Genomic DNA, 144179 nt, shown 5'->3' on the forward strand with positions numbered 1-144179 from the left:
CTATTCTAGGATCTCCATTCCTTAACTTGGTTTTGTAATTAAATGGTGTTCTTCTTGTTGATCCAGTCAAGTAGAAGAGGGGAAAGGGGAAAATCAATAGCGAGAAAACAAACATCAGAGGTATATATAACCTTCTCTGAGGGAAAAACTTATCATGCTCTCAATAAGTCGGTATCCCTCTTCTATCCCAGTGAAATAAATAAGTGCTTAAGAAAACTTCTATAAATAAATAAATAAAGGGTGAAAGAAGAGAAATGATTCCTTCGTAGAGAGGTGAAGGAAGTAATTATGCCAAGGTATTGTTTAGGCTTATTGGAAACGAAGCAATGCTTGTGTTTCTGTAGTGACTCTTCCAGGGTACTGTATAGGCCTATTGGTAGCAGAGAAACACCAGAGATGAAAAATAAGACTCTAATTATCTTAAACTCGTGATTTTATATTACCCTTCTCCGAAATCAAAACAGTTGTGATTGGGAAAACTTTGTCAATGTGTTTAGTTGAGAAAAGGAATAGAGGGTACTATATGCATAACTGGGTCAAATGGCAAAGCTAAGGTAATCCATGCAATGAATCAATACTTCCTGAAAGACTGAGACCTTGCACTTAAAGATAAAACCCTAATAGAGAAATTGGAGTTCTACCAGTGTGTCGCTAAATGTTGATGTTGTGATCAACACCCTCCAAAAATTTTCCTACACATGAATTTTGGAGCCTACTAAGGATCTAACAATCTATCATCCCATATTCACTTCATGATCGATTAATGTTACACTAAGCTTTTAAGTCTTCTTCTTGGTTTCTAAGTGTCGAAGTCACTTGCTCACACATGTTCAGTCTGTAATAATTTCATGAGCACATTCTTTTACAAAAGCTTGAACATGCATAGCACAATTCATCAAGATAGTGCATGTGCAATGTTCAACCTATGTCAATAGTGAATGCACACTTTCATTAACAATCCCTCACTTTTGGTTGTGATTGTACTTTTATTTCGATGAGTTTTTCCAACTCTCACTTTTTGTTCACCTTCACATTCGCAAGTGTCTCTTTCATGTTTACGACTATGGATTTTGATTGTTTTCACTTTAATAAGTGTTGTTTTCATGTTGTATTCATTTTGGCATGTGTCGCTTTCAATGTCATTCACATTTGTAAGTGTCATTTGCACCTTTCTCTTACTGTCACAAGTGTCATCTCTGGGGCATGGGAAGTGTCGCAAAATGTAAAAGCACAATCATGGTTCATTTCAAGAGGAAAATTTGGTACCAATGGGTCTTATCTATCATAAATACATGTATTAGACTCATTCCCAAAGTTTTGTGCACTTTTGCACTAGTTTCACCACTTTTGTCGCAAAGTACATCCTAAGTCTTGCACTTGGAGGAGGTTCATTGTATTGCCATCGCATTGAGGGGATCATGTTGTTTGTGTGTACTAAGTGATCAATATTGTGTTAGCGATTGTTTTGAGTGTGTGATCATGTCCAAGTTTTATCCTCACTCACTTTTACCTCATTGATCCCACACTTAGTCAAATTCTGGAAAGTTCCTGCCCATTCAACTTGACTTCACTCAGCCTCCTGGAACTGCGCATTGCGCAGTAGTAAGGCTCAAGCTCCCCCATTGCCTCTTGGAACTACGCAATGTGAAACTCTTGCCTCCAAGGACTACACATTACATGGTCTTAGTGCTCAACATTGATACCTTGACCTCCACAACTACGCAGTTTACCCTTCTAGTCATTATCCTTTTGTGCACTGTGTAGTGGAAAGCCTTTGGTTGTCTCCTTGTCTCCGTGAGTTGCACAATTCCTTGGTCCCTCTCTCTCATGTGGTGTGCATTGAAAAACTTCAAGGCTCAACATTGCCTCACTAAGCTCCTCAATTGCGCAGTCTCCCTGACCAGGTGTTATCACTAAAAAATGATCACCTAAGCATTTCTAACTAGATGGATCGAAATACACCATGTAGATTTGATTTTACCATAGTAAAATCACTTTCACTGTGGAAAATAATTTAGTAAACCACTTTTATTAAATTATTTTATGACTTCAGTAAAAACACCCCATGAGAACAATTAGATAAATCATTATTTATTTAATTTTCTCTAGGAATTATTAGTAAATCATTATTTAATAATTATTCCTTGTCACATTTGACTAAATCCCTTAGGAATATTTATATAAATCATTATTTATTTGAATTTCCTTACTTCTGTTATTACAATAATTATTAAATCACTATTTAATAATTATTTTGATTTCACACGTTTCTTGTTTCTCGAGAAATAAATAATAAATCATTTTATTTGTTAATTATTTCTAAATAAAGGTATTTAGCCATTTTAAATTCCTTTTCCCCCTCCAATAAATATAATAAAGTATTCCAGTAGTTAGATCTGAATTTTTGTTAATAATATCTTATTATTCTCCATTTTGAGATTAACTACATACTTTGCTTTATAGAGGGTTTCTCATTCAATCTTCACCATGGTCATTATCATTGTCAACATTATCGTCATTTTTCTTGAGCTCCCATTTTGAGTTCTTCACTTTTGTTTGGGTTTTCCACATTGAGAAAGAGATTCAATTTTCTCAAGCGTCAAGGATACCAAAGGACCCATCCCACGAAGGGGGACTTATAGACTAATCTATAGATCTCCTTCACCAGGTGTTATCAATAAAATATTAATTCATTTAAAAAATTGTCTTTCCAATTAGGTTATTATATTGGATTCTTTATATTGTTGCTTTTTGTTTTGGGTTATATCTTCTTTTACTCCAGGTTTTCTATTTGTGTTTCAGATCCAAGACTACAACAGTCATCAACTTGTTGTCAGGGTCACTTGTCACCTAGTGACTTAAGTGAAGTATTTTTGGTACACCTTCCAAGAATTTTCACACTAACAAATGGCGACTCCACTGATTTAATAACAATGTTCTTGGGTGACTGAAGTTTCATGAAATTTTAGGGTTTTTCATCTATTTTTTCTCTCAATTTCTATTTATAATATTAAACCTTATTTTGTCAAATTTTTAGATTTTGTTGGGTTTATGGTCTTTTCCGTAGGTCACAAGTACCAGCCGAGCAAGAGACGGAAAAATCTGTGCGAGATCTGCTGACCAAGACTCCCAGGAACATAGTGCACTTTTTTCCCGGTAAGTGAGTTGCAGAGCACACTTTTTGGCTCAAAACCTGTGTTTTCCTCAATTCCAGGTTAGTGCCTGCATTCTGGAAATTTTCTAAAAATATTTCAAGATTTTTATGGTTTTGCCGAGAGTGTTGTCTGCAAACTAGTTTGGGTTATTCATTTATGTCTGTCTGTCTCCCTTAGGCATGGATCCACTTTATTTGTCTCTTTGAGGAAGGAAATATCCCCCTAGGGTTTAGAGTACACCTCCACATTGTTAGGAAGAGATTTGTTGAGTGAGGAGTCTAGGGTTTTTCAACATTTTCAGTTATTGTTTTTTCAGATCTCTTGGATAGGTTTAATTCACCTTTTCTCCCTTTAGAGTTTGGGTTTGCCTTTTCCCCCTTAGGATCCCCTTGAGCATCTTGGGTCTTTGAGCTTCACACCTATCCTTTACAACAATTTTCACCTCTGATTTTTTGTTGTTTCCTGCACCATTTTCAGTAGCTTAGAGACTTTAGATCCAAGTCCCTTGACATCAAATCTTTTTGGCCTCTTTATGTGTCTTTGAGTAGCTTGTTTTCCTTCTCTTGTTTAGTTGCTTAGTGGCCCTTGTGGGTGGGGTTGTGTGTGCTTGATTGGCTGTTTATTTTTCTGTCATTTCATATTTATTTACAGTATTTCAGCATTTTACTTTCAGCAGCATATGGCATCATGAAACATGCTTAATTAACTCATCCACTTGACACATCATTTTCACACACTCACACCTTAAGCAAATGTGAGCTTGGTTAACACTGCCAAGCCAAGACTTGAAACACTACACCTTAATAAATCAACACACATAGATTAAGCCCACTTGGGCATCAAGGCCAAACAATCTTTGTAGTGTAGGTGTAGGGTCAGTGGGATAGGCTTCTAGTAACACCCATCGATCACTTTTCATTTATACATAGAAGTTGACATATTAGGGAGCTTAAAATCATTCACCATCCCACGGTCAAAGACAGAGTGTGTCAGAAACCTGATTGAGAGGAGGTTAGCTAGGTCATTGTGCAAGCAGTTCTCCTCGGGGCTACCTAACATGTGGAAGGGCATTCCGTGCGGTGGCTGACTACTAAGAAGCTCAAGACTTGACCACCCCCGTGGGACGAAGGCAACCGTAGTGACCAATCTTCGGAAAATGCCTTATAGGGTTGGTTGTGGGAAGCAATTGGTCCTCTAACCCACCTTCTCTAGATAACTCTGCTTGTGGGGATGAGATTCCGTCAAGTAAGAAGTTCATTGGAAGGCTATTTGAAACAATAGATCTAAGATTGTTTGAGTATTTAGATCATGTATAGGCTAGAGGTATTTTTATTTCATAGGATGTGTTAGCTTGTATTAGAGTAACGTCATTAACATAGTCAGTTTAGACTTGGCACCACTGCACCAGGTGTTTTCTTTAGTCTATACACCATTGCACCTCCAAGGTCTTTGTCACATCGAATTTGAAGGCTTCACCCTCAATTCTCGTTAGGCCATATTACTCCTCCTCGTTGAGTTCAAGTTCATCCTCCTAGTCCTCCATCGAGTCATCATTTTGATTCTGATTCTGATTCTGCTGATTCATCTCATTCATCCTCTAATTTTGCGTCTTCTCAACCCCATATCACCATCATGTCATACACCAATGCGGGTGTAGGAACCCAGGGCAGTAACCCAGGTGCTAACCAAGGTACCCCCACTAGCGGAACCCCAACTGGTGTGGTCACTCCTACTCCCTTACTTCCTTTTGTTGCTAGTTTAAGTCTCTCAAATTTCAACTAGCTTATCAATGATCCTCTTCTCCATGATCCCGCATGGCCAACAATGCCCATTAAACTCCCTTCAGACATCCCAAAGTTTGAAGTTAATCCTGGAGAAGCTCTGACTAATCGTGTTCGCTCCTTCCACATGTGGTTTTCATCCAATTCTATTACCAAAGACTTCATTCATCTTCGGTTGTTCCAATGCACACTCACTGGAGCTACTACGAAGTGGTATGTAGACCAACCCATGGCAACTCATTCCACTTTAGCGACTCTTGCCACATCCTTTCTTTCATAATTTCAGTTATCTCTCCGTTATGATACCAGTACCAAACTTTTGACCTCATTTCGTCAAACTTCTGCCACCTACCTTTCCGACCATGTTCAGGAATGGCGTAGAAGGAGGAGTATTTGTAGAGCTCCTAACTTCGAAGGTCGAGTCTACATGGATTGGTTTCTTAGATCGTTGTTGGCCCCCATTGCAAAATATGTCGCATCACACTTTCCTCAATCTGAGGAAGAAGCACTCCAAATAGCTCTCAAATTTGATCTGATTTACGCCCAATCAAGTTATGTTTACATTGTCATCCCCGATTTGCCTCAGACTGGTGTTGTTAACGCATTGGGGGCAGCATATCATGTTGCAGATGGCATAGTTAGAACCATATCACACCCTCATCCATATGTTCCACCTCAGATGAGTTATGGTCAACCTCAGGGAGGGACCAGTTCCATGTACAATTATCCCTCCCCCAATCCTCCTTAGGGCAATCCTTATCCAGGTCCTAACACACCATATGCATATCCTCCTTCACATCAACAGATGCATAGGTCAATTGTTTCTCCTCCTACTTATATGAATGTTTCCCCATCTCCCTATTATCTGTATGCACAACCTAGTGCTCCAGACCCTTCGCCACCAGCGCCTCATCCTCCCATGCTTGCTCACCCTCAGCCGTAGAAACCACCTCCTCCACAAGGACAAGTGTATGCTCAGTAGAGCGGAACCAATTCCCCTAATATAAAGAAAAGGAACGAGGGGAAGGGTAATAGGAACCAGCAACTGCAAGGTAATCAAGGCAACCACGGTCCTCCACCCAATGCCCCTTAGGGTACTCAACCTAATCCCGCAACCCAGCAATAGGGCGGTCATCCCAAGCAGAACAAGAATCTTCATACAAACAAACCTTATGCTTGTTGCAGAGTCTATGGTAATTATACCCATGAGTGTCCTCTTTTACCTCAAATGCGATAAGCATGGGAAGCTCAAGCAACTTCTCGAGGATCACTGCCCACCGCTTCTCCTCCTCCTCCTTCTTTATCCCAACTGGTAGTGCTTACTAATCCTTTTCCTCAATAAGGATACATGGTTGTTCAACCTACACAAGGTCAAGCATCTCAACCAACTCCACCACTTGGTCAATGTGATTATAAGATTCTCATCATGAATTCTAATGAGGTAAATACCGAACAAGTCAACCTCTAGACTCAATCACGCCAATATGACAAGCCACCTTTTAAGTCTGCGACTAAGTCCCGACCCAAAGGGTCTTCTGATCCTCTATATTCACCCAACGGTACCTTACAAATCCATCAACCTAAGTTTAAGGTCATACCCAAGATCCCCAAAGGTTTGTTACATCGAAATGTTGCTTCTGCCAAAGCCGCCCATATATATAGCATAGTATATGACTTCGCGTAGTCTCCTGCTTCCATGTCAACGCTCGAAGTTCTCCAGATGTTCCCATCACAATGAAAATATCTACTATTTCCTCTAGGTGTCGTGGATCCTCAAGATGATCAGATGATTATCTTTCAAGTTGACAATTCAGATAACCCTCCCTTACCTTCATCTGCTATCTTTCCAAACTCTAGTCTCCATTCGAAACGCCATTGTCCAGAGGTGTATCATTGATGAAGGTGCATCCACTTATGTGATGTACACCAGTGTTTGGAAACAACTTGGATCAGCTGACCTATCATAGTCCACCATCACTTTGTGTGCATGGGACAATCATCCTTCACAGCCCCTTGGCTTATACCGTATTTGCCTAGTCATAGTTGCTAGCAAGACCGTCTGTATTGACATCGAAGTCATTGATTATCCCCTCAACTATAACATCCTTTTGGGTCATAGTTATACTTATGCCATGTTAGTTTTCGCATCTGCGGTTCACTGTAAGATGTGCTTTCCCCACAATGGAAAGATCGTCACCATCGATCAATTGACGTATTATGATCCAACAACCCAGACTTCACCTCAGACCAACATTTCTTCCATGGCTGACAATAAGACTGTCTCGTCTATTTCTCCATGACTCTATAAAGGTTCCTCTTTACTTTGTGCTTACTATGGCCCCTTGCCTAATACTTTTGAGCCTATCATCGAGTGTTTGCATGCTCCTAGCATCACGGGCCACCCATAAATGGGCCACTATACCTTCACAACAATCTGCGCCTTCCCAACTTGTTGTGCTTTATTTAACTCCGCCTATAGGTAAAAATCCTCAAGGATCACTTCCTTCTCCTATTATCTCTCCTAATCTATTTTCACCCGGAACCGTTCCCCCGGGCCTTAACCATTATGGAGCAGTTCCTCTAGGCCACTCTCCTTTTAGTCAGATACCCTTTTTATTTCCACCTCCTGGAGTCTATTCTACATCTATCATGGCTACATTGAGTCTACCCAATATTACCTTAGGGATCCCATTCTAGTACATTATTCCCCTGCAAACACTCCACCTAATCAATTAAAACCTTACACCACTTTGAGCCTGGTCCAACTGATTGTTCCTACCCCTGCCTTTGCTTCAGTTCCTCAGCAACCTCAACAGGAGCCTACTCCCATTGCGAAATCATCTAGCGAGGGAGGCAAAGCCTGAAATAAGGGAACCCAAGAGAAGGCTCCCCCTACAACTCCAGCTCCTCCTAGCTACCGAAGCCTCTTCCTCCTTGTGCTTTGTGTGATGTTGTTGGTCACACCACCAATAATTGTCCTGAACTCTCTCATATTAAGGATGTGGTCACTAATACCTTCCCTCATTCCAATCTTCCCAAGGTCCATGTCACCTTACCCGAGTCAGCTAAGAAGATTCGAGCATTATGCACAAACCACCCTTGCGCTTTGTGTGATAACTATGGCCATTATTCCCATCATTGTCCTCGTCTCGAAGATTTTCATGATACACTTCAAGTGCTTCACGAATTAGATGTTGCTCATGATGAGTCCACTTCTACTTTACCTGCAGATTCTGGTCCCACTTCTACACCAAAACAGGAGGTCTCTACAACACCCATCGTGATCCCTCCCCCTGATGTCAAGATGACGGATAATTCTACTCCTATTCTCTACCTATCGACATTCATGAGATCATTACCTTGAAACTCCCCAGATGTTTCTTTTCGTGCTTCTATTGAACCTCCCTCATCAAGCACATCTGTATATATTCCATCTACTAGTCATATGTCTCATAATTTTGACAATGTGTATGTGAACCTCATCTTTGATGAAGAGGCTTTAGGTAGCTCTTTGCAAACATGTGGTCTTTCTTCCTCCAGTCCGCCCATCTTCCATTTTGATGAATAAATTATGGAAGCTATGAGCACCCCTGATTATCCTTCGGATGATATGCACCATCGTGCCTACTTCCTTCCATAGCAAACCCATGACCAATATGTTGTGGGCATGGGGGCATACCTCCTAGAGGATCTAGAAGGAGAAATCCTTCCCAATCCTCAGAATGCGCTCTACCTCAAGAAATTTTACCCATAGAATTTCCGATAGAAATGTGTGTATATATTTATTTCTTCTTGCATTTATGTAGCTTGCATCCCCCACATTCTTACACATTGTCTTGTTGCGTCTTTCAGATGGATCCATCATCCACACCTTATATCAGTTTTGATGATGGTGTGAGTCGCTTCACCAGGAATATTGCCTTAGCAGCATGGGCCATTTTCACCTCCTTGCATTTGTTTGCATTGGACCTGCCACCAATAATCAGGCCGAATATGATGTTGTGATAGGTTTGTTAGCCGATGCCCTTGACCGTCGCATCCTTCACCTTCATGTTTGCCTAGATTCCTTACTACTTGTCATGTAGTTGAATGGCATTTATCATGTGCATAATCATATCCTATTTAGAAAATATCTAAGAGTGAAGCTTTTGATGCATGAATTTGAATCCATTTCATTTAGTCATGTGCCTGGAGCCCAAAATCACTATGTAGATACCATTTCTAATAACATTCTAAATTGGCATTTATCGCATGTAAGAAGACATCCATAAAACAAATGGTGAACCACAATCATCGCAAACAAAAAGATGCATATATATATCGTCATACAGTGTTTTAAGCCCATTACTCTAAATACATCTAACATGCCCACTAGCATGTTGTCATCAAATAAAAAATGGGGACCTACATGTCCCTATGTCCAATCACTATCATCTAGAGATTCCCGAGCCAACGACTCCATTCTCCCAACCTGTAGATATCGTATGCCTTGAATGGCCATCGCCATGCGCCGCATGATTCCTCGCCACTCCAGGGGAAGACCCATACACTCATCAATATACTGATCTTATAGCTCATGCCATCCACGCTCTGTCACCCCAGTCAGTAATATGTCACATCTATGTCGCAGATCCTCTAGTAGAGCACCATCATCTAGTCTTTGTCGTGATGAGGTACCCCCATGCTTTGCAACCCCAAGCGTTGTAGCTCGTCCTACATATCATGCCGGCCTCACTGGTGCAATATTTTCATACCACAAAGTTTAGAAATCAGTACCATATACACATATTTATTAAACTATAAATGCACCAAATATATAGCAACTTTCACTTACCATCTGGGCCCCATGCTCGTCCTAGTGGAAGTGGTAAGTCAAGATCCCCTTGATAGTTCATGCCGCTATGTAGATAGTCATCTATGTATAGCGGCATCTGGTCCCAAAGAGCAAAAAACTTAGGTTGGAATACTCATCTAACTCCCCTTCCACCTCCTCGTCTCGGTAACTGCCCCCAACGGTGCATCTTAGGCTCCTGTGGGCCCCCATCACAAATCTGAACATGAGGTTGTATAGTGGGGATCTTCTGAAAGAAAAGCGAGCATAGGACTGTCTCAAATGAAAAGTTGTCATTGGTCCCCCCATCTGCATAATTTCAAATGTCGTTGCAACAATGGCAACAACATCTGGGCCCACCCATAGTAGATCCCTCCCAAAACACTCTCCACCAGCATCATCTGCCCTCTAGTGTTATGGTGGAAGGCATGGATACCACATATACATAGCACCACTGGAGATATAGCTCATGTCTCAAGCCTCTCCAAGTCATCAACCCAGATGGTCATGCCCTTTTCACAGCTACCCTGTACATAATGACGCTCAACAAACTCATCGATATGCCTCCCACGAGGCAGCACTGGGTGTATCTCCCTTACCAACCCCAAGGGGGGAAATCTTGTTAGAAAATATATGTCTTGGATTGTGAGCTTGATCTAGTGCCCTTGCACTACAAAGGCCTCCTGGTTCGGATCCTAGTAACTCACTATCCTCGACAGCAAGGGCTCACCATCCCTCATCAAAGGGTTCTCTAAGAACTTCAGCATGCCACATCATGCCAGTATCCCTCTCACTTATTGATCCCCCTAAATCTCATCACGAAGGGCCCCAAAATCTCGTTATCACCATAATATCTTTAAATCTTCCATACCTAAAAGACACCATTATGTTTTGGAAATCAAGAGTATACAACAAATTCATGACAGAACTCAAACTTCCAGCAGACCACCAATCTTGCTCATCTTCTAACTCCATAACGCAGTTTTTTTGTTCAAAACTGCATTGAACGCACTTGTGAGCCCCATTTCTATGCTCCATAATGCAGATCAGGCCCCAAAAAGTGTGTTGTGACCATGAAGATGAGTAGGGGTCCCCAACAGGAAACTAAGGCCCTAATCTAAAAATCTAAACCACTGAAATTGATGAGTATGGTTAGGCCACCTACCTCCAACTTGTAGATCCTTATTCTGACATTTGATTTGTCTACTACAATCTCCACCAGATTATTACCTTCTCCTCCTTTCCAAATTCTCCACAGCTCACTATGCAAATGAATTGGATTTGGAGGTAAAAAGCCTTTTTATAGGAAAAATCCTAGTTTTTTGTGTCACCCATTGCGACCAAACCGTTGCTCCATTTGACAAATTGTCAGCACCGTTGGAAAGCTCTCACTGAGTTCTATAATGGGTCACCATTTATTTTTGGTAATTTGAAACTTCACCCAAAAGCCATTTTTTCCATGAGGTCTCACTTTACCGCCTCTTAAAACCGAATCTCTTCATCTGAGCCATCCATACTCTGGTACCACTTTACCTTTGCATTGGTTGACTCACGTGTCAATTTTTGTCATGAGTAACCATCATTTACTCATGTTTTCATGGTCCCCACCAGGCCTCTTCCATGTGGTAACATCATCGAGTCACCCTTGTTCAGAGCATCCGAGATGTGTCACCCTTTAACTGATGGAGTTTGTTCTGAGTCCCCACTGCATCTCATTACAATGATTCATTCATCGTCATGCCACATTTCTTCCATTTTATTCCTATTTGGCCTCCAGTCCTTCTAATCCATCTTTGTCGAACCCCCGTTTGAGTCATCGACCATCCCCTCTGGAATCTAGTCAATTGCAGCCAGGTCAACCACTTTTTATTATGCTCTGACAAGGAAAGTCGTCAGTCTTCCATGCATATTGTTTCCTTCCATCATTATCCCTAGTGTTAGTCCATCAGTCACTCTACCATATTCCCTCATACCTTTGTTGAGGCCTCCTCATTGCCTTAACTCTGGCGAGCTCTCTTTTGTCGACCTCAACACATTTATTCCAAAAGAGTAGTCTAGAGGGTAGTGTACCTTGGTTCCATATTCCATATTTGTTCGATGCCTCAGACCAGGAAAAGGGACTCATTATTGCCCTTTGACTTGGTTGTTTCTCACGTACTCGACATCAGCTCTTTATCGCATGATTGAGATTCGTACGCTTGACGGTTTGATGATCCAAATGATTATCCCAGTGATTCCCAGATGTGTGTGAGATGTTTCAAACCTCATGAAGGGTTGGACCTTCAGGTATCCCCCCACATGCTCGGATGGCCACACATATTGATCCATCCTTTGGTGCAGTTTCATAGATTTGATGGATTCAGTTTCCGCCGCTTGCAGTGCCCATAACATGCATGTCTTTTCTAGATGATCCATTCAGATCTTCAGAGCCCTTTCTTGTTCAACAAGGCTTCCTTGGTTGTGATCCCCCCTCCCAATGTTAGCTTGAGGGGCATTATATCTCATGTACTCAGATGTTATTGTATTTAGTCCTGGCCTATATTTTCCCCAGGCGCATTATGTATATGGGATCCGTTGTATTATTTTCTGGCCCATTGATTCCAGTGTATCATGTATCTTGTATCATGTACTTTATAACTCAATACCACATTGTTGGGCTCACCATTATTCTTTGTACTTAGTTATCTCGGCGGGTATGGGTATGCCTCCCCCGCCTCATTTGAGATCATGTACTACCACATAAAAGGATACTTCTATCAGTATTGTAGGTCTCGACCTCTCCAGTATTTGTCCATCCTTGACTTACGTTAGATCTCCCTCTCTCTCTCTTTGACTCCCCTTTTGGCATCTCATGAAAGTGTAATTTACAACGTATTTCGGTCATATGATTTGCTCCTAACACTCATTCATGTGTGGGCAATCTGTTATCACTAAAAAATGATCGCCTAGCCATTTCTAACTAGGAGGATCGAAATACATCATATAGATTTAATTTTACCACAGTAAAATCACTTTCTGTGGAAAATAATTTTGTAAACCACTTTTATTAAATTATTTTTTGATTTAAATAAAAACACCCCATGAGAATAATTAGATAAATCATTATTTATTTATTTTTTCTAGGAATTATTATTAAATCTTTATTTAGTAATTATTCCTTGTCACATTTGACTAAATCCCTCAGGAATATTTATATAAATCATTATTTATTTGAATTTCCTTATTTCTGTTATTAGAATAATTATTAAATCACTATTTAATAATTATTTTGATTTCACACCTTTCTTGTTTCTCGCGAAATAATTAATAAATCATTTTATTTGTTAATTATTTTTAAATAAAGGTATTTAACCATTTCAAATTCCTTTTCCCTCTCCAATACATATAATAAAGTATTCCAAGTAGTTAGATCTGAATTTGGTTAATAATATTTTATTATTCTCCATTTTCGAGATTAACTACTTTGTTATATAAATGAGGGTTTTTCATTCATTCTTCACCATGGTCATTATCATCGTCAACATTATCGTCATTTTTTTTAGCTCTCATTTTGATTTATTCACTTTTGTTTTGGTTTTTCACATTGAGAGAGAGAATCGATTTTCTAAAGTGTCAAGGATATTAAAGGACTCGTCCCATGGAGGGGGACTTACAGACCTATCTGTAGATCTCCTTCACCAGGTGTTATCAATAAAAGATTAATTCATTTAAAAATTTGTCTTTCCAATTGGGTTATTATACTAGATTCTTTATATTCCTGCTTTCTATTTTGGGTTATATCTTCTTTTACTGCAGGTTTTTTATTTGTGTTTCAGATCCAAGATGACAACAACCATCAACTTGTTGTTAGGGTCACTTGTCACCTATTGACTTAAGTGAATAATTTTTGGTACACCTTCCAAGAATTTTCACACTAACACTAGGCCTCCAAAACTATGCATTGTGCAGCCTCACACTTTAGTCCATCACTCTTGGCCCCTAGAACTTTGTACTGCATAATCCCTAAGTCTTCCTCCCTATCCAGTTCCCAATCCCGTCTCAATCAGTCATTTTCAAGAAGAAAGCTAGACTAGGATATTTCCAGACTGATGTCGTCTTGTCATGAGTGGATTCCACTTGCAGGTACTACATCTTGACATGATAGGATGATTCTCAGAGAGGAAGAGAAGGATATCATATGAGAAGACACTTGTGAATCTAGAACCATGAATAATGCGTCAAGCAAGAAGATGAAGGGACACTAGCTTACCACATAAGATCAAAGATCTAGATCACATAAAGACTCCATATCAAACAACCCCTTGGAGGATGAATACAAAGCACATGCAAGATCCATCATGAAGATGCAAAGAAAGCAACAAAAGGAGCACCATGGAAATGCCACATCATCATGAAATCCGATGTCATCATTTTCAAGAGTCATCTCAAGAGTCACATGTGTCATAATGTCTTGCAGCATCATTTGTTGAATGTAATGGTGTTGTTAGAAATTAATTAACGAAGAAATGAAATACATAAAATATTGCGGAAACATAAGTATAGAAACATAAAACAAGAGATACACAGATATACGTGCTTCACCCAATTTGGGTTACGTCCATGGAGAAACAATGAGTCCTTCCTTTTATATTATCCAACAAAATAAGATACGGCCTACAAAAGATCCGTTCTAATTTCCTCCTCTCTCACACAACCTCCTCCCTCTCTCGCTCAGAATAATAGTATACAGTCACAGTACAATTCCCTCATATAAACTAAGGGTTGCCTTTTAGGGAAAAAAACCCTAAATTAACATAACTTCTACCATCAGATCATTCACCTAAAGAATGACCCAGATTGACTACGAAATTACAATATTTTACAAGGCAATTTTTAATTTATTTTTAGCTTCGGTGATGTCAATTAAACAGGTGGCATTGTCGCCCCATTAGGAACAGGGATCCAATGCGGCTGAAATAAAAAAACCTCTGAACAATCAGGAAGATAATTAGGTCCCACACCCAACAATATTCCACTTGGAGATTGATTAGATAAACTTTATCGTTGCTTCACTTGCTGAACAATGACTCCACTTGGACTTGATTGTTTCTCATCTTCAACATCATGCTTGAAGACCAATTGAAACTGAGCAAAATCTCAATTTTCCCCTGGTTAGAAATTTTGTTAACATATTTGCAGGATTCTGGCTAGTGTGTATCTTTTCCAGCTTCAGTTGTCCATATTCCAACACTTACCATATGAAATGGTACCTGAGTTGTATATGTTTAGTCTTGGAATGAAATGTTCAGTTCTTTGGAAGATGAATGGTACTTTGGTTGTCACTATATAACCAGCCCATATCCCGCTTCCTCCCAATTCATCCATAAACCTTTGTAACCAAACAATTCCTTTACTAGCCTTTGTAACAGCAACATACTCTACTTCCACTATTGAAAGTGCAACAATGTTTTGAAATTTTGAAACCCAACTAACAGTTGTTCCACCTATAGTAAACAGTGGTGCTCCTCTTGTTATCTCTATCACTTGTCATATCTGCATCAACATATCCCTGTAGAGCAATGTTTGAACCACCAAAGCATAACGCTTGATTTGTGGTACCTCTCAAATACCTAAGAATCCACTTCATTTCCATCCAATGCTCTTTTCATGGATTGTTCATATACTTGCTTACAACTCCCACTGCATGTGCAATATCAGGTCTTGTGCATACCATTGCATACATTAAGCTTCCGATCGTTGATGCATATGGAACTTTACACATATAATACATCTCTTCTTGAGTCTTGGGACACATCTCTTTACTTAGTTTGAAATGGCTAGAAAAAGGTGCACTAACTGGTTTTTCATATGGCATATTAAATATTTCCAATACCTTTTCTATGTACTCACTCTGAGACAATATTAATTTGTGATTTTTCTCGTCTCTAGTTATTCTCATACCAAAGATTTGTTTTACAGCACCCAAATCCTTCATTGAAAGTGAATTTTCCAATTTTCCTTTGAGCACATTTATTTCCTCCATGTTAGACCCTACAACAGCATGTCATCTACATACAATAAAAGTATAATATAGTTGTCATCATTATGCTTTTTAAGATAAACACAAAGGTTAGAGTGACATCTAGTATAACCTTGTTCATACATAAACCTGTCAAATTTTAGATACCACTACCTTGGAGCCTATTTTAAGCCATACAAGCTCTTCTTCAATTTTCACACTAATTTCTCCTTCCCTTTGACCTCATACCCTTGTGGTTGCTACATATATATTTCTTCCTCCAAATCCCCATGGAGAAAGGTTGTCTTTACATCTAACTGCTCAAGATGCAAATCTTCTATTGCCACTAGACTTAAAATAGTTCTGATTAAAGTCATTTTAACAATAGGAGAAAAAAAAATCATCACAATCTATACTTTTCTTTTGTGCAAACCCCTACTCCACAAGTCTAACCTTATACCTATGTTTACTTCCATCTTCTTCCTTCAACCTATAAACCCATTTATTCTGAAATGTTGTTTTACCTGCAGGAAACTTGAGTAAGTCCTAATTCTACTTATGCATCAAGGAGTCCATCTCTTCTTCCATGGCTTGCTCCCACTTCTTCCTAGTTTCTACCTGCATTGCTTCTTCATATCTTTCAATTTCACTAGAATAAGTCAATAATACATACTATAGTGAAGGAGAGTATTGTTAAGGAGGTCTATTTATCCTGGTAGATCTTCAAACACCAATTTTAGGTGTTTAAGGTGTCAATTGTTGTTGTGGTTTTTGTTGTTGTTGTGGCTGCTAATCATTATGATTTTCAAGCACCTTTACTTTTTCTGTGGTCTCATCAAGCAATGTGTATTCTTTATTTTCCTTTTCCCATTTCTTTACTTGCATCTGATCCTTATAAAAGACCTTTTCATTGAATATGACATCTCTTCTCCTAATGATTTTGTGATTTTCATAATCATATAAGCGATAACCAAAATCATTAACACCATATCCAATAAAGGTACATTTCTTTAATTTGCCTCAATCTTTGTTCTAGTTTCTTTATTTATGTGGACAAAGGCTTCACAACCGAAAGTATTTAAAAATGAGTAATTTACCTTTTTAGTTGTCCACGCCTCCTCTGGAATACCACCATCCAAGGAACTTGAAGACCCTCTATTTATTAGATAAACAACAATATCTACAACATCTGCCAAAAATTGTAAGGATAATCTTGCATTCAATCTCATGCACCTTGCATGCTCCATGATTGTCTTGTTCATCATTTCCGACACACCATTTTCCTATGGTGTTCATGGAACTATCTTCTCTCTGTGAATTCCATGCTCTGAACAGTAGTTATCAAACTCTTTGTTGCAGTATTAACCTCCATTGTTTGATATGAGATACTTCAACTTCCTTCTTGTCTCATTCTCAACCAAAGCTTTCCATTTCTTGAAAGTATCAAATACATCATATTTATTTCAAATACAATAAATCCAGGTTTTGCTAGTTTCATCATCAATAAAATTAACATAATAGCGAGAGCCACCGAGAGATGATACATGAGTAGGTACCCATACATTTGTCTACACAAGCTCTAATTTTTCACTCTTCTTTTCTTTCCCAACTCTGATAAATATAACTCTCTTTTGTTTTCCATATATATTAAGGTCACCCAAGATATCAAAAGACTTTGACAAAGGTGAAGAAGTTCTACTATTGGTCGAATTTGAAGAAGGAAGTAGCAAAGTTTGTTGCTAGATGCTTGGACTGTTAGCAGATGAAAGTTAAGTGTAAGAACCTAGTTAGTTTGTTACATCCTATTCTAAGTATGGAGTGGAAATGGGAGGTCATTTCCATGGATTTCATTACAGGTTTGTTGAGGACATCAAAGAAACATGATTCCTTCATGGTTGTGGTTGAAAGGTTGAGCAAGGTAGCTCAATTCATGCCAGTGAAGACTATTTATTCAACTAGTGAGGTAACACAAGTCTTCATAAGGGAGATAATGAGATTGCATGGTATTCCTAAGAATATTGTATCAGATAGAGATGTCAAGTTCACTTAAAGTTTTTGGAAGGAGATGTTCGCAGGTTTGGGTATAAAGTTGTCCTTCAGTACAACTGATCATCCACAGACAGATAGACATACAAAGAGGGTGGACATGATTTTGGAGGACATGTTGAGGATGTATGTTATGCACCAACGAAGAAGGTGGGAGGAGTATATTCCACTGGTTGAGTTTGCTTACAACAATGGTTATCAAGATTCACTAAAAATGAGTTTGTTTGAGGCACTGTATGGGTGGAGTTGTAATACTCCCATCAATTGGAGTGATCCAGTGAACAAGGTACGTATAGGACCGAACATGTTAGTAGAGATGGAACATGAAATGTAGGTTATTAAGAAGAATATAAAGGAAGCCCGAGATAGGCAGAAAATTAATGTAGATCAGCATAGGGAATTTAAGGAGTTTTAGGTTGGGGAACATGTGTACTTATGCATCTAGCCCAAGAAGAGCTCCTTGAGGATTGGGTCATGATACAGATTTAAACAGGAATGGAACAAATTACATATATACCCATAAATACAGAGATGCAACAGAAATAAGACTTCATGTCATTATATCAAACACTGAAATATTCCTACAAACATAATGGAAATAAGACTAGCTTGGGCGATGGTTGCTTATCTTTGAGAAGAGATGTGGCGGCTACATCCCTGTGAACTGTGTTACAATGAGGCTCAAAGGCCTATTTATTCTTGAGAAACAATGGAAAACCCTAAACATCCAAAAACCTAACCCTAGGAGATGAAGTGCCAAACTATGGGCCCCATTTGGGTAAATTGGTACATCAACTTCCCGGGGTTGTAACTTTGGCCTACGATCTTCGTTTGACACGCACAATACCTCATTAGAAAGATGTATCCGAGGACTACAATTTTTGAGTGGCCAAAATTGGTCCAACACCCATGTTGGCCCCCATTTTCTCAGAAAAACATCGTTTAGGGCCACAAAACAACTTTGAAAGTTTAGGACCTGAAAAACTACCAAAAATAGTAAACTATGCTACAATTTAGGAAACTGAAAAACTGAAACAAACAATGGTGGGGGTCCAAGTGGAATAGGCAGGTGGCCATGAATATCCACCTGGATCAGGTCATGTGTGAAGTTGGCACCTTCGTATTGTGGGCCTTTCGATATTATTGAGAGGATTGGACCAATGGCTTACATAATTGCACTACCTCTGAGAATGAAATTCCACGATGTTTTCCATGTTTCATTGCTTAAAAGATATGCGAAAGATGTTGATCATGTGATTGATTGGTATATACTGCAGGTGGAGATAGAAGGACAATTCCAGCCGAAACCTCAGTGCATATTGCAACGGGAACAACTCATGCTCTGGATTAGAGCAATCGAAAAAGTTAAAGTGCAATGGAAGCACTTTGGGCTCGATGAAGCTACATGGGAGATAGCTGATTAGATGTGGGCTATGGAACCTTCATTACTTTTCAGTGAAGGAAAATGAGTTTTTGGTATATGTACATATTTATGTATGGTTGTTATTGTAAATATCACAATGAGTTGTGTTATAAAGCTCCAATAAGAAGTATGGTTGTTATGTTGTCATGTTTGTCACGATGGTTTTGCTTTTGAGCAGGATGTTCATTGTAAATATTGCATTGAGCTAAGTTATAAAGCTCCATAAGCAATATATTTTGGTTTTTAGTAGCCTTGTTGGTTATATATGTCAGTGAACACTGAGGACGGTGTTCCCCTAAAGGGGAGGGGTCTGTAACAACCCTAGGTTAAAAGTTCACGTAATAAAGTTAATAAAGGAAAAATAAGACCAAGGTCATGGGACACTTATTCCAAGCTAAATGTTTGGCAAAAACATCCTAGTTGGCATCACTTGTTGTTTATTATGGCCAAGGAAATTGGTAAAGGCTTTGAAAAGGCAAAAGGGAATTATTAGCATTTTGTTCATGGAAATAAAGGAAATTGAGAGAAAATGGAGGTGAAAGGTCACAGGTTGCATGTGAGGAGGAAATGGAAGGAAAATGGAGGGAAAATGGAGGAAAAATGAAGAAATTAGAGGCATCAATAATAAAAAGGCATCAGAGCATCAATTTGGGGCCTTTTGTTAGTTTAATTTTGGAATTGGCTTTAGAGAGGAGAAGAGTACCAAGAGGAGAAATCAAACAAGCAAGCAAAGGAGGTACAAGGAAAGAAAAGGAAGGACAAGAAAGCAAAGGAAAGCAAGGATCAAGCAAGGAAGAGTTGGATCAAGCGGCTTCGACAGGAATACTTGTAGGTAGCAAGTTGCATGTATGATTTCCTAGCTAGTTTTGGCATGCATGCTACATGCATGTGTGTATTTGGTTCATTTGTTGTCATTGGCATTGGTTTTGTCATGTTTGACAGCGGTTTCAACCTTGCCTTGTCATTTCTGGATAGCCATGGTGTGATGGGATTCATTCTTGATTGAGCTTTGGATTGTCGGAAGTTTTTGGATCTGGGTGAGGTGGTCTAAGTAAAATCCCAATGGTTGGGGGTGGAGATGGTCTTCTCCAGAAAGCCCTCAACATGTGGGTGGAGACAGGAAAATTCCTGAAGGGATGGTGAAGGAATTATGAGGCACCCAATCTTGGTTTGGTTATGTGATCTTGCAATTGTTTTAGGTCAGATCGCGGTATTGTGAGGGTGGAGGTGGTTTAACCTCTAGATTCCCTTGGTTGTTTATGAATTGGTTTATCCCATGAGATACATTCATGTTTGGAATATGACATGGGGAGTGATTGGTTGAAAGAAAGATTTGGTTCAGCCCAATCTATGGTCGGTGGTACGTGGAAGTCCCTGACTTGGTTGGATTTTTCATATGTTAATAAGAGCTAAGTTCTTCTTGTATTTTATGAGTAAATGTACTTGTTAAGATGTGGCTTTGATGGTTGTTCTATCATTGTTGTTAATCTCATTATAAGCATGGTTTTATGACATATTCTAATCATGGCTCTTACCATGTTTGTTTGGAAAATTAATGGTTATTGAATGCATGACCTAATAGATGTTATTGCAGCTATTGTGAGAGGGCATTAGACCTTCTTGATGATTCTCAGATAAGTTTTAGATCTCTTTGTTCAAATATGCATTCATGACCTATAGATTTCATGTTCACTATGTGTTTGACAGAATGATTATCATGGTTAGACCTGGTTAGGTTAATTCTTTTGTATAAGTTTTGTGTTAAATGATTTGTCCTTATGTCATTTATCATTTATGAAATTTCTATCAAGTTTTGGGCAGAGGTATGGATCTTAGCCATGAAGAAGTGGCTTAGATCTTGGGGTTGTAAGCACACAACTGGGTAATTTGGACTGTAGCCATTGGGAGGTAGGGTCATCCATGTGATTGGAGAGTTACATTCATTGACTTACATTGTTATGTAAGCAACCGGGAGTCCACATTACAAAAAGGTCTAGCTTGCTCAGGTTTTGGGCACCTGGAGTGGTGGATCAACTCCTGGGGGTCTTGTAGCTCATGAGGAAGGTCAGTAAAGTTTTGGTTGGTCGATTCCACTTCCCTAACTGTACTTAGGGAGTTGCGTCATGTCATAGTAGCCCTCCACTATGTTTACCCCGACAGATTGGTGAAAGTGGGTAAATGTGGGAGGTGGCATTACAAAAAGGGTGGTTGCTCCATGAGTGAAGTGCTTGATTGTGGGCCTTCAACTACTAGAGCAAGGAGGATAGAGAATTATTTGGATAAGAAATGGGTCTTTCCTTTATTAATTACAAGTTGGAAGGGGTTAAATTTCCTACTAAAGTTTTTCTTGATTGTTTGTCGTTGAGTTGGGTTCTCAGATGCAAATTGAGGTGGGACATTTTCCTTGGAATTTGTTGGGTGTGGAGCCTGATTATCTTTTGTATTCAAAGGTATCACCGCATTGGACCCCAGTTCATAATGGGGCGGCAACACCGCCCATAAAATATTCGCTGCAGGGGGAAGCAGCGCCCCCGAAGCTAAAAATAGATGTAAAATTGCCTTGTAAAATGTTGTAATTTCATAGTCAATCTGGGTTGTTCATTAGGCAGAGATCTGACAGTAGAAGTTATGTTTAATTTCGGGATTTTTCCCTAGAAGGAAACCCCTCGCTATATATGAGGGAATTGTATTGTGTCTATGTAGATCTATACTCTGAGTGAGGAAGAGAGAGGAGATTGAGAGCAAAGAGGGAATTACAGTGGATCTGTTGTAGTTTGTATCTCTTCAATTTGTTGAATAATATAAAAGGAAGGACTGGTTGTTTCCCCGTGGACGTAGCCCAAACTGGGTGAACCACGTATATCTGTGTCTCTCTTTTTTTATGTGTTTTCTGTGTTTATATTTCTGCAATATTTTATGTGTTCCATTGCTCTGTAATATATAATTTTCTAACAACTGGTATGAGAGCAGAAGGTCTATTTGGCTGATAAACTCATAGGATAGAAGGGTTCCTAGTTCGAGTGGGAGCAATGGTGGAAGATGGTAGGTTTAGGGTCGAAAAATTTAACGACCAAAACCACCAGTTGTGGAAAATGCAGATGGAAAATTATCTGTATCAAAGAGATCTGTACCAACCATTGAGCAGAAAGGAAAAGAAGTCGACGAGTATGATAGACACATAATGGGATATTCTCTATAGAAAGGCACTTGGAACAATACGGTTGTGCCTAGGAGCGTCGTTAGCGTTTGATATTTCAAAGGAAACAACAACAGAGGGTTTAATATAGACATTGGCCAAACTATATGAAAACCCCTCGACCTCAAATAAGGTATTCCTTATGAAGTGTTTATTTAATATGAAAATGTCAGAAGGTGGATCTGTTGTTGATCATTTAAATGAATTTAATACAGTTACCAGTCAATTAAGTTCTGTAGGGGTAACTTTTGATGATGAAGTTAGGGCTCTCTTATTTCTGTGATCATTGCCAGAAAATTGGAATGATTTAGTTATGGCCATTAGTAACTCTGTCTCTGGATATAGTACTTTAAAGTTTGATAATGTTTTTGGTGCAATCCTTAGCGAGGAAATGTGACGGAAAAGCTCCGATGAGACATCAGGTAATGCTTTGACTGCAGAGACTAGGGGGAGAAAATTGGAAAGAGGAAAGAGCCTAGGATATTGCAGTAAGTTAAGGAAAGGAAGATCCAAGTCTCAGTCGGGGATAGTGTGCTGGAAATGTGGGAAGAAAGGACACCTGAAGAAAGACTGCAAGTCTCGGAAGGGAAAAGAAGGAGACGTGCAACAAGAAAAAAATCATGAAGCAAATGTGACAGGTGATGTGTTGCAAGATGCTTTGATTCTTTCTTTAAAAAATATTACTGATGCCTGGGTGGTAGATTCAGGGGCCTCATTCCATGCCACACCTGATAGGAAACGTTTTCATGATTATGTTCAAGGATATTTTGGACAGGTTCAATTGGGTGATGATAAACCCTGTAAAATCATTGGAATGGGTACAGTTTCATAAAAAAACAAAATGGAAATAAATGGCTATTAAAGGAGGTAAGGCATGTTCCAGATCTAAAGAAAAATATTATTTCAATAAGGCAGTTGGGAGGTGAAGGCTGTGTGACTACTTTTACAGATAAAACCTGGAAGGTCACTAAAGGGTCCATGGTAATAGAAAAAGGAGAAAATGTTGGTACATTGTATTTATACAATGGTATTTCTAATTATGTTAATGCTTTAACCTCTACATGAGAAGATATGGCATTGTGGCGTCATAGGCTTGGGCACATGAGTGAGAATGGGATGCAGATTCTTCACTCAAGAAATTTGTTGCTAGGTTTGAAGCGTGTTGATTTAAAATTCTGTGAGAATTGTGTTTATGGAAAACATATGAGAGTCAGATTCCTCAGAGTTGGGAAAGAAAAGAAGACCGAAAAATTAGAGCTTGTGCATACAGTTGTATGGGGACCTGCTCATGTATTATCTCTTGGTGGCTCTCATTATTATGTTACTTTTATTGATGATGCAACCAGAAAAACCTAGATTTATTGTATTCGAAATAAATCTGATGTATTTGATACTTTCAATAAATGGAAATCTTTGGTTGAAAATGAGACAAGAAAAAGGTTGAAGTGTCTCAGATCAAAGAATGGAGGTGAATATTGCAGCAAAGAGTTTGATAGGTATTGTTTAGAGAATGTAATTTGCAGAGAGAAGGCAATTCTAGGAACACCACAAGAAAATGGTGTGTGAGAAAGGATGAACAAGACAATCATGGAGCATGCAAAGTGCATGAGAATGCATGCAGGATTACCTTTACAATTTGGGCAGATACTGTAGATACTGTTGTTTATATAATAAACAGAGGGCTTTCAAGTTCCTTGGATGGTGGTATTCCATAGGAGGCATGGACAGGTAAAAGGGTAAACTACTCTTTTTTAAAGACTTTTGGTTGTGAAGCCTTTGTCCACATTAATAAAGAAAATAGAACAAAGTTTGAGGCAAAATCAAAGAAATGTACCTTTATTGGAAATGGTGTTAATGATTTTGGTTATTGCTTTTATGATTATGAAAAACACAAAATCATTAGGAGCAGAGATGTCATATTCAATGAAAAGGTTTTGTATAAGGATCAGCTGCAAGAAAAGAAAGAGGGAAAAGAAAACAAAGAATACACAGTGCTTGACGAGATCACAGAAAAATTGATGGTGCCTGAAAATCATAATGATCAACATCCAAAACAACAACCACAATAGCAACAAGCACCTCAAACACCTGAAAGTGGTGTTAGAAGATCTACCAGGATAAGTAGACCCCTTAAACGATACTCTCCTTCATTATATTATGTATTATTGACTGATTTTGGTAAACTAGAATGTTATGAAGAAGTAGTACAGGTAGAAACCAGGAAGAAGTGGGAGCAAGCTGTGAAATAAAAGATGGACTTCTTAGCACATAACCAGACAGGGGACTTAGTCAGGTTTCCTGTAGGTAAAACAACATTGTGGAATAAATGGGTTTACAAGTTGAAGGAAGAAAATGGAGGTAGAAAAATGTATAAAGCTAGACTTGTGGTGAAAGAGTTTGTACACAAAAAGGGTATAGACTTTGATGAGATATTTTCTCCTGTTGTTAAAATGACTTCAATTAGAACTATTTTAAGTCTAGTAGTAGCTGGAGATTTGAATCTTGAGCATTTAGATGTAAAGACAGCTTTTCTCCATGGGGATTTGGAGGAAGAGATATATATGCAGCAGCCACAAGGATATGAGGTAAAAGGGAAGGAGAAACTAGTGTGCAGGTTGAAGAAGAGCTTGTATGGCTTAAAACAGGCTCCAAGGCAGTGGTATCTAAAGTTTGAAAGGTTTAGGTCTGAACAAGGTTATACTAGATGTCACTCTGATCATTGTGTTTATCTCAAAAGGAAAAATGATGGCAGCTATATTATATTGTTATTGTATGTAGATGACATGCTTGTTGCAGGTTCTAACATGCAAGAAATAAATGTGCTCAAAAGAAAATTGGTGAACTCATTTGCAATGAAGGATTTGGGTGCTGCAAAACAAATTCTTGGTATGCGAATAACTAGAGATAGGAAAAATCACAAATTAACATTGTCTCAAAGTGAGTACATAGAAATGGTGTTGAAAAGGTTTAATATGCAGAATGCAAAACCAATTAGTATACCTTTGGCTAGCCATTTCAAATTAAGTAAGGAGGAGTGTCCCAAGACTCAGGAAGAAATGACTCATATGTCTAAAGTTCCATATGCATCAACAGTTGCAAGCTTAATGTGTGCAATGGTCTGCACAAGGCCTGATATAGCACATGGAGTGGGAGTTGTAAGCAGGTACATGAACAATCCAGGAAGAGAACATTGGATGGTGGTGATGTGGATTCTCAGGTATTTGAGAGGTACCACAAATCAAGCATTATGCTTTGGTGGTTCAAACATTGCTCTACAGGGATATGTTGATGCAAATATGGCGGGTGATAGAGATAACAGGAGGAGCACAACAGGGTATGTGTTTAATGTAGGTGGAACAACTGTCAATTGGGTCTCAAAACTGCAAAGTGTTGTTGCACTCTCAACAACAGAAGCATAGTATGTTTCTGCTACTGAGGCTAGTAAACAAATGATTTGGTTACAAAGGTTTCTGGATGAATTGGCTAAGAAGCAGGAGTTGGGCAGGTTATATAGTGACAACCAGAGTGCCATACATCTTGCAAAGAACTCTGCATTTCATTCCAAGACTAAACATATATAGCTCAAGTAAAATTTCATACGGTCAGCATTGGAAGATGGACAGTTGAAGCTGGAAAAGATACACACTAGCCAGAATCCTGTAGATATGTTAACAAAAGTTGTAACCAGGGTGTTATAGACATTTTTGGGCGCTGCAACCCCAATCATAAACGTCCATAAACCAAGGGCTCCTAAGTCCCTAAAAGTGTTGTTCCAACCCCTAAAAGAACAAGGTCAACTAATTACAGCATCTCCCATAAGTTCTCCATGAAAAACTACTGAGAACTGGTCACAACTGGACCATCTCACCTGCTCCATGGTCAAAGTGCGCTGCATCCCACCTAAATGCACACGGGAGGTGCGGTGCATACTGAAAAGCCCTTCTATGGGGTGCGATGGGCGAGAGTGGACAAATGGCTGGGTCAATCTACAAGGTGGAGGATCATGGAATCTTCTAGAAACTTCTCATGTGACACTTGCCTCTCTGCATTCGCCCAGGGATGAGTAAGAGATCATCAATCTCCCAGTGGAATCAAGAACTATCAGAGAGAGGACACTAATCAAATCTCAAAAACTGACTCACCCCCCTTGCAAACATCTATATATGGATCCCTCATCCCAGAGATCCAGAGGCTGGAATTTTGTATCTTGTAAGGAAGTGTTGCTGGTTTCTTGGTGTAACATCATAGTGTTGGGTGATCTAAGCTTTTCATGAGGTGAAGAAGGGCTTTCTTGCTGAGAGGATGACGCTGGGTCAAAACAATTGGTTGTGATCCTATTTGCTATTCTTGATTATTAATAAAGCTATTCGAGTTTTCCTCCACATTCTTGTATGATTGATGATATATGCATTTGTGTGGTCAATATATATCTGGTCCTATATTGTTTATTATAGTAGATCTTTGTTCTTGGATAGTGTTATGCTGCTTTGATTCTATAGGTACTCTTTGAAGCTGGGTAAACGAGGAAGCGAGTGGCAAAGATCTATCAGAAGGGAGAGGAATCAAGCAAGGAACAAAGCGTAAGACAGAGGTTGGTCTCCTTCATTCTCCTCTTATCTACTTCTCATAAAGGAAAACGAAAGTGGTTTTAGTTTGTTTGTTTCTAAGGTAGCTACCAACCTTAGTGGGACTAGCAGCTCTGCATAGACACTAGATTTCCCGATAACAAAATGGCAACTCCACTGGGGAGCGAATAGATTGTTTGTTTGTCTATATTTGTTTGCTTTATAAACTTACAAACGGAGCCTGAAGTCAAGCCAGCTAGCCTTCGAACTGCATTTGCTATGCAAGTGCAAAGTAGATCAATGCTGCTTCAGTCTATCTACGGGTTTTGTTTATGAACTGAACAATCGATTTACAAGCTCTCTAATTGCCCTTGTGGTGGCTCTAGTAACCTCCTTAGATCTACCCCTGTGATTTATTTACTGATTACGACTTGCTCGGCCAAATTCCCTGAACTGTGCTGCAAACTATGATCAAGAACTAGATCAAAAGTCTCGCATTGTACCATCGCACCCTCTCTTCAAGGATCTCAGTATGCATCGCACTTCCTGTGTGCTGTAGGTGGGATGCATACTGGAATCCCAGTGTAACAGGTGCGCTGATCAGAAAGGGCTAATTTTGCCTTCATACTTTGGTTTTTTCACTCTTTTCAGCTCTATTCAGGAGTTTTGCTGTCTGTATTCAGTATACCTCTGTTGGAAACCCCCGTCCTTGGCATTATTCTGCCTCTATTGTGCAAAGAACTGTAAATGTTTTTATGTATTGTGATCCATTTTCAGTTCTCTTTTACAAAGTAGCGTAATTGAACTGTCGTTTCTTGATTTGGAAGTGTCGCAAGTGTCATTTTCAGTCATAGAAGAGAATCTGATTGTTCTTGATAGTCGATTACACTGTTACTCTTGTATTTGATTTGAATTAATAGTTTTTCAAGTGTCGAAAGCAAGTTTTCAATTCCAAATTACAAAGTGTCGTCATTGTCTTCATTTTGTCTTGAAAAGAAACTTGTTAGTAATGTTGTTTTGAAAAATAATTTAGATTTGCGCTTAGCTTTCTTTTTATCATTCACAAATTAAGAAGGTTGAAAACAAATACATGCATGTGCATTTGCATTTAGACTGTTTGTTGGTTTGATTTAGGGCAGTGCATATAGTGTGTGCTCTCTACTCTATGTTGAAAGAATATCGTCTCTCTTTCCTTAATAGCTAGGATTTTCATTGCAAAAAGAAGATTAAACGATTGTTTATCATCTTAGATTGCATTTTAGGAAATTGTATATCTACATCATGCGGTGAACCTGAAAGGAAAATTTCTTAAGCAAGATCAACTGTAAAATAAATTTAATGAATCTAAAAACGCTTTGGAACCTAACGCACAACATTTAGAAGTCTAGGCTAGAGACGTATTCTGGCGTCGTAAAGCCTGGTAACTGTTGCTTTCATTGCTGGTTGGGTGATTCCTCCACTTTGAGACGATAAGTGCTAGTACGGACTTGTGCTCCCACGTACCGTCGAGTATATATTTGGAGACCAAAATAGGCTTTATCCTTTATCCATAGGAAGCCGTGGCTGCCGCCCTATCGATCACAATGCACTGAACACAGCATTCGGGAAGATTGACTGCCGTACCGTAAAAAGTATTCTGCAATTTTGCGATTGGTTTGGTAATCCCTCTATCTAGATTTCCAGAGAAGTCTCTTTCGTTCCGTTTCAAACTCCTTAAAGGAAAAGGTCCATCTGAGCACTTGTCACTTCAGGCTCATTAAAAATCGAAGGCGACTAGAGTCATCTTTTGTTTTTCTCGACTCTTAAAAATTGAAAAAACAAGTTGTGTCAAAGCATCTAAAATTTATTTTAATCGGAATAAACATCACCTTTCCTACGTTGGTCTTAGGTTGAGAAAAATGGATTCTACCAACCAAGGATTTCCCCTTGGAAGAAATCCTAATCCTTTCTCCTCTTAGGGAGATGTTGGTGCACCCCATATGGCCACATTGTCGCTTCCCGTATTGACAATCGGCTTGCCCGTATGGCTCTTCTCGACCTCTGTCATTTAGAACACTGTGATTCCTGAACAATCAAATCAGCAACTAAATGATACTAGAGTTACCCCCCAACCTTCTACTTCGTCCAATTCTCCCTCTCCTCCTTCCTCTTCGCTTGATGAAGCTGGTAAAGCCAAAAATCAAGTAACCGAGAAGAAGAAGGAAAAGAAGAAGAAGAAAGAGAAGAAGAAGAAGGAGCCAAAGGCGAAAAGGGGCAACGAGGCATCATCTAGCGAAAATCCACACACTGCATCGTCCAGGCCTAATTGCCATGTGTCATTTGCAAAGGAGACCAATATCATCGAGATTGTCCTTGCATCCCTCAGATCTTAAGGGACCAGTCTCCTCGTTTGCACAATCCGGTGTCATCAACCTCTGATGATCATGTTGAAAATACACCGTCAACTAGTGAAAGTGAAGCCCCTGGACAAAAAGGAAAATGTAAATTTCCTTGTAAACTGTGTGAAGGCGATCACGCCGTCCACCGTTGTCCCTTCTTAGACGAGGCTAAAAGAGTTTTGGACGACCGTCCGGTTTCACCGTTACGGCTTCCTCCTGGATATAAGAAACTCTTGTCGAGTTTGTCACTAGTTGAAAATCTAGCTGACACGCCATTGTGGTCGGCCGAAGCGTCTATCATTGAAGATAAACCATCTGAATCCACACCAGACGAAAGTCAAAAGGTCGAGGCGGCAGTTGACCCGGTCTTGCCTTTAGAGGATCCATCTTCAGATGATACAGTCACCGGAGAGAACAAGAACGACACCGTTCAAATTCTCTTCGTAAGCACAGACTCCGACGAACATGGGGGCAGTCTACCCGTTCCTTTACCGCAGGAAGGAAGTTCGTCAGAGTCGTATCCGGCCGTCTATTCGGTCCCACCTCCAAGCAACCTAGTTGTTTCCTTCGATTGGAATCTGCTAGGCAGACCTCGTTTACCGGCTAGTGTACCATTTCGAATCATTACTCAAATATATAGAATGGTCATGGCTGGTACCATCATAGATGAAGGGGCTTCTATGAGTATCCTTTCCTCAACTGCTTGGAAAGTGCTTGGTTCACCATCGCTTTTGCCTGAAATGAGAAATCTAACAGGCTTTGACAAAGGAACCAGTCGACCGTTAGGGATCCTTCCCAATGTGTCGATAACATTGAGAAGGAAAACCGTTCACATGAACGTAATGGTAGTCCAAGGACCCCTGGATTATAATCTACTCCTTGGACGCGACTATATTTATTGCATGGGAGCCATTGTCTCCTCACTCTTTAGAGTAATGTGTTTTCTGCATGAAGGAAGAGTGGTCAAGCTCGTAAACCAGCTTTCATTCCTTGGTTCACACATAGCAAATAGTCAAATACCATCCTTGAATGGTATTTTCACGCAAGGAATGTCTCATCAATCCCCAGTCCATCCACCTGATGAGCGTGAGTGATTCAGAGGACATGACTGAAACCCAGGGGCATGCACCCTGGCCTGTTTCGATAGGAAAACCTTGGGTATACGGTAGGTTTCCACGAAGGATATATGACTGGTTTATGAAATTAGATTGGAATAAGATTCCTTCGTCAAAGTTATGTGAGTGGAGCCAGTTGCGCCACTCACCTTTGTTTATTTCGATAGACATCATCGAGGAAGTGTTTTGCCTGAAGTATGGATAGAACAGTCTTTGGTAACCCGGAAATTTTTCGCTATACCCGGGGGCATGCAAACCTTTTGGCGTGCAAGTGAAGAGCAACCATTTATTTTTTAAATTTGTAGGTCCTCTAACCCTTTAAACTCGTAGGATTGGTCGTTTCCTAACTTGCATAAAGAAAGGATGCAGGGCAAAGCTTTGAAAAAATGCCATTTTAAATGAGACATCCTTATTATACGACTGGATCGAGCAGTTTTAACGCGGAATTCAAGTTCGTTAAAAAATAAACATAAGCAATGAGCAAATGTTCCCCCAGAGTTTAAGCTCATTAAAAAATGAACCAATTTCCGGTAAATAACCATCGTGAATGTATTATCATTAGCCTTTGAAGCCTTTGTCATGTTCTCATCATCACCTCCACTCTATTTTGGCCGATCATTCACCTCCATTCGATTGTTTACCCCTTTTGAGGAACAGCTGCGAAGAGTGATCCTGTTAGCCATCCTTGTGACACTATCGTGATTGGAAAATTCCAAACCTTACCTGGAATTAACTGCTACCCAAATTTATCACTCATTCCTCAAAAAACGAGTCTCCTTTAAGCTTTTTTCAACTGACTCGTAAAATATGAAAAGATTGCTGAGCGATTGGCCTCTCCAGCTTGTTAAAGTGACCGGAAGTGCTATCCCTAGATTTTAATCTTTTTGGACCTGAGGGATTATTACACAAAAATATCGAGTGTTTGTTTTGTTCGGATCGTTAAAATTACCGAAAATTCATCCCTTTTGTATTGTTTTATACTTTTTCGGACTCAAGGGATTATATGACGAAAAAGGATTATTGAAGTTTTCTTTACGTCCCTTTTCAGACTCTCTAAAATTGAAAAGGACCGAGTTATCTTTGTTGTTAAACTCGTTAAAACCGAATAGCAACAAACTTGTCCATACAGACAAGAACGAGTTTCACTATCGCTAGGCTCGTTAAAACATAGCAATGGGTTTGTCCGAAGGGTAAATTATAGAACAAGCATATGTTATCCTCCTCAAGCTTGACAAAAATAAAGAGGTACTGGTCAGCAATGACTGGGGAAAAAATTGGGAAGAAAACTTGAAGAAGCTTTATTGGTAGCAAGTTGCTCTTGAACATGACACTTTCACTCCGCATCCGAGTCGGGTTGGGTTGTTCCGTTCACTGGTCATATCACCATTGGTCCGTCACACCATCCACATTTGGGGTTAACGCTACCAATCCATCATGTCAGTGTCGCCAATATGTTCAAGAGAAGTCGCTCAGAGAATTCACCTGTGTCTCATCCACTGCAATACATTTACGCTCCATTATTTCATGATCGCCACCCTGAATCTTATGTCATCAGATCGTTTTCATCTCCATTAAAATCATTTGATCCATTCCGTGTCATTGATGTGGGATTCATTAAGGCCCTCCTATGACGGATCGCTTCTTGTCGACATCAGCTCATTATCCAGGAAGTCGATCTAGGAACAACCCTTTCAGTACTTTGAAGCTTGCATGCCTCAATGGCAAGTTTCTCACTTCCAGCAACAGGTTTACATCAATGGCCTTCGACCAAAAGATTTTGCATGGTGTTCGACGCCAAGTCCCTTATTCACACCACGTGAATTGTACTGTAGTACCTTGAGGGTCATCATCATTATCAGTGATTCCTCTTGCGCCTGTTAACAACTTACATCATTGGCTGGTAATCAGGCGATGTCTTTCCATGTTCGACTCTAGAACATCTCTCACATGGATCGACTTGTACTTTGAGTGAAGATCAAATGATATTGAAGACCTCGGATCTAGTTTCATCCATCCGGGCTGCGATATATATTCAGGAAAATAAAGACATCAAATGTACATCATTGCTGCACAAATAATCATCCAATCCAAGGGATGATGGCTCTACCAGAATCATCAGACTGCACACAGACAATTGTCTGTCTTATGTACATGAAAATTAATTTATAAAGCTGAGCATGGGAATGCCCGCCTCGGCTAGATCATGAAAATATTATGAAAATAATGTATTGTATTGTATCTTATTACAGGTCACCTTCCATCTTGAAAAAACTTCGGATCCTCATGATAAAACATTTCACCTGACATGAAAAGATTAACGACCTCATGCTTTAGGGGGCAACTGTTATAGACATTTTTGGGCACTGCAACCCCAATCATAAATGTCCATAAACTAAGGGCTCCTAAGTCCCTAAAAGTGTTGTTCTAACCCCTAAAAGAACAAGGTCAACTGATTACAGCATCTCCCAGAAGTTCTCCATGAAAAACTACTCAGAACTGGTCAAAACTGGACCATCTCACCTGCTCCATGGTCAAAGTGCGCTGCATCCCACCTAAATGCACACGGGAGGTGCGATGCATACTGGAAAGCCCTTCTATGGGGTGCGATGGGCGAGAGTGGACAAATGGCAGGGTCAATCTGCAAGGTGGAGGATCAAGGAATCTTCTAGAAACTTCTCTTGTGAGACTTGCCTCTCTGCATTCGCCCAAGGATGAGTAAGTGATCATCAATCTCCCAGTGGAATCAAGAACTATCAGAGAGAGGACACTAATCAAATCTCAAAAGCTGACTCACCCCCCTTGCAAACATCTATATATGGATCCCTCATCCCAGAGATCCAGAGGCTGGAATTTTGTATCTTGTAAGGAAGTGCTGCTGGTTTCTTGGTGTAACATCATAGTGTTGGGTGATCTAAGCTTTACATGAGCTGAAGAAGGGCTTTCTTGCTGAGAGGATGACGCTGGGTCATAACAATTGGTTGTAATCCTATTTGCTATTCTTGATTATTAATAAAGCTATTCGAGTTTTCCTCCACATTCTTGTATGATTGATGATATATGCATTTGTGTGGTCAATATATATCTGGTCCTATATTGTTTATGATAGTAGATCTATGTTCTTGGATAGTGTTATGCTGTTTTGATTCTACAGGTACTCTTTGAAGCTGGGTAAACGAGGAAGCGAGTGGCAAAGATCTATCAGAAGGGAGAGGAATCAAGCAAGGAACCAAGTGCAAGACAGAGGTTGGTCTTCTTCATTCTCCTCTTATCTACTTCTCATAAAGGAAAATGAAAGTGGTTTTAGTTTGTTTGTTTCTAAGGTAGCTACCAGCCTTAGTGGGACTAGCAGCTTTGCATAGACACTAGATTTCCCGATAACACAGGGAGAAACTGAGAATCTGCTCAGTTTCAATTGGTCTTCAAGTATGATGAAGAAGATAAGAGGCAGCCAGGTCCAAAGTGGAGTCATTGTCCAAAAAAAGAAGCAGCGGTGGAGTTGCTATGATCAGTCTCCAAGTGGGAGATTGTTGGGTGTGAAGCCTAATTATCTTCTGTATTCAAAGGTATCGCCGCATTGGAACCTAATTCGTAATGGGTCGCTCGTAAAATATTTGCTGCAAGGGGGGTCGAGGGGGGGTGGCTACGACCTTTGAGAGCCCCCCCTGGCGGGGGGATCAGGGATAGCACCCCCAAAGCTAAAAATAGATGTAAAATTACCTTGTAAAATGTTGTAATTTCGTAGTCAATCTGGGTTGTTCATTAGGCAAAGATTTGACGGTAGAAGTTATGTTTAATTTAGGGTTTTTTTCCCTAGAAGGCAACCCCTCGCTATATATGAGGGAATTGTACTGCGTCTATGTAGATCTGTATTCTGAGTGAGGAAGAAAGAGGAGATTGAGAGTAAAGAGGGAATGACAACGGATCTGTTGTAGGTTGTATCTCTTCAGTTTGCTGGATAATATAAAAGGAAGGACTGACTGTTTCTCTGTGGATGTAACCCAAACTGGGTGAACCACGTATATCTATGTCTCTCTTGTTTTATGTGTTTTCTGTGTTTATTTTTCTGCAATATTTTATGTGTTCCATTGCTCTGTAATATATAATTTTCTAAAAGAATCCTTAGTAAAATGGCCATATTCATGGTGAGAATTATATTTAAACCAGATTTGTTTATAATCTAAAGGTTGGAGATGAGTCCAATCATCTAAAGAAATATTTATAGCCTTTGGTAATCCATTCTATAGTATTTGAGCACATGCAAACATCCCTAATTTTAGTTTTTTTGGCATGCAGAGGGCAAACCCGAATTTAGAGTGAAACAACCAACAAAACCTCCCAAACACCGACCCTTTAGACATCACTCCTGAGCAGGTTAAGTCTCAATGGAGGCATCTATGAGGGATTGTAGGAACCTAGATAGTTTTTTCGTGATAAGGAGATGTAGATTTTGAATTCGTCATTAACCTTCATTCAATATCCTAATGTTCAAAACAAAGAGAATTAAGTATACCCCAATTATGTGAAGTAAATTCCTCATATTTAAATGAAATAGAAGCACAAACAGTCAACACATTGTTCGCGGACACAAAAAATCTAAAAATGGATTTTTATTATTATTGTAAAATATTTATTACATTCCAACTGTTGCAACTCACTAACCCAATCGGTCAACTATTACAACATGAAATTAAAACACCAACTACATAATTAGAATCCTCAAGTGTACAGGTCTAACCATCTACTGTATCGCTACTTATTACATTGTGGCTTCATCTATATAGATTTACATTAAGTCATGAAACTGATAAAGAACCTATTGTTACTATGGGTGGTAACTATTACCATGTGCAGAAACCCATGACCTAAGCCTAAAGCCTTTCCTTATTTCTTGCATTCCACGCGTTGACCCTTTGCTAAATTTTTTGCGTCGTTCTCCTCTATGCAAATCCCAAAATATTTTAAAATGTCGCTCCAATAGGCCCCTAACACTCACCTATGGCTCATCCCAAGCCACTCAATCCTTTTGTTATTCCATCCCACTACCCAAAATATTTTAAAATGTCACTCCAATAGGCCCCTAACACTCACCTATGGCTCATCCCATGCCACTCAGTCCTTTTGTTATTCCATCCCACTACCATTGTCACAATAAGTCTGTCTCCGCCTCTCTATGTTGGCTTAAAATTTGGTGCACTACTCCAAATTATTCCATTTCTATTTCTTCCTTTCCTTCAAGGCTGCAAGTATAGGTTTGTTATTCATTGGTTCCAATTCTTTGTGCCTATCTTTTCCCCAAAGATTTGCATGCCACCTCTTAGCGCATGTAGGGTTGAATCCTTATGAATGTTGTAATTCATGCAACTTCAACCATCTCCATGTTGTTTGTCGGTAACGATGCACTACTGCGGGTTAGGCGCAACATCCCCATGAACTCTATCAACTATTTTTGTGCTCAAATTCCTCAATGGTACATATATGTTTAAGAACTCCCATGTAATATATTATCCAGTGCTAGTATCTTTACTAGATTTTCCATAGACTGCATAGGGTTGACCACTGCTCCTGACATCTTAGTTATAGTATTCTTCTCTAATGCTCCTTTCTAGGTGGCTGTCATTTTAACTTTCCACCGATTTCTATCTCTACAACTCTTACCTCAATTATCCTGACTTCCTTATGTTGCTCTTTGCTCTCCATCTCTCTCATACACAATGAACTTGCTCAACTACTTGTCTAGACTTTATAAATCGCTGCCATGTTGCACCATCATTTGGAAATCTATCAAACCTAATCTCATATGTGGTTGTATTTAATTCTCTTGATGTGTATTGCCTCAATGCATGTAATTGGGCCAAGCGACATCGTATTTGCAACCGATCTTGTTAGATTCATTGCTTTTAATAGAACCACGTCATTATGGTTCACTCATTCATCCATTAAATGAGTGTCCTTTCGTTCCTGTCATGGCCATGATGTTAGTTTGGCATGGCTCTTTTCTCGATATTTCTTTCATTTTCGCTTGTTGTTCTTACTCATGCTTGATAGTTGTCTATTCCCTTGGCGCATGACTACCCTGTTCTTCTCTTTCATACTTGTGCATGATTTGTTGCTCGAGCTATTTGAACAAAACATCACCTAACTATGATTATTTATTTATTTTGGTCTCGAAAACAATTTATTTATTGGTGTGTAGAGGGAAATCCTGGGTTTAGAGTGAAGTAGCCAACAAAGCCCCTTAGACACTTGCCCTTTTGGCATCGCCCGCAAGTAGCTGAAGTCTCATTTGAGGCATCTATGAGGGACTATAGGAACCTAGACAATTATGTAGTGAGAAGGAGATGTAGATTACGTAATCGTTATTAGCCTTCGTCCAATGTCTTAGTGTTCAATACTTAAAAAATTAAGTATACCCCAATTGTACGCAGTAACTTCATCATATTTATCCAAAATAGAAACACAGATAGTTAACACATTGTGCGTTGACACAAAAAATACTCAAAACATTTTATTATTATTACTGCAAAATCTCCATTATGTTCCAACTATTGCAACTCACCAGCCTAGTAGGTCAAATGTTATAACGTGAAAACAAAACATAAACTACATAATCAAAATCATCAAGTGTTTAGGTCTAACCATCTACTCTATTGCTACTTACTACATTGTAGCTTCATATATGTATAGATTTACATTAAGGCACAAAGCCGGCAAACAACCTACTTTTACTATGGCTGATAACTATTACCATGGGAAAAAACCCATGACCTAAGCCTAAAGTCTTTCCTTATTTCCTACATTCCACATGCTAACCCTTTGCTAACTTTTATATGTGGAATCCTTATGTGTAGTGCTCCTTTGGGTAGATCCTAAAATCTTTCAAAACACTACTCTAGTAGTCAAATTTGTTAATATTCTTACCTAAGGCACTTTCCATTACTTGTTGAATTTTTTTGTTCTAATAGTGTAAAGGAGATGGAGTAAACACACCCATGCTACGCCAACAAAAGGAATATGATTTCTAGGACCAAAATCTAACATCAATTATTTTGTATACATACCTTGGGGGTGAATAAAGTATGGACCATTTATGAATATTAGATCTTGATCCTCTTTCAACTCCAAAAAAATTGTGTGAAATCCCCTTTCACAAAAGAAATAAGAGAGCTTACCCTTAATGGGGGTAATATACTTCTTTTGTACTTATTGATGCATGGCCTTAGGTGAAGGCTAAAGGCCAAAAGACTGACCCTATTGAGACTCTCTTTCTCAAAGTTAGGACTATGAGACATAGGGCTATTAGTGGTGACTTAACATTTGAAATGGAGTCGAGTCCACCTTCTTAATGAATTGAGTTGGGATTTTGTGAGTTTGAGGATGGCCTTGAGAGGAGAGGACCAAAGGTTTCAAGGCTAAGGATATAATTGGTAGGGAAAGGGAGCAAGATGAGCTTTGACCCTTGAAAATATGGCCATGAGGGTCAAATAGGAACAAGGCAATAATATGTTAACGATTAGGATTTACTTAGAGCTAGAGCAAAAAATGGTATTGTCTCACAAAGAATAAGCATTATGGCATTTAGTCTTATGAATCTTCCTTGTATAAAAAAGCAGGAATGCATGATGGATTCATTGGACTCACATATCACAGACAAAAACATTTCACAAGATTTCAGAGTTTAAGATGGTTTGGGTTTGTTAGTTGTTGAAAGTTTTTACCTAGTGACAAAATGCTTCATATTATCATTATGTCACAAATGCATCCTTCCTTAATATGAGGATATTACAATGCAATGTAGTATGCTTTAAAACGATCCATTTTACCAAGAAGTCATTATTGAGGGTATTAATCCCATCAAAGTCACCCATAACTTGTATCTAGTTCCAATCACTTTGAAATGATAATATATACAAGAAAGATGTTTCAAAAGATTGAAACATGAGTATGAGGCATTTGAAATTTAATGAATACATAAAATACACTTGTTTTACCATTTAACCAAACCCTTGTTAACAAATATAAGTGGATGATTTAGATCCTTGAGGAGTAATATGCATGGAATCTTTGATAATAATGCACACAACTTGTGCACCTTGGGGTTAATCTTTTCAAAGCAGGAAAAGACTTACAAAACTCAAGGCTATTAGCCTAGCCTCTATTGGTACAATCTCAAAACATTAACAAGTAATAACATCATCATATGTAGACAAAACTTAGCCACTTAAAATAACTTAATGGTGGTTTGTAAGGGGGTAGACTTCAGCCCCAAGGGATAGCTCAATGGTCGAGTTTCCGTTTCTAAGTACCTTGCCAATTGGGAGGTCATGGGGTCAAATATCCTCGATGCCCTTGCTGTTAGGCCCGACTAGATAAGCCGACAGGTAGATCCCTTCTGGTGGATCTGCTCGGATTATTACCCGTGGATGTAGCGGCCACTCAGTGACCGTGAACCACAGTTGAAAAAAAAGAAAAGGAGGTATACTTCCACCCATGCGATATGCCATTAGGCAGTGGGCCATTAACCCATTTCCTTTCATTCGAGAAAGACACACTCTTGCTGAATCAAAAATAGTTTAATTCACACTTTGGGACAAAAAAATGGTTTCAACTTAGATTATATATGCGAGAAAGTTAATGTCTTTCATTGCTATCGCTAAAGCTACCTTTAGTAGGTTCATTTACTTTTAACTAACATCTAGTATCAATCTCTGTTGAAAAAAATATTCAGTATCAATCTCATCCCTTGGGTTGAGCTCGAGTGGTGGGGAAAACTATTTGTGATCCTCTATACTTGGGTTCAATTCTTGGGATATGTTGGCCCGTTGTGATAAGGCTCAACAAGTGGGCGATCCCTGGGATAGAGCTCCTTCATGGAGTTCGATACATCTAAGCTCTTGCTAAGTTATAAGTTATTGGTATATCTAGCTAGGAGGTTGGTGTTACAGTGACAACTAAAAGGCTTGATCCAAGAAGTTACCAATTCACTATGGTTTTAAAAAAACATTTAGTTTTATTCTCATACATAAAAACCAAATAGTACCCTAATTAAATTTTAATAATATATTTTCAAATATTTTTTAATATAATTATGGATACACTTTTCTTTCCCTTTTAATTATGCATAATGACTTTTTTTTTGAAAATTTCTTATAACAAAGTTCAATTATTTTAAGTTTTTATCTCTTTTTAGTAAAAATTAGTAATAAAATTCTTGATGACATCATAATTTTTTATTAATATAAATACTTTTTAAATGCATAAATATATTTAAGGCGTAGTCTAACTTATAGACGAAATGACCTTTTTTCACAACTATTCAATTTTAATCCAATCAAAGATTTTTAAAAACTTGAGTTTAAATTGTTTGATGTGAATAATTCGAGTGCCCCATGAGTTTGTGTTAAATTCATCTATGCATTCAAAAATGTATTTTAAACAACAAAAAATCTTGAAATTGTATTGCCAGATTTTAGTGAATTCTGGTGAAAAAGACCTATATTTAATGTCTAACAAATTCTATGTACTTCCTCTTATTCTATATAAATTTAACAACTAAAAATAAACCATTTCAATAATTTCTCACCAAGTTTTAAATAAAACTTCTATGTACTTACTCTTATTCTATATAATTTTAACAACTAAAAATTGACCATTTCAATAATTTCTAAGTTTTTGAATTAAGACTTGTGTGATCCATAATAATTATAACATCATCTTTCAGTAAAAATAACCAGATCCAGGCATTGTAATAAATAGATGTAGAGAGCTGCTAATTAGCCGTTAGCGAATAACAACTAGTTTGACTAAGGGTAGAAATTAGTAAAGGTTTTGACCAAAAAAGTGTAAGAGAATCTAAAAAAATATTATAAAACAAGAAGTTATAATATGCTGATTTAATAGAATAATTAATTAAAACATTTTATAACCCCTTATAAAATTATTAATGAATATTATTATACATAATATTCTAAAAATATTAATATTAAGGTTTAATCCTATTCATATCCCTAAATATTAACTAATATAAAAATAATTATAGAGAGTCATAAACTAAATAATAGGTGGATTAACAAATAATCATATTATAAAAATATAAAAATATAAAAATAATATAATAATATTGTTTAGAGGAATAAAATTAGTAAAGGTTTTGACCAGAAAGGGTAAGAGAATCTAATTAAAGAATTTAAAAATTATTTTGATAAAATAATATTATAATAAAACAAGAAGTTATACTAGGTTGATTTAATTAAATAGTTAATTTTATGAGAGGAGTTTTCGGCGAAAATCACATCATATTTCGTTTTCCAACGCGTTTCGAACCAACGATTGTGGTTCATCGTTAGGACTCGTTGGTTCGAAACGCGTCGCTGAACGAAATATGATGTGATTTTCGCCAAAGACTCCTCTCATAAGCTTGATATGGATTACAGAAGCCTCAATTCTACAAAAATAATTAATTTTTATTAAACTTTTTATAACCCCTTAAACCCTATTAATGAATATTATTATATACAATATTCTAAAAAATATTGATATTAATGGTTTAATCCTATTCATAACCCAAATAATTTTAGAGAGTCATAAACTAAGTAATAGGTGTATTGCAAATAATAATATTATAAAAATATAAATAATATTAAAAAGTAATAATGATATTGTTTAGGGGAATAACGAATATTAGTAACAATATTAAATAGTAAAAAAATAAATTGGGATAAAAAAATCTATTTAGGAAGAAATCGCAAGAATCCAGCATCCACTGATACTCCAACCATCATCTCTATTTAAATTAACAGTCTCTTTTCAATTTCTAAGGCCTCCCTAAATTTATGATGATGAAAATGGTCAATCCTCGCAATGACCCTAGCCTCTTCAATGCAGATGTGATGATTGGTTTTTTCTGCATGCTCTGCCAAAGCGGAGGAGCGAGACCTTCCATGCTTGATGTTGGTAGCATGTTCACAAATCCTTTGGTTTATTGATCGACCGGTCTCACCAATATAAGGAGTTCCACAAGAACAGGGAATGATGTAAACACCCTTTCCATCCTTGGGGTTAACCGGGTTCTTAACAGAATGAAGAGAACTCCGAATAGTGTTAAGGGGCCTAAAAGAAGAATGAACCTTATGTTTCTTCAAGATCCTACAGATTTTGTCTATGGCCCCTTGAATAAAAGGAAAATGAACACCAGAAGACCAATCTTTGGGGTCAATCTTACTCTTAGGACCTTTTTCAACATTTAGAAAAGCCCTAAGACCTTGAGACCTACTATAACAATTCTTATTAAAAACTTTGAGGTGAGTTTTCTCATCTTCAAGGTGATTTTCGTCAAAAACTCGCAACGCCCAAGTGGCTAAGGTGTTGAGAATGCCTAGCTTTTAAGTAGGAAAATGATGGGAACTAGCATGGAGATATTGCTATAAATAAGTTTTCTTCCAAAAAAAACTTGATGAAAAAAAAAACCATCATTCTCCTTTGAAATAAAAATATAAAACATTTAAATTATGTTTTCTCTACGTTTCATACCCATTAAAAAAATTGAAAAATTAAAAAATATTATTTTATCGAAAAGGAAATGAAGAAGAACAGATAAAATTGCAGTAAAACAACAGAACATGAAGCAGTAACCAATAGAAATGTAATACGGTTTTTAGATTCTGTGAGATCCCGTCAAAGTCCCACGTCTCCACATGGACAAAACGATGGAATCGCCACTGGTTGCCACCCCAAAGGTAAGCACATGCACATGGTTTAACTTAGTAAAGAAGACCAAGCTACACAGCCAGCCAACCCTACATGGTTGTCCTTCCTACAGAAGCAAGTCAGAGAACAATTAGCCATTAAAATAGCTCACAGCCAGCCCTACATGGTTGTCCTCATAGAAGCAAGTCAGAGAACAATTAGCCATTAAAATAGCTGGTACAAGGCTTGTTCGCCGGTATTGACTTTTGTCAGATCCTACCTCCAAGCGCTTTTGGAAGAATCCGAATCCCAAGAGGAGAGGAAAACATTTAAGAAAAAGGGGAAAACCCATTTTTTTTCAATAAAATTGGAAGATGTAAGAACTCACCCAACACTATCAGGAGGCAATGAAAAATAGTAAAATATATGGGTTAATGGTGAATACCCACAGGTATTTTAGCTAGAATATCGGGATAAGCATTGGTATTGATGTGGGCACTCACATAGGTGGCCGTGATCAGTTTTGAGATACATCAAGTTGACGGGATCGTCCCTAATGGATCTGGCAATGCCAGGCTTTTGTCATGGAGGTTGGCTGTGCCAATAGTAACATTGGGCCTAAGCTTTTACAGAATTCAGTGATTAGATCTGCAGGGCATAGTACTTTTGGGCATGAAATGAGCTTTTACTGCTCTCGGGGAAGGAGGTCAATGAAGAGGATAGATGGCCCTGAAGAACAATTTTATGCAATTTACAGAAGATGTTTGTTAAGGAAATTTGTTCTTACTTCTCATTTCTTCCTGTGGATCGTTGCAGCTCTTATCAATATGAAGCAGGTGGCAATCATAAGTGATTTGGTCCTGTAGAAAAATAGGAATATAACTATATCTGAGCATATATATATTAAAAATGAGGCGGAGAGCTACAGATTTCAGGCGCCCAGCGCGGAGGCGTCTGTCCAGAGGATTTTGGGCAGCTCTTGGAGGCTTTTTATTCATATTGTTTATGTTTCTTTTCGGTCATGAGAGGCAGCCAAGTCCTGATGTTTTCCATCACGAGGTAAGGTATTTTTGTCACGTTGTGTTTTATCTGGCATGGCGTTGCATTAGGATTAGGATTAGGATTAGGATTAGAATGAATATAACAAATTCACAGTTTGAGTAAATTTTTGTTAATTCTGGTATACACGAGGACATGGAAATTGTCCAAAAAGAATGGTATGAGTGTAAACTAGTGGTCCATGCCGATTCTGCTGGAGAATGTGATATAAGTTGGACTGTGATTTGATTTTGATTTTGACCCGGCCAAGCTTAGGGCTCAAGTGGAACTCCATGTTTGTCAGGCACCCACGTTGCCACTGTGGCTTGGGAGGTCTTTACTAGCGACTTACAAATTCTGGATCAACACATCAGTCTATTTATAATTTTGCTCATGCTGGTCTCCAGTGCCTATCCCAGGGAATAAAATTCATGGACCCTAGGGAATCGAAAAATCATGATCTCCATTCCCCTGCATTATATCCTAGAGATATTCCTTCCATTTCTCATGCGGATGTTGTTCATATTGATATTTGCTCCTCTGTTCTATTTTTTTCCTCCAGGAAAAATCGTAATTTCCAGGATGAAAATTACATGCTATATGATTCATAGATATCAAAGTCAATTACACTGTTGTGACAGTGTTATCTACTGCAATGTTGGTTCATCCTAGGAGATATATACATGTACATACAAAACTGCTAAAAATATTAAAGTCATCCAAAAACCTATACAAATCTGTGGGCGATTAGTGTTGATTCTGTCCGCAAGTGTCCCTGATGAACCAAAAAATACCGAAAATATCAAAAGTCATTCCTCTATGTGCACAGGCGCCTGCACATCATCAATGAAAGGTCCGTGATAGTATTGGAAGTGCTCTGAGTCGTTCTCTTCTGTTACCTGCTAAGTGTCAAACGTCTGCTGCGCGCCTTCTTTGGATAGCTGATCTGCCATATGGTTCCGCTCCTTGTAAATCTGAAGACAAGATATAGCATCAAAACTAGATTTGAGCAGTAGCACCTCATCCAATAAACTTCTGAGAGTGTGTGTGGCATGTGGATTTTAAAGTAAACCAATTGACCACCACTTTGGAATCACGAAACACTTGTAGATGATTGCAATTTTTCTCAAGAGCAAATAACAGTAGAAGTTTCAGGTTGTGTAACTCAGCATAGTTGTTTGTCCCCTGACCCAGGCCTGATTTTATTCTGAAGTGATGTGTTTGAGTAAGATAGAGGACCGTGCCTCCACTGCATCGTCCTTCTTGTGAAGAACCGTCAAAATATGCCCTTGGTGAGGACTGAGGCGTAGTCAATTGCTTCCATGGCTACAGAACGAGGGGCAGGTGGATTTATATTGCTCCTCTGTTGGTTGACACATCTATAGACTTATTTTTATTTCCCGTGCTTCTTGTTGCCTCACTTCCTATTTGGATGTGTTGGTTGTCTTTGTTAATTTGGTGAAGGCACTAAAGATGTGTAGCTACAAAATCCCAATTCTGCATAAAAATACCAATCATTTGAGCTTCTTCAAGTTCTGTATACTGTTCGTCTGAAGATTATATTAATATTAGTGGATTGTGCAGAGCAAGCTCGCTAATTTAGTTCTCCAGACCCACAGTAAAAAAGGCAAATATATGACAAAGCGTTTTTATTAGAAGTATGCTCATAGTTGGTTAAATGAACTTAGGGCTAGCTCACAATCGGGCTTTTGATGATAGTGGTTACATCTTGTTTACATGGTTTCTCTCTAAGTTTTCCAATAAACGTTTTCCAGATATATGAGGTCTTCCATTACAAATTCCAATATGTACTTGTAGAGCATGTGTACACTACAACATAGGCCATGGAATGACAACTTATTTTGCAAATTTATTCAAGGGTTTTTAACATTTGTTTAGACTTTTTTCTTTTGCTTTTTCCCCCTTTGCACAGGTAATAGTGAATTTTAACAGCTAGTATCACTGTTAGGTTGCTTGGTAAAGGTTAATGGATAGGTACTTCTAATTGTGCTGGGATGCACATTCTACAGCCCAGTACGAGGGAGATGTGTAATGTAATGCAATACCGCTGTGGAGCTCAACAACAAAATATTAAAACAAAATGTTAATAATAAAAAATAAAAATAAAAATATTTAAGTTGCCTTCATATATATTACTAATAAACAGACATACACACCAATGGTGTGAACAAAAAATAAAACCCACCCTAGACTCAGATTGTTAAAATTGGCAACTAGGGCCAAACTCCACATGGGTCATCTTATTTATGACAGCTGATATTTTTCTTGGATTCCTCTCTCTGAGAGGTGTAGGATTGATCTAAAGATCATCCGATTCCGACATGTACAAATGAAGTTCTGAATTTATTTTGACTATGGACAAATTGTCAAGGTCGACCAACAAACTTATGTAGGTTCAGAAGCCCAACAGTCATGTCTATTCATCCTCAATGTTTGCTATAAATACATGATGCCTTAGCCTCATTTGGACACACTCACTTCACACATCTCTCTCTCTCTCCTCATTGATTGGGTACGCTTTTCTGGGCAGCATTCTCTCTCACTTGCGAAGGAAAGGAGGACAAAATTTCTGTTTTTGGGCGTTGACTTCGTTGACCAAATTCTGGGACAGTTTGAACATGCGTTGACCTGTTTGACTGCATTTTTGGGTGAGGTATTTCTGTTTGAGCAGGCTGCATTTCTGGGCACAGAAATCAAGGTCAAACGCTGACTTTGACCAGCGTTGACTGCAGCTAGGGCTAATTGCAGGTTGGCTGTTTGACCAGATTTGATTGGGCTGATTTTGGGCTGTTTTGAGGGCTGATTCATCTTGCTGTTTGGAGGCCAAAGTTGACTGAAGTTGATCAATTTATTGAGGGTCAAATCTGCCCTGTTGACTTTTCTTGTTAGGGCTCTTTTGCTGCTGTCATAAATTATCAGATTTGTAAATTGTACTATCTTTCTCTTTGCTCAACTATTGAAGACTATAAGAAAAATTGATCAAGGGTTTACCCACATTGGGGTTTGTCCCTCGCTAGTGCCACATCTTGTGTCCTCTTGTCTTGGCTTGTCTTCTACTATTTATGTTTATGTTCTATCTGCATTTTACTATCATGTTGATGTGATTGCTAATGTGGATATTGATATTGGGCTAATAAAGAAATTGAAGTAAAATTACTCTAAAGCATAGAACATACCATTGTTGCCTAAAATTAACATGGTATCAACGCTGAGGTGAAGACAAAGCCCAAACAAGAGTGAAAGAGAAATCACCAAAGACAGTTGGACAAGGACAAAAGGCTCAATGGGTTCCTCATCCTGCTTCCCGGCTGAAGACAAGCTCCATGATAAATCTGACTATCATGGATGGAAGATGTCTCTTGATTTGACCTTGGAAGAAAAAGCAGTGATGGATTATGTGCAAGGTAAAATCCCTGAGCTTCTTTCAAATGCATCGGCTGCTGTGAAGATCAAGTACAATAGGGCTGACGTCAAAGTGAAGAAGATTATCAGGGATTCCATTGACAAACACCTAGTGGCCTATATCTCTGAATTGAAGACCTCCAAGGAAATCTATGACAGATTGGTTGACATGTTCAAAGTTAGTAATGCTAATCAAATTTTATTTCTCAAGAATACGCTGAAGGATATTAAGATGGGCAAGGACAAGGACATTCAATCCTATTTCTTGAGGATTACTGAGATAAAAAATGATCTACTCTCGATTGGAGAAGTCATTCCTGACAGGGAACTTACTCTCACCACCCTTGGAGGACTCCCACTTGAGTGGTATGTATTTAGAACCACCATACTCAACAATGATCGAATTCCAGGGTTCGAAGAATTGATGTCGAGATGCATTCAAGAAGAAACAAGAATGGTTGAGCAAGAAATGCCTTCTAATAGAAGCAACCCCACGACATTCTCTGCTCTTGTGAAGAGGAAGAACAATGCAGGTTCAAAGAAACAAAGTCAAGGAAGACCGGGATTTAAAAATGGAAGGAAGGGAAGATGCTTTGTTTGCAATAAGTTTGGCCACTATGCAAGGGAGTGTCCAAATAGAAGGGACACATCGCATGATGATGATCACAATCATTCCAGGGGCAACTTCAACAACAACGACCAACGAAATGGCAGGTCCAATGGCAAAGGAAAAAGGAATGCGGGACATCAAGGAAATGGCCGACCCTCCAAGAAATCAAGGAACTCCAAGTATGAAGAATCCAATGTTGTGAACATTAAGCAAAAAGAATACTATCTTATATCGACCCTCTCCATTGCCTCTCCTCTGGACACATTGAGAAATTGGCTGATTGATAGTGGTGCCTCAAGGCACTTCACCGGATACAAGGAAGTCCTCTCTAATCTGATACAAAAGGAGACAAACTTGGAGATCATCCTTGGAGATGATGCCACCTATCCCGTAAAGGGAGTAGGGAATGTTACCCTTCAATTGAATCAAGGCAACACTGTTCATTTGCAAGAAGTACTATATGTACCCGATCTCAAGAAGAACCTGGTGTCCATTTCGGCAATGGAAGACAGAGGATTCAAGGTGGCTTTTATTGATGGGAATGTACATGTTTGGATTTTTTTTTTAAAGATGCTTTTGCTCTTGGGTTTAGGGTTGACATTTTATATCAAGTTGGAGGAAGTCCATTGGGAGCCATGTCTTGCAACACATCTCTACAATCTGAACTATGGCACCGAAGGTTTGCCCATCTTCATTATAAGGCCCTACCCGATATGAGACAGATGGTGATAGGTATGCCTGAGTTCAAAGTAGAGCATGAAGGTGTATGTCTGGGATGTGATGAAGGAAAACTTACAAGGGGACCATTCCCCTCAAGTAATAGCAAGACCACAGATATATTGCAACTGATCCACTTCGACATATCTGGTATGATGCCCGTAAACTCCTTGGGACGATACTTATATTATCTCACCTTTACGGATGATTATTCTTGCAAGACTTGGATCTAATTCTTGAAGAAGAAGGATGAAGTGTTCACTTGGTTCCGACACTTCAAAGCCTTTATCGAAGGCCAATTCGAGAAGAAAGTCAAGATATTGAGGACTGATAATGGACTGAGTACAAATCCAATTAATTCCAAGATTATTGCAGAGACGCTGGCATTAAGAGGGAGACTACAATGCCATACACTCCTCAACAGAATGGTGTGGCTGAAAGGAAGAATCACTCTATTGTAGAAGTTGTTTGTTCCATGCTTCATGATTAAGGCCTTCCGAAGTTTCTATGGGCTGAAGCTGCAAATACCGCCGTGTATGTTCAAAACCGATGCCCTCATCAAGCATTGGACGCCAAGACTCCTAAAGAAATGTTCATTGGTAAGAACCTCGATGCCTCTCATTTTAGAATTTTTGGAAGCCCCATATATTTTCATGTGCCGAAAGGGAAAAGAAGCAAATTGGGTGCATCTGGGAAGAAAGGAATCTTTGTGGGCTATAGTGAAATTTCTAAGGGATATAGAATCTATGTGGCTGGTCAAAAGGAAGTTGAGATAAGTCGTGGTGTCACCTTCGATGAAGATATGACCCTCAGGAAGATCAACAACCTTCCTATCCTAAGGAAGGATAAAGAAGATGACATCGGAAATTAGGGTGAAAAAGAGGACGAAATGATGCTTGGTGTTGATGAACCCATGGGTCCGATTGATCCTCCTCCTCATGAGCCCTCCTCCTCCAAAAGGAGACCCTCATGGGTTAGGGAGACTCTCGAGATGCTGAGAGACACATTGCACCAAGGGGGACTTTCTGTGAAAGCAACAAGCTGAATAGGTATCAAGGATATTTGACCGTCATGAGCACTATCATTCAAAATGAGCCTTCATCAATAGAAGAAGTCGTGAAGCAACACGTATGGAAGGATGCTATGAATGAAGAGTACGCGTCAATTATGAAGAATGGTGTCTGGGATGTGGTCCCTAGACCCTAGGACAAATCGGTTGTCACCTCCAAGTGGCTCTTCAAATTCAAGCATGGAGTTGATGGTAGTGCAGAAAAGTTCAAGGGTTGCTTTGTTGCTTGAGGCTTCTCTCAAAAGGAAGGCAATGAGATATTTGCACCTGTTGCCCGATACACCACCATCCGCTTGATCATAGCCCTTGCTGCCTCGCAAGGATGGAACCTACATCAGATGGATGTCAAGACCGCTTTCTTGCATGGTTCAATCAAAGAGGAAGTCTATGTGGAACAACCTGAGGGGTTTGAGGTTCATGATCGGGAATCTCATGTATGCAGGTTGAAGAAAGCTCTCTACGAATTGAAGCAAGCACCCGAGCTTGGTATGAGAGGATCGATAGCTATTTGATGAAGCTGAGATTCACTAGAAGTGAAGCTGATCTAAACCTTGGTTGAAAATGATAAACCTCTCATTCTGGTACTTTATGTGGATGACCTCTTTCTGACAGGTGCAGACCCTCTCATTCACAAATGTAAGAGGGAGTTGGCTTCTGAATTTGAGATGAAGGACCTAGGACCGATGCACTACTTCCTAGGGTTGGAGGTCTGGCAAAATCCAGGTGAAATTTTCCTATCTCAAGGAAAATATGTTGTGAAGATATTGGAAAGATTTGGGATGGTGGACTGCAAGCCTGTGACTACCCCGATGGAACTTAACTTTAAGAAGTTATGTGGTAGTGCTGCTGGACCTGAATTGGGAAATGCTTCTAAGTATTGTCAACTCATAGGAGCATTGATGTTCTTGGTGAACTCCTGTCCAAACATATGTTTTGCAGTTAACACATTGAGCCAATACATGGTTGAGCCTCATCATATACATTGGATTGCTGCCAAGAATCTTTTGAGATATCTTCAGGGCACAATCACTCATGGATTGAGATACACTGCTGAAAATGTGAGGCTGCATGGTTATTTTGATGCTGATTGGGTTGATAGTGTGGTGGATCGCAAGAGCACTTCTAGATGTTGTTTTTCCTTGGGTTCTGCCTCGATATCCTGGATGAACAGGAAGCAGAAATTGGTTGCTTTGAGCACCGCCGAGGCTGAATACATAGCTACTAGTATGACCTCTAGTGAAGTTGTCTGGTTGAGGAAGCTCTTCAGTGAGATGTTTGGACATGTGCTGGATACCACCGTGATCCTCTGTGACAACTAGAGTGGGATCCGATTATCAGAGAATCTCGTGTTTCATGATTGCTTCAAGCATATAGATATCAGGTACTACTTTATCCGGGACATGATACAACTTGGAGCAATAAGGCTCCATCACATTGGACTGATGAGCAGGTCGCCGATATTTTGACGAAGCCCCTGGGGAAGGTCAAGTTCTTGGCCTTCCGAGAATGACTTGGAGTCGTGAAGACACCCTCTTATGAGGTTCCTGTGTGAGATGGACATTGAGCTCTGGGAGCTCGGGGGGCTTGGGGTACTTTTTGGAGTGATGAGAAACAATAGGGTGAGTGGTTCAGCCTTCCCCTAGTGGTCTGCTGTGTACAGGGTGAGTGGTTCAGCCTTCCCTTGTGATACCCCTTGGCAACATGTAGGCAGGATGAGTGGTTCATCTGGCCAATGAGTAGGGAAATGAGGATAGGGACCATAGTACTACCGATGGACGCATTGTGTACTACCGTACTCCCTATGCTAGGATGACTGATATTGCTCTGGGATCAATGGGAACTGACTTTGGGTCAGTAAGAGTGGTATGAGACACTCTCTTATGATTGGAACTGACTTCGGTTCAGTAAGAGTGGTATGAGACACTCTCTTTTTATTTGTGACTGACTTCGGGTCAGTAGAGAATGGTATGATACATTCTCGATCGCTTCTTCTTCTTCATAGTTCACCAGAGCAGAGCAATGCAGAGAAGTGCATTGATGGCAAAGATAGTACAAATTGGCAGATGGATTCGCAGATGGAATTCTCCCTAGTTGAGAGGGAGTGTTAAAATTGACAACTAGGGCCAAACTCCACATGGGTCATCTTATTTATGACAGCTAATATTTTTCTTGGATTCCTCTCTCCGAGCAGTGTAGGATTGATCTAAAGATCATCTGATTCTGACATGTACAAATGAAGTTATGAATTTATTTTGACTATGGACAAATTGTTAATGTCGACCAACAAACTTATGTAGGCTTAGAAGCCCAACAGTCACGTCTATTCATTCTCAACGTTTGCTATAAATACATGATGCCTTAGCCTCATTTGGACACACTCACTTCACACTTCTCTCTCTCTCCTCATTGATTGGGTACGCTTTTCTGGGCAGCATTCTCTCTCACACTTGCGAGGGAAAGGAGGACGAAATTTTTGTTTTTGGGCGTTGACTTCGTTGATCAAATTCTAGGACAATTTGACCATGCATTGACCAACAACGTTGACCTGTTTGACTGTGTTTTTGGGTGAGGTATTTCTGTTTGAGCAAGCCACATTTTTTGGCACAAAAATCAAGGTCAAACACTAACTTTGACCGGTGTTGACTGCAACTAGGGTCGACCGCAGGTTGGCTATTTAACCAAATTTGACTGGGCTGATTTTGGGCTTTTTTGAGGGCTGATTCATCTTGCTGTTTGGAGGCCGAAGTTGACTGAAGTTGACCAATTTATTGAGGGTCAAATCTGCCTTGTTGACTAGCATTGACTTTTCTCTTTAGGGCTCTTTTACCGCTATCATAAATTATAAGATTTGTAAATTGTACTATCTCTCTCTCTGCTCAACTATTGAAGAATATAAGAAGAATTGATCAAGGGTTTCCCCATATTGGGGTTTGTCGCTCGCTGGTGCCACATCTTGTGTCCTCTTGTCTTCTACTATTTATGTTTATGTTCTATCTGCATTTTACTATCATGTTGATGTGATTGCTAATGTGGATATTGACATTGGGCTAATAAAGAAATTGAAGTAAAATTTCTCTAAAGCATAGAACATACCATTGTTGCCTAAAATTAACATAGATCCATCAAGTGTTGAGCTTGGAAGTGTTAGAAAACTTGTTGAATGGCAAGGCACAACAACAAACTGAAATCAGAAAACTGATATGTAATGTGAAAATAAATGGGCACAGAAACGTATGTTCACCAAGCTTGGCGTCGAAACAAAACCCACAAGATCCCCTAAAACTCAAACAAACCCTACTCTAAAGCATGAAAACATATTTAAAGTTGCTTTCTTCACTTTAGAGCATCTTACCTTTTGCATTTGGTGTAACTCCACATGGTAACTTTAGAACAAAAATGTTTTATTTATTTATTTTTAATCAAATTACTTTATTCAACTAACCACTTAACCTTAATGACTCTTAATTCCCATATTAGCCCTCCAAAATTACAAGACAAAACTAGGCTTATTCATTTATATACCATTTCTGGCATTTCTACTAAGCTGCTACAACACATAAATCTTCGGTTATAATGATAAATAAGTTGGTAATACTGGGTGTTTTCAACATTCCTTGTCATTGTAAAGTACATACATCTACACTGTTTGTATCTTTGGGGAAATTCTTTAGATGGTTAAGCTTTTGCAACTTGTGAGTTGTTATCCAAGATGTAGTGTAAAACAATTACATTGACAATTGAACACAAACTTCTTAGCCAAACATCGTTTGCAATACCTTTCTATTACGTCAACTTGTATCTTCCCTATGTTTGAATCTATAGGAGAAACATTTTATATGGAAGATATGTGGAAGCTTTTTTTTCTTCAAAAAAATCTTGTAATTTTATTATATGCAAACAAAATTACATTTATTACATGCTTAGAGCATGTCTGTCCTGTCACAACAAAGACATAACTAGTCATCTATACAACTTCACTATCTAAGTACACTTGATCAACTCTTTTAATTAGATATTTTCCCACAGATTCCTTATATAAAAAATCCTAAAGGAGACAGTTAAAAAATAGCCTTTAAAAACCTTAGACAGAAACCCATACAAAAAGTCTGTTGATAGAAACTTTAAAAGAAGAAAAACTAAGTTGCACTGAAACGGATACGGATATGGGGTTTGAAATGGATACGACAAATTTTCAAAAAATCTGGATACGATACGACAAGGAAATGACACACACACACACACATATATAACAAAATAAGATTTTCATATTACCATTCATCTTTTAGAATCTTGATTCTATATCTAAAAATACATAATCATCATCATGAATTCAACATAAACAAATCATCATCATCATCAATTCAGCATAAGCATTGTCATCATCATTAGTGATTATTATAACATTGAACATGCCATCAAGTTTCTCAGTTTCTGTTTCAAATTTCAATCATTAACATGACAACATCATCACCAAAATTAATAATGCACAGTACAAAGTACAAAGCAAAAAATGAACTATGATTGGCAATCTACTATGATATTATCATATGGCATATTATGGTATTCAATGTTCATTGTTCAAAAGTTTAAAACATCATCATAAATTACATTTACATATCATCAAATATGTCTTCATCCATGTAATTAAGATCCACATCCTCTCTAGGAGTGGGAGCATTTTCTGCCATGTCCACTTGAAGATCCAACTATTGGTGCCTCCTCATCAAACAAAGTCATATGAGACATGACATTCAACATCATATCCAAGTCAGGCAACTCTGGTTCCACATCCCATAGTTTGGTGGGCCCAAATTTGTATTCGTCACTCTTGTGTGACAGAAGGCAAAGGTTCGAATGAACATACACTAGTTCCTCAGCCTTCTTGGAGCCCAATCTGTTTCACTTCGTCGAATGAATGAAACCATATGTACTCCAGTACCTTTCTGCTGAAGAGGAACAAGCAATCTTTGACAAGATCCTGATGGCCAATTTTTGGATATGTGGAAGTTCCCCATCATAGTAGTTCCACCAATCAATTGGACTTAATCTGGTTTTGTCCCGCATAGAATCAATATCAACACCCAAACCCTTTTATCCCACAAAATGAGAAAACTCTGAACGAATCTGAATCCCAATTTCAAGATCTACAAATAGCTTTCTAAAAGCTTTCTTAAATCCTTGTGAGACTTCTGGGTCTTTGTTTGGTGTGGTTCTTTCTAGATCATGTAGCAATACTGTAGAATAATATTTTGGATTCACTGCATAGGCCAAAAGGTGCAATGGGGTGGTCATCTTGTTCCACCTTTTGGTCAATATATCTTTTACTTCTCTGTAAAAGACTTCATCTGGGTCATTCTCCTTGGCATTTATAACCACCCTTATCTTCTCTATCATGGAGTCAATGCCCTCATACACCTCTTATTGAGAAATCTAGGGGCAACTAGATTAGGTGATTTCTCTTACTTTGTTAACTGCTTGTGATGTTTTTTTACTTAACTTGATGTACTTGTTATTAGTTTCTTCTTTTACCTGATTATTATTACGTTCTTATCATCAAACAACTACCAAACTATGAAGATCAGAAAGACAAAATGACACAAAATGTAGGCTGCTAGCCAAGGCCAAAACCTCTCCTATTGAGAGGAAAACGTGCAAGAATTCTTCTCTTCTTATAGAATGTTCAGATGACGAATTCCAAGACCTATGACCCAAAACCAAGCCCCTTCCAAGACCAAGTCAAACCTCCTTTTGATGAACCTTTCTTTACAAAGTCAACACCAGTCAAACTTGCTTCCCAACTTCAATTTTCGGCCCTTACTTCAGATTTTGGTCACTGCTAGAGTACTGCACTTTTTGGCCTACCTGTACCTTCTACAATTTCGCATGTGTGATTGTATTAGGGCAGAAATTAAATCTTTTTCTCCTTTGTTTGGGGTGCTTCCACTTCCTTAGCAACTCGACTTGTTTCCTTGATCCTTTGGCTCCCAAACTTCGGCTTCTTGACTATTCTGAAATATTTCTCTTCCTGTAGTCACAGTGATGATACCCTATATCTCTCATGTGTGGAAAAATATAGCCCAAAACTGGTCTAGAAACTTCGGTCTTCTCCTTTATATGTTCTCGTCTTCTTCGCCCTTTTTAGGTCTGTTTTTCTTCCTTGATCGAACTTGATTGATGCCTTCTTCAAATGAGGTTGAACTCTTTATATATATGCTTCTTCATGGTGGTTGAATAGTTGTTCATTAGGCCGACTTATCACTGCTTGTAGGACGACTTCTCTTATGCATGTCGACTTGTCTTGGAGGGTGACTTTGACACAATTTATGACTCAAATAATTTCTCTTGACATAATACAAGATGCCCAATGGGGTCTCACATATATAACAATGACTCAATAGACTCCTTGACTCTATAACAAACCCTATAAACACTCAATGGTTGCTTGATCTACAAATAAAATTGACCTTGAGCATGAAATCCATGCTACATTTCTCTTTACATCAAATACATAAAAACATGGTCACATTAGACATTATGTAGACCGAACCTAGTTACACATTTCAATACTCCTCTTAACTAGGGAGGTATTCATAATCCATACAAGGTACTTGGACACATTTTCATATTGAAGAATTCTCACGAGAAGAGTCGGATTGGTAAGCCATCTCATAAACTATTTATTCAGCTTATATTAGTGCATCTCATCATATCAACCAACATTGTCATATAACAAGGCGTTGACTAACAACTCTATCTCTCCACAAGAATAGAGCACAATGTTGGGGAAACAATGATTTGTAGACACCTTCATCATTGTCTCTCTAGGCACATATCCCATCCAGATGTTCACAAGGTATGTCCTTCTAGGACCATTCCCATCTTGGATTAACACATCCTCATGCAATTTCCTCTTCGACTACTCTTGCCTAATGGATGCCCTACCTCATCATTCTTTCTTCATAACATGAAGACAAGAATGATGTGTCTATCTCACCCTCTTAACCAGGGAGGATCTGCTCATTCCTATAAAAGGAATAGACCCAAGCTCCCTCTTAACAAGGGACTTGTTACCAATAATAGCTCTCTTCGGTGGAGATCATGGTATTATTAGTTGCCTGTAGGGCTCTTTCTTTCTGCATCACGTCATGAACTTCAACTTCTTTATCGCGGAGCCTTCTTCTTGCAGGGCATCGACCATCTTCTTCATCACTTCCCTCCAACGAAGCATTGTGTAGAATCAATAGTCATGTCATCCTTCTCTTTATCCGAAATTGATCTTCTAGTCATCATTTGGCTATCTTCATACAACTACCTCTTCCAAGTCATCTTTCTTTCAGGATCTTCCATCTTATCTCATGAATACTAGTTGTAGGTGACTTCTACAACCCTTTTTTGGTAGCCTTGTTTTAACCCAACTAGATGTTTTCAAAAATCAAAATGAACATCAATCAAAGTTACCTTTTTATGATGGCCTTTCGCCATGACATTCACTTCCTGCATCAACATCCTTTCACATATTGTATGAATCCATCTCCAAGACATACATTACTAAGGTTTTCTTCTTCCAACATATTGTTGAAGAATGTAACTAGGTTCGGTCTTCATAAATTATATTTGAGTCATAATGAAATGTATTTATCAAAAGAAAGAAAAAGAAATTTATTATTATTATTAATATGACTTATTAAAGCACGAGTTTCATGCTTGGGTCATCATGTTTTAGGTCAAAGTTCCCATTGAGGACTTCTAGGTTTTGTCTTGAGTCATTATGGTCACTGTCCATTAAAATAGACCTTCTTGGGCTTTTGAATCATGTAAAAAGATTTATTATTGAGTAAAATAAGCTATTTGTCACCTCCACACCAAGTCGGCCTCAAATAGGGAAATTTGACCTCACCAGAAGCTTATATATTGGGGCAGTTCGATTCATTTGAATGACACACTCTCACTCACAAGTTTGATATCCAAGAGAAGGAGTAGGAAAAGTGCGAAGTTGCAGAAGAAGGAGAAGAATTGCTGGAAGGTCAAATTTCTGGAACATCTCTCTCACACGTGTGAATTTGTTGGGTTGCTTTTTGGAAGATCGAAGTTATTGTTGAAAGGGTTATCATCAACAGAAGGAAGAAAGCGCTGACTTGGTGTGGAGGAACTCTGTGTCTAGGTCAAGAGTCTTGGATTATCTCGTGAAACTATTAAGGAAGAGTTGTTGACTGGGTTTTCCCTAGATAGGGGTTTTTTCCTCGCTATCCTCCTACATTTGGTGTTTGTGATCTTTGTGTTATTGTTTTGGTAATTGCTTGATGAACTAAAGATAAAAGAAGAACATAAGAAAACATAAGATTATCACAAGTAATTATCAACATAAAGAAAATCTTTTTGCCTTTCTGATTTTCTAACATGGTATTAGAGCTAAGGTGAAGAAGGAGGAAAAATGTAGCTTGAAGATCTATTGAAAGAAGAATAAGGAGTTTTAAGAAGTTTGAATAAGGGTCATCAAAAGGGTCATATAAGAAGTCAAGCCTACCATCTTCAAGGACAATGTCTAACTCAATGAAGGGAGAAAACAAATTAGAAGGAGCATCCAACTACAGGGCATGGAAGAAGAGGATAGACCTCATCCTCGAGAAGAATAAAGTATTGGATTTAGTCAAAGGAAAAGTAAAGAAGCCTACTAATGAGTCAAGTGATGCAGAAAAGGCAAAGTTTAGGGAAACATAAATATTGGCCATGACACTAATGGTGGATGGAATAAAGGATAACCTCATTCCATATATATCCAACATAGATTTTGCTCAAGAGATGTATGAGGCATTATCCAAATTATTCACTATCAAGAATCTTGGTCAAATAGCAAGTCTTAAGAATGAACTAAGAAAAGAAGACACCGCGACATCCTTTTTTGTGAGAATAGCTAGAATTAGAGATGAACTCTAGACAATTGATGAGATAGTACCTAAAAAGGAGCTTGTAATCACTGCACTTCTAGGATTGCCAACATCTTGGAGTGCCTTCTAATAAGGTCTCAACAGTTGGAAGGAAACTCCTACATTCAAACAACTATGGAATGCATGAAGTCAGGGAGAAGTCAAAATTTCTTTAGTAAACAACAAAGAAAATGAAGAGGAGAAAGTTTCAAATGCCCATTTTGCTCATCACAAGAGCAAAGGATCATTCAAGAATTCTAAAGGGCCTAGAAAGAAGATAGACCTATCTAAAATCAAATGCTACAATTGTCACAATATGGGTCACTATAGAAGCGATTGTCCTGAGAATCCGAGGAATAGAAAGAGAAATAGGGATCAAGCAAATGTTTCCGAAGAAGGATCTCCAAAGAAGCACAAGACCAAAGTATCGGAAATAACAGATTTATACTACTAAGCCCTTCTACTCCAAGTTTTTGGATTATTTTGTATTTTGATTTCTAGCACTTATAGGTTTAACATGCTTTGGAAAAACATTGTTGAATTGTTTTGTTAAAGTTATAAGTATCCCTCGAGATTGGATTAAGAGGGAGCCCTCACCATTTTCCAAAGATAAGTATCTTACTCCTTGTATTATTTTATATTTGGTTTTCCTTTTCTATCTAGATGTGTTTACACTAGATGCTAATCACATTTCTTTTATATTTTCCTTGTTTAGGAAAAGCTTGCTGATATGCTCAAAGGATATGAAGAAGACCTCACAAGACAAAGCATAGAAGTTCTATTGAAATTGATGTCTTATAAGGTTTGTCTAAACTCAAAGGTATGTCTTAGACTATAAGTTTTGTTTCTCTTCATGATAAAGGTATATTCATTCATTCTAAGAAATCTGCTTTACATTACTAACAAGTGTTATGTCTAGGACCTTTGAATAATAGAGATTCTTGTTTGGGAGATTAATCATTACATTGAATCTACCCTCATTAAAATCATTATGTTTGTGGAACCTTAATAGGTTCTCTATAAAATCCTAACCTAAGGGTATGTCAATACTAATGTGAAAAACCCTAGTCTACTTAGGGTTACTGATGAATTCTAGAAAATATTGTTCGTTTGATGTTTGGGGTTTTGATGGTGAGCATTAGGGCAAAGTTTGATCTCGGAGCTAGGGCTTGGGTTATCTCACAACTCCACCATCAGAATGGATCCAAAATTGTTGGAGGTCTTGAGGACACACTAGCGCAGGAGAGGCTAGGAGATTGAATTTTTTCTTAGGTTTTTCGGGAAATGATACCCTAGGTGACCCAACTTGGCTAGACCTAGAAGAGAGAGGGAAAGGTGAAGAAAAGTATTCTTTGAGTGATCACCTATTGGAGGACTAGTGCCTTAATCCCTTGGGGATAATGAAGTCTAGGAGAATGATGAGAAAGGAACTTGTATTTCGGTCAAGGAGGCCTTAAGGACTTCTTCACTTAGCTTTTAGGGCAAGAGGAAGAGACCTCAAAGCTTTTATACTTCACTTGGCAAAAGAGATGGATTATCAAGATAAATTCCCCGGTGGAATTATCCCTAGGAGATTTCATTCACATACATGGCCCAAACATTGAGAGATGCTATATAGAAACAATAATTTCACAAATTTGCAATTATGCAATGCAACAATTAGCCCTATTATAGCGAAAATCCCATTCAATGCATATGACAAAAGTAAAACAAGAATAACATTAAAAGTGTGTACTTACATGTAATAGAACATATCCAACCATCAACAATTTGACAATAAAGAGGCTCCAAGATAAAAATACTTCACTCCAAACATCAAAATTCATCCATGCTCCAATTCTTCATCCTAGAAAAAGTGCGAAATTCTCTAAGGAGAAGAGAGATCCAACCCAAAGCGATGATGAGAAAATGAACTCATCTCACTTGTATTTATACACTAATTAGGAGTTCAAATTAGTCTCTTAGGCCTACATAAGCCCTGGAAATAAAATAATGTGTTAATAACCTAACTTTTGGTGACAAGCCCTCCAAAATAGCTCATAAATGAAATAATAAGGCTCTCAAGAGGTCAAATGATAAACAATACATGTCGTAGGGCCATCCAAGAGGCCTGATGAGGTCCATAGGTGCCACAATGAAGAATAAGACCCTCAAAAGTGCTGGAAAAGGGGGTGGCCCTTTCTTTTCCAAACAATAAACCTGTGGTGCTCCCAGTGGGTGTGGGGGCACAATAATAACCTCATGGGTCTCCAAATGAGTCAAAGATGTCTGTAGACCATTTGTAAGGGCTCATATGATGGTGTAGGTGATGCCACATCATCGTACAAGTGCTGGGTTAGTTGCCAAGTGCATGGTACATTTGTGGGGTTGGATGGGCAAAGGTGAACCGAGTGCATATTCCTTTTCCAATCGGTGGTTCTTGAGCCAATCTTTGAACATCACTGGGTGTCCATGGAGTGCTATCTACTACTGTGGAGGCCCATGGCTCTCAACACACACCCTACATGTGCAAATGTATCCCTCGAGAGGGTTAGGATCTTGTATAGGGAGACCAAACCCAAAATGGAGACCACCTGCAATCCTACATAAGATCCAATGCGTCCCGTAGCCTTCCAGTACAACAAGTCATCTTGGAAATCAAGTAAAAGAGCTTACAAACCATGGACCACAAGTGTGGACTTCATAATGGCTTGCCCTTCCATAATGGGCTTTGGCATGTGCTAATGTCTCCAAACTCCAAATGGGGTTAACGAAGTATCCCGTTAGGTGGTTTCTACTTCTAAAGGGGATAATATGTCCGAGGTACATCCTTTAAAAGGTGGTAGTATGTGATAAAGAGGTGAATGGGGTAGGGGATGAGAAGGGGCAACCCTGGGCCACACGTTGGGGTACAAGGGTAGCTAGTAGAAGGGAAGCCCCCACTTGGGTATATGATGTATAGGAGGGGGAAATCGTGGTACATGAGGTGCCCTGACCTTGATTTTTCCACCCTTTATATGCCTTTTGCCTTTTTATGTTTTTTCTCCAATTAATTACTCGGGGCTCAAGGGGTAATAGCATGATGTGTGAGATACCGCAGTAGATACCCTGTTTTAAGGTAGGGTGGTTCATTTCCCACTAGGGGTTGAGACAATCATGGATTCCTATATGATGAAGGAGGCTCATAGAACCTGTAGGAACCAGGGTGATGACCATGATGATGGGTAGAGCTCATGTGTTTGTCCCAACCATCTTTTGCATTTTGTGGTACGTTTTCCTGTTGAATGTGGCCAATTTTGCTTTTGCTTTTCTTTTTAGCTGCATCAACCTCTGAGGCATCATTCCAAGCCTAACGCAAGGCGTGGGCAAGGGGAAGGGGAGAGCTAGCCCTATGTGGACCTAGTGGAGGAATGTGGGCCCAAGTAGGAGAAATGATGAATGGGGTAATAATGAGTGGAAAGGGGGGTAATATATGCGAATAGGGAGCAGGACCACTCAACCAAAATCAGGGTTTCCCATGAAATACCATCCCTAAAGCCAAACAGCCAGTAAAAGAGATCCCACGGGGCTAGAATCCAAGGTTAATATCCAAAAAGGGGTCTAGGGGACAAGAACACAAACCTAGCCTCTTCTTTCCATAGAATCCCCCCACTAATCCATGCCCAAAAGTGATCATGATAAGCAAACTACAATACTCAATTACCAAATGACAAGGCATACCTTTAGATTCGGGAGGCCCACCTTCAAACATACGATCATGGAAAATGGGCGAGGGACCACATGGTTGGCTCAGGTAGTGAAGAAGTGGCACAATGAGCTAGTTGGTGGCTGCAAGGGGCTGCTGTCTGTCGGCTGAGGACCATCTTGGAGATTTTTTTTTCTCCCAGGGATATCACCCAAAAAATGTTGGGTAACATCTAGCTCCAATTGGGATGTGATTTCTCGAAGAAGTGGGCAGAGCTGCTTGAACGTGAGGTCATGAGAAATCCAACAATCTCTTGGTTATTGTAGACCTGTTACTTGCACATATAATAGATGAAAAACACGGGGTAACATGCTTTCACGACGTTTCATGATCGCACATGCTTTATGTTAGGTCGTAAAATCAACATAAAAATAAAATATGCAAATTTTAATTTAGATGCATCTAATCTACCATGATAAATATCATATGATGTTAGTTTTAATGCAAAATCAACATGCAATGCATCCTACCCTAACATGCATGTGATAATGCTAATGCTAAGTGTAATCATAAAGCCAGTGCAACCAACATATCATCATGTCAATATACATATGCCTTCTAGTATGATTACTCATGTAGCAAATCCCAAAGCGGATGCAGATGCATTTGTATGGAGGATGAAGTGGGTGGGAGGCGGGAAAATATGATCTCCATTCGAGGTAAAAAGAAGTCATGGGAGAAGGAGAATAAGCTAATCTAGAAGTGCAGGGCTTTCCCTCTAAGTACGCAATGGTGGAATGAAATATCACTTTCAACAACTCCCTATCACAATCATTGTTTATAATATCATGCTTTGTGGATGCCACAAGGTTGTGATGAGAGGGGAACGAAGTTTGAGGGAAAGAAGGGGTGCAATAAATAGGTCACTCAAGGTGATGGTCACATTGGAGAGGGGAGGTCATGGAGTGATCAAAACCTTGAGGGTGTGTCCAAGGAGGTAAAGTATAATCAATGAGGGGCTCTTCCTTGACACTATACCTTGAAGGGGGAAGGGCTCATAGTCACTTGAGATCATATGACAAGGGGTGAGGGAATCACTTGATGAGGACTCAAGATGATGAGCAATGGAAAAAGGGGAAGGTGAGATTTCAACGGGATCCTGAAAATCCAATTCTAGAGGTTCAAATGATTTGAATATACTCCTGGAATCATTATAAGCATCAATGGTTAGGTTTCCCTTAAAAGGAGAATCGACTATTTCCAATTGTCTTTCTTCATGTAAGGGAAAATAATACTTCTCCTTTCTAGGGGTATCGATGTATATGTCGTCGCAAGTAATGCTTGGGAGAAAGGGAGGACCACTCTCAACCTCATTTCCTTGTCGGTGTCATAATTGGGAGCACAGTCAAATGAGGGCCAACAATTTCCCATTTATTTTTTTCGATATGGAAATATTCTCCAATGTTATCTTCTAAGGGGCTAATGGGATCACCTTCCTCAAGGTTCTCAAAAGGAGAATCATCGAGAGTACTATCCTTGATAAAGGTAAGGTTAGTCTCAACTTCACTTTCCATAGACTCATTCTTCCCAACACATGTGTCCTCAAGATCGTCCTTTTCATCATGTGGACCCAGGGAGAACTCGTCATCCTATTTATTACTTAGATTCTCAATGTCTTGATGATGCTCGATGAAGGCTTCCTCTTGGATGCTTAATGTAGGATGTACTTGAAAATGTCTAAGGAAGCCATCAACGAACTCTTCAATAGATGAGATGCTCCTAGGTTCATGATCATGCAACCATGAGTTATTACCACCGAGAGATCCCATGAATAATAACATAAGGACATATTGGTGAACAACCTTCTCTCTTGAAGCATGTACATTAAATCTTTCTATGTGGTCAATTGTTGAGAGTGGATCACCATCAAACACGGGCACCCTATGTACCATCCTTCCTGGGACATGATTAGGATGCCCAGGGATGCTAGCAATGTCTAAAGCAGGAAATTTGTCAAAGAAAGACAACCTATTTGACATATACATGAAAGATATGTAGGAGTCGCCAGGGTGAATTTAAAGATGCCTAGAAAAATGCTTGCTTCACCCTACAAGCATTGACCTTAAAGTTTATTAAAGAAATAGAGCTTCGTTCTTCCAATGGAGCCGTCGATAATGTTATGTCAATATGTTGTATGGGGAACAAAACACACGTTTCATGTCCCCAACAATGACGCCAAAATGTTACCGCTCAAACTATAGGGGTCATAAAAGGGGCTCCTAAAGGGCAACTGCTAAAACGATGGAGGCTTAGCCCGCTGTCACCTCAGCTAAGACTCCCTACTCTTTACGGGCTTTCACCGATGGGAGGAGACCCAGTATATGGACAGTCACTTGTGAAGGATGAATCAACAAATGGACGTGAAGTGACCTTAATGATCCTTTTCCTAGAAGGAGGTTAAGAATGGAGCTTGCTTGCTCTTCAAGCACGGCCCTAAGCTTTCTAGGAGGAGGTGAGGATTCAAGAGTTAGGTTTAAGGAATATGCCTCGTAAAGGAGTTTCCCATTTCTAAAATCCTTATTGAACTTGACTTCCCGAATGGTTCTTGAAGATTTGACTTTTCAAAGGTGTGGGACCACACGAGACTAAGTGGACCCCAACCTAGGTTAAGGGGGAGAATCTAGCAACCAATGATGTTCTTAACCCAGACAAGGAAGGGGACATGATTAAAGCAAGAATTTCCACTTAAAGGTTTCAAATTGATCCTATGAGGTACTAGCCTTAGGAGCACTAGGGCAAAGTCTGATCTTGGAGCTAGGGCTTGGGTTATCTCACAACTCCACCGTCAAAATGGCTTCAAAATTGGAGGCCTTGAGGACACACCAGCGCAGGAGAGGCTAGGAGATCAAACTTTTTCTTGGGCTATTTTGTCGAGGAAATGATGCCCTAGGTGACTTGACTTGGCTAGACCTAGAAGAGAGAGGGAAAGGTGAAGAAAAGTATTCTTTGAGTGATCACCTATTGGAGGACCAGTGCCTTATTCCCTTGGGGAGAATGAAGTCTAGGAGAATGATGAGAAAGGAACTTGTGTTTCGGTCAAGGAGGCCTTAAGGACTTTTTCACTTAGCTTTTAGGGCAAGAGGAAGAGACCTCAAAACTTTTATACTTTTCTTCGCAAAAGAGATGGCTTATCAAGATAAATTCCCCGGTGGTATTATCCCTAGGAGATTTCATTCACATACATGGCCTAAACATTGAGAGATGCTATATAGAAAGTTAGAAACAATAATTTCACAAATTTGCAATTATGCAATGCAACAATTAGCCCTATTATAGCGAAAATCTCATTCAATGCATATGACAAAAGTAAAACAAGAATAGCATTAAAAGTGTGTACTTACATGTAATAGAACATATCCAACCATCAACAATTTGACAATAAAGAAGCTCCAAGATAAAAATACTCCAATCCAAACATCAAAATTCATCCATGCTCCAATTCTTCATCCCAGAAAAAGTGCGAAATTCTCTAAAGAGAAGAGAGATCCAATCCAAAGTGATGATGAGAAAATGAACTCATCTCACTTGTATTTATACACTAATTAGGAGTTCGAATTAGTCTCTTAGGCCTACATAAGCCCTAAAAATAAAATAATGTGCTAATAACCTAACTTTTGGTGACAAGCCCACCAAAATAGCTCATAAATGAAATAATAAGCCTCTCAAGAGGTCAAATGATAAACAATACATGTTGTAGGGGCCCTCCAAGAGGCATGATGAGATCCATAGGTGTCATAATGAAGAATAAGACCTTCAAAAGTGATGGAAAAGGGGGCGGTCCTTTCTTTTCCAAACAATAAACCAGTGGTACTCCTAGTGGGTGTGGGGGCACAATAATAACCTCATGGGTCTCCAAATGAGTCGAAGATGTCTGTAGACCATCTGTAAGGGCTCATATGATGGTGTAGGTGATGCCACATCATCCTACAAGTCCTGGGTTAGTTTCCAAGTGCATGGTACATCTGTGGGGTTGGATAGGCAAAGGTGAACTGGGTGCATCTTCCTTGTCCAATAGGTGGATCTCGAGCCAATCTCTGAACATCTCTGGGTATCCATGGAGTGCTATCTACTGCTGTGGAGGCCCATGGCTTTCAAGACACACCCGACATGTGCCAATGTAGCCCTCTAGAGGGTTAGGACTTTGTATAGGGAGACCAAACCCAAGATGGAGACCACCTGCAATCCTACATAAGATCCAATGCATCCCCTAGCCTTCCAGTACAACAAGTCATCAAGGAAATCCTAAGTAACCGGATTCGTTATATAGGGGCCACGTGTCCGGATCTGGCGTGTCGGACACGATTCGTTCCAAAAACGTGTCCAAAAAACAGGACACGGCGAATCCCAAGCGTGTCTCGAAAATCGCCAATGTGTCCGATTTTTGACTGCGTGTCCTGATTTCTAGGACTAGTTTAGTGGAAAAGGGACTCCCGCGGGTTAGAAAAGGCCACATTTGCTCATTACAATCACGCTGTTTATCATTTTCCCCCGCAATCTATAAAGCGGAATCTTCAAACATGACTGAGATAAATATCCTATATTATGCGTTGATGACCGAATGTTAGAATGTTGAGAGTATTCTTTTTATGCGTGGATGACCGAATGTTAGAATGTTGAGAGTTTTCTTTTTATGCGTGGATGACCGAAAGTTAGAATGTTGGGAGTTTTCTTTTTATGCGTTGATGACCGAATGTTAGAATGTTGAGAGTTTTCTTTTCAAAGAGTAAAGTGGGAAAGCATGGCTAACTTAACAGTGCAATTACCAGTGGCTGACATTAACCTAACACTACATCCTACCAATCTCAACAAACACCCAACATCTGCCAAAATATAATACAACCTTAAAGCGGACTTCTAGAGTTTAGATGAGGAGACAGTGCTATTAAAATGGGTATCAATAATTTCCACGATGTCAAAAATTAAACTGGATGGCTTCATATATTATACCAAATAAAAAGACTAAAAGCCACATGTGATGTTCTTTCTGGGACTGCGTGGAAAACAATCACCAACAAATAATATATTAAAATATGTCCGCATCTGTTCTAACATGAAGTTGAATTAAAGGAGCCCAAGAAACCAAGAGCTCATGCCACCTATTTATCTATTTGCTCACCATCATCTTCCAACGTAACAAGTCAGAAATAAGAATCGGAGGAAAAAATGGAGCTGCGAGAACCTGGTATGAAAAGCTCATGTGAGAAATCTTAACCAGCTATGCATGTTAGGCCATTCTGGCCGATGGCAAAGTCAAGAGTGTTAAACTATAATCTTAACGGAGATACTATGGCAGTTAGTTGTTTGACATTTATAAAACGTTGTTAGTCCCTATATATTTTTAGAGTCGTTTTTTTAGTGCCAAATTAATTCACATTTTCCAATTACTTTCGATTCATATTTATTCCGGTCAGTTTATCATTACAGTCATCTGTTTATCATTTTGTATGTACTATGCATGCTATAGATGAAGATCTATGTTTGAAATCAATAAATTTGTATCATTAATTAAAATTTATGTAAGAAATATCTAATTTTTAATATATATATATATATATATATATATATATATATATATATATTAATAAAATAATATATAATGAATCCTATGTGTCCTGTTCCAGGGGGTCAACGTGTCCGAATCCGACACTACGAATCCCGAATCCCTGTGTCAGGTGACTTAGAGGAAATCGAGTAAAAGAGCTTACAAACCATGGACCACAAGTGGGAACTTCATAATGGCTTGCCCTTCCATAATGGGCTTTGGCATGTGCTAATGTCTCCAAACTCCAAATGGGGTTAAGCAAGTATCCCATTAGGTGGTTTCTACTTCTAAAGGGGATAATATGTCCAAGGTGCATCCTTTAAAAGGTGGTGGTATGTGATAAAGAGGTGAATGGAGTAGGAGATGAGAAGGGGCAACCCTGGGCCACATGCCGGGGGTACAAGGGTAGCTAGTAGAAGGGAAGCCCCCACTTGGGTATATAATGTATAGGAGGGAGCATTCGTGGTATATGAGGTGCCCCGACCTTAATTTTTCCACCCTTCTTTATATGCATTTTGCCTTCTTATGTTTTTTCTCCAATAAACTACTTGGGGCTCAAGGGGTAATGTAGTGCCCACTCTAGTTTTCTGACCCTAATATGACATATCTTAGATACTTTATTCTAGGAGGACCTCAAGTTGAGGATCTGGACCCATGACACTATTATTAGCGATTGAGATATTCATGGTTGTGATGTTATGAATGCTTTCCATTGATATTATGGTAGCATGAATGGTTATGTATCTTATCTATCAATATTCTGATGATTGCAATATTAAATAGTTAAGTTGGTCTCTATTTGAAATTATGACGAGGGTAGTAAAGAATATGTATGCGCTCTACTAAAAGCATAATGAGGATAAATTTTATGGATAGGTATATTTCTACGATGTTACGATGTTGATAGCTTAATGAATATGTATGTCTCCATTGATGATTATTGATGATAGCCATGAGGGATGTGTCCCCTATGTTACCTACTTCCTTTAGTTCAGACTTACAATGGACAATGATGTGAATGACCAGGAATTGTTAATGATGCTATTATGATAATTGACTAACATTGAGAAACCGTGTTACTGATGATTATTGAGTATGGCAGGGAACCATCAGAGGCACTCGCATATGACGAGTTGATGACACTTGGTTTGACGAAAATTCATATTATTTTATCTTTGAAAGTCTAAGTCAATCTTAGAATCTACCATATATGTTTAACTATATTCTGATGATATATTAATGGTTGCAGGCACAGATTAGTTGCTTGACCGAATGACTCACATATGGGTGATGGGGTTGTACAAGTGGATGGAACTACGTGGGGGGGTGGGACAGAGTCCCTGATCCCACCCACTAGCACTCCCGCCGTGACTTGGGCTGGAAGGGTTGAAACACCTTTGCCTTGAAGATCACGATGCCATGAGGGCAGGTTCCAAAGTTGGGTCGCTCATGAGGACTTTACCGGGGGGCGCACATCAAGACGGATTCCTTGATCCCCGACACCATTAGTCTCACTATAGCAGGCAACATAAGAGATGATAGTGGTCTATGACGTTGCACTATATTTTCCCCTTATAATCACTGGATGCTTGCAGGGCAAGAGGTGTGGCACCCTGGAACTTCAGGGGAATTTCTTGAAGGGCACGACCAACTTGGCACCCTTGGCATCACAAATAAACTATTAGTGTGGCACCCTTGGAACTTCTAGGGAATTTCTTGAAGGGCACAACCAAACTGGCACCCTTGACATCACAAATAAGCTATTAGGTGTGGCACCCTTGGAACTTCTAGGGAAGTTCTTGAAGGGCACAACCAAACTTGGCATCCTTGGAATCATTAAAAATAAATAATAATAAATAAATATAAGCAAGGAATGAAAACCAGGTAAATTTACATCAAGGGTAAATGATGAGTAGAAACCAATGTAATTAAATCAAAAATAAAACTTGGAATAAGGAGGATCATAGGAAGAATTAAAATAGAGTACCTTAAAAACTCTACCCTTCCCATTTTGGAAAATACTAGGAAGATTATGTGGTTTAATTAGGAAAAAGGGGAAAGACAAACATAATGGTAAGGATAAAGATTAATCCTAAACTAATTTAAACCTAATTAAGAAAAGGGGAAGGTGAATTAAAATGAGAATAATAAATTAAATTTAGAGAAATGTAGAGAAGCTCCATGTGTCAACAACCAACATAAGAATATCCATCTAGGAGATAACCTGAGTTAAATTAGGGAGTAGATTGGGGATAAAATCTTGACTCATTAATTGACTTCAAGTAATGAACACAAATTAAGGAATAAAAGGGGGGAATAAAGAGACAACTAGGAGAAGAAATAGGAATCTTGTTGAGGTGAGGAAAATATTAGTTTTAAATAAAAATTTAAGTAAATAATTTTGGGAGACCCTTGATGTGAGAATGACACATGGGTGGGTGAATAAGCAAGCTATTGAAATATAAAAAAATAATTAATTATGCATGACATGACAAGTGTCACCTATGAGGACTCCTATAAAAGAAGGGGCAAGCCATGGAAGAAGGGACTTTTGGAAACCCTATTGTTGGATGGATGAGATGTTGTGAGAGCAGTGATTACGAAGCTATAGTGAGTTTGGTGAGGTAGAGGATTTAGAGAGGGGACTCTTGAGCCAAGGTGTGCTCTCCTCTACTAGCTAGTGCTTGTCTCCATTGTACAACCCCATTGCAGCTTGGGGGTCCGCGGGGAAGAAGAGTACCCAAGGAGTAGGCTGGGAGGTTAACCGGTGAGTCTTCGCATTCGGACCAAGTGCGTCATCATTCACTCGCGGAGGTGACCAGCTACAAGGGAATACCAACAACAGCAGAGCAAGCGGAGTCTCGCCTTCTGGTGAACGATACATATGTATTTCATTACTATTGATCTTAGTTAAAGGTATGAAAATGTTATGGTATGTTTCCTGAAATGAGTGGCAGGAATGTGTGTGCTAAATAAATTTTAAATTCAATGCGTTTCTTTTCTGGTTGTCATTGCTGTTTAAAAAAAAAAAAGAAAAAAAAAGAAAAGAAAATGTATACAGTCTGGGTATGGTCCTACAGTCTAGGTATGGTCCTCACAGGTAAGAGCATGATGTGTGAGATATAGCAGTGGATACCCACTTTTAAGGTTGGGCGGTTCATTTCCCACCAGGGTTTGGGACAATCATGGATTCCTATATGATGAAGGAGACTCATAGAACCTGTAGGAACCAGGGTTATGGCCATGATGATGGGGTAGAACTCATGTGTTGACTTTTGCCCATGTGCTAAATGTGTTTGTCCTGACCATCTTTTGTATTTTGTGGTACATTTTCGTGTTGAATGTGGCCAATTTTGATTTTCTTTTTCTTTTTAGCTGCGTCAACCTTCGGGGCATCATTCCAAGCTTGACCCAAGGTGTGGGCAAGGCGAAGGGGAGAACTAGCCCTATGTGGACCTAGTGAAGGAATGTGGACCCAAGTGCGATACATGATGAATGGGGTAATAATGAGTGGAAAGGGGGGTAATATATGCGGATAAGGGAGCAAGACCTTGCAACCAAAATTAGGGTTTGCCATGAAATACCATCCCTAAAGCCAAGCGACCAGTAAAAGAGATCCCACGGGGCTAGAATCCAAGGTTAATATCCAAAAAAGGGTCTACAGGACAAGAACACAAACCTAGCCCATTCTTTCTGTCGAGTCCCCCCATTAATCCATGCCCAAAAGTGTCCATGATAAGCAAACTACAATACTCAATTACCAAATGACAAGGCATACCTTTAGGTTTGGGAGGCCCACCTTCAAACAAACGATCATGGTAGATGGGTGAGGGATGACATGGCTGGCTTAGGTGGCGGAGAAGTGGCACAATGAGCTAGTTGGTGGTTGCAAGGGGTTGCCGGTTGAGGACCATCTTGGAGAATTTCTTTTCTCTTAGGGATATCATCCACAAAATGGTGGGTAACAGGATCTCACATGGAGAAGATACTAATCCATATTGTTTTTTGTGTTTGACACCTTAACAAATTTTCCAACATTTCATCATTATTCAAAATAGGCGCTATACCCCTTCCCCTTGCATCCCTTGAACTAGGAATTGAAAGAAATAGACTTCACACACAACTAGACAAACAAACAACCAAGAATTTAATAGGGCAGAGAGGAGGAGATGAATGGCCAGGGTCCAACTCACACATACATATGTATTTATAGAGGCTTACAATCAAATATATCTCAATAAATAGCAAAATAACAAGTGATGTTAGTTGACACGTTGACTGCATTTTAAATTGCAAAATATAGAAAATACCATCTCTAGAAGATCATATAAAATATATTTGACATTGTGATAATATTAAATCAGGTAAACGCAATTTCTAAAACCACCCTTTATGTTTACCATTTAATACACCAACAAGGGATTTGTGTTATTCAAACTTGTCTTTTGCTAATGGTTTAGTGAGAATATCTGATGACTGAACATTTGAAGGGCAATACCCCATCTTGATCTGTTCTACTGAGACATTTTCCCTGATGTCATGACAATTTATCTCAATGTGCTCGGTCCTCTCGTGGAAATTTGGGATCTTTACCATCTTCAAAACACTATGATTATCGCAACATAAAATTGCAGGATCCATTTGTTTGCAATGAACATCCGCCAAATTTCTGTGTAGCGAAATTGCCTCTCGTATTGCTGGTGATGTTACTCTGTCCTCGGCCTCTTTGGAAGAAAGTGCTATGCTTGTTGTTTCTTGCTGCACCATGAAATTGCACATGAACCCAAGTGAAACGTACAACTTGCAATAGTTTCTTGGTCTTTTAAGGAACCTGCCCAATTTGCATCTTGGTGTCCTGTTAACTGGAAATTTGCATGTTACCGAATACCAAATATCATAATTCATTGTTCTCTTTATATACTTGAGCATCCTTTTAGTTGCTAACCAATGTGAATGTTTTGGTGTTGTCATATGCTTTGCCACCTTTACAACTGCAAATGGAACATCTAGTCTTTATTGAGAGTGCTATCAACAAAATCCGAGTCCTCAGCATTGATTAATTTCAAACTTGTTTCCAACTTTCCATACGTGTGGGTGACAACTTGCTACTTTCCATGCAAAATTTCTTGAGTAATTGTTTGTTATATTTAGTTTGTGAGATAAATAATCTATCATTCATTTGCCAAACTTCTTTACCAAGACAATAATGCATCAAATCAAGATCCTTCATGTCAAATGTATCATTTAGTCTCTCTTTGACTCGTTCAATCTTTTCCTTATTGCTCCAAACAATGAGCAAGACATCAAAATAGAAGACTAGTATAACAAAATCTTTTCCATCTTGTAATACACAAAGATTTAAGTCACTAGGACTCTTCTTGAAACTAATATCATGTAAATACTTATCAATCATGATATACCAACCTCTAGGGGCTTGTTTCAAACCATGCAAATATTTGACTAACTTGCAAACATAATGCTCCTTTCCTTCTTCCACATAATCTGGTGGCTGCTTTGCATAAACTTACTCATCAATTTACCATGCAAAAAGGCACTCTTCACATTCATGTAGTGAATTGGCCAGTCCCTTTTTATTGCAAGTGGAAAGATCATTGTGACAGTATTAATCTTTGGAGTGAGTGCAAAGGTTTCATCATAATCAATTCCTTCTCTTTGAACATACCATTTGGAACCAATCTTCCCTTATATTTTACAATATAACCATGTAAATAATACTTGATTCTATACACCCATTTGATTCCAATGGGTTTCTTTCCTTTGGGAAACTCAACAAGTTTCCACGTATTGTATTTCATCAAAGAGTTGTATTCCTCATCCGTAGCTTCTTTCCATTCTTTCTCCTCTTAGGGAGGATTCATGAGTATTTTGAATATAGTTCACGAGTGTAAAGTTTACCCTTCGTCTCATGCTGCTAGTTTTTATGCCTTGATTTGCAAGGACATGAGTAAGTTTCAAGTCTTCAATTGTTGTGTTAATCCAAACTATATTCTTCCTCGCTGGGGAAGATGTACTAGAACTTGACTAATTTGTCAAATCATCTATGCTAGTTAAAATAAGATAATTATGTTAATGTTCGTTGAATGAACACAAAAGTAGGTCAATGGGATTGAAGAATACAACTGGTATGAATGCATTGTCGGAGTGCAAGTGAAACTCCTAGAAAATGTCGAAATAATATAAAGGAAGAAACCTACATAACACACTAAATGAGTTACAAAACACTAAATGAATTTGTCCAAGATTGGAAAGGTGGACGACTCAAGAATATGTCGAGAGAGAGAGAGAGAACGATGAGGTTGATGATGTTAAGGTCTCTTCAGTTCGATGGCTGAGGGTGAGGAGGATGAATAGGGCATTGGTTCGTTGTTAGAGTCCTCTAAAACTATTAGGGGGTTCGTTATATGATCTTGGGGGGGATGTATGAGCGAGGAATACTCCTAGCATCCAAGGTTGAACGAAGGTAACTTCAAATGGATCTCTGGCTACTCCTCTGGGTTAGGGAGGTACTTTGATGGGCGAAATTTAGAGTCTCACGATTTTGTTGTCTAGTGCACTCAAGAACTATGATTATTTGTTGCTCTGATCTGATGGATCAATAGGAAAGTATGAGGTGATCGGTCTAGTCATCCTAGGGCTAATATCAATAGTACTAATATCTCTTTCATATTTGCAACTACCTTTTCTTTTCCTTTACCACTTCTTTGCATGTGAACAAACTCATGCTTAGGAGACTCATCAAATTCAACATCTCTACTATTGGTGTCCAATTTCCTCCTCTTCTCATCTGAAATATGCACATTAGTTGTGCACCAAAATGATTTGAAGTAAGTAAATAAATTTATCAATGTCTAATTGATGACCACAAAAGTAGGTCAATGGGATTGAAGAATAGCACAATTTGTATGGCTACAAGGTGGGAGTGCAAGCGCATCTCCTAAAAAAATGCTAAAATAACATATAGAGAGAAAGAAAGTTTCAAGAAACCAATGGTAGTGCTGTTGCGACACATATATAAGAGATTGTGGTATAATACCAAATACTGAGTAGTTTGTTGTACAATAGAAAATAATAATGGCCTACTAAAAAGGAATGGGTGAGTAAGATGGTAAGGTCTGGCAATGGAGCTAGAGATGTCAAGGGCTCCTAACTCTAATAGTCAATGGTGAGGGAGGTGAATTGGGTATAGGTTAGTTGTTGAAGTCCCTTACGGCCAACAGTGGCTCCGACCGTATGATCCTAAGGGGGATGTATGAGCGAGAGATACTCCTAGCATCTGAGGTCGAAAAGAAGAAACTCTGAATAAGTATTTGGTAGCTTCTATGGTACTGGGAGGTAGTCGGACGTGTCAGGGGTGCCCTGCTATGGAGCTAGTCCCTCTGGTGCTCTGAGAACCTACCTATTAAATTTCCAATACTAGTCCAAATTTATTTATACCTCAACAATTTTTATTCTCAGAAAATTATTAAATAAAAATCTGAATTGCCGTGAAAATAAAATCACTAGTATTTAACTTTTGAAATAAAATATTTGCAAAGGAAAATAAAATCAGAGAGATCAATAACATCACAACAGTAAGTGCACACCCGTAACAATTTTCCTTCATTAAAATCCTCGGGAAAATCTGGGCATAGATCCATAGAGAAAAATACATAGAAAAATGCACTGCTAGAACCTATAATTTGGCCACCACTCGAAAACTCGGCCCAAGGAATTCATCCCACTAGAAAATCAGCCTCCTAAAGAATTCAGCCCTGGAGAAGCTCGACCTCCACCACCAGCAAATCAGGCCTCTCCTTTCCTCCTCGTATGACTCTTATGCACTCAAGAAAATCAGTCCATTGGATAAATCAGCTTCTCCACAACTTGACCTCCTCTCTGCCTTTAGGTACTCAGCCTCTTGATTTCCCGAATTCGGCCTCCTGGAAATACTCTAGAAATTTCCTTGCACACTTCCTCCCTTCTTTTCAATCTGGCTGAGCCTCTTGCTCTATAGAAAATCTCCACTTGTGTGTCTTCACCTCTCCCTTAGGCTTATTTTATAACTTCATTAAGCCATATCCCTAACCCTAATCTCCTAGGTGATTGGCGGTCAAGATTAGATCTCATGTCACTTGAGATCAATGGTTGAGATCATATCTAAGTCACTTAAATAGTTTTATTATTTATCCTTGGTACTTTGGCTTAAAAGTCCAAATAATTAATTGACTTTAATTATTGTACTTTTCCTAAGTTAGAATAAGGAAAGATGTCATAAATCACTTACTCCACCAAGCAACCACCTAAAGAGGCAATCAACCATCTCCTACGTGCTAAGACACCAAGCTCATGTAGAAGACCTTCCGAAGCTATCGAGAACTTCATCACTCCCTCTTAGTAAGGATTTTTCAAAAAGGATTTTCTCAACTGCTCTGCTCTATTTAATTCCTCAGATTTAGATTCAATCATTTTCTTTTTTGTTGGAGGTTTTGGTGTATCTTCTTCCATAGGATCATCTGATGTCTTTCTTTGTTGATCTTCATTATGTGCTATTTCTATTACAATATCCATTTCACTTCTTGATGGATTTTCAATTGTGATGGTTGATTTGAATGCAAAATCTTTGGTGATAGCTTCACTCCTGTAGTACCCTTTGGACTTCTGCACAAGAATCTTTATTATCCAGTTGTTTCCTTCCCTGTATCTGCATTATGGTGCAGCAGCCACTGCAAGCCTGATCTCAGATATTACATATGTGGGTCATATTGCCAAATAATATCTTCCTCAAAATTCAAACTTCTAACATATTTTCAATAATATCAAAAGCATTTCTGTGGCTAACAATGAAGGATATAATTTCACTTGGTAGTGAGAAACATATTTTTTTTTCTTTGATACAAATTTATATGATCAGATTTTAGCCTTTGTGTAATAATTTCTAGGGAAAAAAATCTAGGAGTAGAAAAACAGGGAGCTGGAAAGATTTCAACTCAAAGCCATAAACTCTTAGCATTGTATAATCCTTATAGATATACCAATGTCCAACCTTCAACTTTAGGTTGATTGGATTCATTTGCAGAAGACTCCTGCATTCAGGAAAAATTCTAGGGGGAGGTTCATTGTGAAACAGTGTATATACAATGGCCATAAAATCACTCACAAAAATCTTGAAACCATTCTGCTGTCTATTGCTTCTTAAAACTTAAGTCCATTGACTCCATTCAAATGCTACAATAAACCTTCCTTGTTGATCAACCCTTCTTTGAATCAAATGTGGAAAATAGGCTGATTGATGATATTAGGAGATATACTAGATAGGATTGGTATTTGAAACAGCTCCAATCTTCAAAATTTTCTAGCTGTTCATTGATAGCATCAGATAAGTAACCAGCAGAGTTAAATTTTGTTGACTTGGTTATTCTAAGAATAAACTGTAGAATTTTATCATTCACAGACTCATCGTCCTCATAAACCAGAATTATGCAAATTATTGATATGATTTCTCTGGCTGATTCTTTGAAACAAAAAGAATTCAAAGGAAATTTAAGTTACGATAATCTTTTTCCCACTAGTAATAAATTTGACAGGAAAATATCTCTTTCTTCCATGGTTAATGGGTTAAAAATAATTTCCAACTCATTTTCATTTATACTGTCATGGTTGTTTAATAAAAGCAATAACAACTCTGAGATTCCATTTTCCACCACAAGGTTGATGACATGGAGTCCACTTTTATCTTTTATAGTTCTGTTAACAGAATCATAGGATATAGTGCACATATAGATGAATTCAGGAAAATGATAGGTAATAGGAACAATTGCTTGTGCAAGACCAAATTTCCATGCAGGAATCTCCTCTGTGTTTGCATTAAACCTAGAAAAAGATCTGTTTCTTAGCTCCTCAAACATTCCTATTGACAATTTTGTTTCAAAAATATCTTGGTCTTTATCAATAAGAGATTTGGAATTGGGGTTCTCTAAAACAGATGGTTTTTGAGCTGCTAATTTCCTTTTAGGAGCCATTTCTTTTTCCTGGAACTAATAAGATTGAGATTTCGCAAATATACCCTCCTTTCCTTTTTACAAGAAAATATTTTTCGCAAAATCCTTTTAAGGAAAAATGTCTGGCTTATAAATACCTGAAATTCCAAGGAATCTTCAACTTGATGCGGAAATAAGCTTGAACTCTGTTTTGAGAAATAATGCTGGTAACTTTTACAACCTTCGACATCTAAGTTCATCTACCAATTCATGAAGGTTGGCGGTTTTGTATTTATTTTCTTTTCTTAATAAATTTGACATATATTAAGTTTTCTTTGAAAATTCACCTGTTAATTTATTATATGTTATTATCTCTCATGGTGTAAGTGCCATTAATTCTTCAACAACTTGAAGTGATAGACTGGCATCTTTGATGTGTGAAGTGATACCATTTATGGTGTTAGCCTTCAGGACTTTTCTGGAGTGGTTTTGGAGTGTTGTAAAAATATTCCGATGCAAATTAGAAATCGACATGTGGAGAAAGGTGGTAAAGGGAAAAACCGTTATATCAAGACTTATTCTGCTGTTAACTTGTATGCAACTAAAAATTCTGAAATCATTATCCACTATTGATTGGATCTCTTATTCACCTTTAGATTTAGGTGCAAGCAACTTTTGGATTACTCCTCAGGTGTAGCCTTTGATCATGATTTCAACTCCAAAGAGCTTAGATTAGGCTCCTTTTGATAGCGCTTTAGGAACTTAGGAGCTTACCGACTTCATGCAAAAAACTGAGTCTAAGAATCCTTTCCTGGGGTTAAATAAAACTGTAATGTGTTTTCTTTCAAAATTCTACTCATCATTCTAATCCTTTTGATAGAAACCATTGAAAATCAAGGAGTTAAAACTTAAAATGGATTCTGATATCAGTAAATTGATTCTTTCAGCAAAATATAGTCTTTTAGAACTCCTTTGATGTTTTTTTTTTCAGTTATATTTTTTTCAATACATGATTTTTAATCATTAGACGAGTTATAAGGGTTACAACACTAGGTCAGTCTCCAAGTATGTGCTGGGTGGGCCATGGCGACCATCAATGAGTGTGATGGCTGCCATTAGTGATTAGGCTCTTCCACATGGTTTGTCTTTATTCCTTTTCCTTTTTCTTAGGAAGATATTTGTCATATTGTCTTTACTTAAGATATCCTCATATGGTTTGTAGATATATTTCGTTCTCTTTTTTCAAATGATTTCTTATCCAAGGCTGTAACACTTGAACTGAATGCATTGGATACAGTCCTGAACAAGGACCAACACTCACACCGTTAATGCAGCACCAAGAAGACTTTTAGAATAAAACAATATGCTAATGGTTGGAAGATTAACGGGGTTATTGACATGCTATTTATAAGCTAAATCCTCATAAAAAATAAAGTTAAGTTGGATTGAAATCTGGTCATCCTCATGACAAGCGCTCTGACTTGCTGCTAGACCACAACTCGATGGACCATAATCTGAGTATTATTGACTAGATTCTACTTTCCTGATTTTCATGATTTCTCCATGCTTTCCTTTGCTCTGTAACATATTTCAACAAAGTAGCAAACCTATTCCATATGGATACTATGTGTGTTCTAAATTTCTACATTTCATTGGATGAATTGTTCTGGTACTTCATCTTAGCATGCATACACTTTATGTTTCATCTCATTGCTTCTGTATATTTGGTACCTCAGAATTGTACTAATCTTTTTGCTAGTCTCCCAGTTTCTGTTTTTCAGTTGGCCTCCTCTGGTTCTCTATTTCAGTATGCATGCACTTTCTGTTTTGTCTCAATGATTTTCTATATTTGACACCTTGGACTTGCACTTATCTTTCTTGCTACTATTCCAGTTTCTTTCATTCAGTTGGCTTCTTTTTAATATTTTGAACCGCTTAACACTGGATCACACGATATTTGTGCGTGTTGTCTTCTCATTGATTTTTAAGCAACTTGTCTATTCAAATTTTATGAGAGAAGTTAATGAACATAATATGATGTCAAATCTCAAGTTTATATAATATATATACTAAATAGTCTCCCAATTTGTTTTTGGCTTGTCCACTCACAGGGTTATTACCTGATCCTATTTTGAAAGAAATTAAATTTTTTTGACGTTCTATTGATACTCAATTTTACATGCGAGGGATTTGGCCTACTATTTGGCATTTCTACAAAAAGTTTATATATGGATCATCACAAAGAAAATTAGGTTTCAGTAAAATTATTAATGTCATTCATTTTGTTTCCTGGTTATTAAATCTTGTCCAAGTCTAATGTCAAAATGTTGTCCTGTCTTTCCTTCTTGTAGGAGGTTGAAATTACAAGACGGAGTGTGACAGCGGGAATGAATTTCACAGAAGAGATGATAAGTGCCAATTCTATTACAAGGCAGTTGGGAGATCAGATGACACTGGCTAAAGCATATGTTGTAATTGCGAAGGAAAATAACAATTTGCAATATGCATGGGAATTGAGTTCCCATATTAGGGATTGTCAGTTACTTCTATCTAAAGCAGCTACAAGAGGAAGCCCGATTACAATGCAGGAGGCAGAGGCTACCATACGAGAATTAGCAGGATTAATCTATCATGCAAAAGAGTTACATTATGACAGCGCAACTATGATCATGAAACTGAAAGCTCAGATACAAGCATTGGAAGATCGTGCAAATGCAGCCAATGTACAGAGCACAACGTTTGGACAATTAGCTGCAGAGGCAACTCCTAAGAACCTTTACTGTTTGGGTATAAGGTTGACATTGGAATGGATGAAGCATCCTAAGCTCCGGAAGTCTATGGAGGAGAAGAAGAATTCCCTAAGGTTCACAGATATTAATTTGTATCACTTTTGTCTCTTCTCAGATAATGTGCTTGCAACGTCTGTTGTGGTGAACTCTACAACATACCATGCTGATCATCCTGAGCTGCTTGTCTTCCACATAGTCACGGATGGAGTGAATTTTGGAGCCATGCGGGCATGGTTTGCTATGAATCATTATAAGGGGGCAGCTATAGAAGTACAAAATGTGGATGACTTGGCATGGCTAAATGCATCATATGCCCCTGTCCTGAAGCAGCTGCAAGATGCTGAAACACAAAAGTACTACTTCACAGGTGCCCAGGATAGCAAAAGTGCAATTAAATTTCGTAACCCCAAGTACCTTTCTATTTTGAACCACCTAAGATTCTACATTCCTGAAATATATCCTGCACTCGAGAAAGTTGTGTTTCTGGATGATGATGTGGTGGTTCAGAAAGACTTGATGCCACTATTCTCTATAAATTTACATGGAAATGTGAATGGGGCAGTGGAAACCTGCCTTGAGACTTTTCATCGATACCACAAGTATCTAAATTTCTCTCACCCCAAGATTCAGTGTCATTTTGATCCTGATGCATGTGGATGGGCCTTTGGGATGAATATCTTTGATCTCATAGCATGGAAGAAAGCTAATGTTACCAGTCGGTATCACTACTGGCAGGAACAAAATGTAGACCACACACTCTGGAAACTGGGAACTTTGCCTCCAGGCCTACTTACATTTTATGGTTTAACTGAACCTCTTGACAGGCGGTGGCATGCACTAGGTTTAGGATATGATCCCAATGTTGATAACCAACTAATTGAGAGTGCAGCAGTTTTGCATTATAATGGGAATTTGAAGCCCTGGCTGAAGTTGGCAATTACCAGGTATAAACCTCTATGGGAAAAGTATGTGAATTACTCCAACCCATTGTTGGAGCAGTGCAATATCCGTTAATATTGGTCTTTGTGTTTCTCCTTCTTGATGCTATCTCAATTGTTATTGTGCCAGTCACTGTTATTGTGCCAGTGTTTTAATAATATTCTTTTGCCTTTGCACTCTTTTTGGGACATTAATTAATGTTATTCGGATGACATTCTTTAAACGAAATTCAATTCTTTTCTCTAGAGAAGTTGCCTCTGTTTATTGTCTTTGCATTCTTTAGTATTGCTGGCAAACATTCTACCAAGTTTGTGCTGAGTGACAGTTATGTAGTCTTACTTGCACTAAGGGTTTAATTGGTTGTCTAACTGATTTGATTGGAGTGACTAACATGCACCCTTGGAGATGATTTGGTTTCCTGCGAGGGATTTTGCTCAGTTCACAGAGTTGGAAGCTCTGCACGATTTTTTAAAGTTCTCCAAGAAACATGCTCTGAGGAAAGAAACATGCACCGAGGAGCTGCACTGTCAAGAACAAGCCTTCTTTGGCTTAGGTGCCAGGTCCAAGGGATGTACATTTTGTCAAAATTTCCAGTCACCCTACATGATCCCTCAAATTGGGATCAAATTCATGCCAGTTGGATGGGGCAAACCACAATGCGAATGGAACATCGGTGGACCTTCTAACACTCCATGGCCCTTACTAGTGAGCCAACATCCTATTGCCACTAAATGAATTTTCAAAAAGTTACACAATATTCTTGTAACTAGGCAATCCAATTGCACTAATCCCATAGAGTGCAATTTGTTCTAGGCTGCACTCACTATAATTTTCTACATTTGTGCAATTATTATTATTATTATTTATTGATGATGATAATTACTGTCCACTGAGAGGAACTTTGTTCTATTGGGCCTTAAAGAAACAAAAAAAAAACTAATTACCCTGTTTTATCCTGATTTTTCTATGATCAAATAAAAATTGAAAATGAAATTTTCGAGTTCTTCTTGACATTTTATGGGATAACAAGTTATAATGAATTTTGGTTTTATAAATGTTTTGAAAATGAGATTTGATGTTTGTGTAGACCGGGCATTCCGAGATAGTGTTTTTCATCCTCTATTTTTTTAGTCGTGTAAAATTTATAGATTCTTTCCTCCCAAGGTATATAAGGTCATGTCCAATGCCTTGTGTCACTATGAAGCTTGGATCTTTGTTTTATCGACTTTAAGAAAAAAATCAAAAACTAATTATGCTGCTTTATCTGATGTTTCCGTGAACAAATAAATTGGAAGTAAAATTTTCAAGTACTTTTCTGATTTTTTTATGGGATAACAAGTTATAAAGATCAGTGGTATTACAAATGTTTTGAAGACAAGATCTAATGTTTGAATGGACTAGGCATTTCAAGAGTGTGCTTTTCATCCACTATTTTATTAGTCTCACAAATCTTGCAGATTATTTTCTCTTAAGGCATTTTAGGTTTTGGCCAATGACCCATGTCACATGAAGCTCTTGATAGGTTGTTTTGATCTTTGCAATTTTTGTTTTATTTTCTATGGTGCTAACAGCAGAAAGATAGTTTTGATCTCCTAACTTGTGGTTGATGATCTCTTTCTAATAAATCATTTTTTCTTCTTCTTATTTTCAGTTTCAATGCCACTCCACATTATCTTTAAATAAATTACAACAATACTTTTAATGGTATTTGATCATTAAGGTTTCAAACATAAAGTATTCATTGAAGCCAATAGAGCTTTAGATTATGTATAGAATTATGAATACGTCAATGATGTCCACCTTGCCAGTTTTTTAGAAGAGTTGTGTAACTAACATTCACAAAGTGTCTTTTAGATTGAAAACATAACCATAACTTAGAGGAAACTAACTTCCCTTGGATTCCTTGAGACCTTTTAACTTCCAAAGATTTTTAAGTATGTGTATTACTGAATATTTGTTATACAATTTAATTTTCTAAACTAATTAGCTAAGATTTCATGGATTAAAGTTTAAACACACAAGTTGGTGGTATGAGATGTGCTTTTGGCATGCTTAAGCTTAAACAACATTTTAAAGACCAATAAACAAGTAAGATATAATTTTAGAAATCCAATTTAAAATTTAATTTTAGAAATTTATTTGTATTGATACTTTGAAGTAGGATAAAGAATGTAGAGTTTCCACATGTTGGTTATTATTGAGAGCCATGATTAGTTACATCAGAGCGTGGCCACATGTGAGAAAGAAGTATAAACATTATACAAGATAGAGAAACTAATATTTACAATTATTTTAAGGATTACTTAAAACATTCTTGCAATCCATCCCTCCAAATTATGAAGAGGAGGCTATCCCCCAAGGACAGACCTACTATACAATAAAATTATGTTATGTTTATAAATGACTTATGTGGACTAGTTGGTTTTATAATATGTTAATTTTTGACATACTTGTTTATTAAGCCTTCAAACTTTTGTACTTGCTACTCAACTACTTCGGTTTAAAGTTTCCATAGACTCCTAGCTTGTGACTGTTGCAACAAAATCTAGCAGACCTGGTGCAAAGTCTCATTGGGCTAAGTGACAAATCTTATGGCACCAAAGAGGAAGGGTTGCCACTGTCACCTCAGTAACCTCCCCCATGCTCTTTAGTGGGATTTAGACCACAAGGGAGGCTTTCTTAAATCACCTATAAGGATACTCTAATACTAAGGCTAAAGGTGATAAGTTTTTGAAGGTCTCAAGATGGATATGGTACTTGGCAGGGCCATAAATTTCTATGCTAAAGGTTCAAGTACTCTAAACCTTTACCACTAGATGGGTTGCTATAAGTTATGGTTTTGGTGATCTTCAACAATACGGAATTCAATGTCATATAATAGCCTTAGAAAAAGCCTTAAAATGATACTCACAAGAATGGGACAAGGCCTTAAATAGAGGTTAGGGTTATGTTAGGATAAATTGTTTTATCGATGTAAGAGATGCATAAACATCAAATATAAGGGGTGATGTCACTCCTATTAAGGTACATTAGACCATCCAATATGCTAGATTTTGCCAGTACATGACTTATAGAGGCTAGTCCTAAATTACGAGCCACCCACATGCAATAAAATGACACTTTTTATGCACAAATCAGACCTAAAACCTTAGCGTTTGTTGTAGCCATCTGAAAGAGAAAAAGAGAGATTTTTTATGAGATTTTATTGTGATCAACACACTATTAGACCAATGCCTTATCCTACAAGGGTTTAATGGAGTCATTATCGCACAAATTCTAAGGAAGGATATTGAAGGAGTAAGGGGGATGCTTTATGACATCAAATTCTAAAACCCTGGCTATTGCTCTTGTGAGTGGAGAAATTAAATATAAGGTATGCACATAAAGAATTTGCCTATACGCTGATGAACAATTTCACATGCAATATTGAAGAAAAATTTCAACAATGATGAAGCATTTAGTCATGGAACAATTGAAACCCTATTTTAAACATTAAAACATGCAAAATATCAATAATATACATTAAAGTTATAACAGTCCTCCACAAAGGCAATTCTTTCAATCCTAGAGCAATGTCTCTAAACAAAATCACATCCTTTAGCATGTTGCATCCATAAATATCACATTTTGCCCAAGGTAGTGAAGAAATGCTAGCTCACACGCTCTTAGAGAGGAATATAATATAATGTATGATAATAAAAAATAGAAATGAGGGGAGACTCTATTTATATGAAACCTATCCCACTCATTATTAAAATAATTAGACTAATGAAGCCCTATTGAAAAGCTTAGTTTAAGTGTTCCATGAGAAATAGGTTACTGACAAACCTCATAGCTCATAAACATAACAAAAGTGTAGGTTTTAGCCCTGTACAAAAATTACATGCAAACGAATTCTTGAAATAAAAAAATAATGGTGAGAACATAACAAACATACACAAAGATTTTCCCTTGGATCCCAAAACAGGGACTAACAGATTGATTTTTTATTATATTCATTTCAATGTTACAGTACATATATATACATGCTGAAACATTCATAAACCCCAGTACACTAACCTTGGATTAGAACATAACCATAGTTACCTTGAACAGTTCTACAAAATACCATGGGAAAAAAACCATCATGCTTAAAACCATGCGCAAAACAACCCTTTTTTTCTTTCTTTCTTTTCTCGAGGCGCTTCCTTGAACCCCAACAAGTTTATTTCTGGGCCAATTGTGGAAAGGATATAACACATACCCAACATTCTCTCACTTGTTGTTTTCTTTCCACATAGGGGAGCATAGGGGTGCATAGTAATTGATCCAAAGCTACAACGCCCATTGTTTCTCTACACCAAGAAAACTTTTCAATGCTCACAGACTTTGTGGTTGATTTCTAATAAATTATTTTTTCTTCTTCTTATTTTCAGTTTCAATGCCACTCCACATTATCTTTAAATAAATTACAACAATACTTTTAATGGTATTTGATCATTAAGGTTTGAAACATAAAGTATTCATTGAAGCCAATAGAGCTTTAGATTATGTATAGAATTATGAATACGTCAATGATGTTCACTTTGCCAATTTTTTTAAGGAGGTGTGTAACTAACATTCACAAAGTGTCTTTTAGATTGAAAGCATAACCATAACTTCGAGGAAACTAACTTCCTTTGGATTCCTTGAGACCTTTTAACTTCCAAAGATTTCTAAGTATTTGTATTACTGAATATTTGTTATACAATTTAATTTTCTAAACTAGTTAGCTAAGATTTCATGGATTAAAGTTTAAACAAACAAGTTGGTGGTATGAGATGTGCTTGTGGCATGCTTAAGCTTAAACAACATTTTAAAGACCAATAAACAAGATATAATTTTAGAAATCCAATTTAAAATTTAATTTTAGAAATTTATTTGTATTGATACTTTGAAGTAGGTTAAAGAATGTATAGTTTCCACATGTTGGTTACTATTGAGAGCCATGATTAGTTACATCAGAGCGTGGCCACATGTGAGAAAGAAGTATAAACATTATACAAGATAGAGAAACTAATATTTACAATTATGTTAAGGATTGCTTAAAACATTCTTGCAATCCATCCCTCCAAATTACGAAGGAGGAGGCTATCCCCCAAGGATAGAACTACTATACAATACACTTATGTTATGTTTATACATGGCTTATGTGGACTAGTTGGTTTTATAATATGTTAATTTTTGACATGTCTATTAAGCCTTCAAACAATTTTGTACTTGCTACTAAGCTACTTTGGTCTAAAGGTTCCATAGACTACTAGCTTGTGATTGTTGCAACAAAATCTAGCAGACCTGGTGCAAAACCTCATTGGGCTAAGGGCCAAACCTTATGGCACAAAAGATGAAGGGTTGCCACTGTCACCTCAGTAACCTCCCCCATGCTCTTTAGTGGGATTAGACCACAAGAGAGGCTTTCCTAAATCACCTATAAGGATACTCTAATACTAAGGCTAAAGGTGATAAGTTTTTGAAGGTCTCAAGATGGATATGGTACTTGGCAGGGCCACAAATTTCTATGCTAAAGGTTCAAATACTTTAAACCTTGACCACTAGATGGGTTGCTATAAGTTAGTGTTTTGATGATCTTCAACAATACGAAATTCAATGTCATATAATAGCCTTAGAAAATGCCTTAAAATGATACTCACAAGAATGGGACAAGGCCTTAAATAGAGGTTAGGGTTATGTTAGGATAAATTGTTTTATCGATGTAAGAGATGCATAAACATCAAATAGAAGGGGTGATGTCACTCCTATTAAGGTTCATTAGACCATCCACTATGCTAGATTTTGCCAGTACATGACTTATAGAGGCTAGTCCTAAATTATGAGCCCCCCACATGCAATAAAATGACACTTTTTATGCATAAATCAGACCTAAAACCCTAGCAGTTGTTGTAGACATCTGAGAGAGAAAAAGACAGATTTTTATGAGTTTTTATGGTGATCAACACACTATTAGACCAATGCCTTATCCTACAAGGTTTTAATGGAGTCTTTATCGCACAAATTCTAAGGAAGGATATTGAAGGAGTAAGGGGGGATGCTTTATGACATCAAATTCTAAAACCCTAGCTATTTCTCTTGTGAGTGGAGAAATTAAATATAAGGTATGCACATAAAGAATTTTCCTATACACTGATGAACAATTTCACATGCAATATTGAAGCAAAATTTCAACAATGATTAAGCATTTAGTCATGGAACAATTGAAACCCTATTTTAAACATTAAAACATGCAAAATATCAATAATACACATTAAACTTACAACAATCCTCCACAAAGGCAATTCTTTCAATCCTAGAGCAATGTCTCTAAACAAAATCACATCCTTTAGCACGTTGCATCCATAAATATCACATTTTTCCCAAGGTAGTTAAGAAATGCTAGCTCACACTCTCTTAAGAGAGGAATATAATATAATGTATGATAGTCATAAATAGAAATGAGGGGAGGCTCTATTTATATGAGACCTATCCCACTCATTATTAAAATAATTAGAATAATGAAGCCCTATTGAAAAGTTTAGTTTAAGTGTTCCATGAGAAACAGGTTACTGAAAAACCTCAGAGCTCATAAACATAACAAAAGTGTAGGTTTTAATCTTGTACAAAAATTACCTGCAAACAAATTCTTGAAATAGAAAAATAATGGTGAGAAGATAAACAAACATACACAAAGATTTTCCCTTGGATCCCAAAACTGGGACTAACAGATTGATTTTTTATTATATTCATTTCAATGTTACAGTGCATATATATACATGTCGAAGCATTCATAAACCCCAGTACACTAACCCTGGATAAGAACATAACCATAGTTACCTTGAACGGATCTACAAAATACCATGGGCAGAAAACCATCATGCCTAAAACCATGCGCAAAACCGCCCCTTTTTTTTCTTTGTTTTTACGAGGCGCTTCCTTGAACCCCAACAAGATTATTTCTGGGCCAGTTGTGGAAAGGATATAACACATACCCAATATTCTCCCACTTGTTGTTTTCTTTCCACATAGGGGAGCATAGAAGTGCATAGTAATTGATCCAAGGCTACAATGCCCATTATTTCTCGACACCAAGAAAACTTCTCAATGCTCACAGACTTTGTGGTTGATGATCTCTTTCTAACAAATCATTTTTTTTCTTCTTATTTTCAGTTTCAATGCCACTCCACATTATCTTTAAATAAATTACAACAATACTTTTAATGGTATTTGATCATTAAGGTTTCAAACATAAAGTACTCATTGAAGCCAATAGAGCTTCAGATTATGTATAGAATTATGAATACGTCAATGATGTCCACTTTGCCAGTTTTTTTAAGGTGTGTAAATAACATACACAAAGTGTCTTTTAGGTTGAAAGCATAATGATAACTTAGAGGAAACTAACTTCCCTTGGATTCCTTAAGACCATTTAACTTCCAAAGATTTCTAAGTATTTGTATTACTGAATATTTGTTATACAATTTACTTTTCTAAACTAATTAGCTAAGATTTCATGGATTAAAGTTTAAACACACAAGTTGGTGCTATGAGATGTGCTTGTGGCATGCTTAAGCTTAGCAACATTTTAAACACTTTTAAACAAGTAAGATATAATTTTAGAAATCCAATTTAAAATTTAATTTTATAAATTTATTTGTATTGATACTTTGAAGTAGGATAAAAAATGTATAGTTTCCACATGTTGGTTATTATTGAGAGCCATGATTAGTTACATCAGAGCGTGGCCACATGTGAGAAAGAAGTATAAACATTATACGTGATAGAGAAACTAATATTTACAATTATTTTAAGGATTGCTTAAAACATTCTTGCAATCCATCCCTCTAAATTATGAAGAGGAGGCTATCCCCCAAGGATAGACCTACTATACAATACAATTATCTTATGTTTATAAATGGATTATGTGGACTAGTTGGTTTTATAATATGTTAATTTTTGACATACTTGTCTATTAAGCCTTCAAACAATTTTATACGTGCTACTAAGCTACTTTGGTCTAAAGGTTCCATAAACTACTAGCTTGTGACTGTTGCAACAAAATCTAGCAGACCTGGAGAAAAGCCTCATTGGGCTAAGGGCCAAACCTTATGGCACCAAAGAGGAAGGGTTGCCACTGTCACCTCAGTAACCTCCCCCATGCTCTTTAGTGGGATTTAGACCACAAGGGAGGCTTTCCTAAATCACCTATAAGGATACTCTAATACTAAGGCTAAAGGTGATAAGTTTTTGAAGGTCTCAAGATGGATATGGTACTTGGTAGGGCCATAAATTTCTATGCTAAAGGTTCAATTACTCTAAACCTTGACCACTAGATGGGTTGCTATAAGTTAGGGTTTTGATGATCTTCAACAATATGAAACTCAATGTCATATAATAGCCTTAGAAAATGCCTTAAAATGATACTCACAAGAATGGGACAAGGCCTTAAATAGAGGTTAGGGTTATGTTAGGATAAATTGTTTTATCGATGTAAGAGATGCATAAACATCAAATAGAAGGGGTGATGTCACTCCTATTAAGGTACATTAGACCATCCACTATGCTAGATTTTGCTAGTACATGGCTTATAGAGGCTAGTCCTAAATTATGAGCCACCCACATGCAATAAAATGACACTTCTTATGCATAAATCAGACCTAAAACCCTAGCCGTTGTTGTAGCCATCTGAAAGAGAAAAAGAGAGATTTTTTATGAGATTTTATGGTGATCAACACACTATTAGACCAACACCTTATCCTACAAGGGTTTAATGGAGTATTTATCGCACAAATTCTAAGGAAGGATATTGAAGGAGTAAGGGGGGATGCTTTATGACATCAAATTCTATAACCCTAGCTATTGCCCTTGTGAGTGGAGAAATTAAATATAAGGTATGCACATAAAGAATTTCCCTATAGGCTGATGAAAATTTCACATGCAATATTGAAGCAAAATTTCAACAATGACGATGCATTTAGTCATGGAACAATTGAAACCCTATTTTAAACATTAAAACAAGCAAAATATTAATAATATACATTAAACTTACAACAGTCCTCCACAAAGGCAATTATTTCAATCTTAGAGCAATGTCTCCAAACAAAATCACATCCTTTAGCATGTTGTATCCATAAATATCACATTTTGCCTAAGGTAGTGAAGAAATGTTAGCTCACACTCTCTTAGAGAGGATTATAATATAATGTATGATAATCATAAATAGAAATGAGGGGAGGCTCTATTTATATGAGACCTATCCCACTCATTATTAAAATAATTAGACTAATGAAGCCCTATTGAAAAGTTTAGTTTAAGTGTTCCATGAGAAATAGGTTACTGACAAACCTCATAGCTCATAAACATAACAAAAGTGTAGGTTTTAACCCTGTACAAAAATTACCTGCAAACGAATTCTTGAAAAAGAAAAATAATGGTGAGAACATAAACAAATATACACAAATTTTCCCTTGGATCCCAAAACCGGGACTAACAGATTGATTTTTTATTATATTCATTTCAATGTTACCGTACATATATATACATGCCGAAGCATTCATAAACCCCAGTACACTAACCCTGGATTAGAACATAACCATAGTTACCTTGAACGGATCTACAAAATACCATGGGCAAAAAACCATCATGCCTAAAACCATGTGCAAAACCACCCCCTTTTTTTCTTTCTTTTTTTGAGGCGCTTCCTTGAACCCCAACAAGTTTATTTTTGGGCCAGTTGTGGAAAGGATATAACACATACCAAACATTCTCCCACTTGTTGTTTTCTTTCCACATAGGGGAGCATAGGAGTGCATAGTAATTGATCCAAGGCTACAATGCCCATTGTTTCTCTACACCAAGAAAACTTCTCAATGCTCACAAACTTTGTAGTTGATGATCTGTTTCTAATAAATCCTTTTTTCTTCTTCTAATTTTCAGTTTCAATGCCACTCCACATTTAAATCTTTAAATAAATTACAACAATACTTTTAATGGTATTTGATCATTAAGGTTTCAAACATAAAGTATTCATTGAAGCCAATAGAGCTTTAGATTATGTATAGAATTATGAATACGTCAATGATGTCCACTTTGCTAGTTTTTTTAAGGAGGTGTGTAACTAACATTCACAAAGTGTCTTTTAGATTGAAAGCATAACCATAACTTAGAGGAAACTAACATCCCTTGGATTCCTTGAGACCTTTTAACTTCCAAAGATTTCTAAGTATTTGTATTACTGAATATTTGTTATACAATTTAATTTTCTAAACTAATTAGCTAAGATTTCATGGATTAAAGTTTAAACACACAAGTTGGTGTTATGAGATGTGCTTGTGGGATGCTTAAGCTTAAACAACATTTTAAAGACCAATAAACAAGTAAGATATAATTTTAGAAATCCAATTTAAAATTTAATTTTAGAAATTTATTTGTATTGATACTTTGAAGTAGGATAAAGAATGTATAGTTTCCACATGTTGGTTATTATTGAGAGCCATGATTAGTTACATCAGAGCATGGCCACATGTGAGAAAGAAGTATAAACATTATATAAGATAGAGAAACTAATATTTGCAATTATTTTAAGGATTACTTAAAACATTCTTGCAATCCATCCCTCCAAATTACGAAGGACGAGGCTATCCCCCAAGGATAAACCTACTATACAATACAATTATGTTATATTTATAAATAGCTTATGTGGACTAATTGGTTTTATAATATGTTAATTTTTGACATACTTGTCTATTAAGCCTTCAAACAATTTTGTACTTGCTACTAAGCTAATTTTGTCTAAAGGTTCCATAGACTACTAGCTTGTGACTATTGCAACAAAATCTAGCAGACCTAGTGCAAAGCCTCATTGGGCTAAGGGCCAAACCTTATGGCACCACAGAGGAAGGGTTGCCACTGTCACCTCAGTAACCTCCCCCATGCTCTTTAGTGGGATTTAGACCACAAGGGAGGCTTTCCTAAATCACCTATAAGGATACTCTAATACTAAGGATAAAAGTGATAAGTTTTTGAAGGTCTCAAGATGGATATGGTACTTGGCAGGGCCACAAATTTCTATGCTAAAGGTTCAAGTACTCTAAACCTTGACCACTAGATGGGTTGCTATAAGTTAGGGTTTTGATGATCTTCAACAATACGGAATTCAATGTCATATAATAGCCTTAGAAAATGCCTTAAAATAGGTTAGGGTTATGTTAGGATAAATTGTTTTATCGATGTAAGAGATGCGTAAACATCAAATATAAGGGGTGATGTCACTCCTATTAAGGTACATTAGACCATCCACTATGCTGGATTTTGCCAGTACATGACTTATAGAGGCTAGTCCTAAATTATGAGCCACCCACATGCAATAAAATGACAATTTTTATGCATAAATCAGACCTAAAACCCTAGTGGTTGCTGTAGCCATCTGAGAGAGAAAAAGAGAGATTTTTTATGAGATTTTATTGTGATCAACACACTATTAGACCAATGCCTTATCCTAGAAGGGTTTAATGGAGTATTTATCGCACAAATTCTAAGGAAGGATATTGAAGGAGTAAGGGGGGATGCTTTATGACATCAAATTCTAAAACCCTAGCTATTGCTCTTATGAGTGGAGAAATTAAATATAAGGTATGGACATAAAGAATTTCCCTATAGGTTGATGAACAATTTCAAATGCAATATTGAAGCAAAATTTCAACAATGATGAAGCATTTAGTCATGGAACAATTGAAACCCTATTTTAAACATTAAAACATGTAAAATATCAGTAATATACATTAAACTTACAACAGTCCTCCACAAAGGCAATTCTTTCAATCCTAGAGCAATGTCTCCAAACAAAATCACATCCTTTAGCATGTTGCATCCATAAATATCACATTTTGCCCAAGGTAGTGAAGAAATGCTAGCTCACACTCTCTTAGAGAGGAATATAATATAATGTATGATAATCAGAAATAGAAACAAGGGGAGGCTCTATTTATATGAAACCTATCCCACCCATTATTAAAATAATTAGACTAATGAAGCCCTATTGAAAAGTTTAGTTTAAGTGTTCCATGAGAAATAGGTTACTCACAAACCTCATAGCTCATAAACATAACAAAAGTGTAGGTTTTAACCCTGTACAAAAATTACCCGCAAACGAATTCTTGAAACAGAAAAATAATGGTGAGAACATAAACAAACATACACAACGACTTCCCTTGGATCCCAAAACAGGGACTAATAGATTGATTTTTTATTATATTCATTTCAATGCCACCGTACATATATATACATGCCGAAGCATTCATAAACCCCAATACAGTAACCTTGGATTAGAACATAACGATAGTTACATTGAACAATTCTACAAAATACCACGGGCAAAGAAACATCATGCCTAAAACCATGCGCAAAATCGCCCCTTTTTTTCTTTCTTTTTTTGTGGCGCTTCCCTGAGCCCCAGCAAGTTTATTTCTGGGCCAATTGTGGAAAGGATATAACACATACCCAACATTCTCCCACTTGTCGTTTTCTTTCCACATAGGGGAGCATAGGAGTGCATAGTAATTGATCCAAGGCTACAATGCCCATTGTTTTTCTACACCAAGAAAACTTCTCAATGCTCACAGACTTTGTGGTTGATTCCTAATAAATCATTTTTTCTTCTTCTTATTTTCACTTTCAATGGTACTCCACATTATCTTTAAATAAATTACAACAGTAATTTTAATGGTATTTGATCATTAAGGTTTCAAACATAAAGTATTCATTGAAGCCAATAGAGCTTTAGATTATTTATAGAATTATGAATACGTCAATGATGTCCACTTTGCCAATTTTTTTAAGGTGTGTAACTAACATTCACAAAGTGTCTTTTAGATTGAAAGCATAACCATAACTTCGAGGAAACTAACTTCCCTTGGATTCCTTGAGACCTTTTAACTTCCAAATATTTCTAAGTATTTGTATTATTGAATATTTGTTATACAATTTAATTTTCTAAACTAATTAGCTAAGGTTTCATGGATTAAAGTCTAAACACACAAGTTGGTGCTATGAGATGTGCTTGTGGCATGTTTAAGCTTGAAAAACATTTTAAAGACCAATAAAAAAGTAAGATATAATTTTAGAAATCCAATTTAAAATTTAATTTTAGAAATTTATTTGTATTGATACTTTGAAGTAGGATAAAGAATGTATAGTTTCCACATGTTGGTTATTATTGAGAGCCATGATTAGTTACATCATAGCATGGCCGCATGTGAGAAAGAAGTATAAACATTATACAAGATAGAGACACTAATATTTACAATTATTTTAAGGATTACTTAAAACATTCTTGCAATCCATCCCTCCAAATTATGAAGAGGAGGCTATCCCCCAAGGATAGACATACTATACAATACAATTATGTTATGTTTATAAATGGCTTATGTGGACTAGTTGGTTTTATAATATGTTAATTTTTGACATACTTGTCTATTAGGCCTTCAAACAATTTTGTGCTTGCTATTAAGCTACTTTGGTCTAAAGGTTCCAGAGACTACTAGCTTGTGACTGTTGCAACAAAATCTAGCAGACCTGGTGAAAAGCCTCATTGGGCTAAGGGCCAAACCTTATGGCACCAAAGAAGAAGGGTTGCCACTATCACCTCAGTAACCTCCCCCATGCTCTTTAGTGGGATTTATACCATATGAGGCTTTCCTAAATCACCTACAAGAATACTCTAATACTAAGGCTAAAGGTGATAAGTTTTTGAAGGTCTCAAGATGGATATGGTAATTGGCAGGGCCACAAATTTCTATGCTAAAGGTTCAAGTACTCTAAACCTTGACCACTAGATGGGTTGCTATAAGTTAGGGTTTTAATGATCTTCAACAATAGAGAATTCAATGTCATATAATAGCCTTAGGAAATGCCTTAAAATGATACTCACAAGAATGGGACAAGGACTTAAATAGAGGTTAGGGTTACGTTAGGATAAATTGTTTTATCGATGTAAGATATGCATAAACATCAAATAGAAGGGGTGATGTCACTCCTATTAAGGTACATTAGGTCATCCACTATGCTATATTTTGCTAGTACATGACTTATAGAGGCTAGTCCTAAATTATGAGCCACCCACATGCAATAAAATGACACTTTTTATGCATAAATCAAACCTAAAACCCTAGCGGTTGTTGTAGCCATATGAGAGAGAAAAAGAGAATTTTTTTATGAGATTTTATGGTGATCAACACACTATTAGACCAATGCCTTATCCTACAAGGCTTTAATGGAGCCTTTATCGCACAAATTTTAAGGAAGGATATTGAAGGAGTAAGGAGGGATGCTTTATGACGTCAAATTCTAAAACCCTAGATATTGCTCTTGTGATTGGAGAAATTAAATATAAGGTATGCACATAAAGAATTTCCCTATAGACTAATGAACAATTTCACATGCAATATTGAAGCAAAATTTCAACAATGATGAAGCATTTAGTCATGGAACAATTGAAACCCTATTTTCAACATTAAAACATGCAAAATATCAATAATATACATTAAACTTACAACAATCCTCCACAAAGGCAATTCTTTCAATCCTAGAGCAATGTCTCCAAATAAAATCACATCCTTTAGCATGTTGCATCCATAAATATCACATTTTGCCCAAGGTAGTTAAGAAATGCTAGCTCACACTCTCTTAGAGAGGAATATAATATAATGTATGATAATCATAAATAGAAATGAGGGGAGGCTCTATTTATATGAGACCTATCCCACTCATTATTAAAATAATTAGACTAATGAAGCCCTATTGAAAAGTTTAGTTTAAGTGTTCCATGAGAAACAGGTTACTGACAAACCTCATAGCTCATAAACATAACAAAAGTGTAGGTTTTAATCCTGTACAAAAATTACCTGCAGACGAATTCTTGAAACAGAAAAATAATGGTGAGAAGATAAACAAACATACACAAAGATTTTCCCTTAGATCCCAAAACTGGGACTAACAGATTGATTTTTTATTATATTCATTTTAATGTTGCAGTACATATATATACATGCCGAAGCATTCATAAACCCTACTACACTAACCCTGGATAAGAAGTTAACCATAGTTACCTTGAACGGATCTACAAAATACCATGGGAAAAAAACAATCATGCCTAAAACCATGCGCAAAACCATCCCCTTTTTTTCTTTGTTTTTTCGAGGCGCTTCCTTGAACCCCAACAAGTTTATTTCTGGGCCAGTGGTGGAAAGGATATAACACATACCCAACATTCTCCCACTTGTTGTTTTCTTTCCACATAGGGCAGAATAGGAGTGCATAGTAATTGATCCAAGGCTACAATGCGAATTGTTTCTCTACACCAAGAAAAATTCTTAATGCTCACAGACTTTGTGGTTGATGATCTCTTTCTAATAAATCATTTTTTCTTCTTCTTATTTTCGGTTTCAATGCCACTGCACATTATCTTTAAATAAATTACAACAATACTTTTAATGGTATTTGATCATTAAGGTTTCAAACATAAAGTTTTCATTGAAGCCAATAGAGCTTTAGATTATGTATAGAATTATGAATACGTCAATGTTGTCCACTTTGCCAGTTTTTTTAAGGAAGTGTGTAACTAACATTCACAAAGTGTCTTTTAGATTGAAAGCATAACCATAACTTAGAGGAAACTAACTTCCCTTGGATTCCTTGAGACCTTTTAACCTCCAAAGATTTCTAAGTATTTGTATTACTGAATATTTGTTATACAATTAAATTTTCTAAACTAATTAGCTAAGATTTCATGGATTAAAGTTTAAACACACAAGTTGGTGGTATGAGATGTACTTGTGGCATGCTTAAGCTTAAACAACATTTTAAAGACCAATAAACAAGTAAGATGTAATTTTAGAAATCCAATTTAAAATTTAATTTTAGAAATTTATTTGTATTGATACTTTGAAGTAGGATAAAGAATGTATAGTTTCCACATATTGGTTATTATTGAAAGCCATGATTAGTTACGTCAGAGCATGGCCACATGTGAGAATGAAGTATAAACATTATACAATTTAGAGAAACTAATATTTGCAATTATTTTAAGGATTACTTAAAACATTCTTGCAATCCATCCCTCCAAATTATGAAGAGGAGGCTATCCCCCAAGGATAGACCTACTATACAATACAATTATGTTATGTTTATAAATGACTTATGTGGACTAGTTGGTTTTATAATATGTTAATTTTTAACATACTTGTATATTAAGCCTTCAAACAATTTTGTACTTGCTACTAAGCTACTTTGGTCTAAAGGTTCCATAGACTACTAGCTTGTGACTGTTACAACAAAATCTAGCAGACCTTGTGCGAAGCCTCATTGGGCTAAGGGCCAAACCTTATGGCACCATAGAGGAAGGCTTGCCACTGTCACCTCAATAACATCCCCCATTTTCTTTAGTGGATTTAGACCACAAGGGTGGCTTTCCTAAATCACCTATAAGAATACTCTAATACTAAGGCTAAAGGTGATAAGTTTTTGAAGGTCTCAAGATGGATATGGTACTTGGTAGTGCCACAAATTTCTATGCTAAAGGTTCAAGTACTCTAAACCTTGACCACTAGATGGGTTGCTATAAGTTAGGGCTTTGATGATCTTCAACAATACGGAATTCAATGTCATATAATAGCCTTAGAAAATGCCTTAAAATGATACTCACAAGAATGGGGCAAGGCCTTAAATAGAGGTTAGGGTTATGTTAGGATAAATTGTTTTATCAATGTAAGAGATGCATAACATCAAATAGAAGGGGTGAATTCACTCCTATTAAGGTACACTAGACCATCCGCTATGTTATATTTTTCTAGTACATGACTTATAGAGGCTAGTCCTAAATTATGAGCCACCCACATGCAATAAAATGACACTTTTTATGCATAAATCAGACCTAAGACCCTAGCGGTTGTTGTGGCCCTCTGAGAGAGAAAAAGAGAGATTTTTTATGAGATTTTATTGTGATCAACACACTATTAGACCAACGCCTTATCCTACAATGGTTTAATGGAGTCTTTATCGCACAAATTCTAAGGAAGGATATTGAAGGAGTAAGGGGGGATGCTTTATGACATCAAATTCTAAAACCCTGGCTATTGCTCTTGTGAGTGGAGAAACTAAATATAAGGTATGCACATAAAGAATTTCCCTATAGGCTGATGAACAATTTCACATGCAATATTGAAGAAAAATTTCAACAATGGTGAAGCATTCAGTCATGGAACAATTGAAACCCTATTTTAAACATTAAAACATGAAAAATATCAATAATATACATTAAACTTGCAACAGTCCTCCACAAAGGAAATTCTTTCAATCCTAGAGCAATGTATCCAAACAAAATCACATCCTTTAGCATGTTGCATCCATAAATATCACATTTTTCCTATGGTAGTGAAGAAATGCTAGCTCACACTCTCTTAGAGAGGAATATAATATAGTGTATGATAATCAGAAACAGAAATGAGGGGAGGCTCTCTTTATATGAGACCTATCCCACTCATTATTAAAATAATTAGACTAATGAAGCCTTATTGATAAGTTTAGTTTAAGTGTTCCATGAGAAATAGGTTACTGACAAACCTCATAGCTTATAAACATAACAAAAGCGTAGGTTTTAACCCTATACAAAAATTACCTGCAAACGAATTCTTGAAACAGAAAAATAATGGTGAGAACATAAACAAATATATACAAAAATTTTCCCTTGGATCCTAAAACCGGGACTAACAGATTGATTTTTTATTAAATTCATTTCAATGTTACAGTACATATATATACATGTCGAACTATTCATAAACCCCGGCACACCAACCATGGATTAGAACATAACCATAGTTACCTTGAACGGATCTACAAAATACCATGGGAAAAAAACCATCATGCCTAAAACCATGCACAAAACCGCCCCCTTTTTTCATTCTTTTTTCGAGGCGCTTCCCTGAACCCCAACAAGTTTATTTCTGGGCCAGTTGTGGAAAGGATATAATACATACCCAACATTCTCCCACTTGTTGTCTTCTTCCCACATAGTGGAGCATAGGAGTGAATAGTAATTGATCCAAGGCTACAATGCCCATTGTTTCTCTACACCAAGAAAACTTCTCAATGCATCTACAACATTCTTCAAAGTGTGCACGTTTTACCAGCATCGCCTTTTTTCTTCAACCATATCCCTCACAAAGTGATACTGAACATCAATGTGCTTTGTCTTTGAACGATAAGAAGGGTTTTTTGCCAAGAAAATTTCACTTTTGTTGTCACAATCTATCCTATAGCTCGTTGTACTAACCCCATACTCAAACACAATCGATGCAACCAAACTGCTTCCTTGCTTGCATGAGTGACTATTATGTATTCAATTTCTGTAGTTGAAAGTGCCACTACAAATTGTCTCTTGCTCATCCAACTGACTGCTCCTCCAAATAGGTTAAAACATACCCACTAGTAGATCTTCTTCGATCCAAATCTCCAGCCCAGTCTGCATCAACAAAGTAATGCATGTCCAAAGTTATGTCCAATCCTGATCTTCCTTGGTAGCACAAACCATAATCGCTAGTGCCACGCAAATACCTGAAAACCCGCTTCCATTAGGGGACTTTTGAAGTCTAAAACGGGCATCCTAAGAAAAATGTACAACCAAAATAAACTTTATAAGAACCAAGGATTCAAGATGATGATGTCAACCATGGGGGATGATTCACCATTTTTTGAGTAAAAAAGTAAAAATATTAAAAAACAATAAAATAAGAAACCTATTTTTTCAACTCCTATTTTCAACTTATCTCCTAAGGTTTTACTCAAATTTTGAGCAGGAGTATTTGTTGGATGAAAAATTTATTTCCTCATCCAAAGAGTACTCATGTTGCATACTTTCGATGGACCTTGCTACACGAAAACTGAGAAATTCATGAAAAACGTGACTGCAATCACGTTTTTCATGTATTTCTCAATTTTCGTGTAGCAGGGTCCATAGAAATTATGCAACATGGGTATTCCCTGGATGAGAAATAAAATTATGCATCCAACAAGCGTTTCCACTCGAAATTTGAGTAAACTCGTAGGGAGATAAGTTGAAAATACGAGTTGAAAAAATAGTTTGTTTGTTTTTGTTTTGTTTTATTTTGTTTTTTTGTTGTTTTGTTTTGTTGTTTTGTTATATATATATATATATATATATATATATATATTTATTTATTTATTTTTTTCTAAAATTTGATGATGTCATCTAATTTTATTTTATTATTTCCACTATTATTTTATAATTTCCGTAGGAGATCCATTTTAGACTTCAAAAATCCCCTAATGACTGTTGTCTACTACTCCTTCCCTGGTTTTGACATAAACTTGCTCAATACTCCCACTGCATGTGTAATGTCTAGTCTGGTGCAAACCATTGCATACATTAGGCTACCAACTGCACTCACATATTGAATACGGGACATGTCCTCTTCCTCTTCTTGTGTCTCGGGACAATGTTCAACATATAACTTTACATCTACAGGAATAGAAACCTTCATCGGTTTACTATCCTGCATATTAGACCTCTGTAATATTGTCTCGACATACTTCCTTTGGTTTAACGAGAGCTTTCTCTTTGCCTGATATCGTTTAATTTCCATGCCCAAAATATCGTTTGTAGCACCAAGATCCTTCATGTTGAATTAGAGGACAATTGGGTCTTCAAATCCTGGATAATTTCTTTGTCATTTCTAATCGGCAACATATCATCCACTTATAATCCCAAATAAATAACATGGTCACTAGTTAATTTAAAATCCACACAATGATCCTCTTTGCTCCTTGTGAAGCTAAGACACCGTATATATGTATCAAATTTCTGATACCACATCCTTGGTGAATGTTTTAACCCATACAAAGACCTTTTTAACTTGCATACCAATTTTTTCTTACGCTTCACTACAAATCCTTCAAGTTACTTCATGTAAATATCTTCTTTCAGATCCCTGTGAAGAAATGTTGTGTTCACATCCATCTATTCTACTTCAAAATAAAAAGCAACAATAATAGATAAAAGTAATCTAATAGAAACTTGGCAACAAGAGAAAATATATCACCAAAATCAATTCCTGGCACCTGGGAATAACCTTTTGCTACCAATTAAGCTTTGTATTTCTCCACCTTACCTTCTGCATTCATCTTCTTCTTAAACACCCATATGCTGCCAATGGGTTTCCTTCCATCTGACAACTCCACCAAATCCCAAGCCCCATTTTTATCCAAATATGTCATTTCTTCAACCATGGCCTCTTTCCAGAGTTTTCCATCCTTTGTATCCACTGTCTCCCTGATAGTTCTAGTACCATCATCAGTAATAGATAAATCAAAATTTGAACAGAAAGTAGATGGACTATACCTCTCTGGCTGCCTTCTCTCTCGAACTGATCTTCTCAAAACTGGAGTCTGTGGCTCTTCCTCTTCTGATTTCTGTTTCGCTGTAGAGTATGATTCTTCCTCCTTCAGCTCAAATTCTATTTTTTCAGGTTCTTTTGGTAGGACTTCATGTTTAATAACATCCTTCACCTATCAAAACACCACATCTCGAATATACACAACCTTCCTTGTTTCTGGGTTCCAAAACTTATAACATTTTAAACCATCCTTGTACCAAGTAGAGATGCAACTTTCAAATTTACTATCTAACTTGGTTCGTTTCCCCTTTGGAACATGTACATATGCATCACAACTGAATACCCTGAGATGTGAGAGGGAGGATTTCTTACCAGTCCATACCTCATGTGCAGTCTTATTCTCCAACGGTGATGAATGTGATCTATTAAACATGTAATATGCATTATTCACTTCCTTTTCTTAGAATTCCTATCCTAACTCGACACCCCTGAGCATGTTTCTTGCCTTTTCCATCAACATCATGTTCATTCTTTCCGCAACTCCATTTTGCTGAGGCGTGTATGGAGTAGTCTTCTGACGTGTTATACCACACTTCTTATAGAACTCTTCAAATCCCTTTTTGCAGAACTCTCAACCATTATCTGTTCTCAACACCTTGATCTTCTTCTCTGTCTAATTTTCCACTAGAGCCTTAAATTCTTTAAACATGTCAAAGACTTCAGATTTCTTCCTGAAGAAATATATCTATGTATTCCTTGAAAAGTCATCTTTAAATGAGATATAGTACATAGACTTACCTAGTGATGGAACTGACATAGGTCCAAACACATCACTATGCACAAACTCTAATATCCATACATAACTGTTGCATCCATCAATAACAGTGCTACCCAGAAGCTTGTACAGAGTTCCAATATGAACTCCCCACATCAATACCACTGCTCCCTGAACCATCTTACATGTATCTTTCTCAAACACTGTTGTTACACATGCATAACCCATCTTGCTTACAAAAATCAGATTGCTAGCCAATGCAAGAATACACAGAACACCAAGAAGTGTTCTAATTCTTCCACCTTGCAACTTCAACTTGACTTTTCCTCGTCCGATGATTCTGGCTTTCCTGTCATCCCCTAAGAAGACATCACCACCATCATATTTCTTGTATTCGCAAAACCACTCTCAATGGGGAGTGAAGTGAAATGATGCACTTGAGTCAATCAACCATGCCTCATGATCTACATGTGTACTTGAAGAAGAAGAAGCCAAGTACACATCCCCACTTCATCTAAGGTGGTTTTCGTCTCTGTAGAAGGAGCATCATCAAATCCCTTTCTTTTCTCGGGAGTTTTAGATTTACAATCCTTTTTGTATTGCCCTTCTTTTCCACATTTCCAGCATACCTTCATAGGTTTTCCTATAGATTTAGATCTCCCACTTGAGGACTTATTTCCATTTATGTTCTAGGACCGTCCTCTTACAGACAATGCATTCCCATTTTGGATCTTCATATTTTTCTGTCTCATCTCCTCCGACAACAAGGATGAGATTATTTCATCAAACTTCAAGGTAATCATGTTGCTACTTATAGAAACAACCAGACTATTCCACGAATATGGTAGAGAACAAAACAAACTGATGCACTTATCTTCATCAGAAAATTTTATATCATCATATAACAAGTGACTTACCACAATATTAAAGAACAATGTAAACTTTGAAACGAGAACTATAAACTCAAAACAGAAACTCTAGCAAAAAAACCAAAAAAAACATGAAAAACAATGCTAAAAATGAAAAGTGTTGATGCTGGAATATCATTTTTTTTTATAGGATAAATTTTCAACATGTTTTAAAAATGGTAGTTAAAACCAATTTTTTGTGCAAAAATTGTGCAAAAGACACCTTGAAAACGAAAAGTGTTGATGCTAGAATAACACCTTTTTTTTTTCTAGGGTAAATTTTCAACATGTGTACCCTGAAAACAAAAAGTGTTGATGCTGGAATAACACATTTTTTTTTTAGAGTAAATTTTCAACATGTGTTGATGAAATAAGGTCCTTTTTTTCTAGGGTAAATTTTCAACATGTGTACCATGAAAACAAAAAGTGTTGATGCTGGAATAACACATTTTTTTCTAGGGTAAATTTTCAATATGTGTTGATGAAATAAGGTCCTTTTTTTTGTCAGGGTAAATTTTCAACATTTTGAAATAATGGCGTAAAAGATTTTATCATGACTTCAAAAAACATTAAAATTTCAAAAGAATAATGAAAACATAAATTTAAAAATAAAAACAAAAATAAAAACAATGAAAAAAACACAAAAAGTAAAAAAATAAAATAACAAAACGTAAAAAAAAATTATATTAAAAACAAAACATAAAATTAAAAAAGACAAAAAAATCAAATATATAAAAAAGACAAAAAATTTCAAACATAAAAAAAAATAAAAATGAAAAAAAAATCAAACATAGAAAAAAAAAATAACAAAAAAAAAATTCAATCATAAAAATGTTAAAAAAGAAAAACAACATTAACCTATAAAAGATAAGAATTAAAAAACTAAAAAAAAATAAAAAAATACAAAGAAATAAATAATAACAAAAACATATTTAAAAAAAAAAAACATAAAAAAATGTAAACTATAAAAAATTTTTGGAAAAAAAAACTTAAAAAATCTATTAAATTAAGTAAATAAAAATACAAAAAAATTTAAAAACCATTAACAAAAAAACTAGAAATATATAAAAAAATTAAAAATAAACTAGATTTAAAAAAAAAAAAAACTAAAAAGTCAACAAAAAAATAATTTAAACTTCTTAAATAGTTTGAATTCAAGCTTCTGTGATCCATATCATAACGTATAAATAATTTTTTCGGAAGAAATCGCATTGAAGATTTGGGTTGATGCGTTTCGAACCAGCAAGTGTGGTTCATCAAATTAAAAAACTACTAAAATAAATTAAAAACATTTTAAAAAACATGAAAAAAATAAAAATAAATTTCAAACTTAAAAAAGAAATGCGCCTCCACGAGCCCCGGGCAGTTGAGGGCCAATTCTCAGAATCGACCCTCAGCCTCCCGAAACCCATGGGGGCGCAGCCCTGGGTGGCGGAGCTGCTGCGGCAGCAGCGCCGCCGCCCAGGGCTACACCCCCACAGGGCCCGGGTGGCTGAGGGCCCGTGGGGGCACATCTTTTTTAGAATTTAAATTGTTTTTTTTAGAGTTTTTTTTAGGTTTTTTATAAATTTTATTTTTGTGTTTTTTAGAATGTTTTTAATTTATTTTAGTAGTTTTTAGATTATTATTTTTGTTTATAAATTATTTAAGATTTATTTTTATTTTTTATTTTTTTAAAATTTAGTTTATTTATTTTTTAGTTTTTTGTCAATGGTTTTTAAATTTTTGGTATTTTTATTTACTTATTTTTATAGATTTTTAAAATTTTGTTTTTTGTTTTTCAATTTTTTTTATATTTTTTGTTTTTGTTTTTGTTTTTTTTAATATATAGATTTTTATATTCATTATTTTAAGTAATCAACATTTAAAAAAAGAGAAATAAAAAACTAGAAAATTTGTTAAGTAATCATGATTTTAAAAACAATTGGACATAAAAAAAATTTAAAGTGTAAAAAAATGTAACATTTAAAAAGAAATATCCACACTTAATACATTAGAAAATTTAAAGTGTAAAAAATAAGCCCTATAAAAAAAAATTGATGCTGCATCAACACGTTTCAAAATCAACATGAAATCACTAACATTTAAAAACAAATATCTATATTTGATACATAAGAAAATTTAAAGTGTCAAAAATATGCTAAAAAAAGAAGTGTATTCTGCATCACCACTTTTCAAAATTGGTCGACTTTTTTGCTACCTCAACGAAATGGGTAATCACTTTAGTTCCCATTTCAAAGTTTACATTGTTAAAGACATTAAGATGCTTTATCACTGAGTCTCCATCCTTCATCCTTAGGTTATACAACTTTTTCCGCAGGAACAATTTGTTCACCAGAGACTTAAATTGGTACAAAGTCCCTAACTTGTCCCACAAAGCCTTCGTTGTAGCTTGCCTTGATACATTCAAAAATACTAAATCTAAGAGACACAATTGTATTGTGCTCTTCACCTTCCGATCTAACTTCACCCAGTCTTCAACCAACATTCTTGTCGGTTCCATGTCTGGATCTACAACAATCCACTGATCTCGGTCCACCGACAGATCCTCCATCTTGAGCTTCCACAACTCAAAACTATGATCATTAAATTTCTCGATCTCTATCTTTCCACTGTTCACCATCTTCTTTCACCGCAAGAGTCGATCCCACAGATCTCCCACTAAACAAGGTTTACCACAGGCCCAAGCAAAACCCCTCAGTAGCAAAGACGTCCCCTTCAAGCCGAAACAACTATGATACCAAATGTAGGTTTTAACCCTGCACATAAATTACCTGCAAGCTAATTCTTAAAACATAAAAATAATGGCAAGAACATAAAACAAACATACACAGAGATTTTCTCCTGGATCCCAAAACTGGGACTACCATATTGATTTTTCATTATATTCCTTTCAATGTTACAATACATATATATACATGGCGAAGCATTCATAAAACCCAATCCACTAATACACCCAAAAAAAAATTCCATACAAGCCCACATGTGTGAGAGAAAATGCTCTTCAAGCATGACGTCATCCTCCAAATGAGCTCTCTAAGCCACCAAATGGTGTGATATGGGCTAATCAATGCTCCATACTCCAAGATGGACCTCAAGGTGTTGAAAAGTGTAACTAGGTTTGGTCTTCATAATGACATGTAATTATGATTTGATGTAATGAGATGTAAAGAAGAAAATAAAATTATTGTATTGAATTGCTTCATGGGTTTCATGAGCAAGAGATTTTGTTTTTGAGTAAAAAATCCCATTGAGAGTCTTTAGGAATTATTTGACATCCAGTCATAAAATTCTAGCGTCATTTTCATGTAATGAAGTCATGTTACACTTTGTATAGAGCCAAAATTGTATATGTAAAGTATCTTCCAAGACCTTGTCACTTATCCTCTTCAAGTCGGCCTCCAATGATGGAAGAACATGCTAGAAGAAGTTGGCCTAACTCTTGTGATCATGTCGGCCTAAAGCACATGAGATGAAGCGTATATATAGCTACACTCAGCCTCACTAAAAAAAAGAAACTTGACAAGCATTCGGTCAAGCAGAAGTGCGAAGAAGAGGTCAAGCAAAAGTACGAAGAAGAGGTGAAGAAATAGTGCGAAGAAGGGGCTACAAAGGAAAGTGCGAAGATAAGATTCTTTTGGGCATAGCGAAGGAGGATTCTTCTGGGCATAGTGAAGGAGGTTTCTTATGGGGTCAACGAAGGAGAGTTTCTTTTGGGCAAGCGAAGGAGGAGTTTCTTATGGGATAGTGAAGGAAGAGTTTCTTCTGAGATAGCAAGAAAGGATTCTTCTGGGGTACTTGTTCTGGGTAACAGAGATAGATATCTAGAGACTGAGATTCTCTAGAGGAATCCAATGATATCATAGAGACTGAGTTTCTCTAAAATAAGTCGAGAAGAAGTAGTGTGAAGGATAGAGACCAAGTTTCTCTAGAAGGAGCTTAGGAGAGCAGTTCACTGGATCAAGAAGAAAGTCGAGAAAGAGAAGAGGCAAAGCATCAAGGTTAGTGACAAGGTTCTTGGGAGGATATTAGAGTCAAGGGTGTTTGTCATGGTCTTGGTACTCATCAATTGAATATCTAGAAGAAGAATTTTGATCGGGTTTTCCTCTCAAGAGGTGAGAGGTTTTGGCTCTGGTTGACAAGCCTACATACTGTGTCACTTGTATTTTGTTGTGCATATTGGTAATTGTCCTGATGAAAAGAACACAATAATAACATAACGGAGAAAAGACTATAAGCTAAGAAATAAAGGTATATCACCTGCAATTATCAAGCATAGAAATCTTTTAACTATTCATGCCCTAGATTTTTCAAACATGGTATAAGAGGTAAGGTGTTGAAGTCAAGAAGGGGCATTCAATCAAGAAGATGTCAAACAGTGGAAGAAGGATTGAGTAGATTCAAGGGCTACTGAGGTCAAGATCTTCAAAACCCTAGATCGAAGAAATATACACCAACAAGAGTCTTGAAACCATCTTCAAGAAAGAAGGAAGACTAAATCATTCAAGGAGGATCGTAAAATCAAGCTCTCTCTTATCAATCTCTCAAGAAGAAAATCATCTATCAACATCAATATTAATGAGGAAGCAAGCATCAATCTCTCAAGCAAGTCTATGACTATATCTAATAATAACAAAATGTATTTTTGCAAGGAAAGCAATAAATTAGTTGGGGTTGTAAATTACCTTACTTGGAAGAAAAGGACAAACCTAAATCTTATTGAGAATGAGGTCATGGATCACATCAAGGGGTCGATAACCCAACCTCCAAAGGAATATACTCAAGCACATGCTAGATTCATGAAGGGAGAAGTAAGAACCCAAAGGATTCTTATAGAATCTATAAAATACTCTCTAATCCCTTATGTATCAAAGTTGGAGACTACAAAAGCTATATATGACAAATTGGTAGAGTTGTTTTCCGTAAGTACAACAGGAGAAGTAATCCCATTAAGACAAGAACTCTACACACTAAAGATATCCAAGGAAGATGGAACAGCCTCATACTTTATGAGGATATCAGAAATTCGAGATCAACTACAAGAGCTGGGAGAAGTAATGTCTGATAGAGAGATGACCACAATGGTACTAAATACACTACCAGAAGAATGGGGTAACTTAACTTCAAGTTTATATGGGAAGAAAGAGACTACTCCATTTCAAGATCTATGGTCACTCTGTAAGATCGAAGAAACCAGACTGAAGGCAAAGGTTGATGTTGGACCAAATGAGAGGAATCAAGCATATGCTGTTATGGCAAGAAGAAAAGGGAAATTTGGAAAGTTTGGTCCTCAAAAGAAAAGGAAGAACATGGCTAAGGTAAGATGCTATGGATGTCAAGAACTTGGGCACTATAGAAGAGATTTTCCTAAACATGGTAAGGACAAGAGGGACAAGGAATAATTCGACATCACTGAAGAAGTGAAAGAGCCTGAGACAAAGAAGTTTAAGAATGAAGAAGTAAAATATCTCTACTATGACTAAGATGATCTTCTTCACTAGAAGGTACTTTTCACTTGTAATTTATAGATTGGAGGCATTGTAAATAAGATAGGATGCATAAAATTAGAAAATAGTATTATGATAGAAGCATTGGAAGTAAGAACTCGTGACATGGGAAGCATAAAGAATGTCTGGAATAAATTCGATAGTTTACAAAGAATAAAAATCTCTTGGAAACCTCATCATGATACTTATATAAATAAGTAGAGGTGATCATCAAATGGGATCATCATACCATAGTCTATAAGGAAACAACTACTGGGTGAAGATATGAAAGATCCTTAAGCTTCTATGATGGAATCCTTATCAAAGGATTCACCAATCTAGAAAGGAAGCAAGAGTTTCAACAAGAATTCCAACTCGTGGGATTTAAGGAATGATGGTATGATGACATAACATGAAAGTAGGTTTAAAGGATAAAGTTATTTCATTCAAATGAAGCTGCTACATGAAGTCTAGTTGACCGAAAGGAAAGATGAGGTATGTATGCTTACATAGATTATTATGAAAGTCATGCCATATGGTTGCAGATAATATGGATCACTATTTCCATATTGGGAAATATGATCAAAAGAAGAAAGGATCTCCTCCTCTGAAAGATTGCAGAAAAGGCATAAGTCACACTAGATGAAATCAATATAATATGTTATCATATAAGTCATAAAGGAATTAATTACAATTAAGGAACTTTTATTGGAAGCTCTTGAGAATGAAATGTGTGAAAAAAGAAGAGATCGTAAAATATTCAACAAAGGTAGAAGGCATTCAACATCCGAAGTCTAAGAAGATTTGACTAGAATATCCCCCGGAAATATATGAAGACTCTAGTGGAAGTCGGAAAAATATAAAGACCCTTAACAATGGATATCTTTGGGAAATGCATCAATCTGCATACAGGATGCTGATACCTACAGGAAGATTTCAAGATGAAAGACCATCACAAAGGTAATTTTGATTTAAGTGTTCATTTCTTATTTTTGAACTAATATCTGGATGGGCTTATGTAAGACTGCCAAAGGGAATATCTATGGATGACTTCCAGGAAAATCATATAGAAGGATGTCAGATCCTTCCAGAAAATATGGCATGAAGAAAGCAACATGACATGAAGCAAAGCCAGATGGAAAAACTGATGGATCACTTTATAATAAAATGAGGACATGACTAACTCATGGATGCAAGTGATGGATGGTTTGTGCCATATGAAGAAGTCCCCGAAAGATGAAGGCTCCATGATGGAGAATAAATTCACGACATCGAAGGAAGGAGCTCTTCAAGCAACTGGTTGTTCCATGATCTCCACATGAGGAGCTGCTATAGGTCCCTAGTTAAGAGGGAACCTAAAAAGAAGTTCCTTACTTGGAAGAAACTTAGAAATTCCTAAGCTAAGAGGGAGCTTAGGTAAATTCCTTTTGTAGGAATGAGTACATTCCTTTATTGGAATATTTCCTCCCTATTTGAGAGGGAGAGATATACATGTCATTCTGGACTTCACCTGGGAAGACAAAATGGAGGATTGGGTAATAATTTGGCGTTCAATACTCTTTTAGTATGAGATAGGGCATCCAATAGGAGAGTATTCATGGAGGAATGGTATTATTTAAGTGTTGGGGAGTCCAAGATAAGAATATTCCTCATTGAACACACCTTGAGTACCCGGGTAGGGGGTGTTCTGAGAGAGACAATGATGAGAGTGTCTATAAATCATTGGTTTTTCTAGCATTGAGCTCAGATCTTATGGAGAGATCGAGCTATTAGTCAAGGCCTTGCTATGTAACAATTCTGGTTGATATGATGCTATACAAATGAGTTTCCTTTCCTAATTCTTCTTATGAGAAATTATTCAAATTGGGAAAGTCCAAGTGCCATTATGAATACCTCCCTATTTAAGAGAGAGCGTTGAAAAGTGTAACTAGGTTCGGTCTTCATAATGACATATGATTTGATGTAATGAGATGTAAAGAAGCAAAATAAAATTATTGTATTGACTTGCTTCATGGGTTTCATGAGCAAGAGATTTTGTTTCTAAGTCAAGACTCTCATTGAGATTCTTTAGGAATTAATTTTCTTCTAGTCATAAAATGCTAGAGTCGTTGTCATGTAATGAAGTCATGTTACAATTTATATAGAGTCAAACTTGTCTATGTAAAGTATCCTCCAATACCTTGTCACTTATCCTCTTCAAGTCAACCTCCAACGATGGAAGAACATGCTAGAAGAAGTCGAACTAACTCTTGTAATCATGTCAGCCTAAAGGACATGAGATGAAGTGTATATATGGCTACACTCGGCCTCACTAAAAAAAAAAGAAACTCAACAAGTATTCGGTCAAGAAGAAGTGCGAAGAAGAGGTCAAGCAGAAGTATGAAGAAGAGGTGAGTATATAGTGCGAAGAAGGGGCTACAAAGTAAAGTGCGAAGATAATATTCTTCTGGGCATAGCGAAGAAGGTTTCTTCTGGGGTCAACAAAGGATATTTTATTCTAGGCAAGCGAAGGAGAAGTTTCTTTTGGGATAGCGAAGGAAGAGTTTCTTCTGGGATAACAAAGAAAGGATTCTCCTGGGGTATTTGTTATGGGTAATGGAAATAGAGATCTAGAGACCGAGATTCTCTAGAGGAAGGCAATGAGATCATAGAGACTGAGTTTTTTCTAAAAGAAGTCGAGAAGAAGAAATGTGAAGGATAGAGACTGAGTTTCTCTAGAAGGAGTCGAGGAGAGAAATTCAGGATCAAGAAGAAAGTCAAGAAAGGGAAGAGGTAGGGCATCAAGGTTAATGACAGGGTTCTTGGGAAGATACTAGAGTCAAGGCTCTTTGTCATAGTCTTGGCACTCATCAATTGAAGATCTAAAAGAAGAATTTTGATCAGGTTTTCCTCTCAAGAGATGAGAGGTTTTGGCTCTAACTGACAAGCCTACATACTGTGTCATTTGTATTTTTTTGTGCATATTGGTAATTTTCTTGATGAAAAGAACACAATAATAACATAACGAAGAAAATACTATAAGATAAGAAGTAAAAGTATATCACAAACAATTATCAAGTAGAGAAATCTTTTAACTATTCATGCCCTATATTTCTCAACACAAGGATCATGTGCAAGCCTCCAAAGTGACTATATGCTAACACATCATGTCCATGTTGCTCTATGTCACATTTAAAGGAGAAAAGGGGTGATGTGGCACTCTATAACTTAAGCATTAGGTATCCAAGGTGATGTGTAAACCCTTTTCTATCATCTCAAGGATGACAACATCATCCAGGATCTATTATAAGTGCTTCCCATCAAACAATGTCAAGGCCAACCTGGGGGCATTTGGGTCCATTTTCCGCATCTTCAATATCCCCAACACTAAGCTGAATGGGTTTGGTGTTTTAACATTTTGGGGTCCCTTTAGGTTGTCAAACATCATGTGAAGTCATCAAATAACCCAATGCTTTGCTCTAGATCAACAAAATTGCATAATCAAGGTCAATCCTTGTCTCTCTCTTTGCGTAATGGGTCATACGACCTCTATGGCTTTGTACAACTCATTCTATTTCTCTATATTGATTTGTTTGGTTCGTATAGGCCGAAGGTATAGAATTGAGGTAAAGATCATAGCCAAAGGTGCATAATAGACTAAAGGTACAAAATTGAGGTACAAAATAGGTTAAAGGTACAAACTTGAGATGAAGGTGTTAAACAGGCTAAAGGTATAGAATTGAGGTAACATAACCAAGGTACAAAACTGAGTCGAAGGTGCAGAATAGGCCGAAGGTGCAAAACTGTTTTCTATATTTTTGACAGATCACCAGATTTGAATTTTCATCATTGGTATATTGGATTTATGGTTAGTTGACTTGGTTGATAGTAAAATCCTTTTAATTTGACTCCTGTTGATGGATATTGATCATTGTACTCTCTATTGAACATTTTATGACAATCTAATAGAAGAAGAATTATAAAGGGTTTTCCCCCTTGTGGGTTTTTTCCCTGGTCTTTGACCAAACCAATGTATTTTGTTGATGTGTTGATTGTATCTTATTAGTCATTGCATTCACTGTTCTATCTTCAATTATTTTTGATAAATTGAAGAATTAATTAATGTTGAAAATATTTCTAATTGAATAATTGAATTGGGCTAAAGTAATTGATACAACATAGAGTAGTGTAAATATTAACATGGTATCAAAGCTAAGTTGAAGGAAAAACCCAAGGGAGACAAGAGTTGAAGCAATCGTCTTTTGAAAGTTGAAGACGCCTATCTAATCAATTCAAAATGTCTACCTCTTACTTCAAGGAAAATGAGAAGTTGGGTGACTCATCTAAATTTGTTGCATGGAAGATCAGGTTGAAAATCATATCGAAATACAGTGATGTTTTGGAATACATACAAGGAAAAGTTAGTGAGCCCCTAGAAAGTGCTCCTGTTTCTACCAAGAACAAGTACAAGAAAGGTGATTTAAAAGCAAAGAAAATTATAACTGATGGTTTACAAGATCATTTACTTTCCTGTGTTGGAAATTACAAAAGTCTAAGGACATGTATGATAAGCTAGCTAGCCTGTATGAAGTCAAAAATTTGAATGAAATCATCACCTTGAAAGATCAAATGAAAGACACAAAGATGAATAAAGGAGAGATTGTGCAATTGTACATTATGAGGATATGTCGTCTTAGAGATGAATTGCAAAGAGTTGGGGAAATTGTGCCTGACAAGGACCTCGTGGTGATAACCTTTAGAGGTATCCCTCCTATTTGGGAAACCTTCATTACCACCATAAGAAATAGCAACATTTGTCCAACATTTGATGAACTTTTTGGAAAGCTCGCTCAAGAAAAATTGAGGATGATTTCAAGAGGGAGAATTCATAAGCATGGAGAAGAAGAGACCGTTGCATTTGTTACTCAAAATAAGAAAAAAAATGGAAAAGAAAGAACATTTGGTTCGAATAGGTCCTCTCCAGAGTTAAAGGACTATAATATAAGGTGAAGGGATATTGGATTTTATAATTATCACAAGCGTGGCCAGTATGCGCGAGATTGTCAAAGAAAGAAAGATGATCCAAGGTTCAATCGAAGCTACAACAACAACAGGTACAATGATAGAGAAGAAGAAATGATGGAAGAAGGCGAGATGAGAGAAGAAGGCGAGATGATAGAAGAATAAGAGATACTATGGATGATCGTGAAGAGAGTCTTCATCCTCAAAAGAAGCCAAGAAACTCTAGGTATGAAAGTAACGTAGCTATTAGTCAATTTGAATACATTCTTATTTCAACCCTCTCTAGTTCTTCTCCTCTAGATTCATACAATAGTTGGCCGGTATATAGTAGGGCTTCTAGACACCTCATTGAGTATAAGGAATTCCTCTCAAATATATTTTAGAGGGAGATAAGTTGAAAGATTCTTCTTGGGGACAACACTACATATCCAGTGAAGGGATTTAGTACTGTCAACTTTTTTTTGGACTATGGAAAATCTATTATTCTTCAGAAAGTGATCTATGTTCTGGAACTAAAGAAGAACCTAATATCTATTTCTGCCTTAGAAGACAAAGAAATGAGAATAACCTTCATTAATGGAAAGGTCCTCTCATGTCCGAAGGGATCCCAAATGAAAGATGCCTTTATCTTGGGATCTAGGGTGGGAGGACTATATAGAGTCTCTAAAATACCTATTCTAGCAAAGGTCCATGATACCAATCATCGAAGTGAGGTTGTGCACCGAAATAAAGAGAATTCTAGGGGACCACTCCCCTCTAACAGGATCAAGACCAATGATAATTTAGAAAAAAATGAAGTAGCTATGATAGAATAGGTTTAGAAGGATACCGAGGCCAAAGGATCAATTATGAAGGATGATGTATGGTATGGTGCAACTTCAAAATGGTTATACAAGATGAAGTATGAAGTAGATGGAAGAATTGAAAATTTCAAGGAAGAACAAGATCCCTGAGCCTGGTATGCCTGAATTGATAGTTACGTTGTGAATCTTGGATTCAGAAGAAGCAGTTTCGATCTGAACCCCCACATCAAACTAGTCCAAGGTATGACTTTGATTTTGGTTTTATATATTACTGATCAATTCCTGATAGGTAGTAAGCCTCTGATGATCAAGCATAAGAAGGATTATGGTAAGAGATATACTTCTGAATATATGAGACTATTTGGATAAACCGATGATGATTGGGCTGAGAGACTCTGTCATACTTTGACTAATGAGCATATTGAAGACATACAACATCATGGATTAACGGATGTGACCCTCCCGAGTAATGGTATGGGCTGATAGAGGACCCTGAGTTATGCTCTTCCCCCTATTTGAGCTCCCAGGGTGAGGAATTGAGCCTTACAGCTCCTGGGTTGAGGGACCTATGGATTTTATAGAGTATACCATAGTTGGCATCTATCTTTCACACCCATCTAACCAATGGGTGCCAGTTGCTTGAGTTAGGCGCGATCCTTACCATTTATGGTAAGTGGCATCCTGTTCAAGCTAGAGATGCAGGTGTTCTACCATTGAATCTTGAGGGTCAAGTTGGAAAGATCAACAGATAATAATATAGGTGTGATCCTTACCATTTATGGTAAATGGTATCCCTCTTATTATAGCTAGGCGATGGGATAAGCACAATCCTTACCTCATAAGGTAAGTGGAATCCCTCCTATTGTCTGTAGGTTTCCAGGGTTGGTAGGAATTATGGGAATTTTGAGGTCTAAAATTGGTCTCCTAAGGAAATTATAAAATAATAGTGGAAATAATAAAATAATATTAGATTACATCATCAAATTTTAGAGGGAAAAAAATAAAAAAACTATTTTTTCAACTCGTATTTTAAACTTATCTCCTTATAGATTTACTCAAATTTCGAGCGGAAACATTCGTTGGATGTAGAATTTGATTCCTCATCCAAGGAGTACCCTTGTTGCATATTTTTGATGGACCCTATTACACGAAAAATGAGAAATACATTAAAAACGCGATTGCAATCACTTTTTTTCATGTATTTCTCATTTTTCGTGTAGTAGGGTCCATTGAAAATATGCAACAAGGGTACTCCTTGGATGAGGAATCAAATTATGCATCCAACGAATGTTTCCACTTGAATTTGAGTAAATCCATAAGGAGATAAGTTTAAAATACGAGTTGAAAAAGTAGTTTTATTATTTTTTAATGTTTTTATTTGTTTACTCCAAAAATGGTGAATCATCCCCCATGGTTGACATCATCATCTTGAATCCTATTGGTTCTGACAAAGTTTATTTTGGTTGTACATTTTTCTTAGGAGGCCCATTTTAGACCTCAAAATTCCCTTAATGGTTTCCCAGGTTGTAGCATTGGCTCCCTGCTTGCAGAGGTTTCCTGGGTCGTAGCATTGGATCCCCGCTCATAGAGGTTTCTTGGTTCGTAGCATTGGCTCCCCACTAGCAGAGATTCCCAGGTAGCAACATTGGTTCCCTGCTGGAACTTATTCTAGGTGGTAGCAGTGGCTCCTCGATGGATAGAGGGTGGTAGCAGAAGCTCCCCTATGATTCTTCTTCTTTAGTTTTGAGAATGTTTTAGTACTAGATTGAGTCGAGCAGAGATGGGATATAATATGATGACATGAAATTGGCAATGATTACATGGATGTAGTTGGAATTTCTCCCTAGCTGAAATGAAGTGTTAATTTGGCAGCTTAGTGACAGATTCCAATCATGGAACTAGATTCCTCTTTTTAAGAGGACAATTTTTGACCTTTGAAGCACTTCATTCAGACATGGGAAAGTGGATTTTTAAAGTGAATCCCACAGTTGCGCAAATTGTCAAGGTCGGCCTAAGGACAAACTGCCCCTCCAAAGTTTCATATAAGTACAAGTGGCTTAAAGATCGTTTGGATATCACATCAACTCATTCTTATTCTCTCTCTTGATTTGTTTGGTTCTTACAAGCCAAAGTTTTAAAACTGAGGTGTAGAAATTGGATACAGAACTAAGCCAAAGGTGCATAATAGGTCGAAGTTACAGAACTGAGGTATAGAACTAAATCGAAGGTGTATAACAGGTCAAAGGTAGATAACTGAGTCGAAGGTGCAGATTAAGTCGAAGGTACATAACTAAGCTAAAGGTGCTGAACAAGCCAAAGGTGCAGAACTGAGGTAACATACTGAAGATAGAGAACTGAGCTGAAGGTGATAAACAGGTTGAAGGTGCAAAACTATTTTCTAGATTTATGGCAATTGACTGGATTTTACTTTTCATCATTGATATTTTGGATTAATGGTTAGTTGACTTGGTTGATAGTCACAGCCTTTGAATTTGACTCTTGTTGATGGATATTGCTCATTTTACTCTCTGTTAAACATTTTATGACACTCTAATAGAAGAAGAATTACAAGGCTTTTCCCCTTTATGGAGCTTTTCCTTGGTCTTTGACCAAACCAATGTCTCTTGTTGTTGTGTTGATTGTCTCCTATTTGTAATTGCATTTACCGTTCTATCTTCAATTACTGTTGATGAATGGAAGTATTAATTGTTGTTGAAAAGATTGCTAATTGAAGAATTGAATTGGGCCAAGTAATTGATACAACATAGAACAATGTGAATATTACATTAGGGGAATTTTGAGGTATAAAATGGGACTCCTAAGGAAATTATAAATTAATAGTGGAAATAATAAAATAAGATTAGATTACATCATCAAATTTTAGAGGGAAAACATAAAAAACTACTTTTCCAACCTGTATTTTCAACTTATCTCCCTATGTGTTTACTCAAATTTCAGGTAGGAACACTTGTTGGATGCATAATTTGATTCCTCATCCAAGGATTACCCATATTGTATACTTTCGATGGACCTTGCTACACGGAAAATGAGAAATGCATGAAAAATGTTATTGCAATCACGTTTTTTTTTTTTTTTTTTTTAATGTATCTCTCATTTTTCGTGTAGCAGGGACCATCGAAAGTATGCAACATGGGTACTCCTTGGATGAAGAATTAAATTTTGCATCCAACGAGTACTCCCGCTCGAAATTGGAGTAAACCCTTAGGGAAATAAGTTGAAAATACAAGTTGAAAAAAGTAGTTTATTATTTTATTATTTTTTAATCTTTTTACTTTTTTACCCCAAAAATGGTGAATCATTCCCCATGGTTGACATCATCATATTGAATCTTATTAGTTATTATAAAGTTTATTTTGGTTGTACATTTTTCTTAGGAGGGCCATTTTAGACCTCAAAAGTTCTCTAATGAACAACTTGGATAGATAAGAACCAAAGATTTTAATCATGCAGAAGATAAGGGAGTTTCTTGAACAAATCAAGTACGCAACAAATCAAGAAGGCTTGGATATCACTAGTAATACTATTCTACAGTGTGCAATTGAGCCAACTAAAGTTCACATGAAGTTATCTTGGTTGTGGAATAACATATAGTCAAGCTCCAAATCCATATTATTAGAGGCTTTGGAGGTGAAGATGCGATATGTTGTAGAGCTACCAATCAAAATTAAAGTTATTGCAATAGATTTTAGATCATGTCACTCATATATCACAAATGAACTCCATGCTCAAGATACTGGTTTATCTTTTCTTCTTCGTCGGGAATGTTTTATCTTATTAGAATTTTGTCTTATATAGCCACCAATTTGATGTAAATTTGTCTTTTATGAATAAATGTAATGTAAAAGAAATCCAAGAGACACATGTGGAATATGAAGAGACATATGTAGAATATGAAGAGTTACATAGAAGCCCATAGGTTATGGAAGTCAAAGAGTCATGAGGAAACTCAAGAGTCATTATAATTTGTTATAAATAAGCCCTCATAACTCAAACAAAGGGCTTGGACCTTTAGAGATTTGGCCTTGTCTTCTCTAGTTGTGCGTGAGGGAGAAGATCATTATTTTGGAGAAGCAAGTTGTAGCTTAATGTTCCACTATTGGAGCTAGTGTTTCATCAATGTAATAGTGTACTTGGATCTTTCATTAATCATCAAAAGCTCTTGGAGACAACACTCTTTCATGCATGTATCTTAAATGTTGTAAGACTATTATTTTAGATGTTTGTGGTATATGTTATGTTACACATACTAAAGATAATGAACTAATTCATTGCTTTAGCTATGGATCTTCTTGAATGTTGTTATGTGTTTATATGATCATTGTTATCTTGTGAAATAATTTTTAGGTTAATCAATGAATCTCCTCATTGCTCTTCAGGGCCTCTCTTAGGATAGTACCATTACTTTTCTATTACAAGATTATTTCTTATCTCTTTTGTGTGGAAGCTCCTTTTACACCTTACACTTGATACCTCACAAATCTTACATACTTGCTACCCCAAAGTTATGTGCATGATATCTTGTGTATGTTTTGCAAATAAGTAACTCTTTTAAGATCACTTGCAATGATGGTCGGACCTTATATCTGTATGGGGCTCCTACACCAAATGGTGTGAATTCTAATTGGGACTTCACATCGGGGAGACCCCCTGTATGTTGGAAATATCCAACACTGCTAACATCTTTGGCGCTAGAAGGAGGGCCAAATGACAATATGAGCCCGTAAATTCTGTTTGAATCTCTTATCTTAAATGTCTTCATCCCAAATCATAATCCCGAGGTTCTTTTCAAAATATTTGGATCTTTCAATCCCTGTGAAATTCTTACATAACTTGTCACATTTTAAGCTTGATTGAAAGGGTCTAACAACCATTCTTAATTATGTGATTGAATTTGGTCAATTCTCTTTTTCAAGCAAAGTTTATTCTGAAGATATTCTTGCTTGGTTTTTTACCCTTACCTTAGATGGTTGTGCCAAGCAATCGTGTTATTCTTTACCCCTTACTTCTATCCATTCTTTCAAGCAACTGGTTAATGCGACTCATCAAATTTTTGACAAGTATGATTATCAAGATGTTTGCGATAAAATTGATCAGCTTAGGATGAAATCAAATGGGTCTTTAGAAAAGTTTTCTAATTGATTTCTCCATCTCTGTTATGAGTTTTCGAATGAGGATGTAGATTGGAAATCTTTGGATGAGAAATTTTGATACTTACTTAGGATTTCAAGGAAATATTTTCAATCAGATCCCTCAAATGTTCCATTCCAAGATGAACCCCAACATTTTGAGGAGGTATATGCAACTCCTTTTGTTCCTTTTCCTCCCCCTTTTGATGTACCTTATGTTGTTCCTATTCAAATTCAGAAATCTAGGAATCAAATCCATGGATTTGAGTCAGAAACTGTTCCTAATGTAGAGGATTTTATTGACAAGGAATCACTTTTCCTTGATTCTCTTTCTCAAGATGATGATTCTTCTTGTCCCATTAATCATTCATCTCATGGTCTTGATTGTCAACTCGTCGATCTTGAATCCTTTAATCACGATGAATCCTTGGACAAAAATTGTTATGATCTTCTTTTCTCTATGCATCTGAATCATTGTCCAAGTTTTATGGCGAATCTTTGTTCTCACAAGAAGACTTAGATTTGCATAAATTTTAAGTGGAGTTAGATCTGATCATTGAGAAATTTCTTTCAGGTATATTTATCTCCACTCAAGAAGATGACATGTCATTTATCAAAGATTTTTTTCAATATCTTGATCAACCATTCCATGAATCTCCTAATGTGGGAAAATCTGATTTAGTCCCTTTTGTTAATGCAAATAATGAGAGTTGTTCTGATGTAGAACTGATCGTGTGTTCAACAAGTAATTTTACATCTTTTGAAAATTTTGAGTCTTGTTAAGAAGTCGGGGCACTTCATTTCATACTGATGGTTATGTTAGGACCTCGTTACCTTGATGAAACTTTTGAATTTGGTCAAACTAAAATTTTCTCACAAAAATCCATCCTTAGAATTTTTACATGGGATCTGGATTCATTCTTAAGGGATGTTAGGTATCTTCATGTTTAATTATTTAATCCTCAAGGTAGAATGTACGATCAGATGCATGAATTCCAACTGATGTATCCTCCTTCATGCAAATCATTGATATTGAACTTGGAAACAAAGAGTATGCTTGATGATTGTCAAATGTTTTGATTTGATACCTCTCCTTCTTCATCCATCATAAATCTTGAACCACACACTAGCACTGACCATTTCCAATCTGCATATGATTCAAAGTGTGATCTTGATCTTATATTTGATGTTGATATCTCTATTGTCAACTTGTCTTTGTGAGGATTTCAAGATGGTTGTTTTTACAAACTTATTGTGGATTGGTTAGAGCAGTGATATTCAATAAGTTCAATGCTCATAGTAAGTGAATTCATGCATTCAATCAACCTTTGTATGGCTATGAGTCAGAGAAGTGTTGTTTTGGTGTCTTTTTAAAGATAAAGCAGTCAATTACCTTGCACCATTGTGCTTTCAATTCATGTCTTTGTGTTTCTGTGTAGATGTTTTGGTCATTTATCTTTATTATTACACTTTATGATACGTTGCTTTCACTTGATGATATCCTTTGAATCAAGGGTTAGGAGACAATTCTATGGCTGCTTTGGAAATTCCATTTCACTTAGTCCTGATGCACGAACTATTAGTTTAGGTTAGGTTAGTTGCATTTAGTTAGTCTACATTTCATTATTTCCTTTTGTTTGTCATGTTTTCTTATTTTTTTTTTGTTTTTCTACTTCATGTGTTGCTTTCAATATGGCTATGCATGGAAGTTGTTTCATGAGCTTCGAGATTATGTGGCTAAACTTTGGGAAAGACAAATTATAGTGGTGTGCAACCCTTGGCTAACCTATTCATTTTCTTCTTTGACTATGACTTTACATATTTTAATAGTCAATGATGTCTTGATGGAAAATACGATCCATTCAACTATAAATTCATAAGCAGAACCATGATTCCATCATATATTTAGGATCTTTATTCCTAAACTTGGTTTATTAATTGATTTTGTTCTTCTTGTTGATTCAATCCGATAGAGAAAGGAAAGGGGAAACCAATAGTGAGTAAATCGATATCATAGGTATATATAACCTTCTTATAAGGAGAAACCTCTCTTTCTCTTAATAACTCAAGATCCCTCTTCCACCTCTAAAAAATAATAAGTACATAAGAACAATTCTATAAATGAAATAAGATAAAGGGCGAGAAGAGAAAGGCTTCCTGCACATATGGGTGAAGTAACTTCTCCAGGGTACTGAATAGGCTCGCTAGCAGCAAAGCGATGCTTGTGCTTCCTGCAGTGACTCCATCAAGGTATTGAACATACTTGCTGGAATCACCAGATATGAAAAAAAAATAAGACTTTGATTATCTTTAACTTGCCACTTCTATATTACCCTCTCCTAGATCAAACCAAGAGAGATTTTTCATGTTTGGTATTGTGTTTGACTAAGTTAGGAAATTGAGGAGACTATTTCTATAGCTGGGTTGAATGGGGAATCCACGCCAATCCACCCAGTGAATCAATACTTCCTAAAGGACTAAGACTCCGTATGTAAAGGTAAGACCTAAAAAAAGAAGTTGGAGTTCTTCCAATGTGTCGCCAAGTATTGTCATTGCGAAAACGACCCGCTAATTTTTTTTTCCTTAGGAAAATTTGGAGCCTACATGAACTATCATCTCAAGTTTATCTTGCATCATATTGTTGTTTGTTCATGTTTTCCTAGGTGTTAACCATCCTTGCAACATTCCTAAGTGTTACTTTTCCACTTAGGTCAAAGTTTCCTAAGTGTTGTCTTCTTATATTTGGAAGCACTTTTGTCGTCTTTCTAAAGATAGGAAAAGCACTAGATTTATTTGACTTAGTGATATATTTTCTTCAATTGAAATTCATATCAAACAAAAGCAAATAAGCACATTATTTTATCCTATAGAAAACACACTTTATAAATATAGTAGTCACAGAAGTACTAATGGAGGAAACTTCTCTCTCCCAAGCATAAGCACACCTCTTTCATTCAATTGAGCATACTCTCAGTCCACAAGGAGAGATCAGTTCTTGTTATAATTACTGACTGCGTATTTCTGATCCTTAACTCCAATGCACTCCTTGACATCAGTGATTGCGCCCTCTTGTTTCTCTTGCATGCACCCTTATTGTTTTCATATTGATAGCACTCGCAGAAAATAGGAGGCCACTCCACTTCTTGTAACTAACTCACTCATTAATCGACAAGTGGCAATCATGCGTGAAGTTTCTTTGCACATATATTTTATTTATAAACAAGTGTATCTCATCACTCATTCTCACAATCATTGTTCATTCTGGGTTAAGCGCATTCCCTCATCAAAAGGATTTTTTCTCCAATCTTGATCTCAAGTGTGTGGATTCTCGGTAAGTTTTTCATAATGTCATTTTTTAATGATTTTGTTTTTTTTAGTGGTGCTTATGTTTTCCTTAGTGGAATTTCAGTTTCTTTTCACTTATTAAGTGGCGTTTTCATCCATACTTCCTCCTACAAGTGTCGTCTTGCTGTCACAAATGTCGTTTCTTGTGATTCTTTGCATTCCATGACCTTTCCATGATGATTGTGACAAAGCCTATAAATACTTACCACTTGTTTCCTTAATTGTTACTGTGTTTAACACTTATTGTTGGCCTTGATTTAGTGTTTTTTAAACCATCTTTGAGTAGAGCACACTTCTGGAAAACAAGGACCCTTTATCTTTGAAAACTACACCCAACAAGAAATAAGCCCCTCTCTTAAGCGAACAACGCACCGATAAGTAATAATCAACATCCTTATCCATTGTTACTGTGCCTTGCACCCGAAATAGATCTTCTAGAGAAAACAATACACTAACAACCAACAATGTGCTCCCCTCCTTGTCTCTTGTGACTATGCCCTGTGCCAAAGAAATCTATTTCTCTCCCTTTGAGCACATAGCGCACTCTCAAGCCTTAGTAAGGCCATTTCTATCCATTGTTGTCCCGATGTGTGCCCTATTCTTTACCATGGCACGGTTCTCACTTCTAGTGGCTATTTAAGTCACCTTGTCTCATATATGATAGGCTTGTGCTCCCAATTTTCCTGGTTCTTCCCTTAATCATTGTCTTTTGAATAGTTTGCATGTGATGGTTACGAAAATTCTTGAAACTAATTATTGTTCACCATGAGTGAATTTCCACTTACAGGTGCTATAGGTACAACATACATCACTCTCTCATCATCTACCGAGACAATGCCTCCTACCACCCATCAAGATACATCAAAGGAAATCTCATAAGCTAGTACTGAGGAGGCAGTGGAAATCATCAAGCCAATAGTCCCTATTCTTTCAGACACACATTGCTTCATAGATGAATGCATAAAAGTATCATGTAAGGACATCAATGATGCTTTCATGAAAAATTAATTCCCCAAAGACTTGGAAGACAAGGAAGTTTAGATAAACATCAAAATTTCTAGAACACACATAGTTACATGTAGATTCCCAGTCATGCCTTGTGCATAAGCCATCAAATGGATCCTTTCGCACATGGATAATACAAATTTGGTCATTTGGAGTGAAATCAGGAATGAGATTTCCACTTACCATCCACATGATATACATTCTTATTAAAAGATGATAAGGACTAGGTAGTACGCGAAAATTCACTTTTATGTAACTTGGGCAAATCTCAATACTAAGGAAGTCGTCAAATCCTGGAGCCAAGAGCCTACAATATTCCACTAGAGACCAAGTGTAGTTTATCAAACCAAATATTTGAGGAAGGTATACCAATATCTCATAGCGATGTGTTGTAGAATGTATGGATGGAAGAATGCAAAATAATTTGAGGACAATTGGATTTTCTTGATCAACATGATTGTCTCAAGAGGTAATGTTTTCAACTGGGTAGATCTCCTCTCTCTTGAACTATAAAACAAGCTAAGATAGACCTACAAGCTAAGAAAGCACTAGAGTGTTACATGTTCACTTATCCACTAGATGGTATCTATGCCCATTATGAGTTCACCAAGATGAAATGGAACTGGGCCCCATAGGAATAGTTACCTGTCTATTTTCATTGCAGTCTGTTATCAGAAGTTAGTTTTCAAGGAGTTTATGAAAAACTAGTTGAGCACTTATTTATAGTGTTGTACACGATGATCTTTGAGACAAAACCTCCTTGCATGACATATCAGGTGAATGGGAACTCTATGATATTGCTTATTGGTTTGCTTCACCATAGAGAACATACATCATATGTTTCAGGTGTTAGATAACCCCTCATATTATGATGAGGTATGTGACCAATATGATGGTATTGTAGGAGGTAGCCTATTAGTTGAATAATGTGTTTTCTGCAAACCTCCATAGGAGGGAAAAGGATCCTTGGCCCAATCTTCATTTAGGATTGGACTTTGTGAGCTCAAAAGCGTCAAGGCGGTCGATGCCAAAATTGAAGAACTCAACCGCCTTCACTTTGTAATGATGAGATTCTATATATATGATCCTAGGAAATTGTGTAGGAAACATTGTGACAAGATACAATATACCTGGTCATGTGGACCTATGATGATACCAAAATATGAAAATATTTATTATTGGTACATTAATTCTATGAGAAATAATTAGCTAAGAGATGAGGCAGGTCCCTCCTAGGTTCCAGAAGAACCCGACTTTTAGATGGAGGAGATTCAACAGGAAGCAATTGCTCAAGTGGACACTATATCACCATGAAGAAGGTAAAACATGATCCAGTGGAAAAGAGTAGTAGAAATTTCAAGACTGTTCCTATGGGAAAAGGTGCGATAGAGTAGAACAATAGAGGAAACATAAGGAGGAGGCAAAGAGAAGGTTAGAAGAAGAGCACAAAAGATAAAGTTAGAAGAAGATAAAAAAAGAGAGAAGGAGTGCTTACAAAAAGAAGAAGAAGAAAATAAGAAGCAAGATTACTTATTGAAGCTAAGAGAAGTGGAGGAGAGGGGAAGAGCATTAGAAGAGGAACTACAAAAGTAGTCACAAGAAGAAAAAATGAAGAACATGCATGAAGAAGAAGTTGCACAGACAATGGAGGAAGAATAGATGGCCCCTCAATTAGAATCAAAGTTGGAGGAAGAGGATGCCATTGAACCAATTGCATATGAGCCAGACACTCAACCGGAGCCTCCCCTCACCAATGGTCATCTTCCATTTAGTGAAATGGGAATCGCTCCTCCACCAGATGACAGGGCCATGGATGTATCCAGCCTCACCTTAGACCATATGATTAATAGGATTGTACAAGAAATGCGAAGATACTTTCCGAATGGTCCTTCCCATCAAGTTTCCATATCCATAGAGAAGGTGATAACATCTAACACCAAGAGAAATCCTAGAGCAGTTATGGTGGAAAATTTGGCTTTTGTAACACTAGATCAAGATAAAACAAAATATATTATGAGTGAGTTTGCATGATTATGCAAAGAGCTAGCTATTGTAAAACAACAGGTTGATCATCTTACTGCAAAAAATCAATGGTTGTCTTCTGCTTGTATCAACACGATAGAGCTACTGGTAGCCATATTTTAAGAATTGAAACCAATGGAAGACAAAATGAAGCAATTATACAATAAGATTATTCTCTTGCTTGAGGTGGTGGCACCCTTGGTTCAATTTTAGAAGAAATATCAAGAGATCTTGAAGCTTCTCTATGTGACAAATAGAGTCATAGACTTGATACAAGATTTGAGCATCAAGTATCCTTATGTTCCTGAAAAATTGGTTAATAAGGACATGATAGTTGCTAAGGCAGATAGATAACAATTAAGAGTTCATACTAAGAACTATTCCCACCTTAGTGAACAAGTGAGAAACACCATTGCTGCTTATGTTCGACTGCATGGTAATTTAGAGTCACTGGTACAGAAACAAAAAGTACCTTCTGTGGGTTCACTTGGAGAGTTAAGAAGCAAGGATGTGATCATGCAGGAGATAAGGGAGTTTCTTGAATAAATCAAGCAGGAAACAATTCAAGAAGGCTTTGAGATCATGAGTAATATTATTCTACAATGTGCAATTGAGCCAAATAAAGTTCACATGAAGTTATCATGGCCATGTAATATTTTACAGTCAAGCTCTAAATCCATAATATAAGAGGCTTTGGAGGTGGAGATGCGATATGTTGTAGAGCTACCAATTAGAGTTAATGTTATTGTAAAATAGTTTAGAGCATGGAACTCCTATATCACAAATGAACTCCATGCTCAAGCTATTGATTTGTCCTTTTCTTCTTCATGAGGAATATTTTGTCTTATTAGATTTTTTTCCTATATAGCCACCATTTTGATGTAATTTTGTCTTTTATGAATAAATGTAATGTAAAAGAAGTCCAAGAGACACATGTGGAATATGAAGAGACATATGTAGAATATGAAGAGTTACATAGAAGCCCATAGGTTATGGAAGTCAAAGAGTCATGAGGAAACTCAAGAGTCATTATAATTTGTTATAAATAAGCCCTCATAACTCAAGAAAAGGGCTTGGACCTTTAGAGATTTGGCCTTGGCTTCTCTAGTTGTGCATAAGGGAGAAGATCATTATTTTGGAGAAGAAAGTTGCATCTTCATGTTCCACAATTGGAGATAGTGTTTCATCAATGTAACAATGTACTTGGATCTTTCATTGATCATCTTGGAGCCAACACTCTTTCTTACATGTGTCGTAAATGTTGTAAGACTATTCTTTAGATGTTTGCGGTATATGTTGTGTTACACATACTAAAGATAATGAAATATTTCATTGCTTTAGATATGGATATTGTTGAATGGGTGTTGTTATGTGTTTATATGCTTGTTGTTATCTTGTGAACTATTTTTAGGTTAATCAATGAATCTTCTCATTTTTCTCGTGGGTCTCTCTTGTTGGGTGTGGAGCCTGATTATCTTCTATAGTACCGGCATATTGGACCCCAGTTCAAAATGGGGCGGCAACGCCGCCCGTAAAATAATCGCTGCCGTGGGGGGTCCAGGGGGGGGCGGCAGCTGTAAAATTGCCTTGTAAAAGTATAGTAATTTCTAGTCAATCTGGGCCGTTCATTAGGCGGATGATCTGACGGTAGAACTTATGTTTAGTTTAGGGTTTTTTGCCCTAGAAGGCAACCCCTCTCTTTATATGAGGGCATTGTATTTGAGGCTGTGAGATAGATGTGTATTCGGTGAGCGAGAAACATAGAGGTGAGACTGTGAGAGAAAACAAAGGATATTACAGTGGTTTTGCTGTAGGTTGTATCTCTTCATTTTGCTGGATAATAGAAAGGAAGGACTGGCTGTTCGGGGTGGACGTAGCCCAAACTGGGTGAACCACGTATATCTATGTCTCTCTTGTTTTGTGCGTTTTCTGTGTTTATATTTCTGCAATATTTTATGTGTTCCATTGCTCCGTAATATATAATTTTCTAACATCTCTTAGGATAGTACTATTACTTTTCTATTAGAATCTCTCTCTTATCACTTTCACATGGAATCTCCTTTTACACCTTACACTTGATGCCTCACAAAGATTACATACTTGCTACCCAAAAGTTATGTGCATGATATCTTAAGCATGATTTGCAACCAAGGCACTCTTTTGACATCACTTGCAATGGTGACGAAACCTTATATCCCGATGGGGCTCCTACACCAAACGGTGTGAAGTCTAGTTGGGACTTCACATCGAGGGACCCCGATGTATTGGTGGCATTTAGCACCATAAAAACATCCCTTCCTCATCCTTGAGATGATGTAGCTTTCTTCATCTAGAATTTCATTACTTATGCAGGATGCTTTGGGAAAATATTTAATTACCATTTTCAGTTATTGGCACATCTTTGTAATGGAAAGTTGATAAATTTTCTCTATTATCTACTGAAATATCCATAACACATGACATAGGTGATGTGTGTGACTAATCATCCAAATACTTTATTAACCAACCATGCTCTAATTAAGTTGATTATTATTCACTCACTATAATAACATGGAGGCACATGGACTGGATTTCTAGTAGGGCCACATATACCAACTCCTGAACCAGAGGAAAGTGAAGGTAAAGAACATGAGGAAAGTGTTGAGATAACATTAGAGGACATAGAAGTTACACCTCTTAGACAAGACAAAGTAGTTACACCTATTAGAAAAGATAAATCAGTTACACCTCTCAGACAAAGTAGAGCAGCTACACCTCCTAGACCCCATCGCAAAAGCCTTCAAAGATGGAGTTTATAAGGAAGTTTGTTGGTACATTTGTTGAAGGGAAAAATGCGCACACTAAAGAACCTATGGATATATCCATTGGGAAGTCTGAGAGTAGAAATTATGGGTTCCCTATTGAAGAAGAAGGGCTTGAAGCAAAGATTGCTGAAACAAGGGCACCTGAAACAACGTTAGCTGAAGTAGGGGTTCTTGTGACAGAAATGCCTGGGAAATTCAAAGAAGCATATGAGAAATAAAATCTTCTGTAACCAGGGTGAAAAAGAGGTCATTAAAGAAGTCGTTGGTTGGAAAGAATCCTAAGAAGAGAGTGTAGGTAACTATTTCACCATTAGTTATCCCAACATTTGAGAAACGTATTGATACAACATAACCAAATGAATGTGAGGGATAACAAAATGAATAGAAAGAAGAATAATTTATAAAAGAACAAACCCCAACACGAGATGTCCATTCTACCTCACTATAATCAAAGGAACTCGAGGAACAACGAAAAGAGGAAGAGTTCACAAAGGAACAAGAATATATTTCCTTACAAAGTAAGTTTGAAACTAACCTCCTTATCCAACAAATAAATAAATCGGAGGAAAATGAATATTTAAGAAAGAAAAGTTCCACAGTTGAGTGGTTGCTTCAGTTTAGAAATAAAAAATTGGACTAAAACCCCTAGCATAAGTGGCAGAAATAATGTCACTTGATGGTACAATAGCAAGATTGTGTAAAGGGTGTAAGAAAGTGTTGAGGAAGCAGATTGTGAAAGGCAAACCACTGTTTCTGTTGGAATCCAAGTTGAAGAGAAGGATGAAGAATTCCAAACCATTATTCCATAAGAATCTACTGAAGAGGTTGTTGTTACATAATAACCAATAGTTGAAGAAAAGTGGGATGGAGAAAAGTGATATACTATTCCACAAGAACTTGTTTATGAAGCTACTATTACATAGTAACTAGTGCCCGAAACAAAGAAAAATGAAATAAAATTGGTCGCTTCTCCACAATAACCTATTGATGATGTTGTTGTCACACAAGAACCAACAATTGAGATAGTGAAACCAATGGAGAAATGGGATGAAAATATGTTCCAGGAAGTTGTTGAATCTGTCATTGTAATAGTAACAAAAACAACCCAGTCAAAATTTGAAGAGTCATTGAAGTCAACATTTTTTCTTGAGGAATTAGAAAAATGGAAGAAATTAGCAAACTCACTGAAGGATGAAGCTATCCCTATGAAACAACATAAGGATATTATCGATGATCTTAAGAGGACATGGGATGAAAGCCGAAGGTTCAGGGTTTGGTGAGGATCCAAAAGGAAAGGAAGCAAACAATGTTACAAGTAGAAGAGTTGCAAGGGGAAGTGCAACTATTACAATATAAAAAAGAGTCCATGTATGAACTTGTTGATAAAATATTGAGTTGTAGACCTCATTCTCCATCTTATCCCCTGTATCTGCAAGAAAAATTCTTTTTTTTTTTCAATTAACAATGCTTAAGGAGAAACAACTATATGAGATAAGGGAGGCTAGATATTTTCTAGAAACCCTCCAGAAGGCCACTTTTTTGGAACAACATTTATTGTGTGAATTGTATTTGCATGATTTTTCCTATTTTAGAGAAAGGACCCTTAACATTACACCATATGTTGGGGATGTTTAGTTGAGATCCTTTGTGTACTTTATGAAAAATCAAGTTGGTTGGAAGGCTTCCAATGATATTGTAACAATTAATGAAGGAAAGGTGAAATTGTCTATCCGAAATGAACCTGGGCCTACTAAAAGAGTCTCTATGGTGTATCATAGGATATGATGATATCCAGACACCAAAAAGATACTAATGGAATTTAGGAATAGAGTTATGGAACGTTGTCTCGAAAATATTAGAGGGATGAGGCAGGATGCATTAGATGGGTGTAGGCTTAGATGGGATGCTTGTAAGAAGGAATTGAAGGATGAGGACCCTTATTTTTTTCTAAATTTTATATAGGCACTTTCCAAGGTTTCTCAGTATGTAGAATGCATCAGGAGAAGTAGGCCTGATTGGCTTGGACTTAGGTTCAAATTTCCTCTTATTTGGTTCCCTCCCTATCAATATCAACATCCATATAATCTCACTAATAAATTATGGGAAACGGATTTGGTCTTTTCCAGAGGCTGCAGAGAAGATTTAGAGGATATTGCAGGGTCTTACAATATCTCTGAACTCCATTATTAGCATATTAGAAACCAGTTACAAGGGCCTGCATGAGGAAATGCATATGCTTAAGTTGTGTGTATATCTTGGGACATAGTATTAGAATTCTCTTGCAACCATTTTCATCACTTTTATTTACCCTTTCTGACTCTCAAGACCATACTTTATCACTACAATATCCATTATTATCCTAAGTATGTCTCTTTTATATGTAATCCCTATGATTCAATTCTAGTTGTAATTTGGCATGAGAACTACTACTATATTCTATTTTTATCATAAAATTGACAAATGGGTTGTTTCTAGGTATGTGGTCTATTTAACCTTTGCCAATGATTTCAAAGGGGGAGAGATTTGGATTGTTATAGGTCAGAATCACATGTTTTATTAAGGTTTACATCAATGCCAAAGGGCAATTTTGTTGGCATTGATGTCAACAAGCTCTTTGTGCTATTGGTCATATGCAAGTGTGTTTTAGTTTGTGCATGGTAGAATATATTAAGTAATTGTAGTAAAATTTTAAAAGTGCCACACTACTAATTCACCCCCCCAGTAGTGATATAGTTTTGTTGTGGCCACAACTACCACCCTATCAAAACCTACCTTGGTAACAATTTTGAATGGGTCCCCTAAAGTTGATCTTCGACCTCTCTGAATGATCTGTTTTATTCCATAGACTTTATCTCGTTGTCGAGCCAAATCTCCAATTCCTAATGTTTAATCCCCTCTTTAAACATCTGCCACATGATCCATTTATAATCCTTTCTAGTCCTTCATTCATATCCTCCATCGGCACCCTTTCAATCCTCAAAAAGCTTCCATTGCACCTTCATCTCCATTATAACTCTTTATAATGGGAATACTAAAAAATACACATAAATCACCCATTTTTGGCCTATCACAATTAACATTGTGCATTGCTCTCTCCCGGACCCGACGACATTATCAACCCAAATACATATATTTCGGGTTCGGGACCATATCGCATATCGCAATCAGTGGGAGTCAAAGCCAAGCCATAAGGCCGATGTGATTTAGCAGACCCGATAGGGTTACCCCCCCCCCCCCCCCCCCCCCCCCCCACCATTCGCTTATCGCTATCGGTGGAACCCATGGGTTATATATATGGCACACCGTTATCACACAGACCTACCGATGATTCTAGAGCTTGGCATATAATATTTCAAGTCCGACCTCATGGTCAGACTCGAGATTTCCTATGTATTTATTTGTTTTCGAAAGATATTGAGGGCAGGGTTTTTTCAAAGGGAGTCTAACATTGCGGACCCGTCAGTGATATTAACACACACACACACACACACACACACACACACACACACACACACATATATATAGATATATATGAGTTGGGTCCGAAGCCCCATTGCACATCACAATCGGCGGGTTCCCGGGGTTATATATAAGGCACGCAATGATATTTCGGACCTGCCGATAATTATTAACTTCGATGCATAAATTTTGAAGTCCGACTGTATGGCTTGGTTGTGGGTTTTCACGTATATTCCAGTGTATTCAATAAATCGCTGTGGCCGTGATTTTTAATGGAAAAACCCATATGGCAGATCCGATAGGATATAGGTTCTCATCCATGATATTTCAAGTCTGGATGTATGGTCTGACCATGGGGTTTTCGGTTTTTTCTTGTGTTAAGTCCCTCCACCATTGAACTACCCTTTGTGGATCCAATGGTCCACGCAGATTTCGGGTGAATGAGTTGCTCGAGGAATATCCATCCGAAAAGCGGTATCCTCTTTCCTCATAGTTTCCATGTGTCGCTTGAAGAGTGGAATCGGGGGCCTTCCTCACAATACCGGTTACCACTCAGACCCTTTCCGAAATACCACCCGGTCCGTTGTTTTGCAATGATTTTCAGTGTAAAGTGGATTTTCGCTTGTGGGACTTAATCAATGCATGGGGTTAAAAACCAAGGGGTGATTCTTTCACAATTGTTCCTTTTGATGTTATAAGTGCTTCCTGAAGGCAAGATTTGTGCTTTTAAGCATTTTTATCATATTTGCATAATCATAGCTGATGTGAATTATTTCTGTAGGAAAATTCGAACAAACCCAGTAACGGATAAAGGTAAATTATATCAAGATGACACCTCTGCACCACCAGTGTCGATATTGAAAAACACACTCTGCAAAAGGGAATACAAACCACCATAGTGCATAATGAAAGCACTCCCTCAGTTCAGTAGAAGCACTCATGATAGCGCTGTTCCATCAAGATGTCATCACTGCCAGATACATCACAAAGCATGCCAGATGTGGGATGATGAGCACAACATCTTCAGTTTCCTTTAGGAAATGACAGAGAATGATAGCCACTCCACACAGGTGCAAAGAAATGATACGCAGTCCTTCTCTGTTCCAAAGGCATCCATTCATTCCCCTAGGAAGTAGAACGCTCCACCAAAGGTGACCTCGGCGTGTCAGCAGTTTCATCGACCATTCTCATTTGTATATATGCTAATCCATGCAATGAAAAGAGGGGAAATGAAAGGTCATGGGGGGCCGAGGGTCATGGAGGGTTGCATAAGTATTACCTTCGGATAGGAGAATGGGGCTTTTTGTTTGGACAAAAACAGCTTTGATTTATTGTGAATAAAGAGGACTGTTTGGTTTAAGAAGGAGCCTGTTGTTTCAAATTTGTTTCCCTTTTCTCTCATATGTTTAGGATCAGTGTGTTGTTGTTGGCATGAAGATAAATGTGATTTTCTTTGTGCATATTGTTAACCACCAGTTCATGGTTGTTCTTGGTTATTTGAATGTAATTCAATAGAATTGATAATTCATGAAAGGTTGCTGATTCCATACTTTGTTAAACATCAATTGCAAGTGTTATTTGTATGGAAAGGAATGTATATTCCTGTATAAGTAATTTCATTGTGATTAGGATTTAATACAACCTTGTTCTTATGTGGACCAGTAATTGATTCATTTAGACTTGGGATTTATATATGATGTTTAACCTCCTTTTGTTTTGCTCTTGCAGGATAGATTAGGATAGTTAAGACTAGATTAGAGTAGCTTAAGTAGTTTAGACAGGATTTGATACATATAGGTTAGCTGTTTTATTTTGTTGATTTAATTGAAGTCTTCTTCCCAGAAGCAATCTTTCAACGCATTTAACAGTTTACGGGGTCCCTTAAAACCCGTTGGAACTAGCCATTCCAAACGAAAGCAGGCCTAATTGGGGTTTGTGATCAGGTTAGTTCCCCTTGTTGGTATAGCGAAAATTCGCCATGTCAACAAATTGGCGCTAGAAGGAGGGCCTGAACCATCGTCCACAAATTTTTATGATTTCATTTATAAATGTCCGCATGGACTCAAAAATATTAATGCATGGATCGTGAAGGTCAAAAAGACCCTTCCTCTCATTCGGAAAAGCCTCATGTCGAAGAAGAGACACTGTGGGAGTATCCTGTCACTCAGGAACAACTAGTCAGAATACTTACTCGGGCTTATGCTCGTTCCCTCTCTCAGCTCCCCATCTTTCACTCTTTACCTCCGACAACTAAAAGAAAGCCAAGGATCTGTTCCATAAACGAAGAGACATCTGCAACCTTGTCTCTTGAAGATATTGTGCTTGAATCCTTACAAAGTATTGACACCCTCTGGGAAGAAATTCCTGAAGATCCACTCTCTGAAGGTAATCCCTGACCTGATTTGGGAAGTCTTAATAAAGAAATCCTTGAAGAAACCTTCAACCAAAACATCCCTATCCTCAATATGGCTAATATTCCTCAATTGGGTGGAAACCAACTCCCACCTCCTCCGGGAGCACTTCCTCCTTGGCTCGCTCAGGATGCCATAGCGGTACCTGGGCAACAACATCCCTTACCCAAGAATGCAGAAAGAGTACTGCCTAAATTTGACCTTGAACAGGGAGACACCGCTGATAACCATATTCATTCTTTCTTCTTGGCCATGCACATGCTAGGGGTAGCTGATGAAGATATAGTATGTTGCTTATTCCCTTTTACCTTGATTGGTGCAGCTTCCATGTGGTACTTTAGTTTGAGAAAAAGATCAATCACCTTGTGGACTGCCTTTCAACATGCCTTTTTAGACAAGTATGGCGATGAAAAAACCCATGCGGCCTTAGTTCTAGAACTATCCCGTTTGAAAATGGAAACCAAAGAAAAGGTCAAGGATTTTAACATGCGGTTCAACACCCTATTTAACAGAATCCCGGATAACGCGAGACCTACAGGAGATGCTGATGGAATTCTACACCACTGCTCTCCTTGTCCCTACTGTGATGTGGGTCAAGAGGAGTAACGCACAAACCTTACAAGGTGCTATTGATGAAGCGGTAAAAGTCGAGAATGAAATGCTCAATCTCACAGCATGCCATCATACAACCGGAGAAAAGAAAGCCTCCCAAGCATCCAAAAAGAATAATGGGAGTGATAACAAAGGGGATGAAACCAAAGAAAAGGATACCACAGATGTGGAAGGTTTGCATCGGATCATTAAGAAACTGATAAACACGGTCATCGATATGAAAAGGAATTATGGAGAGAGTACAAGCGGGAGTGGAGGAGAGTATAACAACAGAAAAAATTTCAAACCTTTCTATCAGAAGATAGAAGGTGGTCATGGTCCACTTGCATTGCCTGCTCCACCCAATGAATATGGAAGAGCTCGCTCTCATTGGATTGCTCCTTAACAAAGAAGAACCTATAGTGGAGCTGGAGCCAGAACAAGAAAATGAGGAAGAATACCAAGTAGAAGAGCCCGTGGATGAAGAATCTCAGATCAATGTATTGTGGGATTTCTATACAAATGAAAATGATGATGACGAAGAAGAATGCACGATAGAAAACCACACTAATGAAATCCACACATGAAGCAAAGGGCCACTTCCAGGTGCGATGAAGCCTGTAGACTAGACAAAGAAAGATATTCGCCTTGTGAAAGCATCCGCTCCCAAAATTTCTGTTGATTAAGGCAGACCCAATGGTGAGTCCAAGAATACCCCAGTGGCAAACTATCCAGAGAAAAAGAACACAGCTCCCACTGCAAAGAAGGCGACTCCAAATGGTAAACTCCCACTTAAGAACAACAAAACTGGTATGTTTACTCTACCCTATCCTGTTTATAGCATTGATTACAATACTGTGGATGATCATAAGAAATCTAGGGCTAATATCACATACTTTGATTTGCTAAAATTAACGCAGCAAAGAGATTTTCTCTTGAAAGCTATGAATGAGCAGAACTGCAAAACTCCCACCATCCCGAGTAGCCAAACTAGGAAGTTGGTCTCCAGACTTGTGAGTTCTCCCAGTACAGCCTAAAAGCTAGCAGCCATGGAAGCCACCCTATAAAAAATGAATCGAGAACCCCAAGATGTCAGTGCAGCCATGATAGGAAGGAAATCAAAATCCATGACTCCCCCTTTCCTAATCTCATTTGAAATCTTCAACATGAATGTACACAATTGCTTGGTAGACTTAGGTGCCTCGTCCACTGTGATGCCTTACACTGTCGCTAAAAGACTTCATGCAATACCTATGAAAACTGGAACTTGAATCATGCAATTAAACAGGACAAATGTGAAGGTATTTGGGGAATTGAAAGATGTATTGATTCGGATGATTGCTATACCACAATACACACAAGTCATTGATATAGTGGTAGTCGATATACTCGAGGCTTATGGAATGCTACTTAGTAGGGATTGGTTAGCAAAACTGAATGGATATTTCTCAACTGATTGGTCCCATCTCTTGCTGCCTTAGAAGGGGAAGGGTGATATGCTGAGAGTTGATCGTGAAAGATACATGAAGTATGTGGTGACAGAGCTAAATGGTCCCAATGAACCTGTAATGTTTACCAACTCTATCCTTGGGAATTATAGTTTCAATGTTTGTGCCACAGAAACCTGTTTTGGAGAATTCCATGCTGAAACAAGTGAAGGAACTACAATAAACACATGGTTGGAAGCTCTCCCCCATAGTCCAACTGACGAACCACCTTGTAATATAGTAGATGATAAAACTAGTCTCGTAGGAAGCAATTCAGTTGATGTAACATTAGACTCTAATTTTTGGACACTCTATTTTAATGGTTCTAACTGCCTTGAAGGTGCAGGTGCTGGGAGCATTCTTATTGACCCACAAGGGAACCAACATCTGATGGCCAACCGATTGGAGCTCGCATGCACCAACAACATGGCAGAATACAAAGGCTTGCTGCAGGGCCTGAAAAAAGCCATTGATCTGAAGGTAAAATTTTTTAAAGTTTTTGGTGACTCACAAATAATTGTGGACCAGGTAAGGAAGAGGATACACTGCAATGCGCCACACCTGGTAAGGTACTAGCATGAGGTATGGAGCTTAATCGACAGTCTTTATTCTTTTAATATCACATACATACCTCGAGAGCAAAACCAAGATGCCGACCTGATGGCTGGTATGGCTGCAAAACTTCTGCTTGATTTTAGATTAAAGAAGAATAAATGTTATGTTGGATTGATTTTCAGACCTTCCGTACTTGATAACATCTCAAATTGGTAGGCATTCGAAGATGACGAGTGGATCCTCGAGCTCCTGCATTGCAAGAGGACATTCAAAAATGCACTCATTGATGAAAAAGAGCATGACATACCTGTGAATGAGAGTGAAGACGAGGTAATATCTTTCATGGAGAAATTTATCGTCAACAGGTTTGGCATCCCTGACGTTCTCATATTTGATAATGCTTCTTATTATAAAAACCTCATCCGCGTAATCCATGCATCTCTCGCTGACAACCAGAGGAAGTGGCACAATGCTCTAACAAATGCTCTCTGGGCTGATAGGGTCACCCCAAAGGGTAAGCACACGAAACTTCAACACTTATGGCTGGGCTCGTTCCAAGTCAAGGGAAAAATTGGTCAGGGAACTTACAGATCGAAAACTTTACAGGGAGACACTGGGAAACTCCCTGTTAATGACCAACCTCTTAAGAAATACTTCCAGTAGCCACCACATGGTGGTTACCTCCTGAGTAGGTTAGAATTCATTTTCATTTTTGCTGTTAGTTTAGTTACATTTTGGTCTTTTCCTCTTTTGGTTTTTCTGCAAAGTTCATTTTCCTTCTGTCCTGAATCGCAGTCCTTTTCAGCCAACTAATTTCGGTCCTCTAGTCTCATTTTTACCTTTTTCAGATTGCCCTCATTTGCCACCATCAGCCTTTACTTTCCTCATTAACCTGCTAGTGAGTCTCCTGATTCTAAATCCATCATTACCTTGCAAATCAAACAAATTTTCAATCAGCCCATGAGAACTTGAAAATCAATTGTGGAATTCAAACCAAAGCCACTCATTGGCATCTGTTGGGAACTGGGTAAGATCTGTTGATAACTTGGATTTCTGGAGCATGTAGGGGCATCTTTATAAAAAAAAAATGTGTAACTACAGCTGGACTGGCATGGAGGAACACTGCATTTTGAATAAATCCCACTCAGACCTAGCCTATACTTAGCTATAAGGTTTGTCGTCATTCTCCATTGGTTCCATCCACCACACTAAATTGTCCAATAATTGTTATCTACAAGTAAATCTCCTTTCATGGGCTAAAATCACTGTCATATACCATGTGGCAAATCCAATTGTGCTCTAGTCCTTGTGCCCAAAACCAGAAGGAATTATTTAAAAGAAAATGAAATATCTAGTCCTTGTGCCTGAAACTAGAAGGACAGGTTGTTTGGGAAGCCGGTTAGAGTAAGGACTGTTGCTGGGCTCAAAGTACTGGTTGACACAGCAAGCCCAACCTTGCTTAAGCGGTTTAAAAATATGGCATGATCCATGACTACGCCCCATTCAATCATATGAAAATATAGCATTAAAATTCTCATACAAAGTGCAGATAAACATATCTATATCAAGTTTGATGAGCAATAAAGAGCTCAGGTACATACTTGAACAGGTATTGACAGACAAGTGATGGCCCCAAAAGGATTTTTGAAAGTAGAAAATAGGTAAAGGAAGGTTAATAAACCCCATAATATGACCATTGGAGAATGCCTGTCAAAACCTTATCACTAAGAAGAAGCTCTTTGTCCTTATCCTGCCTAAAACAATTAATGTTGAAGTGGAACCCATGCCTGTTCATCTGTATAGTTTGCATTTCAAGTTTATCTTAACACCCTGATGTTTTATTGATCTGAGGTTTATTTGGAAATAGAGATAACTGGTTCGCCCAACGGTTCGCCATTTGTTGTGGCCACAACTACCACCCTATCAAAACCTACCTTGGTAACAATTTTGAATGGGTCCCCTAAAGTTGATCTTCCACCTCTCTGAATGATCTGTTTTATTCCAGAGACTTTAACTCGTTGCCGAGCCAAATCTCCAATTCCTAATGGTTAAGCCCCTCTTTAAACATCTGCCGCATGATCCATTTATAATCCTTTCTAGTCCTTCATTCATATCCTCCATCGGCACCCTTTCAACCTTCAAAAACCTTCCATCACACCTTCATCTCCATTATAACTCTTTATAATGGGAATAGTAAAAAATACACATAAATCACCCCTTTTTGGCCTATCGCAATTAACATTGCGCATTGCTCTCTTCGGGACCCGACGACATTATCAACCCAAATACATATATTTCGGGTCCAGGACCATATCGCATATTGTAATCAGCGGGAGTCAAAGCCAAGCCATAAGGCCAATGCGATTTAGCAGACCCGACAGGGTTATCAGCTACAATATATATATTATCGGGTCCGCCCCCCCAATCGCTTATCGCTATTGGCGGAACCCAGGGGTTATATATATGGCGCACCGTTATCACCCAGACCCACTGATGATTATAGAGCCTGGCATATAATATTTCAAGTCTGACCTAACGACCAGACTCGAGTTTTCCCATGTATTTCTTTGTTTTCGAAAGATATTGAGGGCGGGGTTTTTTTCAAAGGGAGTCTAACATTGCGGACCCGCCGGCGATATTCACACACACATATATACATGTAGGGTCCGAAGCCCCATCGCACATCGCAATCGGTGGGTTCCTGGGGTTATATATAAGGCGCGCAGTGATATTCTGGACCCGCCGATAATTATTAACTCGGATGCATAAATTTTGAAGTCTAGCTGTACGACCCGGTTGTGGGTTTTCATGTATATTCTTGTGTACTTGATAAATCGCTGTGGCCACGGTTTTTAATGGAAAAACCCATATGGGAGACCCAATAGGATATGGGTTCTCATCCATGATATTTCAAGTCCGGCTATACTGCCAGACCATGGGGTTTTCTGTGTTTTCCTGTGTTAAATCCCTCCATCGTTGATCTACCCTTTGTGGATCCAACGGTCCACACAATTTCGGGTGAGCGAGTTGCTCGAGGAATACCCGTCCAAAAAGCGGTATCCTCTTTACTCAGAGTTGCCACATGTCACTTGAAGAGTGGAATCAGGGGCCTTCCTCGCAATACCGGTTACCACTCGGACCCTTTCCGAAATACCCCTGGTCCGTTGTTTTGCAATGATGATCAGTGTAAAATGGATTTTCGCTTGCGGGACTTAATTAATGCATGGGGTTAAAAACCAAGCGGTGATTCTTTCACAATTGTTCCTTTTGATGTTATAAGCGCTTACTGAAGGCAATATTTTTGTTTTTAAGCATTTTTATCATATTTTCATAATCATAGCTGATGTGAATTATTTCTGCAGGCAAATTCGAACAAACCCGGTAACAGATAAAGGTAAATTATATCAAGATGACACGTTTGCACCACCGGTGTTGATACTACAAAAAACACTCTATAAAAGGGAATATGGACTGGCATAGTGCATAATGAAAGCACTCCCTCAGTTCAGTAGAAGCACTCATGACAATGTTGTTCCATAAAGATGTCATCACTGCCAGATACATCAAAAAGCATGCTAGATGTGGGATGATGAGCACAAAATCTTTAGTTTCCTTTAGGAAATGACAAAGAATGATAGCCACTCCACACAGGTGCAAAGAAATGATACGCAATCCTTCTCTGTTCCAAAGGCATCCATTCATTCCCACAGGAAGTAGAATGCTCCACCAAAGGTGACCTCGGCGTGTCAGCAGTTTCATTGACCATTCTCATTTGTATATATGCTAATCCGTGTAATGAAAAGAGGGGAAATGAAAGGTCATGGGGGACTGAGGGTCATGGAGGGTTGCATAAGTATTGCCTTCGAATAGGAGAATGGGGCTTTTTGTTTGGAGAAAAACAACTTTGATTTATTGTGAATAAAGAGGACTGTTTGGTTTAAGAAGGATCTTGTTGTTTCAAATTTGCTTCCCTTTTCTCTCATATGTTTAGGATCAGTGCGTTGTTGTTGGCATGAAGATAAATGTGATTTTCTTTGTGCATATTGTTAACCACCAGTTCATGGTTGTTCTTGGTTATTTGAATGTAATTCAATAACATTGATAATTCATGAAAGGTTGCTGATTCCAAAATTTGTTAAACATCAGTTGCAAGTGTTATTTGTATGGAAAGGAATGTATATTCTTGTATAATTAATTTCATTGTGATTAGGATTTAATATAGCCTTGTTCTTATGTGGACTAGTAATTGATTCATTTAGACTTGGGATCTATATATGATGTTTAACATCCTTTTTTTTTGCTCATGCAGGATAGATTAGGATAGTTAAGACTAGATTAGAGTAGCTTAAGTAGTTTAGACAGGATTTGATACATATAGGTTAGCTGTTTTATTTTGTTTATTTAATTGAATTCTTCTTCCTAGAAGCAATCTTTCAACGCATTTAATAGTTTACGGGGTTCCTTAAAACCCATTGGAACTAGCCATTCCAAAAGAAAGCAGGCCTAATTGGGGTTTGTGATCAGGTTAGTTCCCCTTGTTTGTATAGCGAAAATTTTCCATGTCAACAAGTTTCCAACAATGGATATCAAATCAGGGCTCTCAATTGCAATTTGATCACTGGAGAGTCGATCTTGGAGATTTTGGTTGATTTTTTGGAAACTTTTACTGCAATTAATCTTTTATACCATGCAAAAAATGGAACACAGAAACATATATCAAAGCAACAAATACAAACATGAAACCATATCTCACACATGTAGCAACAAATGTGGTCAAGTTACAATCGAGAGCCCCACTATGATACTAACTGTTAGAAAATAGATCACTACTGAGAGGGGGGGTGAATCAATAGTGTGGCACTTTCAAACTTTTACTACAAAAATAGATCACTACTGAGAGGGGGGATGAATCAATAGTGTGGCACTTTTAAACTTTTACTACAATTAATTAATATTTTATACCATGCACAAAATCAAACACAAAAACATAGATCAAAGCACCAAATACAAACATGCAACCATAAAAAAATCAAAACAAAAGACACAAGTGTTTCTAGCGGAAAACCCATCTTGGGAAAAAGACAACCCTCTTGCTGCTACACTACTCAATTCTTTTATTAATTGATGAACACATTATACATGGATCAACTCACTCCTATGAGCCAGAAGACTCGACTTCTTTCACAATATTTTGGTCCTTTTAGACAGGAACCTGTTTCTCTCTCGGATCTATGGACTACCACCTACTGAAGGCCACCATGATCAATGATCCTTGCCCAACTTCCATTAGACTGTGCAACTCCTATTGGATGGAGAAAACTCTTCCTTCTACTAAATCCACCAAGTCACTGTCTACTCAAAGTTTCCATGCATTCACTTCCTCCATGTGAGCCTTGTTTCATATATTTTTAGACTAGACTCCTAAAACTTGCTCAACATGAGCACTGCAACAACCTCCCATCAAATCTCAGTCAATATCTAATTTTCTACACTAAATGCCATAAAAAATATTCACACAAAAATATCCATACAAGCACCAAAGAAAACTCCTTAAACTCTACTCCAAAACGCACCTCAACATCTCACACTCTGCATAAACATATGGCTAAAACAAAACTTTAGCTCACTACTACTATAACTGTAAACTGATACATAAAATATGCATGCTAAGGCTCACACAGTTTGCAAGCTCTTCTCCAAGCTCACTCTCACTCAACTCACACTCAACAACCAACCATACTAATAATTATCTTTCTCCAATATATGGATGAACTCAAGTGCTCAACTCAATAATTTCTCAGAACTGTTGAGCTCAACAATCCTGTTCATATGCTAGATCAGATCTAGATTCAGCTCATTGACCCAATCAACCACTAAGTCCACTAGCCTTTTTTATCTTTTCAACTTTAATAAGCTTCTAGAGGTCCCACGAACTTTTCCGACCATAAACCAAATTTTTTTGATCAAGGATGTCGCCATAGACCAAAAATTAACTCAACAACGCGAGGAATGTAGAGCAATTTTAGTGAAAAAACCCTAGTCACTCCCTTGGCACTCTCCTGCAAGTGACTGGAGCTATAATCACTCCCTTGGGCATGCCTCCATGCGACTGGAGCTCTGCAACCACTTCCTTGACTCAACAAGCAAGCGAGTAGTGCTTAGGCTCAGTGAAATCATCCATCCTTCAGTCTAGAACATCTGCCACCTATTGGATTATCATCCTTAGATCCTGAACACTCCTCCAAGCCTCAATAACATGTATGCAACTGATTAAATATGCTAATAACAAGTCAGTGAAATGCTAGACCTATTCTTCCAAATTTAGCACCAAGACCAACACCTCCAACTCCTCAAGCAACAACCACAACATGTCTAAATACCTTCAACATCTGTAGAAACATATCTAACATTTGTAGCAGCATCACTGACTCTTGTAGCAACATCATCAGGACATACAACTTCCTACAACACTAGTAGAAGAACCTCCAACAAAAGCAATGACATCTCACACATGTAGAAACAAATGCAATGTCTCCAAGACATGTATATACATATGCAAAATCTAGAGCAACAATCCAATCACCTGCATCAACAACATCTCCAACCAACTACACAACATCAAAACCCACAACATTAATCCAATCCTCATGCAACAAGAACATCTCCAGCCAAATGAACATGACTGGAATCCATCTCCTCAATAGCCACAACATCATCTCCACTAGGTCTAGTCATATGTATGTTGACATCAATGCCAACTAACAAGACCATCAACCAATCATCCATCACCAACAAATATCACACATGCATATGACTAGTAGCACCAAGAGCTTGTTGACATCAATGCCAACAAACTCCCCCTTTAGAATTGATGTCAACCTCAATATAACATGTGATGCTGACCTTTAACCATCCAAATCTATTCCCCTTTAACATCAATGACAAAGGGTCATATCAACACTGAAGTGCAATTCCACTAATGTGCCAGATGAGAGAAGGACTCCTCCTGTCATACTCAACACCACATTGATGCAAACCAAGAAG

At 37.4% G+C, this 144179-nt stretch overlaps 1 protein-coding gene across 2 annotated transcripts; it reads left to right on the forward strand.

The window, feature by feature from the left end:
* The first annotated feature begins 42127 nt into the window (after positions 1–42127).
* On the forward strand, positions 42128–81158 carry LOC149208624 (hexosyltransferase GAUT11-like). Of its 2 annotated transcripts, XM_089396129.1 has the most exons (3): positions 42128–43229; positions 58667–58753; positions 79546–81158. In XM_089396129.1, the coding sequence occupies exons 1-3, from the start codon at positions 43080–43082 to the stop codon at positions 80995–80997; spliced, it is 1689 nt and encodes a 562-aa protein (XP_089252255.1). In that variant the 5' UTR covers positions 42128–43079; the 3' UTR covers positions 80998–81158. The 2 variants fall into 2 exon arrangements, with proteins under 2 accessions (XP_089252255.1, XP_089252256.1); XM_089396130.1 differs by lacking the exon at positions 58667–58753 and having other exon boundaries at positions 42132–43229; positions 79546–81154.
* Positions 81159–144179: the final 63021 nt, after the last annotated feature.

This window comes from Pinus tabuliformis, chromosome 1_2 (genome assembly GCF_031772625.1).
Source record: "Pinus tabuliformis cultivar Carrire ecotype Pingquan chromosome 1_2, CPIR1, whole genome shotgun sequence".
NCBI lineage: Eukaryota > Viridiplantae > Streptophyta > Pinopsida > Pinales > Pinaceae > Pinus > Pinus tabuliformis.

Coding starts and splice junctions, on each gene's coding strand:
- LOC149208624 (XM_089396129.1), top strand. CDS start 43,080: ATGAGGCGGAGAGCTACAGATTTCAGGCGCCCAGCGCGGAGGCGTCTG. Junction 43,230..58,666: donor CTGATGTTTTCCATCACGAG/GTAAGGTATTTT, acceptor TTCCTTGTTTAG/GAAAAGCTTGCTGATATGCT. Junction 58,754..79,545: donor TGAAATTGATGTCTTATAAG/GTTTGTCTAAAC, acceptor TCCTTCTTGTAG/GAGGTTGAAATTACAAGACG.